Source organism: Carya illinoinensis, chromosome 14, assembly GCF_018687715.1.
Source record: "Carya illinoinensis cultivar Pawnee chromosome 14, C.illinoinensisPawnee_v1, whole genome shotgun sequence".
Taxonomy (NCBI): domain Eukaryota; kingdom Viridiplantae; phylum Streptophyta; class Magnoliopsida; order Fagales; family Juglandaceae; genus Carya; species Carya illinoinensis.
The window spans coordinates 12,733,632-12,877,810 of record NC_056765.1 but is presented as its reverse complement, the minus strand read 5'-3'; the positions used below and the strand labels follow the sequence as shown (position 1 = coordinate 12,877,810).

At 34.3% G+C, this 144,179-nt stretch overlaps 9 protein-coding genes across 17 annotated transcripts; 5 read left to right on the top strand and 4 right to left on the bottom strand.

The window, feature by feature from the left end:
- Nucleotides 1-10,420: 10,420 nt before the first annotated feature.
- On the bottom strand, nt 10,421-16,101 carry LOC122295014 (MLO-like protein 6). Of its 3 annotated transcripts, XM_043104020.1 has the most exons (15): nt 15,691-16,084; nt 15,533-15,590; nt 15,131-15,393; nt 14,497-14,613; nt 14,319-14,379; nt 14,135-14,223; nt 13,297-13,371; nt 12,470-12,564; nt 12,285-12,334; nt 12,119-12,159; nt 11,819-11,992; nt 11,629-11,664; nt 11,400-11,467; nt 11,223-11,283; nt 10,421-11,130 (listed from the first exon to the last, which is right to left on the bottom strand). In XM_043104020.1, the coding sequence occupies exons 1-15, from the start codon at nt 15,811-15,813 to the stop codon at nt 10,672-10,674; spliced, it is 1,770 nt and encodes a 589-aa protein (XP_042959954.1). In that variant the 5' UTR covers nt 15,814-16,084; the 3' UTR covers nt 10,421-10,671. The 3 variants fall into 3 exon arrangements, 2 of the variants coding, with proteins under 2 accessions (XP_042959954.1, XP_042959955.1); XM_043104021.1 differs by lacking the exons at nt 10,421-11,130; nt 11,223-11,283 and adding an exon at nt 11,177-11,222 and having other exon boundaries at nt 15,691-16,101; XR_006237829.1 differs by lacking the exon at nt 10,421-11,130 and having other exon boundaries at nt 11,236-11,283; nt 11,617-11,664; nt 15,691-16,101.
- Nucleotides 16,102-34,724: 18,623 nt separating this feature from the next.
- On the top strand, nt 34,725-36,956 carry LOC122293458 (neurofilament heavy polypeptide-like). Its single transcript, XM_043102039.1, has 4 exons — nt 34,725-34,978; nt 35,059-35,143; nt 35,231-36,314; nt 36,481-36,956. Exons 1-4 carry the CDS (start codon nt 34,951-34,953, stop codon nt 36,709-36,711), a joined length of 1,428 nt encoding a protein of 475 aa, XP_042957973.1. The 5' UTR covers nt 34,725-34,950; the 3' UTR covers nt 36,712-36,956.
- A 2,211-nt stretch (nt 36,957-39,167) lies between these two features.
- On the top strand, nt 39,168-40,565 carry LOC122293581. The gene has a single exon (XM_043102127.1). It carries the CDS (start codon nt 39,168-39,170, stop codon nt 40,563-40,565), a length of 1,398 nt encoding a protein of 465 aa, XP_042958061.1.
- Nucleotides 40,566-57,191: 16,626 nt separating this feature from the next.
- Nucleotides 57,192-66,792, top strand: LOC122294280 (auxin response factor 4-like). 5 transcript variants are annotated; one of them, XM_043102884.1, is made up of 13 exons: nt 57,194-58,119; nt 58,302-58,358; nt 58,584-58,769; nt 58,877-58,961; nt 59,038-59,128; nt 59,496-59,660; nt 61,718-61,789; nt 63,570-63,689; nt 63,789-63,864; nt 64,396-64,558; nt 64,650-65,369; nt 65,465-65,660; nt 66,341-66,792. In XM_043102884.1, the coding sequence occupies exons 1-13, from the start codon at nt 57,778-57,780 to the stop codon at nt 66,489-66,491; spliced, it is 2,424 nt and encodes an 807-aa protein (XP_042958818.1). In that variant the 5' UTR covers nt 57,194-57,777; the 3' UTR covers nt 66,492-66,792. The 5 variants fall into 5 exon arrangements, with proteins under 5 accessions (XP_042958820.1, XP_042958821.1, XP_042958818.1 ...); XM_043102883.1 differs by having other exon boundaries at nt 57,197-58,119; nt 64,650-65,389; nt 65,470-65,660; XM_043102886.1 differs by lacking the exon at nt 66,341-66,792 and having other exon boundaries at nt 57,192-58,119; nt 65,470-65,644.
- A 5,381-nt stretch (nt 66,793-72,173) lies between these two features.
- On the bottom strand, nt 72,174-79,900 carry LOC122294455 (isovaleryl-CoA dehydrogenase, mitochondrial). Of its 2 annotated transcripts, none has more exons than XM_043103199.1 (15): nt 79,648-79,900; nt 79,297-79,380; nt 79,164-79,221; nt 78,949-79,073; nt 78,816-78,860; nt 77,769-77,817; nt 77,553-77,662; nt 76,404-76,480; nt 75,705-75,755; nt 75,542-75,606; nt 75,088-75,242; nt 74,947-74,987; nt 74,809-74,863; nt 73,215-73,271; nt 72,174-72,684 (listed from the first exon to the last, which is right to left on the bottom strand). In XM_043103199.1, the coding sequence occupies exons 1-15, from the start codon at nt 79,753-79,755 to the stop codon at nt 72,538-72,540; spliced, it is 1,227 nt and encodes a 408-aa protein (XP_042959133.1). In that variant the 5' UTR covers nt 79,756-79,900; the 3' UTR covers nt 72,174-72,537. The 2 variants fall into 2 exon arrangements, with proteins under 2 accessions (XP_042959133.1, XP_042959134.1); XM_043103200.1 differs by having other exon boundaries at nt 79,297-79,433; nt 79,648-79,807.
- Nucleotides 79,901-96,954: 17,054 nt separating this feature from the next.
- Nucleotides 96,955-100,193, top strand: LOC122294870 (pentatricopeptide repeat-containing protein At2g27800, mitochondrial-like). Its single transcript, XM_043103855.1, has 2 exons — nt 96,955-98,691; nt 99,262-100,193. Exons 1-2 carry the CDS (start codon nt 97,373-97,375, stop codon nt 99,293-99,295), a joined length of 1,353 nt encoding a protein of 450 aa, XP_042959789.1. The 5' UTR covers nt 96,955-97,372; the 3' UTR covers nt 99,296-100,193.
- Nucleotides 100,194-101,458: 1,265 nt separating this feature from the next.
- LOC122293922 (protein disulfide isomerase-like 5-1) lies at nt 101,459-105,880 on the bottom strand. The gene is made up of 5 exons (XM_043102385.1): nt 105,626-105,880; nt 105,288-105,346; nt 104,974-105,149; nt 101,922-102,027; nt 101,459-101,757 (listed from the first exon to the last, which is right to left on the bottom strand). Exons 1-4 carry the CDS (start codon nt 105,737-105,739, stop codon nt 101,933-101,935), a joined length of 444 nt encoding a protein of 147 aa, XP_042958319.1. The 5' UTR covers nt 105,740-105,880; the 3' UTR covers nt 101,459-101,757; nt 101,922-101,932.
- A 7,118-nt stretch (nt 105,881-112,998) lies between these two features.
- LOC122293921 (vicilin-like seed storage protein At2g28490) lies at nt 112,999-115,460 on the bottom strand. Its single transcript, XM_043102384.1, has 5 exons — nt 115,021-115,460; nt 114,604-114,785; nt 114,216-114,296; nt 113,682-114,098; nt 112,999-113,608 (listed from the first exon to the last, which is right to left on the bottom strand). Exons 1-5 carry the CDS (start codon nt 115,415-115,417, stop codon nt 113,111-113,113), a joined length of 1,575 nt encoding a protein of 524 aa, XP_042958318.1. The 5' UTR covers nt 115,418-115,460; the 3' UTR covers nt 112,999-113,110.
- Nucleotides 115,461-122,063: 6,603 nt separating this feature from the next.
- On the top strand, nt 122,064-125,536 carry LOC122293920 (pentatricopeptide repeat-containing protein At2g28050). Of its 2 annotated transcripts, none has more exons than XM_043102383.1 (2): nt 122,064-123,636; nt 125,167-125,536. In XM_043102383.1, exon 1 carries the CDS (start codon nt 122,218-122,220, stop codon nt 123,628-123,630), a length of 1,413 nt encoding a protein of 470 aa, XP_042958317.1. In that variant the 5' UTR covers nt 122,064-122,217; the 3' UTR covers nt 123,631-123,636; nt 125,167-125,536. The 2 variants fall into 2 exon arrangements, 1 of the variants encoding a protein (XP_042958317.1); XR_006237397.1 differs by having other exon boundaries at nt 122,065-124,224.
- The last annotated feature ends 18,643 nt before the right edge of the window (nt 125,537-144,179 follow it).

Genomic DNA, 144,179 nt, shown 5'->3' with positions numbered 1-144,179 from the left:
TTCCCATAACTACTGTTGCTTCCGAGTCGGCATTTAGTGTTGGTGGGCGTATTTTAGATTCATTCCGTAGCTCATTAGCCCCTGCAACAGTTGAAGTTCTTATTTGTACACAAAATCGGTTGATGGCTCCCTCTGTTAATTATGACTCTCAAGATGTAATGGAAGATGCAGAAAGCTATAAGTTAGAAACTTGTAAGATCCATATTTCAAGAATATTTTCATATAGTCATTTCAATTAATTATATTTTTAATGTAATTTTTTTTTCATGTAGAGATGACTTTGATGAATATTTTGAATGAAGCCGATTGAAGATTACTTAAATTTTCCTAACTTGAACTCATGGTGATTATTGAAATCCTTATTTGATCGTTTTCCATATATGCTGGCTATTGTGAATCCTCATTTCAAACTCATAACCAACTAATGGTCATTGACTCATTTATGCTATTCTGAATTGCCTATGTAGGTTTATGATGAGATGAGCTTACCAGATGGTGTTATGAGGCCATCACACTTGGAAGTTTGCAACAGAAGTAGGAATATGATGATGTTAAATAGAAAGAATTGGAAATTTTTGTTTGGAAATTAGGCATAATGCAAGATTTTGTTCTCTCTTGCATTCTAAGACTAATTGTTAAATAGAACAATGTGCTTCAGTTTTTTTAGTTTATTAAGTTGTAGTGCATCATGTTATATTTTTTTGTCTATAAACTACGAACTTTGTAAGCAATTGAATCATGAATGAAATGATAACATGAGGTATATTTAATGCATGTCTTATGACTGGGATTTGTACTTGTAGTTGAGGTTTGGTGGGTTGGAAATAAGGTTTTTCTTGCCTGTCTTGACTGACTCTCCTAGATGTAAGCCTAACATCAAGTTGGATAGACATTTAAAAATTCATATTTAATGATCAGGTGCTTATCATGTGACTGATTCCCATTGACTATATTAAAGAGCATCAGTAATAAGGTTCTACCGTTCTGGTTGGATTAGTTTAAGAGGATTAAGAGCTCAACTTTTCTAGACGTATTTAATGATCAGGTGCTTATCATGTGACTGATTCCCATTGACTATATTAAAGAGCATCAGTAATAAGGTTCTACCGTTCTGGTTGGATTAGTTTAAGAGGATTAAGAGCTGAACTTTTCCAATTGAAACCATCTAGTGTATACACGTTACTGACCCAGAGCTGGAGTCTTTTTCCCTATCTCAAATTTTCATTATATATTGAAGAATTTTTTTAAGGTTGAGGGCGTCTTTAGAAAGATGCTACTATAGGGACCAAGACCTGAGAAAAAGAATAAAGAATTCAGGTGAGTGAAACCTCTCTTGTTTAGATCTATAAAACATCATCTTTCCTTTGTAGTTTAAAACCCAAGGGCCAAAACAAAAGCCTTAAAAGAGCAAGTTTAAAACAAAAATAAACCATATTAGAGTCTCAAACATCAACAAAAAATGATAAAAATACATTGATTTAATGCATTAACAATGAACAACATGTGGCCCTGTGAGCAATCCTTTAATTAAAAAAAAAATCGGGTAATCGGTTAATTTCCGGAAAAATCGAGTTTGGGTAATTGGGTATTTGGATCGGTTCGGAAGCTTATGTTTCGGAATTATGTATAGTCGGGTCGGAAGCTCTGTTTTTCGAGTCGAGTCGGGTCGGATGTTCAACCCTAATTATAAGATGTAAGTCCCAATAAGTATATATTCACTTAGGGCTTGTGTTGGAAGTGATCTCATCTCATTTCAAAACTTCTCATAATTTACTTTCCAAACATCATTTAAGTACAAACATTTTTTAATTTCAAATTTTCAATTTTTTCATCTAATATTATCTAAACATTACAATTTTTCCAAATTTTTAAACGAAACAAAAAAAGCAATACCACCTTTTTAAATATCAATTAAAAAATTATATTCTAATAATACTTTAACTTTATAATATTTTTATTCAACTTTTCTCTCACCTTTTCCAAAACCCAATAACTATCTTTAATTCAAATTATTTCACTACCACTCACAAATTATTTCACTACTAGTAACATAATTCTCATCTTATCTCATATCCTAAACAAAACCTTAATCCTTCGATGTTTTACCAATCTAGCTGGACTAATAAATTTCAGTACTGGAGTATATATGATGAGGATAACTTAGATCAAATTATTTAGGGTATAAAATGAATCTTAAAACATTATCCTTCAATCGAGTACCAATAAATATTGCACTTGGATTATGGAAGAGTCTTTACTTTGTAGAGACTTTGATAGCTTTGTTTAATCATACACGGTTCATGGCCATATGATAATGCTATTTAAACTTTATATTTATTCATTCGAATGAACTTAAACTGCTCGAACAGGGCATCGTAGTTATTCAAATGATTTTAATTAACATTCGAATAGGCTATGCGTTAGTTCGAATTGTATATTTTCTATTCGAATAGTACTCAATATAACATAATTACAACTTTCTATTTTATTTATGTTCCTTATTTATTTTTTTTATGAACAGTATTGAATTAATGGCATGCATTGGAAGAAAATGTGGGAGGGAAGGGTAACCTAGAGGTGAAGATAGTGAGTCGAAGAGGCCGATATTGGTTGAGCGGGAGATCATTATAGAAAACTTTCATGATATTGTATGGGAGGAAAGGAGCCTATTTTCCATAAGCAATGATAGAGGATAGGGCCCAATCTGTGAGCAGAGAGGGGTGACCTATCCTGATATGGTCGGTGAATTTTATCGGGCTATATTAGAGATAGGGGCCGATGTGGACTCCTTCACATTCATTATTCGAGGAGTCAGTATTACTATCTCAGCAAACAATATCGTTGAGTTTTTAGGGGTCCCCCATGTGGTGGGTGCATACCCTGCACAACAACCGGCTACAGGGACAGACGGTGAAGATGCCATCAAGTATAAGGCTTCAGGAAATGACAATTCAATGCATGATGAGATTCATCTATTAATGTTGATTTAGCTCCTCCATTTGATGGCAACAAGGTGATCAAATAGATTGATTGTTGAGCCTTTTTTCACATGCTGAATTTGATTGTCTCACATAATATCGATCTTAGGAAACACAAGATGGATTTTAGCATCAAATTGGCTCAATTTTTGTTATGGATAACACGAGGAGAGCCGATTGATTTGCCTCTATACTTCCTCATCCGTAACCGATTTGAGTCACGATATTTTATTAGGGGTAGTCTACCTTATGCATTAATGATCTCCAACCTCCTACGTAATTCAAGGGTTGATGTGCTATTGATAGAGCAAAGGCAACCACAGATCAGGTCCCTTAACAAGATCACTTTTAGAAACAGTGAGGGCCACTTGCAGAAGGATCGCATTAATATTGCAGTGGCACATGGTACTAGCAAAGAGTATTATCCCGCATCTACAGATGTCGATCCTGATACATAGGTTGCAAGGACTACTACCAGGCAGATGCGATCCCTGTGCAAAGAGCACTGCGCACTTTTGATCTAGGACATGGAGAGGATCGTGGAGAGAATCACTATGCCCATCATGGTTCAACTCCAAGAGATTGAGAGATGCATTACTGTGATGCAGGTCCTCCTAAATATTCTTATACAGTAGTGTTATTTTGTATCGATCTTTTGTTTTGTATCGAACATTATCACTTTAATTTCTATATCGTTTTTATTTTTTATATATAGCTAGCTTGTCTGTTATCGAAAATTAGTTTTCTTATTTTACTTCTCATTTGACAATATAAAAAATGACTTTCGTTTGAAGGAGAATTTTATTTAATTTCAAATTTTTATTTACCATAAAAGAACTATTAATTAATTTTTAAATTAATAGTATAAATTTTCTAGGACTGCATATATGATACATTTTAATTTACCATAAATAATAAATCCATATAGGTAGATTGTTCATCTTTTAAAAGTGATAATTAATAGACGTAAATAATATTTATTTTAAAAATATTTGAATATCTTTCAATTAATATTTATAACTAAATTTATTTCAATTGTCTACGTCACAATTTGAACCAATCTCATGAGTATTCGAACGGTTTATAAATGCGTTCAATGTAAAATTACTGCTTGAACGAGATAGGAAGCATTCCTTGCCAGATTTATTTATAACTTTCTACCAAAAAAATCGTTCAAATGATTAGCTCTACATTTGAATAGAAAATTCCATACCGTTTAATGATTCTCAAACTTTGTTCGGACAAAAATTGTATGTGCGAACGATTTCTAAGCCTCCCCCCACCACAATTGTCTAAAATTTTCCTGCCACGAATATCATACGAACAGCTATGTCAGCATTCAAATGTGAAATACCATACTGTTTGAACGAGTTTGGGAATGTTCAAATGGTTTTTTTTTAGACCCTGTATTTCATCCCAGAAACTCTAGTTCGAACGAAATCATAAAAAACCGCTTCCATGTTTTGGGACAAAATTTAATTTTCATCTCAAATAACTACTTTTAGGGATGAAATTTAATTTGTTTATAAAAGATTTCATCCCTAAAAATCAAATTCCTGGCAGTGATGGAGAATTTTGATGACTTAAATGTGGGTTATGTGGAGCCTAGTTATGAGCTGTGAAGATGTCAAGGTGAGAGTTTGCTCAACTCTCACTCGACATGGTACTTGAGTGAAAAGCAAAGTTCAGACAAAGAGTTCACTCAAGGTGCACTCAATAGGTGGCTCGAGCGAATAACCAGAAAGTTGCCGTCTTAGGATTTTGTCGTCGTTTACTATATATGTATTGTTATATGATAGAAAGATGAACAGATTGAGAACAGAGAGAGGAACAGCATTTTTGGAGCATGAGAGAGAGATATATATATATATATGATGAAAATAATAGAGATTCAAATTGTTTAAAGAATAAAACAAATCTTAAAACATTATCCTTCGGTCGAGTACCAATAAATATTGCAAGTTGAGCCAATGCTCTTGGCTTTTGGAAGCATCTTTAATTGTAGAAACTTTGACAGCTTTGTTTACAATAATAAATTATTTGAAGTATATGCAGTACTAGAACAATAAGTATACATCAAAGATCTAGTATCCTTTCTGGCTAGAGCTTTGGCAAAATCAGAGGTGGTGAGGTAGTGGTTCCTTATTTCATGAGTCAGGCCAAACAATGTCAAGTGGAGAGGGATTTAGGATAGAAGTTCTAGAGGAACAGTGGAGGAAACTTAGTTTGACGGAGGAGGAGGAAGAGGTGCTTGTAGTCGATAAAAGTGGGAGCGAGGAGATCAAACACGGAGGAGAAAAAATGTTTGATGGGAAAGGTCTACTCCAATTGAGTGGTGGGCAAGGAACTGATTAGAAAAACAATGGCCAAAATCTAGAGGATTAGTATAAGGGCCACCTTTCAACAAGTAGACAAAAATACATTTGTTATTACTTTCGGGACTCACACAGACATGCATAGAATGCTTGAAGGTAAACCTTGGTCTTTTGATAATGCTCTGTTTCTACTCGTGTCTTACGACGGAACCATGAGGCTAGGGAAAATAGCATTCCATTGTGAAGTTTTCTAGATGCAAGTTTACAACTTGCTGCTGGGTTGCATGTCGATGGAATGGGGCAACCAGATAAGAAACTTGGTGGGAAGGGCCATCGAAGTAGACGTAGAAGACGATGGCATAGGATGGGGGAGATGTCTACGTGTGAAGGTGGAGTTGTTATTGAACAAGCCCATCCCCAGGGCCCATTTCATCAATGTTGAGGAGTCAAAGCATTGGGTGCATTTTCATTACGAGAAACTATCCAAAATCTGAGGAGGTAGTCCAGCCATTGGCGGCAAAGTATAGAGTTCAACAAAATCAGAAAGAATGGTGGAAGTGACTGAAACTATGTACCAATCTGACCTAGGGGGAAAGAAACACCAAAAAACATGCGGGAAGTTACTTTGGAGTCAGCTGATGCCATTGGGCCAAGGGATAGGAAAGGACCTAAGAGAGTAACTAAGTTGTGCACAATACACCTGGGGCGCAATGGCCTAGTTTCAAGCTCTCTAACAGCTAGTAAACTTGACTCCGAGAGGGAAGAGAACCTGATTTCACCTAATCATTCACTAAGGTAGAGGGAAGGACACAGATGGAAACGCCATGCCCGGGCTCAGAAGAAATCTACTGCCCTTTCTATAACCACCCGATCTCAAGGTGACAAACGTAATGCAGAGGTAAGCATTGTTAGCTCTACCCATGTAAAAAAAATAAAAATAAAAAAAAAATTCCATTTGGGTTAGATGCTAAATGACAGTGTTTCTCCTTTGGAATTGGTGGTAACTATGAATCAACCCTACCAGGTACTATGAGAATTCTAAGTTGGAACTGTTGCGGGCTTGGAAACCTCTGAACATTTCAAAGCCTTTACCTAATGGTAAAGGAAAAGATGCCTGATGTGGTCTTTATTATGGAGACCAAGTTGTCATATGAAAAAGCTCACAGGGTTACCAAGAGGTTTAAGTATAATGATTTGTATCATTGTGGAAGCAGTAGGAAGGAGTGGAGGGCTTATGCTCTAGTGGAAACATGTGAATCACGTAGAGTTAGTCAATAATTCACAACATCACATTAATGTGATAGTGAATGATAAGCATTGCAAATTTAAGTGGTTGTTATCTTGCTTTTATAGGTATCCAATATCAAACTTAAGGAGACAGACTTGGGATTTATTATCATCCTTCAAGCCTGAGGAAGGGGGATGGGGAGTTATCGGAGATTTTAATGAGGTGCTTTATAAGGAAGAGAAGGAGGGGGTATCCCATAAGTGAAAAGGTAATGGGTGTGTTCAGGAACATGATGGAGGAGTGTAACCTTTATGATCTAGGATGGATAGGTAATAAATTCACTTGGTGCAACCGTCATAAAGATGAGACTTTCACAAAGAGAGACTCGACAGAGCTATAACTAATGCTCTGTGGAAAATAAAGTAACCTGAGTACTCAATGGAGACCTTGCTAGCTATTTGTTCTGATCACAACTCAATACTACTTCAATGTAGTATTGAGAGGTGTCAGTTAGCAGCTTTATTCTTTCTTCAAGTATGAGGCAAGTTGGAATAAGGAGGAGGGTTGTAGTGTAGTAGTTTCTGAAGCTTGGCAAAGCAACAATGGAAAGGGGAGAGGATTGGATAGGGTGATGAGTAAGCTACAAAGAAGAGAAGGACTTGGCAACATATAAGAACAAAAACATTTACAGCAAGAGCTCAATTTTCTATTGAACCAAGAAGACGCAGGGTAGAGACAAAGAGCTAGGAGACATTGGTTGACTGGGGGAGACAAAAATACAAAATTTTATCATGCTTGTATGAACCAAGGAAAGAAAAAAAAACACCATCAAAATAATTGTTGATATAGATGGCTTAGAATTGAGGGAGAAGGAAGACATAGCTACAGGCTTCAAGAGATACTTTTCTACAATTATCCAATCTACACAGCCTAACTCAGCTTGTATTGATCAGTGTCAGGGATTTGAACAAAGGGTCACAACTAAGATGCAAGACCAGCTGGAGAGGAACTTTACAGTAAAAGAAGTGGATGTGGCACTTAAGCAAATATCCCCCTTCAAGTTCCCAAGACCTTATGGGTTCAATACAGTATTTTATCGAGAACACTGGAAGATAGTGCGCCAGGATGTATCTCAAGCTATCATGGACTTCTTAAAATCAGGGAAGATGCCAAGGGACTTAAACCATACTCATTTAGTTTTAATTCCCAAGGTAAACTCCCCTAACTTAGTACATGAATTTTGACCAATCTCTCTATGCAACGTTGTCTACAAATTGATCTCAAAAGTCTTGGCAAATAGAATGAAAGGTATGTTAGACAAAGTGATCTTGTGGAACCAGAGTGCTTTCATCCTCAATAAGCTCATAACTGACAATATAATGGTAGCCTATGAGCTGCTTCATACTATGTAATCAAAACAAAAAGACAAGGAGGGTTCTATGGCCATAAAGCTAGATATGTCAAAGGCATACAATAGGGTTGAGTGGGACTTCCTAGAGGCTTTGATGCTTAATTTGGGTTTTGGCAAGAAATGATTTAATGATGGTATGTGTTAAGTTAGTTTCTTATTCTACTGTCATTAATGGGGAACCAAGAGAGACCATCATCCCTTTGAAAGGACTAGGACAAGGTGACCCCTTGCCACCTTATCTATTCTTGATATGTGCTGAAGGTCTCAGTTCTCTCCTGTACAAAGCTAAATCAAATGGCCTTATCAAGGGTGTGGTAGTGACTAGGGGTGGACTAAGAATCAACCACTTACTCTTTGCTGATAACTGTGTAATATTTTGTAGAGAAAAGTTTGTTGAGTGGTACCTGATTCATGAAATCTTGATTCAATATGAGAAAGCATCATGCCAAACTTTAAATAAAGAGAAAACCAGTGTGTTTTTCAGTACAAACACCAAGGTGGAAACTATGGATTTCATTTTCTAGCAAGTGAATGGGTCGAGGTGCAATAATTATAATAGATATCTTGGTCTTCCTACTATGGTAGGAAGGTCAAAATATAATACTTTCAGAAGCTTAAAGGAAAAGATATGGAAAAGAATCAATAGCTGGAAAACCAAGTTTTTATCCTCAGCTGGGAAGGAAATCCTCATCAAAAGTGTGCTATAGGAAATCTCAGCTTACTCAATGAGTATATTTAAGAAGCCAGTGCTGCTCCTAAAAGAAATTTAAACACTTTTGGCCAGATTTTGGTGGTGTTATAAAGAATATGGTAAAGGAATCCATCGGAAATCTTGGAAGTATCTGGGTTCAATAAAAAAAAACGAAGGGGGCTTGGGCTTTAGGGATCTCTACAGCTTTAATAGAGCTCTTCTAGCTAAGCAAGTATGGAGAATGATAAAGAATCTAACTCTTTGGTCTCTCGAGTTTTCAAGCAAAAGTATTTCCAAAACTGTGATGTAATGGATGCTAAGCTGAAAGGATCTCTATCATTTATAGGGAGGAGCCTATGGTCTAGTTTGGGGTTGTTAAAGAAGGGGTCGGTCTGGAGGGTGGACAATGGAAAAGGCATAAGAATCTGGAAGAATAACTGGTTACGTAGGCTTGCAACCTTCCAGGTTCAGACCCCTATCAACACTTTAGATCATGATTCTAGAGTGGATGCCTTGATTGATGAAGATAGTAGTTCATGGAAGATAGAGCTGATTGAAGCAGTCTTCAATGAAGAATAAGCAAAGCTCATCTATTCTATACCTATCAGCAGAAGAGGGGCAAGTGACAAACGGATTTAAGTAGGTACAAAAAGAGGAAACTTCTTAGTCAAAAGTGCCTATTTCCTAGAAACCAAGCTGTGAAACAGAAGCTCAGGGAACGTTCAACAAGTGGGGGCAACAAATTGATGTGGAAATATCTATGGCAATTAGAAGTCCTAAGCAAGGTCAAACTGCTTATATGGAAATGTCTCAACAACATACTTCCTACAAATGACAATCTATTCAGGAAGAATGTTGTTGAGAGCAATCTTCGTCCAATTTGTGCAAGAGAGAAAGAAATACTAGTGCATGTTTTATTGGTTTTTCCGGCAGCAGTAGACATTTGGGGTGGAGAGACCAGTATGTTCAGGAAATGGAAAAGATTTTTTCCTGACTTTCAATGGCTATGGGGAGAGATGGCTGGGAAACTAAATCAGGAAAGCATTAAGCTGGCTGCAGTTTTGTTCTATCACATATGGGCTAGGAGGAATGCATATACTTTTTAAAACCAGTTTAAGAATTCGACTACAATAGTTACCATGGCTCAGGCAGACCTATCATTGCTTATGGAGATCAACCTTAATAGCAGTACTAGAGCAGCAGGGAGTCAAGGGAGAGGACCTGGTCAGTCATGGCAGCCACCCAAGTAGCCCTCTTTCAAGTAAATTTTGATGCAACATTTGATAAAGACAAGGATAGAATGGGAATGTGGATTATAATGAGGGACTCTGAAGGGGGCTTACAAGCTTGCTTGATAGCCTTTAAGGTGCATGTCCTCACTGCATTCCAAGCAGAAATATATGCTCTTCACATAGCCATGGAATTCTACATTGAATTAGGATTGAATCAAGTAAATTTTGAATGGGATGCCAAAGTTGTCATAGATGCAGTCAATTCCAAAAGTGAAGATAATTTGTGGCTTGGCTAGGAGACAGAGGACTTGCAGCAACTGATGGAGCTTCATCCTGCTTGGAGACTTTCCTTCGTATATAGGTCTGCAAACAATGCTACTCACAAAGCGGCTAAGATAGCTATTAAGGACGCTAGTGAGAAAGTTTGGTTAGAAGATGGTCCTGATGAGGTCAAAAATTCTGTCATGAAAGATGTATCATGTATGTTTTAAGTTATCATTATCAATGAAATGGTTTCCTTTCAAAAAAAGAAAGGGCCGTTCTTATTTGACTCAAAAAAGAACAGTAAGTAAACAATATGATTATTGTCTATGATCTCTATTTTTTCGCCAAAACCTTCAAATCGTAACAAGCTGTACAAGCAAAATAATTAAAGAACTTCGATCTCTTTATATATTCAGACCCATCGATCATGGGGCATCATACATGGTTGGAAGTCCCATCCCTTCCTTATCGTCGTCATCATGATCTTCCAATCAATGAGACGTAGAAAATTAATACCCACATATAAACGCATGATCTTGATCATCATTTCGTTCACAAACTTGTTCTTTTATCAAACGAGAAGTCTTTCGGATTGCCGAGATCAATTTCATGTTGCAAGCGACCTGTCTGTGGAACAGAAATACTACTTTCGTTGACATTCTTATCATACTCGGCGTTACTTTGGTCGGATTGTTGGCCGGGCTGATAAGAGGACGAACCCTCTCCGGATATCCGGTTGTGGTGGTGTGACGGTGAGGGAGAATCGGTTTCCCAATGTTCAAAGTCGAAGTTGGATCTTCTTGGAGATGTGTGGACGCTGTCCATTTCGCTCCTGTAATGGCGCAGGAGATGCACCGGCGACAAGTGGTGGGATGGGGTGGTGGGTCTGCTCGACATAGGGGTGACCGAGCCCTTTTGCTGCTTTATGTGCTTCCTTGCGGTGTGGTGCCAATTGCGTAGCGCCGCTGCTACTCTTTCGTTGAAGATCGTTGGTTTCATGGTCGAACCCATCTTCTCATTCCATAAAGACAACAGTAAAATCAAGCTTAATGATTTTGCCCAATTTTTCAATTTCAGATCTATGAACAAGGTGGAGTTTTTACCTGCGTTACAAGGGCATAGAGTGGGAGAGTAACGTAGCTGCACAGAATTTGTACGAGGACCCTGTAGTACTCAAAGCGCAATCATGCATACATTCAGTAAATCTTTCGATATTTGATCGATCAAACTGATTCAAGTCTAGAAATCTGAAAAGTTGGTAGATCTAGCTAGGGACGTACCCCATTGAGATTCTGATAACGATATCCTCCACATGCCTGTGGAAACAAGATCTCAACCCGAATTCATACTGAAGAAATAAACATAAAAACAGGAGTTTCTCAGCATAGAGGAAATATATAATAGTTCAGTACTGAAACGCTAAAAACTGTTACGTTTGCAGTGCTCAATATATAGATCATCGAGGGAGAGCGTGTATATATATGTGTATATATATACCAGCTAGCTTACCCAAGCCCATGCGAAGAATGCAAGCTGGAAAGCATTCTGCAATGGAAAATTAAGATAAAAAAGATCACAAACGATCGATCGAGGTAACGTAAGGAAATGATAATAACATGCATGGATCTATTTATTTATTTATTTATTTTAAAAAAAACAGATAGATCTAAAATGAGTTAGAATAAGTTTGTGTAAGTACCTGGAAGAGAACAAAGTTAATGAGGTAAAGAAGGAGACTAGGGCGATTAAACCAGAAGAGGTCGTCACCTGGCTGAACCACAGGCACCCCCTTCACAACCTCTCCTCTCTCTATGATTCTCAATGCCATTTTGGTTATGATCACTTGTAGCTTTGTCCCCACCAATAAGATGATCTGCATGCAAGAGCAGCATTATTTATACATGTTTAAATATAGCCGTACGTAGATCTGCATGCAGCTAGCTAGCTAGTTACATTTATAGCAGACGTGATCAAAATTAAGGGAGTTACGTATTCTTACAACCAATGGGATAAAGGGTAGCCAGAGATAGGATTTCCAGCCTGCAATATTGAAAATAATATTAAAATAAATAAATATCAACTATATACTATATTCAAAGCTGGGTACGCTGACATTAATGCATCGGACTTATTAGGACCTATAATACTGTTCTTAGATTACCTACCGTGAGTGTTGAATAGTAAGAATATCACCGCGAAGAACCAGATAGGAGGGCTGAAATTTTAGAACCAACAAAAATAAATAAATAAATAAATAAGTCATCCATAATTAATTAATATTCGTTTACATGATTTAACAGATAATGACTCTCAGAGAATATATAAATAAATTAAGGGTCTGAAAGCATACCTGATTCCCACAACCACCTTGAAATCCTCTTCCAGAGATCTTTTGATATATTTTTGGAAGTCAAACTTCTGATGACTTTGAGGTGCCAAATGTGCCTGCAGATCCATATTTCATCACCCATGAAGGAGAAAAGCCATGAGTGAAACAACTTGAAAATGACTTGATTTATTAATTAACCCTCTAAAAGTGGAAAATTCTGTCTCTGCACGCATGCTTTAATTAATTGCGTTACATATTGACTTTCCTTATAAAAGAAATAAATTTGAGATCGTCATTTAATTTAATTAGCACTGTCGACAAGGCCATGGTTGTCAATTAGCTAGGTTCTATGCATCTTGCAAATAATTAATAGACCAAAAATAATTAATAGACCAAGATTTGTTCTGTACATTAAAAAAAAATATTAAAAAGTTATGAATTTAAAATAATATTTACAGTCATGAAGTATGAAGTACGTAAATGTCATGTAATTTCTTTAAAAAAATAAGTAAATATAAGATATACATTAAAAAAATTAATAATAATAATTTTGTAATAGTGGACCCCTCTTTTTCGAAATGATTGTACAGTACTCACACACTATAATTGTATATAACATTAATACTCTTATTCAAAACATCATAAGAAGTATTAGGAACAAAGAATAAAAAGGAATATAAAATTGTGATCATCATGTGCAAAGTAATAATAGAATATTAAATAATAATAAAAAATAATAAATAATAGTAAAATATGTTGAAAAGTGTTAATATTTGAGAGATCATCTCTAGCTTTGACCTTAATATAATGGCTTAATTGCAAGCAAAAATATGGAGAGAAATAATCACCATGATAAATCCATGCCGCAAGGTCAAGTAATCAACTTTAGGAACCGACCTAACAAACTGCCTGAAGAAACACACCTGCAATATAGGACAAAGTCGTCATGAATTGAAGATATATATAAGGAACTAGAAAGGTAAACAAGTTGCACAATACAAACTAAAAGTCAAATGCATGCATACCATCAAGAGGGGAATCTATTCGTGGGCCATTAATTTTGGACGCGCACGTCCCTTTCTAATTAATTACGTACAAAGACCGTGAATTAGCAACTTAGCGTATCAGCCATGGCGGCAATTCATCTTGTCATTAATTACGTACAAAGACCGTGAATTAGCAACTTAGCGTATCAGCCATGGCGGCAATTCATCTTGTCAAAGGGAAACTACGTTAGGAAATTAATGATTTATACAGTTTTACACTACGTAAGTTTTACTTTTAAAAAAATTGAGACTTTTATGAAAAAATTAAGATTTGAACGCTTAAAGTTATTATATATCTAATATTATTTGTGAATGTGTGAATGGAATATGACAAGATACGAAGTGATCGCAAGTGGCTGGCGCCCTAATATATATTAATGATATTGCTAGTTCATGGCGATAATTATTACCATCACAACATGTGTACATGTGGAAGTGATCATCGCATGTGGGACCTAGGCATTAAATAGGGGTCAATATCGATCGAATCCTTTACCCTGTCAGTTGAAACTCTCCGTCCTTCATCTTAAATATACCATTTAATGAGAAGTGGCAAGCTGAATAATATTAATTCATTGGGGTTGGATCCATACAAATAGTTAATGTTCAATGGAAGATCATCAGGGAAAGAGTTCCTTACTATCCACATGAGCGCAGGCGTTTTGGTCCAGAAGCTCAAGTGTCTTCTCCCGAAAGAAGTGTCCCTTGCAAACCTGAATCGTTCTGGATCTGTCCCGCATACAACAATACCAAAAGAGGGTCAAAATCTAAATATGTTTACAAGCACAAAATTAAAGTAGCTCTTCATTGAAACTTGGGCTAACCATGTGAGAACTGGTACTCAGCTGTTCTTGTTTCAGTTTCCCAGTGCTTCCAACGTCTCATCTGGAACCAAACAGCCCTTAATATTATTCATCATGCATAGATGTGTATGGCTTTGCCGCCACACAGAGAGAGAGAGGAATCGTATGTACAATATATATATATATATATATAAAATACCTTGGCTCTACCCAAAGCTAGGGTGAGGACGCAGTAGAGGACATGGAAAACAGCCAACACGAAGATAAAAATGTGTAGCTGATGGATACCATCCTTGGATACAAACGAGACTTTATCCTGCAAATTATAAGCATGGCAAATTAAGGAACTTTCATATACTTCTATATATGAACATGGACGTTAATATCAAAGAAAGTACTCCTCCTCCTCCCCCAAAGAGAAATGAAGACAAAAGTCCCAACTTCTGCGCATAAAAACGCGTGGAAACATTTTATTCCGTCGGTTGTCAGCTTGTCGTGTAAAAGCATACGTTCCCATTATTCTACACGGTTTCATCAAATTACAAGCGTTTGTGACTTATATTTTGCTTCGTTTTATGTTTTTTTAAATCGGATCTTCTACGTACGCTTTGAAATCATTATGATATATATTTGTTTAAGTCGAATGTGCAGTGAGAATTAAGACAGTTGCCGATTTTTAAGAAAACATCTTTCAACAATATTCAAAAGAAAAACAAACGAAGAAGAAAGAGTTTAAATGGATGGAATAAGTCATGCATTGGCTCTTCTACCTTCTTTCAGCCTAGAATTAGCTATAAAATGAATGACGGAATATTATAAGTAGTGTTTCACACCCTTTCTGCACATTTATCTGTAGACGACCCCGACGCCAAAATTCGTCGGAAACTTCCACCAGAATCCGACAACATACTCAGTAGCTTCCGTCCACCGGTTTCAGAATCCGTTTCCTCTTCGGCCTTGTTGTTGTTCGACTCAGTTTCTTCCTCCTTACTGCATGGATGCCACGTTGCTCCGAGTGACTTCGATATGCATATATTAGAGATTGGGCTTTGCCCGACTGTGAGGAGCAAGGATATAAATCCCAATAACATAAGCTCTGCAAAACCAAAAAGTAAGCACAAAAATTGAAAGATTATTTATATATAATTTGAATCTTCACATACACAGCTAGCTTTCAAAGGTCTAAGATTATCGTCGAAACAGTGAAGATCAACTGTGAATGGCGTTCGTAGTACCTGATTTGATCTTTTCTAATGCCTCATATAAAGCCCTTTTATGTTTCTTCTTCAACCACTGCAAATTGGTGCAAAATTTCCAATATTTCAGTTCAGAACTCTATATATATATAGATGATGAGCGCCAATTGAGAATTTCTTGGAGAGATTTACAGTACCTTTGCTATAAGATGGATGATGTGCTCGATGATTATGGATATTAAAACCAAAACAAAACAGACCACTGCAACAGCCCAAGTTGGAGTTTCTTCCAAAGATCGTCCTCCACTTGCCCCCGCCATGATCCCAACCAAAAGTTACCTCTCCGGGAAATCACCAAAATTACTTCTTAGTTGAAAGAACTTAACAAGAAAACATGGGCAGATCGATATATATATATATATATGTATATATGTGTACGTATAAGATGAACAAGGATGGTTTTTAAGAGATGAGAAAGTAGGAATCGGGATATGGATCGAGAACCCGCGAAAGGTATTGGCTCGACCAGTCATATATGTACAGATGAGGGTATCGAGATCGGGCCAGATTTATAAGGAAATAATTTTATGAACTTGGACAGAAGAATAGAAGCGGCAAGTGGATTATGTTGACATTCTTGACGCGTAATGCATGAGAGAGAGAGAGAGAGAGAGAGAGGAGTCCCTACTTGATCAAGCATCAAGATATTCAAAAACGGGCTTCCATGAATCTCTGGGGACCGCACGAACATAAATCAGTACTTTTAATCTCCACCGTCGATAAGACTCGACAAGTCAAACCCCACTTGCGATTTTTATATTTTTTTCCGGTGAGGGGGGATCCAATAAATACTATAATTTAAAATCTTATCGTTTCTTTTGCTAACAACTGACCAGAAATTAATCCAATGGGACAAAAGTTGAGTCCACAAAATATCAGTCGCCGTTTCGCATTGGAAACTCCAAATCAAAGGACCTATTCAATATATATATATATATAATGAGTTATATATATTATATGAATAATATTATATTATTATTAAAATGATTATATTATTAAGCAATTAATTCTAAATTATGTATTTATTTTAAAATAATTATACGGTACTTACACATCTACTACTATAAATATCATTTATATATATATAATTACTACAACTATATAGAAATTCTATAAAAATGAACTTACAAATTAAAATAATTTGAATTCGTATAATACGTTAAATCTATTTTATAAAAAAAATTACAATATTTGAACGTATCACGTCAAATCATATCTACTTTTAAATAATTTACTTTTCTGAGAATTTTTTTTTTATTTGTAATTAAAGCATTTCTTTTATATATATAAATATATATAGCGGTAGCTTGACTAAGTCTTTTGGGTGGCGTAACTCCGTGATATTTTTACAAACATTAAGGGGAAGCCAATAATTATTTATAAACGTACGAAGAGAAGTTTTCAGCTATATATTCAAACAGAATATTAATTTTTAGGACTTTTTTGTCTACTATATTTATATTAATTTATATGTGGGTGTGTCATGATGTGATTTTGTGTATTAATTTAGCTTATTTTCAATGAAATTAAATATCTATATTTTAATTATTATATAGAATTGAGGTGTCATGGTCGACTACTCGACCTTAACCATGCAACTACGTACGCACCTGTTACATTAGTCACAAAGACTAGTACCGATTAACGTCTGGTCAAGCTACCTATATACATGCACACATGGTAAATACTTTGTACGGTCATAGCATATATTGCAAAATGTCTTGAGCATTCCTTTTTAAAAAATAGATAAATCTTAAATTCACATAAAAAAAACGTATTGTTTAATATTTGTGGACCTCTTTTTTTTTTAAGTAAAAAAAATACGAAGAGTTTCTATATCCCTATGATTGTATCTAACATTATTTATATTATATATAAAGAAACACTATTCCTATTGAATTTTTCTACTGAATTGTGTTTTTATTTTTATTTTTTTTCTTTTTAATTAATAATTAAGAAAATGTTTTATAATAATTTTATAAATTTCTCATTGTTTAATTGTGGATCCCCTTTTTCTAAAGGAAGTGCGAATGGCTTCACGCCCTATAATTATATATATTAATTAATATTATTTATACTATATATATATAAGTATTACCGTCATAAAAAAAATTTATAAAAGTGAATTCACTGATTAATTGATGTTGATGGTATAACTAACCAGATATATTAAATTAAAATAAAATAAAAAATAGAAGGATGAAAAAGTCACCAACTTGGAACGTTGATCGTATCACAATATTGTAATATATATATATATATATATATATATGATCGACACTCGAGAGATAATGGAAAGTGGCCGGGAACGGCCGTGTTTAATCATTAATGATGAGTACTCCCGGAACAGTGAACTTTTCACAATTAATTATCAATGATTAACTCACTCCAATATGTTTTCTTCTTTTTATCTTCTTATGCCATGTTTGTAAATGATATCATCTTAAAACTATTTACATATTTTTTTTAAAATATCATTTAAATATAAAATATTTTTTAATTTTAAATTTTTAATATTTTTATCTAATCATTATAAATTTCTTAATTTTCAAATAAAAAAAATAATACAATTTTTTTAAAATTTGAAAACAATTAAAAATAATATGAAAATTAGAAATTATACTAATTTTTTATTTTTAACTTCATAATAATTTTATTCAAATATTTTTCTCTTATTTTTCAAAATCTAAAAAAATATCTTAACTCGAAATATTTGATATTATTCACAAAATTATCATCTCCTCTCATTATCCAAACATATATTTATTCTTATTAATTAATTTATATATATGTACCAACTAATAACTAGCTCCTTATATTCAAAACGTTTATTTCCATATGAAAATCTCTTACTTTTTGAGTTGATCTCTAGCTTTTAAATTAATATTCATAAGTGCTAGTTTTTGGGTGAGTCCTCAATTTATAAACTTAAAACGTCCAATTAATATTAATTTGGAGGAAATAATTTATTTTTATAAACAACGTCTTCAAAACGCAACATGCATGATTTCTACCAATTAAGGTTGTTTTGAAAACCAAATACGTATCTATCAAAAAAAAAAAGAAAACCAAATACGTACGATATTACCTGATCTATCATTTTCCATGTTCATGATTGTCAAATAACAATTCCTTAATTGGTCATGTATGTGTGTTTGTGTTTACACATATGATCTATGAGAGAGAGAGAGAGAGAGAGAAAGAGAGAGAGAGAGAGAGAGAGAGTTGGTAGGAATTACCTGCCCGTACGTACGTACCAATTACAAGACACCCTTTTTGACATCCAACAAGACAGATAGGATCAGAAGAAGAAAAATCTCTTAATTCCGAATCACCGCGGCCACCAACGTTGTAGGGGAGGTGTTTCAAGTCGAAGTAACTCCATTCTTCCGGGTAGGAATGCATCATAATCATCACCTAATTGGAATATATGAATGTTAATAGTGTCAAGGCAGGTGGGTTTACATGACGCAATAGTAATATTAGGAAAAAGTTAGTTACAAGCACAATTATGTATTAATATATATATTAATTTATTGTGATTGGTTAAAAAATAGATTTTATTGAAAATAGTGTTGATTTAAATTTTAAGTATGAAGAAATCAATATTAATATACTGATTAGTGCGCGACTTTATTTGTATGTAGTAAAATTCTTAATATTAATATGCATTATTAATGATGAATAGCAAATGCAATTATTTAGAGGGAGGCTAAGCTACCGTCGATGCACAAATTATATATTTATAATAGGGAGGGCTAATCATTCTTAATTACAAACATTATGACTAATATATATATACACCCTAAGTTTTATTTAATAGGAAAATGTTAGGTTGTCCCCCTAATGTGCCCCCTACGTTTAGGACGACGTGTTTTCACTTTTCTTTTCTTTTTTTTTAAATAATTGCAAGGCCATCTATAAGGGGGCAAACTCGGGGCACATTTGGAGCTAGCTAGGTAATGAAGCAGCACTTTTATTTATAAGAAAAATAATATTTACAGTCGTAAAATATTGTATAAATTAATGTTACACAATTTTTTTGAAAAAAAAAAAGAGTAAATATAGGACATTACTAAGAAATGGATATTCTCATTTAAAAATGAAATGGACATTAATTAATATTAATCTTGCATATTATTAATTATTACTTTTTTTTTTTTGAAAATGAAACATAGTTCCATTCATCATTAAAGCGGACAATTACGACTTTTAACCTACAAAATACAAGTCAAATTCTAATCTTTTTACACTCTTCAACCCACAAATTTCTTTGCAGCTGACAGGGTCTTGTCCAACGACTCCAGACTAAACGTCTGAGAGACAGGCCTCCAGACTAACCATCTGAGAGACTTAATTTTTATCTTAGACCACCGCCCACACAAATTATTAATTATTACTTACTACTTGCATTAAACCTCATTAATTAATGTATTACATATTATATATCATTTAACCATGCAATTAATTGTCCAAGCACTAACAATATTAATTATATCTTCCATGACATTGTAGCCTAGTAATCATCATGGAACTCGTCCCTTTTTTCTCATCATGATCAGGTACGACGTCCAACCGAATCACGTACATACCCCTAATCTCTCGATCTTATATAAAAATTGATTATGCAAATATGTCTTCAGAAAGATCAGGTAATTAAAAATTATAGTCTCGTAACGCAAGTAAATATTTCAATTGGGTTTACATTATGTAGTACGAACTATTTTAATATGTACACACATGATATATATATATATATATATTAAATTGTTACAGATATAAAGAGATCATACAAAATAAATCCACAAACTAACGTAGATTTATAGAATCTGTTAAATCTACTTTATAATAAAAGTAACTTTACAATTTAACGTATTACGTACATTAAGTTACATCAGTTTGTGAATTTATTTTTATGTAATTATTTTTAACTAAAGTATTTTCTATATATATATATATAATAGATTATGATTATTAGCAACTCATACGTACTTATATATGATCATGAAAAGATATATATAGGTTTCACGTGGAACTCGATCGATCGTTTGATTGACAAACTATAATATAGTTCAATTGTACAATATTATATAATACTATTTTCATCGTGTGCTGATTTTGGACCGACCATGCTTATAATTATATAAATATATATATATATATATATATAAATATATATAAAAATCTAGAACATGTGCCCATGTATACCATGACTAGCATTATATTATTTGTAAATCCTCCTATAATCAGGGATCCATTAATTGACGAATGAAAGCTGCAAACAATACATGATTTACGAAAGATATATCTATGTGTTTTCTCTGATCTTATCTATGATCTCTCTGTTTCCTTAGCTTCTAGATCTTTTTAATTCATAAGTGATCGAGTTTAACTTTCTCATCTTTCATATATGGTCGATTAATATATATGCAGTATCTGATTCTCAATTATCTCTTTGTTGATGAGTTTCTATATGTGAAGACAAGACGTGTTTGTGGGCGGCTCAGTCGGTTTGATAATTAACCTGATCCGACAAGAATTAATGATTCTTGTGATTAATTGTTAAATTACATAAATCAATTATGTCATCATGTGTAATTGATTCTAACTTTATTTTACTTTTTTTTTTCGTTGTCTCCCATTCTTAGTTAGTACTCTATTTGTCTATCATGTCTATCATGATGAAAACACCGCTGAACTCTTTTGAAAATTTTGAATCAAGTACTATATATGGACTTTATGGATATACGAACATACAAGTATTCACATTCTATCGTACAATACCATGTCATTAATTAAAATTGACGTTTATATAAGTTATTTTAATTATATGATATTTTGTGTTAAGATAAGAATATAATTAATACATCATTCATGATAATCAGAGATCGATCGAGTTAGATCAAATTTGCAGATTGGAAATGGAGACGGAACAACGCATTAGATCGAGCACTTCCAATGGATTTTTTATCTTATCTTTTAAAATATATTTCTAAAACTCACTTTTTTAATTTTATATACTGACTTTTACAATATACTATACATCAGTTTATTTATTTTTTTATCATATTATTATTTAAATATACACTTTTAATATATTTTATTCATTTAAAATAAAGTAAAAAGTAGAGAGAAATGAATTAAACTACAAGAAAAACAAACTTTTGTAACCAATTTATTGTAACGAAAAGATTATTCGCAATCAAAAAGTTCGTTTTTCTTATAGTAAAGAGTACTAAAAGTGTAGAGAGAAATGAATAAAATATTTATATGTGTGTAAAGTATTTTATAAATATGGATGAGGTATTCTAGCAAACTGGATATTAGTGATAAAATACATAATTCATTGGACGGGCTATTTTGAACTACTTTTTTCACGCATGCAATTGCACTGATCGGTACAATGGGAACAAGGTACCATTTAGTTTGTCCTTTAGGTTTTAGTCTCCGTCAAAAACTTAGCAGAAAAACACGACTCATGATATCCAGTTCTATGCTATGAAAATGTCAATTTTCTATTAAAATGAACCTACTTTCTACCAAAATAAGTTAGCAAATAGTCATTTTCATTACAAATAATTCATCACACTCGTAATTTTCTTATAATGACGATATATGCACCTGCTAGATGTCATATATATATATATATATATATTAATTTCATGTGCATGGACTTATTGTCCCTTTACCGCACGTTTTCTGCACCTAATGTGTTGGAAATTAGAAAATTCTCCAAGGAGATCGATTATCATGACCGCCACAAAGATGAAGTAAAAATTGATCCTTTGACCATAAGTACGTACCGTACGTTATACGTACTCAAAAGTACTGTTGCGTGTCTAAATATGATCATGAACATCGCATGATGAATGATCGTCGTGAGACTCCACGTGGGCTGATGAGGTAATATACGTACATGAGTACTACGTTATGTAGAAAAATTGGTGGATCGAACTCGTACTGGAATGGTCTCATTGTCTATGCATGCATGATATATATAGGTAAAAGTTCTTGGAAGTTAAAAATCAACATATAACACTTGAATCTTCTATTTCATCTACAGATAAATATTATAAAAATAAATTTACAATCTAACGTAATTTTATATAAATAATATATATATCAAAATTATATCAATTTGTAATTAATTTATTTTGATGAGATCTCAATATAGATTTTCATATATCTCATCTTGATGGATCAATTTGTTAACCCAATTAAATTAAAAAATTTAAATTTTAAATTTAAAAAGTTAAAAATCAATAAAGGATAATAAAACTTTAGAATTTAAAACAATTAAATGATCATATGTGCCATCCCTTAACGGAAAGTTGCTGGGTGGCCGGCCGCACTGCCCTCGGGAATGCCTGTGTGTACATGAAGGCCGGTTGCCTAGACTAACCTCTATATAAGGGTGAAGACTACCCAAATTCTTCAACCACCTTAATTCTTTGATATTTTGTATATATATATATATATATATATAATAAATATAATTAGAATAGTTGCATATTCAATTTGGCCAACTTCCTGGCTATATATCCCGTGAATAGAACCGGTACTTATACTTTTATACTTTCTAGAACGTATCAAAAAGGCTAGCTATGCGTGTCGTGAACCATGCATCATGGTCATGGCCGGTTGGACAGGAAAAAAGTTCATCGAACGTTTCAGCTAAATGAACTTAATTTTCGCATGCTTCTAGGTACTTCTCATTTTATTTGCGACATCATATGTTGTCGACTCCATGTGTTCAGGTTTGACATGGTTTTTTCTCCATCATATATATATAGTTTCTGTTGGCCGGTGGCTTATCGAATTTGCTTTAAAACTCCTTTTTCTCCCGGTAGGGACAATACCCACTCAAAACAAATAAAGAATTTCTCGAAAAAAAAAAAAAAAACAGAGATCACATGCATATATATGACACTATCTATATGGCTTCATGACTGGCTAGCTAGCTGATACCTCCAACTTTTTTCAACATGCATGGGCCTACAATCGAAGCAAAATTCAAACAGAAATAATTATTTAGCATCATTTTCTCCATCATGATCATGGTATTTTAACATATATATATATAGTTGCTCATCCATCATATGCGGGCCGCGTATATATAAATCCAAAATTATTGGATGCTCTTAATTGATTGAACCAGCAACATCCAAGTAGGGTTGAAAATTTCATCCATTTTGGCCGACTAATTAATAATAATTTGGACGATTTCAGTATCAATATTGTGTAGTCATTTGTCGCCAAGAAGATTGCAATCTAAGTGATGTAATAATCAACAATAACAAGTACTGGTCATGCATCATGTAATTAGTAGTTCACAAACGTTCTCTTCCAAGACAGACAGTAGCTCTACCGTCTGCTCAATCCTCTCCGCTATCTGATCAATCTCTCGTTAGTACTAACTTGCCATTATAAGAAAAACACGTGTATGCAATTAGTTATTTACAAAAAAAATGATTATTTTTTTACAAAAATGAGTATATTTTCATCGCAAATGACTTATGATATACAAATAATTATTTTTCTTCCAATGTTGGGGGCATATCCTTCCTAATATCCCGGCCTTAAACCCCCTTTAATTTCTAGTTTCTACTTTCTTTCATGTTGTTTTGATCTCTTGTTCTTTTTAGAGGGAGATTGAAATACAAAGAGCCTTACTAGGTTCAAAAGAAATCTTACAAACTAATGTGGCCCGGCCACTAGCTTGCGAACGTGCATGGTATCAACATGCCGCGCCACCTCTTGGATACAGAAAGGTGCATTCTGCATCCATTTTTGTTATAGGAGCGTTGTACTCCTATTATATATGATGTGCTATAAGAGCCTGATGATAATCTCGTTTGACATGTTTGTTCGGATCGAGTACTGCTAACGCAAATTAACCTATAACTGGATTTTCTAGTCTTAACATTCTATTAGGAGCGATTGATAGGACATGGCTGCTAAAAATTATTTGCACCAAATTAGTATTTGAAACATGCATAAATCATCGGAGATGAGTATATATATATATATATATATATATACACACAAAAACCAAGGCTAGGCTCTTATCTTTAGGAGTTCTCTTTTATCATTAAAATGTTGCATTTGGATGCTATGGTTATTTTAGGGGTGACTTGACTATGTCTGTGAATATATGGTAGTATTTTGTGGGTCTCATTTGTACGTATTTAAATGTAAATAGGCTAAAATATGTATTTGACTGTATGAAGTAAGTTTAGATAACTTTAACTTTTTATGAGAAGTTGAAAAAGTAGTAGATCTTCATTGATGATTAGTTTGAGATCATGGGTTGAGGTCGATTTCATCTTCCAAACATAGCCTAAGTTAAGAGAAAGACATGGACTTTACTTTTGGGGTTAAAATCTAAATTGTAATTAAGTTGTTTCCAATTTCTTGTTTTATAATTACAGAATTGGGGTAATTGTACGTTGAGATTCCTCTCCCCCTTCCCCCCGTATAATCTTTGATATTTTAAACATATCATTGCCAATTGCCAAAAAAATATAGCGAAGAAAAGTTTAATTAGAGGGACATTTATTGTTCATAGATCCTTGACTAGTATCCATAGATCACTAGTGATTCATGACTACTCTCACCCATGCTCAATGAGAGTTAATAGCGGTAGCACTACCAAAGACAACAATCCCTGTTGAGAATTTGGACCTCCCAAATTCACCCCCCATAGGATCTACCCTTTGCAGGAGTAACAAGAAAAATAGAGAAATAATAACAACACAAGAAATTTACGTGGAAACTCCAAAACAGGAGAAAAACCATCAGACTCAGAGAAAAAAATACACTATGTGAAAAATTATTACAATCACACAATTTTTCTCCTCACCCCAAACACACTCACAAAACTTTCCCCACTAGAAAAAACTCTAACTCACACATCTTCCCATTTTATAAAAATGGACAACAGAGGAATTTAACTAGAGTCAAAAGTTACTAGCTAAGCATTTGACTGGTGCACTTAAACTAAGAGGCTAAGCCTCTTATTTATAACCTCAAAAATCTGCCCCTTTATTATTTTCCACCGGTGTGGGACTAAAAGGAGCAAAAAACAACAATCTCCACCTTGCGACTTTGACTGGTCCCACAGCCAAACTCTACCTCAATGAAGATCTTCATAGCTTCCGCTATCATGCTTCACCATAAAAGCATACCCACTCAGAATAAACTAATTCCAAGCATTTCACTTCGGCCCATGTCGAAAATAACCTTGCTGAAAATTATAGTGTAACTTCCACGTTTGGTTCTCTTGGAAGTTCATCAGCCATCGACATGAATTTCCACCACACACCCTGCATCAATGCCAAACCAATGCCTGTGTGCAAACTTGTGGACCCGCTAATATTAACACATCCTCTATCATGGCAACTTTGGGAATTAGCGACATGCCATGAGGATGTACATGTCTCTTTTTAAAGAGCAAAATTTTCCATGGAGAGAGACACAATATTAGCATCATTTCCAGTATCTCCATTTACTGACTTGGAGCCACTTGCTGAACCAGCTCCTTGTACTAGCCGTTTCACCAGTCGCTAGAATCACTGCTGACTTCAGGGGTTGATCTGCCCTTCCACACCTTGTGTAAACCAATTTCTCCACCTCAAATCTGACAAGATTTGAAGCCCTACTTCCTGATATTACTTTGATGAATTTACTGTAGAAATGAATAGTACCTCACTAAGTTAGTTCCTAGGAAAGATTGGAGGGTCACAATGGATACACTTAAAATTTCCAATCTCCTAGACAGAACCTCCTCAGACTGTACATATCCACACTACCACACCAAAGCTCCACCCCACAAAAAGAACCTAGTGGCTCTGATACCAATTGTTGGAAATTTGGACCTCCCAAATTCACCCCCCATAGAATCTACCCTTTGCAGGAGTAACAAGAAAAATAGAGAAATAATAACAACACAAGAAATTTACGTGGAAACTCCAAAACAGGAGAAAAACCACCAGACCCAGAGAAGAAAATATACTATGTAAAAATTATTACAATCACACAATTTTTCTCCTCACCCCAAACACACCCACAAAACTTTCCCCACTAGAAAAAACTCTAACTCACACCTCTTCCCATTTTATAAAAATGGACAACAGAGAAATTTAACTAGAGTCAAAAGTTACTAACTAAGTATTTGACTGGTGCACTTAAACTAAGAGGCTAAGTCTCTTATTTATAACCTCAAAAATCTGCCCCTTTATTATTTCCCACCGGTGTGGGACTAAAAGGAGCAAAAAACAACAATCCCTACATTCTTATTCTCAAGATTCAAGGCTATTCCTTTGACACCGCTGGCAAATTCAACCATTTCCCCAGCTTGAATCTCGTTTGATCCATAAGCACGAGCAATCCCATCTCCAACTGAGACCACTCGACTGATCTCGTAGTTATTATTGCATAAACTTATATAAATTAAAACGTAAAGATCATAAGCTTACATATATAATCATTCAAATTGATATCAATTCTGTAGCTTTATTTGTGCATGTTCAAAAACCATTGACCAATTCTGTAGCTATTTTTGGCTTCATTGACTAAGTCTCCGACTCATGGATGGTGATATTGTTTTAGTCTAAGTTGGCCTAATTACGTATAAAAACAAAGTCTAAGTTGGCCTGATATTATAGATATTAATAATTGACTAGTGCTTGCTACAACGTACAAACAATACTAATATGGGTATTGAGTACGTAGCAGCGTTGTTTTAAATACCGTACCGTACCTTTTAGTATGTTGTATATGTTATACCAGTTATTGGTCTAATACAGATATTATACCTATTTTGTACTGCTCTAAATACCGGCCGTATCGGTCAATATTTCGGCATGTACCGGCCAGTATTTCGGCCTTTACTTTTTTTTCATTTCTTCAAATTGCAAACTCATTTTTTGACCCTCAATTCAGATCAGGCTATTTATAATTTATATATAATTTATTCATATATAGACTATTATTTTGAAATATAATTTATATATATTTATATATATAATTTATTAATATATTAACTATCTCGAAACGGTACACGAAACAATACTGGTATTGAAATATTTCGTTCCAATGCTTTAACCGGTACGGTATTCAAAACTTTACGTAGCAGTCCTATTTTATCAGTGTTTTATTTTTTAATTTAAATTTTCAAATTTCAAATTTTAAAATTTTCACAATTTTCATTAGCTAGCTGAAACGTCCGTGCGCGTATGGTTATGCCAGTAAAATTATTATAAGTACTATAAATAATATTTTCCTTAAAAATAATAATTAAGTACCTACTTCAACTCGCATGTTCTTCTTGGTTTATCTAGCTGGCCGGCAATGGGCCGCCGGAAGAGTTAAAACACATAGGAACAAATTAAGAGATATTGGCACATATTTCAACTGGAATTAATTAGACACTCTAATTTAATTAATTGGGTCGATAAATGTTAATTCCTCCCCAGTTAGAACCTGTCCAGATATTATAACATAAACATACCCACCGATCATCTAGTACGTACTACTGTCTATTATTAATGTCTCTTTGTTTTTAATTTCTTGATCAGAGAATATATCATTAGATATTCAAGTAGTACTATTCTCGTCGTGTATATATGTTAGTTGACCTGCTAGAACATTGACCCTTAATTACCCAGATGTTACGTTCTTTTTATGTCTTTTTCTTTTTTTTGTGTGTTTTTCTTCAATTCTTTCGCTGTTTCAAAAGTTTAAGCAAGCTTGCTAAGCCGGCCAGATCATCGGACAGATTCATGCATTGCTGTCACAATTTAAGAATGTTGTTGTATTATATGTTATTCTTATTAATTAATTAGTCATTTCAATTCCGTTGTTGGACCGCTGATATAGAGTGTATATATATGCAAAAACTTCTTCGGTCCCACTAGCTAGCTAGTACTCATCAACTCATAAATAACTTCTTTTATGAGCCAAAAGTCTGGTAGGAGAGGACAATTTAGGAAAGATTTAGACATTAAATCGATATAAAATAAATTGAGTTGAAAGTTAAATAATTTTTTTTTTAAATTTAAAAAATTAACTTATTTATTATATTTTGTATAGAATTAAAAAAAAATACAATAATTAAATGAGATGATCAATTTAAATATTTTTTGTATCCAAACCTCTCCTTAAGGTGGCTTCCCTATGTGAAGGTAGATCAGTCACATCCTACTTGTTGCAAACCGTATAGGAGCGGTTTAGGCAGTTGGAAGTCGCATTGGCTTGCTCTCTCAAATTGCGTTTGAGTCGTATGTACGTAGTTTAGACTCTAATCCCACTAAGAAGTTCAATGAAATCTTAAGTAGTTAGGAAGCTAATACTAATATATAGTAAATCAAGAATCATTCACCGGCTAGTTTGGGTACTAGAATAAATCAAAAATCATTTATGAGTTGCGTTTGAATACTGAGGTAATTTAGGATATTCAATGAATAGTAATGAAAAATTCTCAGAATAATTAATAGTAGTGGAATATTTTTAGAATACTCTAATATCCAAACTAACCCGCGAATGATTCTTGATTTACTTCAGACTATTAGCCGATCGATTGCCTCCTTTGGTGTTAAACCATAACTTAATTAATTAGTTGGTGTTAACTGTATATACTTACTATATTCATAAGCTAGCTAGTAATTAGCTGGGTGACTATATAATCTCTGTATTAATTAAGCTGCCCAGCATGGTATCATCCTGTTCATATTTATGCCATGTTATGATGATCATTCAATATAGAATCTTGATGATCGATCAACTGATGACAATTATTTTTGGCTCGTGCATGGGATTTGTCTTAATTCGTTGTTTGAAATAACTGAAACTGATCATATAATCAATTAGATGATTATCCAGTTTTCCTTGATTCTAGACTACTGTACGTAAAACTAAATCAAGGAGAATGAGACTAGGGGGCATGCACATAAATAAGGTCATTATTATCTAAGTCACAGGCTAGACTTCTACGATATATATCTAATTGGTCAATGATGTTGCCGGGAATTCCAATTTTTTGAGTCCAAAATGGGGGGTTTGCCGTGCATGTGACCATTTCCCAAAATTTGAACAAGCCATCTGTTACCACGTTGATCGGTTTAAGATCAATGAACGACTTCCTCAAATGGGATTTTGGAATTGACCCAGAAAGTCCTACTTCTGGGATGGAAGCATTCATGACTACTACTACCTCCTGTTCATATGTTTGAATTCATTTTTTTGTAATTAATTAGCACGCCCACTTGGATTCAAGTTTTCGTTGTCCCTCAAGAAAGGGCTAGCACCGAGTATGACCTCCTTTCCTTGATGCTATTATAATTTTCTGAGAAATTAGTGTCTCTGGTGGATGTAACTTTCTATTCGAGTTTGGTCTACATCCTATTTAAAAAAAATAAATAGACAAAATTGCATTAACTGAAAAAATAAGTTGCACAAATTTCCCATCAATCTTCTAATCTTATTCACTCACTTTTGAACAGATTTTGAACAGATCGAATACGTACCTTTTAAACACTATAAGAAAAACGGGCTTTTGCGACTAATTAATAGCAACGAAAAGAGTATTTGCAACCAATTAGTCCATTTTTCTTGTAGTGAAATAAGGTGCAACTTTTCTCAGCTAACCATAAACCCTCTCCTCTTTTGGAGGTTGGAAAATGGTTATTATCTCAATTTTCAGACAAGCTGGGATGGCGAGATGGACATCTCTATTTTTATAAAATCTCATATTTCAGAAGGTTTTGTCAGTAGAGAATTTATAGAAGTTAAGACATGTAATACCCATCATAAAAAATTTGTATGCGGGAAAGTCCCTCACAAATGAGTGTTTGGCTTATAATATGAGTATTTCTCTATATTTATCAGTCATAGATATAACTTTGTATTTCATGAATGAAATGAAGTCTATTTTCTATATTTATAAATAAATAAATAAAACATAAATCCTAAAATGTACTAACATCCAGGGCAATCACAACAAACAAATTAAAACAAAATGTTATATATCTGTATGAACTGAAGAAACTATTTGGATCATAAGTAAAATTCAAGGCAACATCACAAACCATTTTCTAGAGCAATTGTCACTTTCAAAGTCAGTCATTAAAGACTAGCTAGATAGATTAAATGGAAGTCATTGGTTTGTGGCAATCATCCAATTATATATATTGTCTATATGTCTGACTACATGAAGGTCGCACGACCCCAATCCCAAATCTTCATGGTCCAACTGATGACTCCACCTTCCATCACGTACGTTTCCACGATTGTATAAATTTCCAGGAAGACTCGAGAGGTATGCTAATTATACCTGATCATTATACTAGTCGATTCCAGAAGTTTAAATTTGTGGCAAGAGTTAGATTTAGTTATTTATATTTTATCTTTATACTCGCCCTCATGTGTGGTTCAAAAGATTAAAACTCAGATAGATTTAAGTAGATAAATAATTGTAGAAGTGATCTAGTGTATATAAATAATGTTTTAAGCCTTTAAAAAAAGTGACTCATGCATTAAAAAAATATTTTTTTTTTTTTTTATGATGAGACTTACTTTTTTTAAAAATTATCTGTATTGAATTTGTATGATGTGAGCCTGTATCAAGCTTTACTCATAAATACACACACTGCCTTGAATATGTTATATATAATATAATATATTATATATATGTTATATATATATATATATATGTCATATTTAAATATATATATATATATATATATATTATATATATATATATATGAGACACTTTTTATATCATTCATATCATATTATTTGATATATAAGTAAAATCTAAAAATAGAATCTTACAAATTAAATCTAACCACGTAAAGTTTAAAGAGAAAATATATTTGTAACTGTGAATTGTATAACTCTCGCATAATCGCTTTAAAAAAAGTAAATAAAACATTAGACCCACATGAAAAAAATAATAATTTTTTAATAGTGAATCTTATTCTTTTTCAAAGCGATTACGCGGCATTTACGCACTTCATAGTTATATATAAAATTACTCCAATCTAAATAATATGAAGGGTATATCCTAGGGGTGTGACCAATCCGGTTTGGTCCAGTTTTGTAAAATTTTTGAAATCGAACCAATTACACCGATTTTTCATTTTTAAGAACCGATTCCGTACCCGTTACCCTCCTAAATTGATACTTTCAGTTTTACATATTTCGGTCCGGTTCAATCCAGTTTTTCGATTTTAATCAAGTGTCAATTTTATATTATATGTTAAAATATCATAGTATTATAGTGTTACTACTATAAATTATAATATTATGCTAATATCATAGTATAATACTAATATATATCATAGTATCATACTATACTAATATCATAGTATTACTACTAACATATTCAGTTAACTATATTATGCTATAACTCTTATAAAATATGATCAAACAAATTACAATTGTTAATATTTAAAATTAAATTTTCATGTCATAAATTATAATATAAAATTATTTTATACATGATATATAATTATATATAAAAACTTCATATATAATTATATATAAAAAATATTTTATATAATATTAAAATTTTATTTTATATATATTTTTAAATCAATTCGGTCCGGTTCCGAAAAGCACATAACTGAAATCGGATCAAATTCAACTGGTTGTTACAATATAGAAACCAATTTCAAATCGAATCGATCTAAAATCGGACTAACCAGTTTGATCTGATCCAATCCGAGCCAATTTTCTATTTTTTTTTTTATTTAAGCTTTCACCTCTAGATTATATGCTCTTCTTCTAAGTAGAAGTACTTAATAAAATAACTTTTACCATAGAGTCCTGCTAAATTATGAATTATGAATGGAATAATATTATTGAAGAAGCTGGTCAAAGATGTGTAGAAGGTACTCGAGTAATTTCCTAATAGTGGCGCCGTCGATCAGTATCGAAATAAGTTAGAAAACAGAATGATAATTAATCGTCATTCTATGGATGAACTCTTTGACTATATATGGTCACCAATCTATCGTATACGTGATGACCAAACCTCCAGTCTCCCAACGAGATCAAACATAGAAATTAAGGAACCAATCAAGGAAGATGCATGGGTGGAAATACAAATACAAACAAGTCTTTCTTCTCAAATACTTTGGAAAAGATGAAACCTACGTACGAATTGGGAAAAAAACAACACACTGAGGTTGCTTTGTTGGCCACCATGCCGTTTGAAAGTGGAGATGAACCTAATACTTCTTGAAGGATTTTGAAATTTTGATTACTACATCATCATATAATGCTCACCATTACACTAATTAATGTCTCTTATATCCATTGTCATGGGTCGCACAATTTTCACATTTTCTTTCCTTATTTTCTTTTAAAAAATTGTTTGCATGTGTAAGTTTACGCCTCGTTTAGTTATACAGTTCAGACGAGATTAGATAATATGAGATATTTTGTTGAAAATTAAATAAAATATTGTTATAATATAATTTTTTAATATTAATTTTATTTTTAGATTTGAAAATGTTGAATTATTTATTATATTTTGTGTGAAAATTTAAAAAAAAATTATAATAATTATATGAGATAAGATAAGATAGTTTAGTTTTATCTAACAAAACCAGCCCTTAAGGTTTGTAAGCCATGTTCATATCCTTGAAAAATAAAGAGTATTTTTATAAATAAATAAAAAAAAGTAAATGTACTTTTTTTTTTTTTTTTTATGATGGGCCTTACTTTTTATTTAAAGAGATCGTGAAATTTACACACCTTATATATGTAGAGTGATTTGAAATTATAGGGTATACAACCAGAATTACAAGAACTGATGGAGGACAATGGACATAACATTAGAAACTTTAAAAAGAAAGAAAAAAAAAAGTAATGCTATATATAGTCGTAGAGTGTGCAAACGTCGCGCAATCAATTTAAAAAAGAATAGGGTATACGATTAAAAAGTTAGCTTTTTTTTATGTAGGTCTTATATTAATTCATTTTTTTAAAGAGACTGTGTGATATTTGTATAACTATAACTATAAATATCATTTTTAGAAAAAAAAAAATGAGGAAAGGTCACCAAGGAAGTGCAAATATAATAATTGGGAAGATGAACCGGAAATTTTGAATGAGCCAATTTATTGTTTACCCAATATCTTAGAGACCAAAACGATGAAGAAGAACAGAGCACATACTCGACCATCCGGCCCATATATATGCAGTGACGAACTGAAATCAATGAAAATTGTTTGGTTAGGCATTTCATATGAGATGAGATAAGATGATATGTTTTAAATTATAATAAATAAAATATTATTATAATATAATTTTTAATATTAATTTTGTATTCAAATTTAAAAAAATTAAATTATTTATTATATTTTTTATATGAAAATTTGAAAAAGTTATAATGATGAGATAAGACGAGATTATTTGATTTTTGATAACCAATCTAGGCCTAATTGATCTATCCTTTCAACCCCACCGTTGGGAAATCTAAAGCTTAAAGCCACTCACATTTTCATCTTACTAAATAATAAAATATTAACAATTTTCATAATATTTGGATCGTCCTTTATTTTAAAAATATATATATTCAAAAGCCGATGAATAATGACATCTCATCGTAATAGGATAAGAGTAGAATGACATGTAGTTTGATGAATTTTCCTAAACTAAATAAATCGGAACGACTCCAAAAATCAATTGTGATGCCAATGTCTTTACATATATAATCTCGTTAGCTAATAAAAAAAAGTGCAATACACTGCTTACTGTGAGATCTATTATATTTATAAAATGAGTTAAGGGTATAATCTCCTAATTGAATTGAGAGGAGATAAGAAATAAGATGATGTGAATCCAATTAATAACATTAGAATAGAATAACTCTTTTTGTCATTTGTAGAGAAAATAGATCACAACAATTTCTAAAGGAAAATTTTGGTTGTAATTGATTTTGTGTACCAATACGCGCATGCATCTAATGTGATTGGTCAAAAAATTAAATTTTAATAAAAATAGTACCAATTTAAATTTTAAATGTAAAGACAACAATATTGGTGTGTAAATTGCTACATAAATTCACTTAAACGATAAATAAGTTACTGAATTCAACATGAAAACCCAAGCCAACATACAAACAGAATGGGTCTGTCTTGTCTTTGCCGAGATGGCCTCTAGTGGCCCCAGAACTAGAAGAAGAATTCCAAGCTTAGCCCAAGGGCCGAGTGAGTCTGTTAACCGCTCATTCGTGGGAACCTGTTGCCGCCTTTTCTCTTCGATTCAAACGTTCAAAATCTACCTGTCCTTCTCGTGAGACACCCCTTCTTCGATCTACACTCTCGCTGTTCCAGGCGTTTCAAATTTTTTAGACTTTCTTATCCCAAATCACCTTCTAACTCCTTTCAATGGATCCCAATTCGACCCCATTTCCAGGTACTTGAGTTTGTTTTTACTTTTGTTTTTGGGTTTTGGTTAGTAATCACTCATATTTAAGAGTTTACTCGCTAACGCAGGCAAATCAAATCCTTTAAAACCAAAAACTAGCAGGAAAAGTTCTGTAGTTCCAAAGACTGTTGCCAATGCACTTCCAATTTCCAGGTAATCGACTAATCCGACTTTGTTGTCCCTTTTTTCCCTGTTTTTTGGGTTTCCTTTTTACCGAATTTTCTGATGCTCTGTTTCTAGGCAGAGGAGGGTGTTTGGAACGGTTCGCAATGGAAACTTATCAGCAAAAACTGCAACCCAGGAACATATTATCACACCCTCAAGTGGTTTCGCTGAAAAGCAAACGAAATCGACCCAAAACACTCCGAAACCTATGCGTTCTGCCACGGTGGAGAAGAAGTCCCCTGCCATTATCAAACCCTCAAGTGAATTCGCTGAAAAGCAACCTAAATCGACCCAAACCACTCCACAACCTGCGGAAACTGCCACGGTGGAGAAGAAATCCCCTGCCACTATCAAACCCTCCACTGGTTTCGGGGAAAAGCAAATTAATTCGATCCAAAACTCTACGCAACCTGCGGATACTGCCGCGGTGGACAAGAAGTCCCCTGCCATCGTCAAAACCTCAAGTGGTTTAGCGGAAAAGCAACCTATATTGACCCAGAACACTACGCAACCTGAGGACACTGCCGCGGTGGAAAAGAAGTCTCCTACCATTAGCAAAACCTCAAGTGGTTTCGCTGAAAAGCAACCTGTATCTACCCAAAACACTCAACAACCTGCGGTCACTGTCGCGGTGGAGAAGAAGTCTCCTGCCATTAACAAAACCTCAAGTGGTTTCTCTGAAAAGCAACCTAAATCGACCCAAAACACTCCACAACCTGTGGAAACTGCCGCGGTGAAGAAGAAGTCCCCTGCCATTATCAAATCCTCAAGTGGTTTCATTGAAAAGCAACCTACTTCGACCCAAAACAGTCCGCAACTGGCAGGCAATGCCGCAGTGGAGAAGAAATCTCCGGAAAAGGCAAGACCCAGATTGAAGAAGAAGATCGTTTCCTTTCCGGACCACGTTGAAGAAAAAGCCGCAAACGCTGTGGGGGCAGAAAACTCTGTTGCGCCGCGGACTCCAGTGGCGTCGGCTTCTTTAACTAAGCCAAAAATCCCAGGCACGCCGTACCACAGTGCTGAGAATTGCAGCAAGTGCCGATTCGATAGGCTGGAGACTTCGTCCTACTGGCTTAATCAGATCAAGTTGTCGGAGTCCGTCGGGAAGCATTTCGTGTCTGCTGCTTTCTTTCGCCTTGCCTTTGAATCCAAAGCCGAGGTTTGCTTGTTTTCGTATAAAAATCGTGTTTATCTTCCCAAAGTTTGTGCCATTAGTCTTCTAATTCAATAGGGTTGATTGCAATCATTGTTTAATTTATTTGTTTGGCAAGAAAGAAACTTCAATATTGCTAGCAGTTAATTTTATTGAGTGTTGATGGTCTTAGCCTTTGAGGAACCTCCGTGTTGAGCTGAAGAGGTATTTGGCACGCCATGGGTGCCTATCTGAGCAGACAGAGTGGAGAGTAGTTTCTGATAGCTATGGATTACCCAAGCATGGAAGCAACACAGGAGGGGTGGATTCTGGTATGGAACAATACCGGATGTCCGGCACCGCTGAGACAAATGGTGATGAAGGTGAGATGCAGGGACAGACAGATCAAGGAACATCTTCTTGAAGAGCCTCGCTCATACAAGAACAAACTAAATCTGTCACTTTGGTTTCATATTGTACCAGATGCTCACCACTCATCTAGACTCTTCATTAGACCTTAAATTATGTTGAATTGATGAGAAATATTGTATAGTATATTGGGACAATACAGAGTTCAAAAGCTTAAGCTAATAGCTAGGTCTGGGTCCTATTGTGCTGTTTTATAAATTTATAAACACTTGAAATGACTCTTTCATTTGCATGCGAGCATATCTTTTGTGTCTGCCTGTATACTTATATGTAGCAGAAGGGAAATATTTTGCAGCAGCCAATCTGGTAGGATAACTACATTATTTTGTCATGTCCCTTTTACATTGCAGTACGCAAATTTTCATGGCTAATTATTGGGTTGTCATTGCTTGACAAGAGTGGCTAAGAATCTGAGATAGTGAAACAAATGCAATCGTGAGTAAAAGAATGGACAGGACTAGAGATGTGAACAGTTTATTGGGTTGAACACTAAACTAGATCTTTGTGGAAACTCAGCTCGGCTCAATTCATGCTGATGAACAAAGTTCATGTAGTTTGTGTTTTATTGATATTAAGTGGGTCGAGTTTCTTAAAAAAGATATTCAAACTCAATTAATTAAGTTGGAATATGTTAATCAAACTCGAGCATTCTTATTTAAATTCAGCTCAACTTAATTCAAGTGATGACTATAATTGCTATAGTTAGTTTAGATCTCAAATATATCTCAACTCATTTTATCTAATAATTATAACTTTTTCAAATTTTAACAAAATATAATAAACAATTAAACTTTTTAAAATTCTAAAATAATAATAATATTAAAAAATAATATTCTAACAATATTTTATTCAATTTTCAACTTTCATTTCAACTCAACCTAATTCAATATCCAAATGTAGGGTTAAACTTTAATTAGAAACTAAACCAAATGTTGTTCATCACGATAACACAGTCCAGATTTCTTAATTCATGTGGGGGCCTCATAGTCTATTGGTCCCAATGTGCCACCAGATGTTTGTGTAATGTCAACAACATGGGATGAGGCTAATCACTGAGGCTGGTAACACAAATCTTGTTAAGATCTTAGTATCTTACCATATTGCTTGCCCATATTGGACAAAATTCTGTATACAGAAATCAGGTTCAATCACTGGGGCACAATAAGACACCTAATCAACTTTAAAATAAAAAATAAAAAAATCAATCATATTCATGGAGTTGCAAATAAATAAGATTACTCGATAAGTCTTTCCTAATTGATGCTTAAACCACCTTAACTCGTTTATCAAATGAGTTATTATCTAACTTATATGAAACTTGACTCGAATAATTTCGTCTTTATTATTTTTGTAATAATATTTTTTACTTTACAACGAGAATATTTAAATTAATTTAGAAAATAAGAGGAAATCATATTCCTAATACTATATGCGTTAAAATTCTTATGATTATAACTATTTATATATATAAGCTAAAGTCTTTTTAATTGAGACGTTTTACCTTATGTGACTAACAAAGATGAAATTATTAGAAACGTCACGTTAACACCAATTATATTTTCATAATCACCTTAAAAATCTGAAATACGCAAGAGAGAGAGAGAGAAAAAAAAAAAAAACCAAAAACTTAAAAAATATGAAATTAAATTAAATTCATTTTTAAAATCTGTGGGTATAGGAAAGGGTGGGGCAGTATGGGGCAACCACCTTTGGGCTTGCCAAAGGTAGACATGACAGGCCACCTCCACTGTGGTCTGGATTGGGTCACCACAAGGTGGCCCAATATAAAGCCCAAAGGAGGGTTTTCTTGAAAAAAAAAAAAAAAAATCTCTTAACTCTTTTTTAAAAGGGTTTTGCTAGGTACAGTCGGCAAATGCAGTCGGCGTATAGTCGGCTGTACGAAATGAATAAAAAAATTATAAAATAATTATTTTATATTCAGTGGGACCTACATGAATAAAAAAAGGTTATAAAAATATTTTTTTTTTTTCATGTAGGTCCCGTATTAATTTACTTTTTTCTCCACGACTGCACGCCGACTGCATTTTTCGACTGTAAAAAGTATTTCTCTTTTTAAAATATTATTTTTATTTTTTATTTTGAAGTAACATGTAACCAACAATTTACTAACAAGTTTCTAAATAAGGGACAAACTTGATCTTTATTAAAACCACATGAAGTAAGGAATTCAATTATAAAATTAGAGGCCTAGAAATTTAATCTTGAGACCAACCATAGGGACAGCTTTTGTATTTAACCTTGAACATATCTACAATACTCCAAAGACGGTCTGTCAAAATTTATGGATAAAATTAAAACATATAATATAAATAATTTACCTTATCAAAATTAAGAAGTTCTTGAACAATGTAGAGAAAGCAAGAGGCTAGAAAAACTTGTATATTTTTCATTGAAGTTTTCTATGTACAAGAATGTATATATATACGAAGTATGTATATATATCCAGTCCTTCTTTCACCTCGTGAGAGTAAGGTTTTCTCTCAAGGTTTCCTGTGGAAATCTTTGAGATCTTCTCTCGGACTTAGGTCTGTGGAGATGGAGGATGGTGTTTTATCATCCCTCTACGAGGGACTGAAATTAACAGATGAGGAAAAACAAGAGATTGAGGTTAGCACTGAAGAAATATCGTTATCAACTTCAAAAAGCAAGCTATGCATAATGGTTTGTCTGATTTCTGATAAGGAGACAAACAGAGGAGCTCTCATGGGTACGCTGCCTAAGATATGGAATGCAGAGGGGAAAATTGTTTTTAAAGAGGTTGGAAGAAATAAGTTCTTGGTGGAGTTTAAATCGAGGTCGGATAAAATAAGAGTGTTGAATGGTCGGCCATGGTCCTTTGACAAGAGCCTGCTGTGTATCCAGGACTGTGAAGGTGCCAAGTCCATTAAGGAAATGCAGTTCTGTTTTGAACCCTTCTGGATTCAGTGTCATGACATGCCATTCGCAGGTATGACTGCGAGTATGGGGCAGAAGCTGGGAAGCTCCCTGGGGAAGGTTCTTATGGTGGATACGGATGGCAGTGAAACCTGCTGGGGCAAGTTCTTACGTGTGAAGGTAATGCTAGACATAACCAAACCACTTGCTAGAGGCAGGTTTATTTCTCAGGATGGTGAAAAGTTCTGGATTCCTTTTAAATATGAAAGAATGGCCAACTTTTGTTATCACTGTGGGTCCATAAAACATGGACATGGAACTTGCGAAAACATAGAGAAGGGGCTGCATGTGGGGGCTAGTCTCGGGCAGCAGTATGGTGCGTGGCTGAGGGCTAGTAACAAAAAGCAAGTCAAGTCGGCAGGCAAGGTGAGGAAGATGACAGATGACGGTGGATCATCGGAGAGTGGTCGGAGGGTGTCCTCAGATGAGTCCACTAAAGAAGATGACAATTATGGAAAGGTACCAGAGGCAGTTAGGCAGCAGGCAGGCAGCCAATCATTGCACACGCATGAGGAGGCTGCACCTGTCAGTGCTAGGAGGAAAGTTGTCGAGGCAGTGGAATCAGTGATGCAGGAGGGGGGACAGTCGCCAACAATTCTGTTAGAGGAATCCCAGCTGGGCCCAGTGGTAGTGGAGGAATCTAAAAAGGAAAGGAAGGTACCAAGCAGTGGGCATAGCTGGAAAAGAAGAGCACGTGAGGCCAGAATATCACCAACTAATCAAGGATTAGAGGAAGAAATTATAGTGACTAAGCACAACCATTCAAGTAAAAGGAAAGCTCAAGAAATTTATGAAGGTGGAGTGGAAAAAAGAAGTAAGCTAACCCTTGTAGATGAGGAAGGGGATGAACTCTCTATGGCAGTGGCTGTTGAGCAGCCCTGCCAGCTACTATGATTCTTTTGAGTTGGAACTGCCGAGGGCTTGGGAACCCTCGGACAGTTCGAGAACTTCGCCTCATGGTGAAGGAAAAGGGCCCAGGTTTCATTTTTCTGTCAGAAACAAAATGTAGGAGAGAAAGATTGGAGGGGATAAGGAATGGCTTGGGTTTTGAGTGCAGTTTTGTGGTGGACAGTGTAGGGAGAAGTGGAGGTCTAGCTATGTTTTGGAGAGCTGAAGCACAAGTTGAGTTATTCTCTTACTCACAGAGTCACATTTCTGTGATTGTAGGCAAGGATGATGAGAGGCAACAGGTGATGGTTACGGGTTTCTATGGTAATCCTGTGGTGGAAAAAAGAAAGGAGAGTTGGAGGATGCTTAGATGTTTAAAACCGACAGGGAACATGGCTTGGATATGCTGTGGTGATTTTAATGAGTTGCTCACTAATGAAGAACAGTATGGGGGAGCTAATAGACCTTTCTATCAAATGGAAATCTTCAGGGAAGCTCTTGATGAATGTGAGCTTAGTGATCTAGGCTATGAAGGATCCAAGTTCACTTGGAGTAATAAGAGAGAAGGGCCTGACTTCATCAAAGAAAGGTTGGACCGAGCTTTTGGCAATCACCAATGGAACATGTCCTTCTACCAAACTAGAGTACAGGTCCTTTCAGCTCTTCATTCTGACCATTTTCCTCTACTGATCTCGTGTGACTGTTCTGAGGCCCCTAGTAGAAAAACTGTCAAGATTTTTCGCTATGAGGCCAGCTGGTCCAGACTGGAAGACTGCAAGGAAGTTATAAAAAGAGCTTGGGAATCAAATATGGGAAATGAGAATCCTATTCTCAGGGTTCAGGACAGACTGTTAGCATGCAAAATTAGACTACAAGATTGGTCAAAGTTAAAGGAAAATGGGAAGAAAAGAACATTACAGCAGAAGAGGATCCTGCTAAAAGAGCTCCAATTATTAAACAAAGGGGATCTAAATAAAGAGATAAAAGGGTTGCAGAGTGAGGTAGAAGTAATGCTGGAGGAAGAGGAGATTAAATGGAGGCAAAGGTCTAAGCAACTCTGGTTAAAAGAAGGGGATAAAAACTCCAAATTTTTCCATAAATGTGCCACTCAAAGAAGGCAGTGGAATGAGATAAAAGTAATTGAAAATGAAAGTGGAAAGAAAGCCAGAAGTCAAGAGGAAATTAGCTTGCTGTTCCAAGAATATTACCAGAACCTTTTTGAGTCTTCAAACCCCCGAAGTATTGAAGAGGTTCTGAGGGATATAGAACCAGGAGTAACAGATGAAATGAATAGGCAACTAGTGAAGGAATGCAGCCTTGCAGAGGTGAAACAAGCAGTTTTTGAGATGGACCCTATGAGTGCCCCTGGCCCTGATGGTTTTTCTGCAGGGTTTTATCAAGATAATTGGCAGTGTGTTGGAGATGGTGTCTTTTTGGCTGTTAAGGAGGTGCTATCGGGAGGCAGAGAATTGGGTAGGATTAATGAAACATTTATAGTTTTAATCCCAAAAAAGAAAAAGCCAGTACTTGTATCTGAGTACAGACCTATAAGCCTGTGCAATGTTCTTTATAAGATTGTCTCTAAAGTGTTGGCTAATAGGTTGAAAAAGATACTTCCCTTGTTGATATCACCTTCTCAAAGTGCCTTTGTTCCTGGTAGACTAATTTCAGACAACATTATTGTTGCATATGAAGCTATGCACTCCATGCAACACAGAATGAGGGGAAAGAAAGAAGGGTATATGGCAGTCAAATTGGACATGAGCAAGGCTTATGATCGCATTGAGTGGAATTTTTTGGCTGCGGTTTTAAGGAGAATGGGATTTGAAGAGAAATGGGTGGGATTAATAAAGGCTTGTGTGGAAACAGTGAGATATTCATTGATGATAAATAGAGTTCCTCAGCAACCTTTTCACCCTTCTAGAGGATTAAGGCAAGGGGACCCTCTCTCCCCTTACCTTTTTATTCTATGCTCAGAAATTCTTGGCAGGATGTTGAACAAAGCTGAGGAGAAGGGTTATATTTCTGGTTTTCCCTTTGCCCGAGGCTCCCTATTGGTTAACCATCTCTTTTTTGCAGATGACAGTTTGCTTTTTTGCAAGGCAAATGCTTTGGAATGGAGCAGGCTTTACAGTTTACTGAGTCAATACGAGAATGCATCTGGCCAAAGGTTAAACCTGGAGAAAACTGCAGTGTATTTCAGTAGGAACACAAGTACTGAAGCCAAAGATGCTATCCTGTCAGGAGTTAGGCTGTGTGAAGCTAGATCCTACGAGAAATACCTTGGCCTCCCCTCATATGTTGGAAGACAGAAAGTGGCAGCATTCAGACCAATCTTGGAGTCAATAAGGAATAGGATGAGCAATTGGAAGGTAAAATTCCTAACTCAGGCAGGCAAGGAGGTGTTGTTGAAGGCCATAGTTCAAGCAATCCCAACTTATTGCATGAGTATCTTTAAACTCCCCAAGGCTGTGCTTAATGCTATCAACAAGTCTATGAAAAAATTCTGGTGGGGCAGTAGGGAAGAGAAGACAAAAACCCAATGGATTCCTTGGAAACAAATGGGTAAATCTAAAAGGGAGGGAGGATTAGGCTACAAGGACTTTGAAAATTTTAATTTGGCTCTCCTTGCAAAGCAAGGGTGGAGGATTATTCAAAATCCCTCTTCCCTAGCTTCAAGAGTTCTTAAAGCAAAGTATTTCTTCAAATCTGATTTTTTAAAGGCCAAAATAGGAAGCAATGCTTCCTTCCTGTGGAGAAGCTTCCTGGAAGCAAGACCAATCCTGCAGGAGGGACTTTTTTGGAGGATTGGTAATGGGGAATCAGTGAACATATGGACAGACAAATGGCTTCCGAGACCATCTTCTTTCAAGGTGCAGTCTCCTGCTATAGCAAAATTTGCTGCCAGTAAGGTATCTACATTAATTGACTCAAGCTCGGGGGCATGGAGAATGGATACTCTTAGAGAGGTTTTCAGGATTGAGGATGTGGAAGTAGTGTGCAGAATACCAGTAAGTGTGAGTAATAGCCAAGACAAGATGATATGGAGGTGTGCAAAAGATGGAAGGTTCACGGTCAGGAGTGCTTACTACTTGGCAGGGGAGATGTCAGCTGAACAGAATGGGCAAACCTCTCAAGTTAGGCAGAAGCCTGAACTTTGGACTAAGCTTTGGAAGATAATGGTACCAAGTGCTACTCGAATGCTCTTATGGAGGGCATGCCATGACTCTTTGCCTACTAATCAGAAGCTTGTGCAGAGGAAAATCATAGAGTCCCCCTTGTGTCCTATCTGTGAGACAGAATCAGAATCTGTTACTCATGCCCTCTGGTCTTGCTGTGCTGCCCAAGATATATGGGGCCATAACCTTCTCTGCTTTCAGAAGCTGAAAGTGAGGGAAGTGCCTTTCAAAGAGTTGTGTAAAGACATGTTTGAGGTTCTGGATGACCACAGTATTGCTGTATTTGCTGAAACAGTTTATATGATTTGGAGGAGGAGGAACAGTTTTGTGTTTGAAAACAGGTTCATGGACCCGAATGAGCTGGTAAAGGCTGCCAACCAAAAAGTGAAGGACTACCAGGAAGCAAACCAGACATCAGGGGGTAAAAAGGAGGCCACTACCTTATCTCAATCCAATTGGTCTGCTCCTCCAGATCAATGTTATAAAGCTAACTGGGATGCCTCAGTGGATAAGGCCAATAGTAGAATTGGTATTGGGGTGATTATTAGAGATTGGAAAGGAGGGGTGGTAGCTACTCTCAGACATCAAAGGAAATCCTTTCCAGACCCGGTTGTAGCAGAGGCTCTAGGTGCTTTAAAAGCAGTGTCTTTGTGCCAACAATTGCTTATTGATAGAGTCATTCTCGAGGGGGATGCTAAAGTAGTGATAGATGATATAAATTGTGATACAGTCAAGTGGAACACGGGTGGAATGATCATTCAAGACATCAAGCACAAGCTCAACTCGATGGGGGAGTGGTCTGTGCAGTTTATACCAAGGAACATCAATTCAGTAGCTCATATACTAGCTAAGGATGCACTCAAACTCTCTGAGGAGAGCATTGTAATGGGAGGAATCCCTTCTTGTATCCAAGCTTCAATGCTTTAAGATGAATATCAATATGAATTCTTCTTTTCAAAAAAAAAAAAGAATGTATATATATACACAAAATAATCCTAACAACATTCACAAAGGAATATTCTCGAGCACCTGCTGTGCATTACAGAAACAATTACATTTTAGCAGAGTTCGTTACAAGGGTGTCGGCCATAATACATCACAGTACAGCAGTGATACCCAGAGGGTAGGTATCAGCCTAGTCTAGGTAATTCAGAAGAATCTTCTTGAGAGGCTTCTGATGTCGTAGACTTCCTTGAGCCAGCTAAGGTGGTGGTGCTTTTGGGAGACGCGGATGAGGTGGTGAATAATGTAGACAGCTCAATAAAGAAGCTAGCAGAAAAATAAGTGAACAGTATGTAAACATAAAAGGATAATAATAAACTTAGTACGGCCCTTACTACTCTTTTATTATTTTATTATTTTTTATTTTTTTTATTTAATAATTAAGTAATCTAACAAATTGATATAAATTGATATAATATATCAGATTAATTTATAAATTTATTTTTATAAAATATCTTTTAATTTATTAGATTTGGATTATTCACTGCTCGTTTACGGCGCTCTACTGTGCACATCACTTATACATAACGCCGGGGCCTTTTCAACACAATCCAAGCTGAACTCTGAAGCCCATGCCGAGAATATCAATGCGCTTGTGAGTAGCCTTTGGAGTTCGTAAAGCCCATGCCAAGAAAACATCATCCTCAGTCCGCCTCACCACTTCTTTTCCTTACCCAAAACCTTGATTTTTCCCTAACCCATTTGATGTCGCAACTTACCTGATGTTTTTCTACCGAGTTTTACTATATATAATTAAAGTCGAGTATTAATTTACGTATCAATATTAATTTTTTTATATTTAAAATTTAAATTAATATTATTTTTAATAAAATTTATTTTTTGACCAATTACATTAAATTAGTATACAGATTAGTGCATAATTGTGCTTGCAACTAGATTTTTCCTTTCCTACCTCATCACACTGTTCTGCTTGCGATACTCTTTTCTGACAAGTGATAATAATTGGTAGTATATGTGATTCACATTGTTAAACAATAATAAGTTTTTACTCTTTATAATGTTCTAATAAGATTTTAATTATATTAGAGTATAGGTCATATCGCTTGGATCTTTTATTGAGACATTATAAATAGTATTAGAGTCTATCCTAACTAGAAATATGAAACTTAAGTCATGTCAACTATGATGAACTGACCTGAATACTGAATAGGACGTCAGAAATATAAGAATTTAGTCTTTTAAGTTAAATCACTGTATAAATTAGATTTTTTTTCAAGTGAAAATTGTATAAACGAAAGTCTCTATAAGCCATAACTAATTGCCAAGACAATGTTGGAGCCGTCCCTTGCAATGTGCTCCCTACCTCCCCTACCACAAATTCATAGGAACATATATGCAAGAAAAAAAGAGAAAAAGCAAAGCCCCATTTCAAACATAGCATTGATTTTAAAACTGATCATCATGGATTGATCGTCGCCTTGTGCAAAATTACCAGCTGCTTAATGAAATTGTGGTACTTAAGTTGTGGAAACAAACATGTTAGAAAGTTTAACCCTATCTAGACACAGTCACACAAGACAAAGACAAAAGCTTTTTTCACTTGACACGACGTTAATTGAAGGGAAGGGACACTTTTTAAATCGAGACCAGGCCTGGCCGGTCTTAGAATAAATCGGATACTACCAATTCATGAATGGAACTATATATGGTATAATGCATTCATGCATGCATGCTCGACACAACAAGGAGCCCACTTCCCCAAAAATTATCAAAAACATGTCGACCCGGCCAGTATTAAATGCGATCGAAGATGATCAGTCTGAGGTTAGACATGAGTCCAAAGTTGACAAAAACCTAAATCATGCATGCGTACATGACCTTGTTGGCCAAAAGGCAGGAAATAAGGAAAGAAAAATGAGCATACCCGGACAAAATTATAATTATTATTGTTTATTTTTGGCTTAGAGTTATAGTTATCATGATCTTCTGTTATGTGCTTGATTCCTTGAGCAATTTTGAATAGATGATACCCATTTCGATCGTTTGAAATAAATAATGTTTATTTAGTTGGAAGTGTGAATGATCAGATCAGTACTATGTCCTTTCACTTACTATTTAATTTGCTTGTGCATTTTTACCATTAATGCCATAACCAACCGTTGATCGCATGGCCCATGCCTTGCGCCTTTGATTGATTGTGCCTGTGATGCACATTTATGGCTTGCTCAGTTAACAAAGTATCGAATGAACCACAAATAATGGGATGGGAATATTTACGCGGTTCACACTAAGACTTATATTTAAAGGTCTAAATTCACTGTAAAATAAAATTTAAGAAGTGGTAATATGTGACACGATTTATAAATTTAAAATGAAAACAAATTGAAATTAGCAAGTTTGGGTTTGAGATAAATGGGTTCGGGTCAATCAGGTTAACCCATTAAGATATTATTAGTAAATGGATCAATCTGCTTAACTCAAAATTAATCAGTAATAACTTATTTAAATTTTATTTCAAAATTACAATTTTATTATTGTTAAGTTGTTATATTAGTATTTCTTAATATGTTTATGTATTTATTTTTGAGATTATAATTTTGGACCTATGCTCAATTTTTTTTTTTTTTGATATTATGATTACTAATAAATAGAGATTTTAACTTTTATATTAAATTATGTTAATAAGGTTAAATGAGTTAGGCGAGTCAGTTCAACCCATTTATATAAAACGGGTTGAAATGGGTCATGTCGTATTAACCTTTATTTAAATGGATCATGTTAGAGTTTAAAGATCTGATTTGTTTAACTTAACAGATCATATTTAAATTAACTCATATTATCATATGTACATGATTTAACATGACACAAATGCGAATTGCCACCCGTAACGGCATGATCCTCTCTTCTAAGCTATGTATTACAATGGCATACAGGGAGAAGAAATGACTAAAGTGAAGCCCAAAGTCCTCATCTCCCTGTGTTCGTCTGTCTCCCTTTCGTCTCTTTTCCATCATTCTATTACCAGTTTTTGGCCTATTTTTCTCTTGTTACCGTAGGGCTCATTCATCTAACTTTATCCCTAACAAATCTAATTATTTTCAGTAATAAAGTGATCAAACTCCATATTTCAAAATTCAAACTAAATGAATAGTAAATCGATTTCAAATGAAATGGAAGGGATTTTTGTTGAGAAACTCACGAGAACTTGGAGCAGCAGTCAAAGCCTCTTGGAATTTGGTTCAAGTGGCTTATGCCAACATGTTTCCGTCTCCCGTATACAAAACAAAATGTCACTTCAATCCCGTACCAAGCCATTGTTTTAGAGGATAGAGAGATCAACACGACCCCATCCCATTGTTGCCAGACCATTAGACTTTGTCATGTAGCCTAAAAGATGTGATGGGTCTAATGGCCGTCGTATTCCTAAAACGACAGTGTCACATGCAAGGGGTCACAGATTTCCCCTGTCTTTGGTCATTCAGGGCAACCATTTTTTGGACAGCAAAAGGGGCGCATGCGCACATACAGAATCCTTGAGATTTGGAAGATTTAGTTGACATTGGTACGATGGAGGGGAAACAATAGAAAGAAATTGGTTTCCTATGATGCTGAAAACCAAACCCAACATAACTCAGCTTTCCCTTTCAATATTCGACCAAATCGACCCCTCCAAACCAGACACCAAACTCGATATAATTAATTAAGGAAATTTGAAGGAAACAGTTGGGACTCACAATTCTGATTCATTAGGCTTATCTTATCTTATTTTATGACTTTTCTTTTTACTTGAAATTCTCATTAATTATATATGATGCCTTTTGCTCAAATTTCACAATATCATAAACAACATTATATCGATCATGCCTTCTATGCATGGAAGCATAGTTTTGAGTTCAAACTTGCGGTTTCAAGTCTGCTATATATATATATATATATAGATATGGTATATCTTTCTCTTTCTTTCTTTTTTTCTTCTTCTCTTCTTCTTGCGGAGTACAAATTTTCAGCAATAACTCGATTTTTGAGGTGTGTTATATAGAAAAAGAAATGTTACCGAGATTAAAAAAAATACATAAAATTAAACTCATAAAATGATATAATTTTATATAATCTGGTATATTTATTTACGATAAAAATAATTTTATAATTTAATATATTACATCATCATTTTTTAAATTTATTTGTATATATTCTCTTTATAACTAAAACACTTTTGACAGAGAGATGATGAAAATATCAAAAGAGGGAGAGATATGAATTGGGGTCTACGGTCCCCTCTTAGCTCAATCCTTTTCTTATCACATGCAATAAGTTAGCCGTTGATGAAAGCTGTACAAAAATATCTTAGCCCCAGGCCACAAGATTTTTTATCCATTATTATAATGTTTCTCAGTTCAGTATTATCCTTAAAAAAAAAAAAGGAAAAAGAATTTAATGATGAATGTGTGACCCTTACTTTTTCTTCTTCTTCTTTATTTATTTGTGTTGTGAAATATTAAACTTTGCTAAAAGCACCTACTTATATATGCTTGTTTGATGCTCCAATTGCAAGTTTGTAATCATGGGGATACCATTTGTCCCCTAAAACAGGCCCACCGGCTCTATTTTGGGAATTTTCACACTTTTCCGAACCCTTTTTTTTTTAAGGCACGTAAGTCTAAGTAGACTAGCTTTTTAAGATACACAAAGAAATTTTAATGTTTTTTTCTTTTTTAAGTTTAATAATAGTAAAATATTATATACTATCATGAATCTATTAATTGTCATATCGAATCAAGGGTAATGTAGGATTAGGGTCTAAGTTATGACTCAAATCTATCTTGAGGGAGCGTTTGCGATTCCCGCTGTCTAAAACCCTCCTATATGATTCCCAACAGATTAGGTACTTTACGATCACGCGCACAAATAGGAAACTTCTTGTTCGCTCATCCTATTCTTTTTATGGAGGAAAAAAAAATAAGATATGATAAAGAAAACTAGTATAGAGAATATTATCTCAACAACTTTGGACAATTAGTGTATGCCAACCACCACTGGTTGCATGCATGCCTAGTAGGGTCAACATCGTATAAAGACTTGGGCTTGGGGGGAGACAATGACACATGAGAAAGGGTACGATGAATGCGGGCGATTAGAAACTAAAGAAAGGAAAGCTATCTATCTAAAACAAACAACAAAAAACACAAAGCACCAGACAGACATCATGTGTGCTTCACAGAATTGATTAAAGTTGAATTCACACTAACATTACATACCGATCGAGTAGTGTTTGTCAAGAATTGATCAATGCATGAGAGGATGGAGCAGCTTCTTGCACAAAGTAAAATGCATGGCTCCTTTCCTTTTTATCTCTCTGCATCTATCAGCTTTCTAACAAAGACACTTGTATTGTCCTTTTAATAAAGCGCCTCTAATTGTATATAACTAGATAGAGAGAAATTATATTTGTAATTTTGAGGTGTGCAAACTCACGTAATTTCGACAAATCTGATCAGATCTATATAAGAAAATATATTTTTTAATAATAGACCTTATTTTTAAAATATAAAAAGTGTGCGGGATCGAGTGTATTCAACATTACTTTTATATATATATATACGTATTAAGGGACAAATGTTAATGGTGTGACATCTCAGTATCTGTATCACAATGTGACCTTGCTTTCTTTGGGATATAAAAGAAAAAATAATGCAATCCCCACGTCACGTGCACAGCTCAACAAGGTATGCATGGACTGTAACGTAATCCTGTGAAAAATAAGCAGCTTATTAGGATTCTTTTGGAAAGGGGGATTAAAAAGTTAGAGCTTTACTGCACATAAATCCACACACCATACACCGCATTTTTTTTATTTTTTTTAAAAAAAATTAAATTGTTTTTGAGATTATACTTTTTAAACTAATTGAATTCTTCTACTTATTATCCATATACCAAACATTTAGTAAAAGAAAAAAATAAAAAATAAAAAAGTGTGGTGTGTTGTGTTGTGTAGGCTTATGTTTAGAATTTTTCAAAATAGTTATGCCACGACCTGCATGGCCGGTTTGAAAGTCCACATGATTGAAATTATAAAAAATATTATCCATCAACATTGATCTTTAAATATCATATGATGAAAAAATAAAAAATATTTTAGTTCGAAATGAATTATATAAAAGTAGATTCATAAATTGATGTAACTTGATATGGTAAGTCGATTATAAAATTATTTTTATTAAAAAATAGATCTACGAATTTCATGAAACCATATAAGTTTTACTTAGTGGAATCTCTTTATATCTGTAGCAATTCTTATTATTAAATAAAATTATATATTCCAAATTAAATGGAACTATTATTAATTTAATTATTCACATTAATTAATCCACTACCTAGCTGGTTTTTGGAATTAATTTATAATATATGTTCTAGTACTTTCCTTTGGAAGCATGCATTCTCACTTTTGCCCTTTTCCTCTTTTGTACCAGGCGACATTTGATTGTAGAAAAGGCACATTATCTTATCCTTTAACATGCAATGCCAGATTAAGTTTATCTAAAAAGTAAAGCAAATCCTTTGCTAACCCATAATATTGGATTTGAAACCTCGAACGTGCATCATGTAGTACGTACCTAGCTACCTCATCATGCATGCAGCAAATTAAAGGTACGTACGTTCATGAACATGATCAGTAGTACTACATATATTATCATGATCATGTGATTTAGGTTTGTTTGATTTGAGTCATGATCTCTTGAATATTGATGATATCTCTACATGCATGAAGCTTGCATAAGCTAGCGGATAATAAAGGCCGTCATGATCAAACGCATAGACAAGCTTTTTTTTAGGCGATCATGTCCATATATATCAAAATTGTCTTTAATTTTGTAGACATGCATGTGATCATATGAAAGCATATGTAGTACATATATTATTTCAGTCGCAAAAGCACCTTCTTCTTTTTCCCTGTTTATTGATTGTGTTTTGATCATAGATTGATCAGGTCTGAATGCTATACATGCCACTGCAAGAAAAATAACTTTTTATGTCACCTAAATTCATTGTAAAAAAATACAAAATGCGTTGCTAACAAATAATCGTGATCACTTGTTTTATGTTTTTTACGATGAATTTAAGTAACGCAAAAAGTCATTTTTCTTGTAGTGTAAACCTTAATTCCATTAACGGAGGAGACAAGTACTAAAGGAAGAGTTCTCATGTAAGCCATTTGAAATAGTTTAGGTTGCAAGATTTCTACATACTAATGAAGTATAAAATGATTACATAATATTGATGAAGATTTTGACAAGCTCTCAAGCCAAATCCTATTTTCTTTAAGAATTTGAAGAGTTCGTATAGATAATTTTTTAATAATATTACTTGACATCCCGTAATAGGTTATAATCTTCACACTTCCAAGCACTCTAATGATCAGAGTTAGCTTATAAGTAGTACTGTTTAAGAAAATTAAGAAATAATAACACCCATCATTATACTTAAAAGCTACTTAGTTTTGAGATATGTTTAGTCTTTGTGCCCCAACATTGAACTTTTTCTGTGTTATGTGTATAAAGTTTAGCTCCTTTGATGGCACGTTTTAGTTAATGTTGCCTATAAGCCTTGGATATTACCATATATATATAAACAATAATACACTACAAGAAAACTACTCAATTGTAATCAATTATTTCCTGTAAAAATGACTATTTTATTAAAAAATAAGTCTTTTTTAATCGTAAATAGTTATTTTTATTGCATATTATTTGTCATAAATGATCATTTAATAAATATTATATGGTCATTTTGCGTGTACATCTCACCTAAAATTATAAATAAATATATATATATATTCACTTTTTCATGATTGCATTGGCAACTACTACGTTGATGGCTACATTACAACGTATTGATTAAAAAATAAAATAAAATAATTGCAAGTAGATTACTTCATTACATCCGATATTACTAAATGCCACTAGGTTATAAATAAAGTCTTTCAAGATCGACTTGTTCAAATTTAAATTTGACTCGATTAAATATTTATTAAATGCATAGTTATTCATAATAAATAAAAAATTATAGTCGATTATTAAATTTTTTAATAATGATTAGTACATTTGAATTTTTTTTCTTTTTTCTTTTTAATAATTTCTTAACATAATTATTAAGAAAAAAAATATACAGCTTCACTAATAATTACTTTCTTAATTATTAAAAAAAAAAAAAAGTTTGAAATACCCGATCGAGTAGTAATTACTTATCTCAAGAGATAAGTTTAAGCTTGACTTTCTGTTAAAATAAAAACTAAATGAATACGACTCGAACCCACTAATTACACAAATTGAATAAGTTGTCACCACAAGTTAAAATTCTTCATTTTTTTTTGGCATGTCTTGCAAGTTGATAGGTAGTTTCTGTTACTAATTCTCTTCCTAACTGGTGATACCTAGCTCCTATGATTTTGGTGAAAATCTTGTGTTCGAATTTCAACACTTGGATTTAAAGAGATATATAGGCAAGCTTTATAGTATTTATTGTTGCAAATTATGGCATACTCAAGAGTCAAAAAGCAAAGGGAATCGATTTTCTTAGGAGTTTCTATAGAAACTCTTTCCAGTTTGGTTATGTAGATAAGATGAAATGAGATATTTTTTTAAAAGTTAAATAAAATATTGTTATAATATAATTTTTTAATATTAGTCTTGTTTTAAAATTTGAAAATTTTAAATTATTGATTATATTTTATGTTGAAATTTGTAAAAGTTGTAATGATGAGATAAGATTTGATAATGTGAAATATTTTGGCTGGGTAACCCCGGTATAGCCTAAATTGAGAGATACATAGCCGAATGTGTCTTAGAATATTTATTGAGTATTTAATATTATATGAATTAATATTCACATAGATAATAATAAATATTACATGGTATATTTTATATGTTCATATCTTTTATACCCTAAATATATATTTTATAAACAAAATATATATTTTAACTTTAGTCCAAACATCTTTAAATCTAAAAAAAGTACAAGAACCAAAATAACTTTTAGAAACATGAAAAGAAATAACAGTACTAAAAATATATATATTCATAAACTTTTAACATGATCTACAACTAACTTTTCCAAAACCCCAGTACAAATTAATTGTAATAAGTTTTTAAGCAATCAATTTTCAAAATTTTAAGAATAATTTTATTTGAAAATCTTTACGGTACTCAGTATCTACGTGGCATAATTTAACTTAAAAGATAAATTTTAAAATTTAAATCTTATTAATCAAATCATGTCATATGGATGATAAGTGGTGTAAACACTTTCAAATAGTTAATTAAGACTCTAAGAGTAAAAGATCATAATCTCATTTAAAGAGTTACTTCCGTGCCAAGTAAACAAGAAATGTATTTCAATTCGCGACTACTTTGTTCTTTCAAAACCCAAAAAACATTAACACAGCTCATAAATTATAATCAAAGACTCATTGAATCTCAAAGTTTGTTTCAAATAAATAAGAGCCAAATGAATAGGCTTATTATCTCTTGTTCAATTTCTTCTATTCATCACCAGTTTTATTAATTTTTTTGGTACCAACTACTCAATAAAATTGAATAACTTTATAAAATATTGGGCGAGTTTGAAGAATGAGATGAGATGAAAATTTTGTATATAGTAGTAAGATAGTTTGTGAATGGTAATGAAATAGTTTGAGTTGAATATTTTTTGAGTTTTGAGTTTTATCATATTATTTTTGTTGGGGGATTTGAAAAAATTAGAATTATTTTTTATCTTTTATTTAAAAATTTAAAAATGTTGTAATCATTAGTTTGAAAATTTTGTATTTGAATTATGTTTAGAAATAAGATCAGATAGGTGAAATGAGATCATATTAGAATTTTGTGTCTTATCTGAGGCCCCAAATCTGTGCAAAAAATGTCTTCTATCGTTGCCCAAAATTTAGTCCAGTTAAATCTTCTGCTATCAATATTAATAGATTTGCATATTGTGTTTCTTTAGAAGAACCTTTAAAATTAAGCTACATATATACAAGAATATAAACATTCTGAATATAAACATTCTTAAAATGAATATATAAATTCATCACCATTATAAGGTGGACTACTCCAACATGAACTATGAAGATTTCACCAAATGATCAATATTAACAATCAAGAACATAGAACAATAAAAATCAAGTAGTAACACCACTCAATACGAAACTCTAATAATCATAAACAACTTATTGAAATTTCATCCAAAAAAAACAAAAACTATATAAAAGATCTCTTAGGGCTTGTTTTAGAATTCGAACATTCTCATTTCATCTCAAAATTTTTCATAATTTCCTTCTCAAATATCACTCAACCCAAACAGTATTTTTTAATTTCAAATTTTTATGAACTTTATCAATTAATTATTACAATCTTTTTAAACTTCCAAACAAAATACAAAAAATAATAAAATTTTTTCAAATCTTGAAATAAAAATAATATTAAAAAATAATATTTTAATTTTATTATATTTTTATTCAACTTTTTTTCTCTTATCTTTAAAATTTAATAAAACATCTTAACTCAAATTATTCTATTACTATCTATAAAATTTTCATTTCATCTCAACCTAAATTTCTCTTAATCTTCTAAGGGAGTCACAATGTCCTAATTATCTAGGGAGGAAGAGAGATATTCCTTTGTTTTGTTCTAACTTCTCACTCACAATCACGCCTGTCTTTTTTTTTTTCCAATATGTCGGCACCAACATACACACACATATATATATATATATATATATATATAAAGAAATAATATTTACAGTATCTAAGTATCGTATCATTTTTTTAAAAAAATAAATAAATATAATATTTATATAAAAAATAATTTTTTAATAATAAATTACATTCTTTTTAAAAATGATTACATGACATTTACGTACTCTATAAATATACATAACATTACTCATATTATATATATATATATATATATTTTTTTTCCTTTTTAAAACATATAATCCTTTTTTTTTTCTTTTTTTTCTTTTTTGAAAAAAAGACCAAATAGGACTTCCTTTTTAAATTTTTGTTGGCTCCTTTAGGATCTAAACTTCAAACAAATGGTAAGAGACGTTGATCTACAATCCAACATGTACAATAATTTGTGACTAACAATCCTCATCCTAAGAAGGACCCCTTTTATTTGTGAACCCAAACCATATTTATTTTCTGTTAGGACAACTTTTGTCAAATTTATTCCCCAGCTCTAGAACTTTCTTTCTTTTTTACACCTTTTCCTTCATTTAATTATGATCATTAAAATGGATTTTGACTTTCCTTTGATTAGACCATAATGTCTGAAAAATTGTCTTTTAAAAATTAAGACTCTTTTTTCAAAAAACAATTAAGATTTTATAGAAAATATTACATTTATAAAGAGATTTTACAAAAATAAATATATAAGATTTTGTATAATACGTTAGATGTATTTTTTGTAAATTTATTTTTATGGCTAAAATATTTATGGAGACTTTAACCAAAAGAAATATAAATATATAAAATAGTTTTGTAAAATATATTATCGTTCGTATAAATTTTTTTTGCCACATTAAATATTATAAAATTTTTTTTGTAGATTTTTTTTTGTAACTAAAGCATTTTTCTAGGCTTTAACAAAAGAAATATAAATATATAAAATAAATATTTTTTATTATTGTTGTTGTAAATATTTTGGACCGCCTTAGATATTATAAAATGACTTATGTATTTGTATTTTTAACATTGAAATTAGAATAAAAAAAAAATTAAGAGAATATTGATTTTTATAGATGAAAAGTTCAAAAGGATAAAGTTCTCTGAAAAGATGAAAGAAGGGGTTGAATGATGAATGGTACTGTGTTTCTGGTCGAGTGAAAAAAAAAAGAGAAACAGTATCTACGGCAAAAATTTAAATAAATTAATAAAAATAAATAAAAAAATCAAAGAGCGATGAGACTTGAGATGCAGACAGTGTGTGGGCTGGTGAAAGAGCTCTGTGAGTCACTCAGAGTCCTAACAACTAACAACACACCCACGAGAGTTGCTGCCAAAAGTCCCCAGGGCCACCAAACTTTGCATTGACATCTCTCTCTCTCTCTCTCTCTCTCATTTTCCAGGCCTCGAGGGAATGTAACAAAAGTGCATAAACCCTAAAAAATGATATTTGTATTTATAAGGTGACTAAATTTGTACTCTTTTTTTAAAAAATATTATGTAAATCTAGAATCTATGTAAAAAGATCATCTTTTTAATGATGGATTCTACTTTAAAAAACAAAATTTGCAATACTCTGAAAGAATTAACCATGAATTGGATAATAAAAATGAGTTTTTTTTTTAAGCTACCTATAAATTTTGAGGCTGAAAATGGGATGGGATTTAGTTGAGAAAATTAGCTTATGTTGCATTGAATGATCCACCTCCTTCCTTGTCTTGGTGGAGGGCCTCGCCCACAGTGAAAAGAAATTATTAATAAGAACGATAAAGCAAGACAAAGCAAAGAAGAGAGGGTGGGGGAGTGTGGGTTCTGTAGTCTGTACTGCCTTGGCGTGTCCCCCACACCCAACACGGTCTCTCTCTCTCTCTCTCTCAGTATTAAGTCTAAAAGCCACTACCATATTGGCCTTTTTTTTTTTTTGTTGCCTTTTGTTTAGGTGCTTCCAATGCAATTGTCTATGTCTGCTGCTTCTGCACCCTCTCTTCAGTGCCTGCAAATGGGGGAGGAATCCTACTTTGAATTTCTCGTTATTATTTGATACCCTTCTCTTTTCTTCTCATCTTTTAGCCCTCTAATTGGGTATCCTTCCAAATATGACTTTCTTCTTGTTTTTCTATCCATCCGCTACATTCCTCTTCTGTTTTCACTTTGTGGGTACCGCCTCAAAAATATGAATTCCTTACCGTGATTTGACCCCATTTCCAATTTTCTATAGTTTCGGCTTTGTTGTACCCTTCTTATGGCCACTTGATTATTCTCATCCCTCGGTTTCTATTTTTCTTTTCAATATTTTGTTCGTGGTTTGTTATTTGGGTGTACTCTTATTCGGCCCCCCAAGAACGGCACGGAGGTGTTCATGGAAATTGATCTGAACTATGCAGTGACTGAGGTGGAGAAGAATGCATATTGTAATGGGGACTGTGGCAAGGGTGGTTGTGTTTGCTGTTTGTCCTCTTCAACTTCTTCATGTTCTTCAAATTCGTCTACAGCTCCTGTGTCCTCTCCAATTTATCTGGAGCTTTGGCATGCTTGTGCTGGCCCTCTCACCTCTCTGCCCAAGAAAGGAAATGTGGTTGTCTACTTCCCTCAAGGTCACTTAGAACAGGCTGCCTCATCCACTCCTTTCTCACCCATGGAGATGCCAAACATTGATCTCGAACCACAGATCTTCTGCAGAGTTGTCAATGTCCAACTACTCGTGAGTTCCGAGTTTCTCCTTTTGAATTGAATTGTGTGGAAACTACTTAAAATTCTTAGTTTCTCCTTTTGAATTGACTTGTGTGTACTTCCTTCTTACGGCTTCTTCCAATTTAGCTCTTACACAACTTCATATTCTTTGTTTCTTTTAATCTGGTTATGATATTTATTCTCTTATAACAGGCTAATAAGGAGAATGATGAGGTCTATACACAGGTTACTTTGCTTCCTCAGCCTGAGGTATGCTTCTTAATTTCGTACCATGGCTGCATGGTTTTAACAGCCCATTAGTATTTTAAGTACAGAAGTTTTTTTTATCTTTTTCTGTAAGGGGGTTGTATTAAAGTGACTTGTATGATTCTTATTGTTTTGAAGTTAAATTTCTGTTAGAATACTAATTCTTTCTAGGAGGTTGCTCAAGCATATACTATTGTAGTGACGATGTCAATTCTGGGTGTTCTGTAGTTCGTGAGGAAGATTTTAGAGGGCAAAGTGCTTCAAGAGTTGGGGGTGGATGAGGATGGCGGTGGAGGATCGCCTACAAAGTCTACTCCTCACATGTTCTGCAAAACCCTTACTGCTTCTGATACCAGCACCCATGGGGGGTTCTCTGTTCCTCGTAGAGCTGCTGAAGACTGTTTTCCTGCTTTGGTGAGACTTTAGGATGTTATATTATCAGCTTTTAAATAAATAGCTTAGCTGAGTCATTGTGATAGAGTTTTTTTTTTCCTTAAATGTTAGGATTTCCCTTATTGCAGGATTATAAGCAGCAGAGGCCCTCTCAAGAGCTTGTTGCTAAAGACCTGCATGGGGTGGAGTGGAGGTTCCGACATATTTATAGAGGTAATTTTGAAAGAACTCGGTCATGAGGTTTATCTGAAGCAAATATTGATTTAGTTTAATGATTAACACTTGACAGGTCAGCCAAGGCGGCATCTGCTCACTACAGGATGGAGCGTTTTTGTAAGCCAAAAAAACCTTATTTCGGGGGATGCAGTTCTCTTTTTGAGGTAGGTATGCTTAATCAAATTCCTAATCTTATTTGGACTCCACATGGTAGTTAGCCCATTTCATTCTTTTTATTGGAATTGAAATTAAATTTTATATTACTTTCTTCATTGAGAAATATCTACATGACCACACAAAAGGCACTATGGATATCAAACTGTTAAAAGGTTTGGACATATGAAAATAAATTGAGAGATTTCATGTGCTTCCTAGTTGAGCTAAACAAATAACAAAAATCTAGGGGGTAAAAATTTCAATTATATGCCAACATAATTTCAAAACCTCATTTTCCATTTGGTATCCAAATGTCCCCAAATGTGTCCAATCTATTATTCCTAATATCTTCAATTAATATGTTGGTCTTTCTAGGGGTGAAAATGGAGAGCTGAGGTTGGGAATTAGAAGAGCTGTACGACCTAGAAATGGTCTTCCTGATTCAATTGTTGGCAATGAGAATTCTTATCCAAAAGTACTTTCTCTAGTAGCCAGTCGGCTATCCACAAAGAGCATGTTTCATGTTTTCTACTGTCCAAGGTACTGCCATCATCATCCGCTAATTTAATTTAAGAAAGTTCACCTTACAGATTATTATTGAAGTTGTGGTTGAGATCTGCTGAAATTATAAGAATAACAAAATGATTGAGACCAATATATATATATAGGGGAACTTTAGGGGTGTTGGAAGTTCCTGAAACTGCACCTAAAGAATATATACAGCATTCTCCTAATAAAGCAACAATAAATCAAAATGATTGAATTTTTTCCATTTTTAAATATCTTAGGTGAATTCTTGTTAAGATAGATTATTTGTAACTGCATATTTACCTATAAGCGTGGTAATCAGTTGGACCTTTAATTTGCTACCATTTTTTTCTCTTTTCACCTCTCCCCTTCTTTACTTGTCTTCATTTTCATTTGCTGACTAGATGCTTACGTGATGGTTCATACTTTGGTCCCTGAGCAATACTTATATTTTAGCTAGACCACAGGTGGTAAAGGGTAGTAAGCCATGAAAGTGATGCAAAATAATCAATTGATATTTTGTGTGTGTGTGTGTGTGTGTGTGTGTGTGTGTGTGTGTGTGTTGATAGTCATCCAATGAGAAGGAGGATACAAAGGTATGTCTTGTCAACTTAGACATAGATATAGAAAAAAGAGAGCAAAAGAAGTTCATAATTTTCTTTTTTCTTTATTTTATTTTCAATCAAAGTGGGTCCTGGCAATGTTTTAGAGAATAGATTAACATTTTTTGTGCTAAAATCTTTGGTCATTTCCTTCTCAATATAGATAACTAAATAAGTAATAAAATCATCCTTCATTTTGTTATGAAGCCTTTTTTAATGATATTTTTGTAGTAACTATTGAAACTAGAAGATTGAACAAAATAAGAATCAATTTATCAGTCAAATGATATATCTCCCATTTTTAACCAATACTTGAATGGTGAGGCACACCAAGGTCAAAATGTTGCAATTGGTATCTCAAATCTCAAACGAATCTTTTCTTGCTATGTAAAAATTGTTGAAAAAAAGGACATAATTTTGCAAATGATTCCTTAATTTGGACGATATAATGCAGGTGCACAATTTCAAGTCAAAGTATGAACTCACAATACACTAATACAGAGCATAAATATATTATGATTTTTTATGATGAATACATAAATATATTATGATATGAGACAGGAAGAAAAAGAGACTCACTTTTGCATAGAAGCATGGATGTGAAAGCCAATGAAAACTATATTACATAATTTAGTTATTGTATGCAATAATATAAAATTCCAAAATCTTAAGACATCTTGTATTTGTAATGATAAGAACAAAAGGAATGGAATGGAGTGGTTCTGTGTTCCTGCTTCCTTGCATGCTGCTTGGATTAGAAAAATATAAGGAGCTGAGAAGCCATATGTGAGGAGGGGTGAGATGGAGGAAAGAGAAGAGAATAATGAAAAGAGGCTATGTGCCATGTGATGTAGTGGAGAGGCTTAGAAAAGGTATTAGTTAGAAGTTCTGCCAGTCCTGAGTTTTTAGCAGAGATTGTCATGTTCTAATTTGTTGTATGGCCTGTGTTGAGATTTATCTTTGGGCCCATTTTTTTTGTTTTTGGGGGGGGGGGGGGGGGGGGGGGGTCGCTAATTTTTAGCAAAGGGCTTGGGCTCTATATTCTTTTTACCTGGAAGTTCTGGGAGGTGTGGCCTTAGAAGAAGAAGCCTGGGCTTTTCTCTTTTGCCTTTTTTTTTTTTTGGGGGGGGGGGGGGGGGGTGTGGCGCTCCACTTAGCAAAATGGAGAGAAAAGTCCCAATTCTTCTGAACACAAGGACAATGAAGAGAAAATTCTTTCTTGGAAAGGTTCTCTTGTATGTTAAGAGTGTGAGATTTACATGTATTGATTTTGAGTGGTTTTCATCGCCCTTTTTAAACTCTTATGTTTTGTTAGTAAATTTTTTTATGGTCATCGCCACAGTAGAAACCACCTAAATTTTGGTGAGTAGAAACCACCTAAATTTTGGTGTTATGTGATTATTTTGTATTTTTGTATTTTGATTCTGATCAATTGCATAACCGTCATTGACACTTTCTTTCCAACAGTCAGATGAAACTACTTCCTCCACAGATGAAGCCTGTGACTGTTGGAGATAGTTACTCTATACAGTCCCAAAGGTTCTGTTTACTAGTATCCCATTGTCAACCGATCCCCTGAAGAATTGTAATAGATGTATTGCTGGAGTATTTTTGTCAATGAACAAATAAAGAATTTGAGAGGCACCTTATGTCTGAAATCAGAGAGGAAGCTTAGCTGTAGATACCTAACATTAGAGCGCCTAATAGTTCTAGGGAGCATTAGTGGTTTGTTTGACTGGAATTTGTTCATGTCAGGTGAATGATTTGTAGCTTGGAAGTTTAACAAGCTGAAAAATATATGTGAACCACGGGGAGACTGAGTATACTGTGCTTAATTTGAACTAAAGGGGAGTCTGGCAATCCATTTCCATGACCTCAGTCAATTGTGAAATGTGTACTATAATAATACTATAACTGGGCACGGATAACCTCTCATCAGCATAGGAAATAATTTAGGTGGGATCCGGGAGGCACCCAAAAATCTGAGAAACCCCCTGCTTTGCCCCCTTAAAATATGACAGATAACAATATCCTCACTATTTAGGCAGCCTGAGGACCTTTAGCTACCAGTTACAATGGCCTAACAATTATTTGGTTCTGTTGTCATCATTGGTTGATTTTTTTTTTTAAATGTGATGTTATTGCAATGGGGTCAGAATACAAGCTAATCCATTTGTTTCACATTCAGTGAAGTAGACTTGAAAATCATTTTCTTTTGTTTGGATTCCAATGCATCTGAAGGCACAGTAGAAAGGTAAAAAGACAATTTCATGAAATTTTTTTCTTGCCCTTCTAATCGTGTTGACCAAAAGGTACCAAAAAGGTACCAACTGCTTCGACTTTGGATTTCAGTAATAGGTTGGCTACAAGCTTTAATATTACAACCTCTAACTTGAAGGTTCTGAGAAAAAAGAAATCTTTAACTTTGAGATATAGGGTTAGTTTGACTGGCGCAATGGTAAAGACATGGAATTCCACGAGTTGGGTTGGAATTTTTTTTTTTTACAAGGTGTAAAAATTATTTTCTCATTTGGTATTATTTTTTCTACACTATCGCCTAGATAGATTTAAAAGATTATTTTATTTTATTTTTACTTTATTCGTTTACTTTGCTTTTAAATTAGTTGTAGAGATTTGTAGGTTCTTACCATCGTAAGTGTAGTTCTGTTGCCCCGCCCCCCCCTCCAAGCGGGGGGTCTTCTTCTCCAAGAAGCAAATCCTAGCTTTGCCCTTGTATATGAGGGTGGAAGAGATTTCAGGTGTGGAATCATGAAAGCGCTAACCCTTAGAAGGTTTAAATTATTCTTTTTATTTCTTAATTTTTTTCAGCTTAGTAATTTTAAAGGTTTCAATCACATAGGAAGCTGTAAAAATGTACATCAAGATGTCCAAACAGTTTTTATAAAAACAATTTAAGAATGATGAAAATTTTTTCAAAGAAATCTAGGGTCTGTTTTAATGTTTACAAGATTAGAGATATTGACAGACGAATAGTCACTGGATAGTAATCTAAACTGCCTCTCCATGGTATTCCTTGTTTCAAGATAATTTTTTCCCTCCTCTCTCCCTCTGTGAAAGAAAAATTGAATCAATTCATTTTGATGATTCTTTTAATTGCCTTCTTTTTGTGCATTTTAGAGTCTTCCCAAATTGAGAAGCATTAATCATGTGGTTTGAAGTTGTAGCTGTTATGTGCATGTAGATTGGAAAACGCATCTATATGTAGTTTTACTGTTAGCTGAAAATTCTAATGATAATTGGTCGACCATAGGCATGGACAAAAAGAACTCTTAACATATATGGAAATGTTGAATTGCAGGGCAAGTCATGCAGAGTTTGTCATATCCTACCAAAAGTATGTCAAAAGCATCACCAATCCTGTAACAACTGGAACTAGATTCAAAATGAGATTTGAAATGGATGATTCACCAGAAAGAAGGTCTTCTACTATTTCATTTCATCATATAGCACGACCAACAGGTTTTCTCCATCTTGATTCTATTCTCAGAATATAATGTCAGAATCTGCTTTCTTGCAGGTGCTGTGGTGTAGTCACTGGAATAAGTGACTTGGATCCCTACAGATGGCCCAACTCTAAATGGAGATGTTTGGTGGTGAGCTTCCTTATTTTTCTTAGATATTATAAACTATGATGAATGGTCTTAAATTGGAGGTAACATTGAATTTTTCTTGAATGATTTTGCTGGCTATTTTCTTCATCTATGAATATACACCATTTTATCAACTTGTTTTGATGTGCCTTCTCTTGTTCTGCAATCAAGTTAGTACCACACCCTGACCCAAAAAATTAGAAAAAGATAAAAACAAAAAATCATGCTAAAAAAAGGCCCTCGCCTGGAAACTTCCGTTGACTATCCAAATTTCTTAACCACCATTCTGGAACTGAATAATTGTCCATGCAACCACTCTTTATCTGCAGGTCGTTATGTCCATCAGAATGAATTTTTGGTCTGACCCTAGTACCCATTAATGGACATCGCTTTCATGGAATTTATATGTGCCTCATGAATAGACAACATAACCCATCCTTTTTGTGTAATGAAATTCATTTGAGGAACTGGAGTTCTCTAATGACCAGGTTGTGACGATTTTAGTATCTATATCCCTTTTATCATATCTGACAGATCAGATGGGATGAAGATATTTCAAGTGATCATACAGATCGAGTTTCTCCATGGGAAATTGATCCTTCGATTTCTCTCCCGCCATTGAGCATTCAGTCTTCTCCACGGCTTAAAAAGCTGAGGACAAGTCTACCAATAATCCCACCTGCCAACCCAATCACTGGTACAGATATTCTCATTGAGAGCCAAAAAATAGCATTTAGTTTTCTGTATTTTCTAATCCATCCACCTATGTGTTCTGGTTTTTCTTGCAGTGAGAGGGGGTGGGTTTTTGGACTTTGGGGAGTCTGTAAGATCCCCTAAGGTCTTGCAAGGTCAAGAAAAAGGTTTCATATCACCCTTCTATGGATGTGATACTGTAAACCACACACTGGATTTTGAGATGCGATCCCCTGCACATCAAAATCAATCGTCGATTGGGATAGGAAAGTCTAATATTGGTGAGTATTTGAAGATCCATCCCACCTCTTACTCAGGCTTCGCGGAATTTGATAGATTTCCAAAGGTCTTGCAAGGTCAAGAAATATGCCCATTGCGATCATTGACAAGAAAATCTGAGTTTAATTTGGATGTTTGGGGAAAAGCAAATCCTGGTTGCAATGCTTCCAACATGTATCAAGAACCAAAACCCAATTTCTTCCCCCTGCAAGCAGAGACTGTTCAAAATTTATATCTTCCCTATAATGACTTCTACCAAGCTGGCCAAAATCCCAAAATGCGCTGTCATGCAACTAACGTACCAAGAGAAAATGTCTCATTCAACCCATCTTCTATTCAGACAGGGGTTGTGACAAATGAATTTGGACCGCAGAATCTACAAAATGAGCGTCAGCCAGCTGAAAATGTGTCCACTGCCCCCACTTCAGGGACAACTATGAGAAATCTAAAAGATGAAAAATTTAATGGGAATGTGGCTGGCTGTAAAGTTTTTGGGATTTGCCTGACTGGGGAAACTCCAAACTTACAAGTTTCTGGTAAGCGGAGTTGTACTAAGGTAAGCTACAATAGCATCAACTTCGGATAATTCCATGCCTTTTTTAACTTGCTCACTTACATTACATTACATTAGTGAAGGTTCACAAGCAAGGGAGCCTAGTAGGAAGAGCCATTGATCTCTCAAGGCTGAATGGATACAGTGACCTGCTTAGTGAACTAGAGCGGCTGTTTAGCATGGAGGGCCTTCTACGAGATCCGGATAAAGGATGGCAGATCTTGTACACCGACAGCGAAAATGACATGATGGTCGTTGGGGATGACCCATGGCAGTAAGTCTCTTATGTAATTACCTTCTGTCATTTGTTTTGCCATTTCATTGCATGATGGAAATCTAATTAAATAAAATTATACACCTAGGCACATTTTCAGTGACAAAAATTTTCTAATTTAAAGTGATAAACGCCAATTTGGCAAAATTCTTATCATCAAATTTGAAAAGAAATGCGTGGGATTTATAAAAATCCACCCGTTAGATTACCCTAAAAATATGAAGGATCTTAATCCGAAAGGATAATTAGAGAAAGCATGGTGAGGATCTCTCTCTCTCACTATAATTTTTTTCATATTAGCAACTGAAAAAAGTTGTTTTTAATGGTGGCGATGCCAATAATATTAGATGGACGTGGCCTGAGCCCTAAGCTTCCACACATTATGTGCAAGATGGCATCTGATGAACTGATTTTCCTTTGAGCTACTTCATTAAGCAATATAGTTGCCTACTCACATAGGTCATGACAAATTAAAAAATAATGAATGAAGCAGTCAAGGATGAATTTCAAGGAGATAGAGAAATTACAGTTATCTATGTTTATTGTGTACGATGGCTATTGCGCCCATTGTGCAACAGAACCTGATGGCACCATCACACCTACTAATGGTTCTCTTCGACAACCTTAGCTATAAATTTTGACTTGAATATGATTTTTTTTTTTTTTTTCTCTGGTGGCAGTGAGTTCTGTGATGTGGTTTCCAAGATCCATATATATACCAAAGATGAAGTGGAGAAGATGACCATTGGAATGATCAGTGACGATACTCAGAGCTGTTTGGAACAAGCACCAATGGTAATGGAAGCCTCGAAATCTTCATCAGTGGGTTAGCCAGATTCTTCACCAACATTGAGTATGAGTATTGTCTTAATTATCATTTATGGTTCCTACGTTTGTATGTGAAACTTACGGACACCTGCATCTGGTTACTTATCTCCTGTCTAGTGAGCTCTAAGTTCAGTGGTTGCCACTGAAAACAGGACATATAGAATAAGTTCAGAGCTGTGTTTCTCCTCATGGATATGTTGTGCTATTACCAGTAATGAGTGTAGCGTGCTCTAGTTTGTTTGTGTTGTATACAATTATTGGTTTGTGGCTTTGTGTGACAAGTAAAGCAGTTGTTTGTCCATCACCGGCAAAGCTGTTCCTTCACAGCGAGAAGACCTTAATCCATTGTGCTATTACTATTTAATAAGGGTAAGTGCAGCAGGAATAATCATTTGTGGGATAGAAACAAAACAAGTCAGGTGTCGGAAATGATTTTTTTTCCTATTTTTAGGTTTATTTTAAAACAAACAAGCATTTTTACAAGAATGATGAATGTTGATCAAATAAGACCTTACAAGTAACTGGTAACTCTGCTTTAAAAAAGAAAAAAGAAAAAAAAAGTAACTGGTACCTTAAAAGAAACTTCCAAAATACAAAAAGGTTCCTCTACAATGAACACCGGTGCATATTTTAATTGGTACCTCTTGCACAAACAAAGCAATTGCCCATATAAACTAGCATTACCAATATCTGAGTAGAATTAGCAAATCCTTCGTAATTAGGCAAGGTGTAAAGTGTAGCACCCACCAAAGCATGCAAGCGGACCAAGAAGACATTGGGATTTTGGCAATGGTGACCAACAGGGATAAGTGAATATATAGACTTCTAGAAGAAAAGATCTTTTTGAGTATTTAGAGTTAAGATTTAGACCTATTGACTTCCATTACGATATAATCTTTGGGAAATGGGCTTTGTGATGAACCTATTGCATACTATAAATAGATCTTAAAAGGATATGAGGACTCAAATTTAGTTGAATGATGGGTCAGACTTTTGAAGAAAGAGCCCAAAGATGAGGCCCAAGGAAAGTCCCAACAAGCTAGACCTAAGGCCCAATAACATGGCCCAACAAATTGAACCTAAGGCCCAATAGGAAGGCCCAACCAAAGCCTAAAACCAAGCCTAGCCTAACATATAAATTTGGGGCAAGTTGCCTAAACTTGGAGACCAAGCCAATAACCTAGCTCAATTGGCTCTAGGAATGCAACACCTAGATCTGAATTTTTGTGGTTTCCTAGAAGACCTTGGATGCCAAGTTTTGCCTTCCACCATTATTTATGAGACAATTTTTAAAATTGGTATGACACTACAGGACCAACACACAACAGGACGCCATATAGACTAGTTATCGGCCGATTGACTCACTCTCACTTCTCTTAAGAAATTTTTCTGAAACTAAGCATATTTTCTCTTGTATTAGGTCAAGCATCAACAGAACTAGGCTAGGAACAAATGCCAGCACATGTCATGCACATTTGAGACATGTCAAAGCCGTGCACTCCACACAAACACCTTACTTAGTGCAATCGGATACCCTTCAATGAATGCCATGGGTTTCTAGTCAAACTTGTGTATAATTTTTGCAACAAACTCAGCCCCCTCTCAAGAATCAAATCTAAAATTTCAGAACTAGTGTAGGGACAAGAGCTTCACCTTCTTACACATTCAAAATAGGAATAGTAAACCTAAAGTTCAGCCAAGTACCATCATGAGCTTACACCAATGAGCAAACGAAATCAATCACATTCCCACACCATAAACTTTGTCTCCAAGCTTGGATTAGAGTTCCAAGATTCTGACTTGACTCACACACGTCTTACTTGGTCACAAAGATTGAAGGTAGGTAAAAGAAGCCAAATTGGTCTTCTCGGCCGATGCACATATCTTCCACCCTCTTCCATTTCTTTCACAAGGTTAAGCCAAGGGTCCCTTACCTTTATCTCTCTAATTCACAAGAAATGAATACCCCTGCACCTACATGAGCTCTTAGAGCTGAATTGGTTAGGAATCAAGTGGTATTAGGCGATGGTTTTGGTTTGAGAAGAAAGTTAGAATAGTTAGCCAATTCTTTTGGGAACTTGAACACCTCTGAAAAATCTGAAGCCTACACCCCACACACACTCAGCTAGGTCTTCAACCATAGGGAGACAAATAGTTCTCCTAGTTGCACACGAGAAAACAAAATGAAATACAATCATAACACCCTACCCGATTGCATCAAGATGAATTGCCCTTCTCAAATTTAGTCAAGCTGTGTTATGCTTAGCTTCTTACATGATTCTCTTATTCTTTTGAGCCATCACCATTCATCCCCCACCTTCATCCACACCACTTTCAAGAGCATATGAATATCATGTGAGAAAACCTCCATAAACACTAGTTAAGAGAGAAATCGAGCACCTTTGCAAGGGAGTTGGTATTGAGTGACCCCTAAAGCTTCGTATTGGTAAGTGACTCTGCCATAACTCTTTATTGAAAGATGGGTTAACATTTTAAGCTTTGATTTGTGATATAAAAGTGACTTTTGGGTTGGATTTGGTAATGATAAATAGTTGGAAAGCTTACGTAGTGCAGATTTGATGTTTGGTTGGTTAATCGTGTATTAGACTTGGAATATGATCATAAAATGTTTAGATATGAAGTGATAAGCTTAACTAAGGTGTTGGGATGATGAATAAGAGTTGATATTTGAGTAAAAACCACATGCCATGCCAAGTTTTAAGCTGATCTCTTGGATTGATCATCAAACATGCTTTGGTCTTTAATTAGTTGATACTGAAGTTTATCTTGTGAGATTTTGGTTAAGTTTCTCAAAGCATGTTTAGTATCATCTAGATGCGCGTTCTTGGTATGATTAGCTATTGGAATATATGATTAAAGCTCTTAGTGTTCATATGCAAAGTATAAGCCATGAACCTCAAAAGTAGTCTCGACTTTGTGAAATGATTTTCGTGATGATAGTAGCTATGTTATTGATGATGATATGATGATAAAGCATATAAATCTAAGGTAATAGTTTGATAATAAGTGCTGTTTTGACGATTGATTTAAGTAATAGATTTTGGCTATAGGCTTAAATCACATATAAAAGGGATATGATGATATGCACGACCACGGGTTGAGTAGATTTCTCATTGTAGAGTATGATTCTAAAGCATTATATGGATGTAGAATATGGAATATATGAGGTTTGTGAATTGTGATGAGTTTTTGGGATCAAAATGCTAATAATGAAGGTTTAGGGTGATATATGCAACTTCAGGTAATGTGTGGACAGATTTGCTAATGCCTAACTTTTATTATATCTCTTGTTTCAACCGTACCATCCTTAGAAAAGTTTGTAAGTTGGCTTCTAACTTACTCTTAGATAATGTTTATATGATTTTGTATAAACACCATATTCACGTTATAAATGTTATTTTAAACACGAAATGTTATATGTTACGTAATGAGCATTCGGTCATTTATATGACATGTTGATATCTTGTTAATATTGCATGAACATGTACTATTGAGCATGATACATGAAAATATGTTATTTTTGCATGAAACATATTACATGTCATGAAAAGAAGCAAATGTCATGAAATATGTTTTGTCGTAAACATAGCATAAAAAACATTTTATCACGACCCAATGCTAGAATAGAGAGATATCCTAATGGAACTCATCTATCCACTCTGGAGTGACTAAAGATGTAGTGGTAACCCCAAGGTTGACGAAGAACAATCAATCTAGTTCCTCTATAAAGGATTCTAGGGTGAGGTCATGATTTAATGCTGGTAGGTGCATAAGTATGAAAAGTTATGATCAATGCATTGAAAAAGATATCTACATACCTTTGATAACGTAGTTTCAACTAAAATTGTACTACGGTCAGTGGCAGGTACTCACAATGTAAATGGGGAGTTGTGATGTTACTATGTGTTAATAATGATTCTAATAAGAGAAATGAGATATTTTGAAAAGATGAAGTCTGAGATGTTCTCTGAAAGAAAATGTGCATCAAAGTTTTCTAGAAGATGGTAAGGAATCTAGATACAAGACAAATACAATTTTTCTACATCTCATACAAGCATTGTACGTTTATTATCTGTCATATTTATATTATCTCTGTGTATGTTAATTGTTAACTTACGGAGATTTTAAATATCTCACTATAGTAGTCCAAACTACCATTCTCATCAGAATGGTAGAAGCTGTGACTGGACCAAAAAATGGTGAACCCTAACCCCTGGCTAAGGATGATTGAGGATGAACTAGACCCCCAAGTTGGAGTTGATAGTGTTTTTCTTGGAGATGGTCTTATACACCATACAGTGCATCAGAGACATGCTTTAGAAATGCATTATTTTGAAACCTGCTATGAATCCAGATTGTAATAAGGAGATGTGTTCTCCATAAAAATATTAAACTATTGCCTTACTACTTGGACACCTACTAATTAAGGCATTTGCTATGTTTAATTAAAAGTTGAGATGTTTTAGTTTGTTCTGGTAAAAAAATAAAAAATAAATAAATAAATAAATTTATATAAGTCACATTTCCTTTGCAAATTATTACATACTGCTATAAACATACTAGGAGGCATTGCATATTGTCTATCATGAACTGGAAGAGTAGCCTTGTGTTATATATCCAGATGCTCCGAGTCTCTGTTGCATCCCAAGCAAAAGTTGAGAGCGTCACATAAAGGGTCTCTAAGTTTAGTAGAATTGGGTCTTTTGTAATGTGCTTGTGAGGAGCTAATTATGTATTGAAGTCAGGTCTTGGAGGCAACATAGCATGGGAATTTATTTTGTATTAGAAATAGAGATTCAGTCCACATTCTTGCTGTAGGGACGAGTTGTTAATTTTCACAAACTGTAATGTGCATGTTATGCATGAATAATGAACAGAAGACAAGAAGTGAATCTATGGACTTTTTTCGTCGGCCCTTTGACGGTGAACAAAGGCATGAGTTTCAACCTTGAAAACTTTATTTACAAGCTTATTTATTGACACGCCAAAAAACATACTAAAGATGTAGAAACTATCACATCAATCAATATTACAAAAAACTACATTTGTATTTTGGTTATTTTATAAATAGTATAGGTCTCACGGTAAATGCCATGCTTACACATCAGCTTGTAACTAGCATTACTCTTCAATCGTAGGTCAATCACTTGTTTGGTGTATAAAGACCTGTTACTAACTTTGATCTCTCAAGTACATAACAAAGAGGTATTAGATCGAGCTAGCAGAATCATAGATGGATGGCTCCCAAGTCCCATGTTCCATGCTTTAGTAGCACAATTAGACCAAGGCTATTCCTAATTTGAGTGTGAGTACTGAGAGAGGAGAAAGAAACCATCAGCATAGTAGTAATTTTTTGAGTTCCTGCCAATTCCGACAAAAGACCAAAGTGCTGTAATCAACATAGGAAGATGAAGATCGGTTGTGGCAGAAGCAGGTTTGGGATAATCCATTTGTTGAAGGAGGTGGGCTTTCTGGAGGACTTGGGTGGACTACGTGAACTGGAACGAAGTGGGCTTAGACTGTCTACCACAATATTTACCATGGAAAAAAGTACATGGGTAAAAGCATTTGAGGCATAATCCTCATCCGATTTTAGAACTAAGAATCCGGCTCTACAGCAAAAACATAGATCAATTAAGATGATGAATCAGTTAAGACGATGAGTCAGTGTAACCCGACAAGCATTTCATTAAAGATCCTTTTGAGAAATTGACGGTTACAGAATCCATAGGAATATGAGGCGCCAGCATAAAAGTTTTTGCTGAAAACATTAGGCTTTGAGAATTCTATAGATTCACCTTTATAGTGTCCTATAAATGTTTCGTGTGAAAATATTCACATCAATGTAATCAATCGATAAGCGCATATGCACCTTTAAGTGAACTTTTTTCTTTGGTTGAAGCAAACTTTCATGCTTTACTGTAAAGAAACACGAACGGCAGGGCTGCATAAATGATTGTCCTGGATGAGGAACAGACCACTAGGGTAAGCTTTAGTCCAGCAACTACGAAAATTCACAGCTTCTCTCCTACTGCTCCTTGAAGAGTTCACGACCTATAATCATTCTTCTAATTTCACTAGTGCCAGCTCCGATTTCATATAATTTGGCATCTCGAAGCAGCCGACCAGTTGTATACTCGTTCACATATCCATTACCACCCAGGCACTGTATAGCCTGCAATATTGAACTTATTTGAGTGAAATGGTGGACAAACAATTTCGTTGGAAATGGTGGACAAACAATTTCGTTGGAAGTGGGAACTATTTTTGTTTGGGTGTAGCATATTATTCAGTGAATGAACTCCACTTTTGCCAAGAGGGGAAAAGAAGAAGAAAGAATGAACTCAAGTGTTGCTATAGTGCTATTTGTCCCAGGTCGACATAAGGAAGAACTCTGTTGGATTTGCTGTCCTTATTTCTCAGAGAAAAAACCATTGGAATTTTATTTTTACAAGTCAGTTAAAATGTTATCAAGATGAGAGAAGAGTGTTACCCCCCAGTTTACAGGAAGTATACAACAAAAGAAGATCCACCAAACTAGGAAAAGGGAACTAAAGATCATTTGTTATGCTAGCATGGGCTTTTTTCTTTAGGGGAGGGGGGAAGAAAAATCGCAAGTAATAAGGTTGCATCTAATGATGTATTTCAAACAATATATAAGCAAAACAAGAAATGAACACAAATAAGTGCTGCAGGAACTTTCACCTGCAAAGCCACTTGGGTGGCTCTTTCGGCTGCACAAAGTATAACTCCAGCACAATCCTGAAAATTTGTGTTAAAGTAAGTTGGCTTATGTTTCAGTTTAAGCATCCCGAGCTTTGCTACTTATCATCCCTACACACCACACACCACACTTATTTTTTATTTATTTATTTTTTGTTTTATTCTTCTTCAACTAATTGAATTCTTCTACTCATCATCCATACACCACACATTTGGTAAGGGAAAAAAATTTAAAATAAAAAAATTATGTGTGGTGTGTAGTGTGAAGATAACGAGTAGAATTTTTCATAAGGAATTTGGTACAAAGAATAAGAAAGAAGAGAGGAGAGAGGAGGGGGGGGGGGGGGGGGTGTAGGCCATTAACCCAAATTTCTTGAGCTAAAATGAAAATGGAATTAACCAGAAATCATGAATCAACCTTGCAGCATTTATTCAGACTTGGTCAAAATTACAATAAACACATGAATGAAAATCAATAGCTAACAATATGCACCGCTAGCAATGTGTAGATTATGATTGCCTACATGGAGATGTATAATGATAAAATTGGATCTTCAGTCCACCTAGATATTTCCATGTGCATTATAGCTGATATTATGATGGCAATTATTATAAACCTTGAAATAAATGAGGGTTTTGAATGTACACAAATAAAATAAAATAAAATAAAATAAAGGTGATTACCAAAACAAGGTTTGACCCTAAAGAGAAAAGGCACATATAATCTTGGAGAATAGATTATCCTAAAAGAGTTAGCAATTAGAAATAGCCCAATAATTTATATCACACCTAAAACACTTCATCGACCATACAACAAAGGAATTGATTAGCCAGTATTTGCAGTCAAAACCAATGTTTTGAATACCGTACCGGATGTCGTACCGGTCAAAGCACTGAAACGAAATATTTCAGTACCGGTACCATTTCGAGATAGTCGATATATGAATAAATTATATATATAAATTATATTCCAAAATAATAGTCTATATATGAATAAATTATTATATATATATAAATTATAAATAGTCTGGTCTGAATTGGGGGTCAAAAATAAACTTGTAATTTGAAGAAATGAAAAAATAAATAAATAAATAAAGACCGAAATACCGGCCGGTAATTAGGCCGGTACCGGCCGGTACGAAACAGGTAAAATACCTGTACCGGACCAATGGCCAGTACGGTATATGCCGGCCAGTACGGTACGGTATTCTAAACAATGGTCAAAACAGGTCAGTCTTCTTTACTCGCCAGACCATGGATAACAGTGGTGCTACCCAATAGACAAAAACTGAAAAATAAAAAACTGATGGTACAAGACTACAAGTGAGACATAGGTTTTTTTTGATAAGTAGACTACAAGTGAGACATAGTTAACAGCTTTTATTGTTGGAATGGACATCAGAAGCTCCACCATAACTGGAAAAATTATTTTATTGTAGACATATGCTTAGAAGATGAATGGATAATGATAATATGGAAAATGTTGATTAGAGACACTAAAGAATATTTACTTGGACCAAAATAAAGAATGAAGGTAACAAATATAAATGAAAGAAAAATAAGTGTCAAATAGCACCTTGGGGTTAACTTTTCCATTGTCACAGTCCCTTGCAACAGAATACACGTAGGACCTGGGGCAAAAAAAGATATAGTTAACCACAGCCATGTTAAATTGATGACTCAAGAGCACTGTCATGAAATCAGAATCCCATACCTTGAGGACTGTAAAGAAGTATACATGTCTGCAAGCTTACCCTGCAATTTCGGGTCATAATCAGCATAAGAACTAGATACATGAACAGAAATCAACAACACAACATCTGAATGAACACTTGTGCATATAATAATCATGAACCTGTATAAACTGAAATTCTCCTATTGGACGACCAAACTGCTCTCTCTGTCGAACATAAGGAAGAACAACATCAAGGCATGCCTGCATAATACCAAGAGGTCCAGCTGCCAAAACAAGCCGCTCCAAATCTAGCCCTGACATCATGACATAGACTCCTGAAATCAAACACAAACATCCATTAGAATGTCACGTTAGGGCAAAGACTAAAATTGAAAGATGCGAGAGTGTCTTCATTACTTGCTAGAATGAAAATCGGAAACATTTGAGTTGCATTATCACAATAACAATGTTTAGACCAGTGGCAACCATGGTTGCTTAAAACAATCAACACAACCAAAATTACAAGAGTAGTCAAATTTAAGCATGCAACATGCCATCACTGGCATTAGAGACCCGGTGTCATTAAAGTGATTCCTTTCCAATAGCAAAAGTATGAGATCAGGAAATGCAAGACCTTTTCCTTCCTGCCCAAGAACATTTTCTTCTGGAACAAAGCAATTCTCAAAGACAAGTTCGCATCTGCTCAGAACATTGCCAGTATTAGTAGAATAATGAAAAAGAGGAGCAGGAATTGGGATTCTACATAAATAAATTCATTTAAAGCAATGCAGACATACGTGTCACTTCCTCGCATCCCAAGTTTGTCTAGTTTCTGAGCAGTACTGAATCTGCATTTAATAAAAAAGCATTTGCTTTAAAAAAAATAAAATCAAGGATGCAAGATTTGTTGTTTCAAACTCTTATGGTTAAATAGCCTGCCTAATTTTGGTTTCAAATCATTTCAAGTGATTTTCAGTGAAAAATAAAATTTAGAATCATGTGGTTCTAAATGAAAGGTATAATACCACCTTGTTGTAGTATCTATTCATTTACCTACTGTTGGAATACAATTTAAATAATTAAATGTACTTCTTCCCATCATCTTAAACTATTGGCACAAGTGATGATTTAACATAGTATTAGAGCAAAAATCTTGAATTCAAACCTTGACACTACACTTCACCAGCCATCTAATTAAGGGGAGGTTTGGATGGTGAGTTGAGTTGAGATGAGAGTTGAAAGTTGAATAAAATACTGTTAGAATATATTTTTTTAATATTATTTTTTTTTTGGGATTTGAAAAAGTTGAATTGTTTATTATATTTTGTTTGAAAGTTTAGGAAATTTGTAATGATTAGATGAGTTGAGATCAACTCATTATCCAAACAAGGCCTAAATACTCCATGTGTTGGGCCCACTTTCACAATGACATTCAATAAAATGTTTGACTTGCACATTTGAAAAGAGAAGCAGTGAATCAGCTTTTGTGCAACTACCCAGGCATTCCCTTCTCAATGATGAATGCTGTGATTCCTTTTGAGCCAGCTGTGATGTTCGTTTTTGCATAAACAACCTGGCCCAATACTCAAAACCAGTTATAACAAATTTATATAAGAAAAGAAGTGCAACCAAGAAAGCAAAATTGATAGTTGTATAAGCTATTAAATTCTCTTTATCCACGTGTTTTTTTCTTTTCCCTTAAATTAATTAATAGGATTAAGAAAAATTGCAGTTAGAACTTAGATAATGTACTATTGTCTACTGCATGACTATCTAAGCACATATGCTGATAGATAATCTATTTACATGCAGAAGAATATATCTCAGAAGCAAACAACTAATTATTCAGAAATTTTTTATTTTTTCCTTATTTTCTAACTTTAAAGGGTGCCTATAGCCGTCCAATGGATTAAAAGTATCTTTTTTCAACCTCAAGTCATTCTCGAAGAAAGAATTAGCTCTTTGTCCCTACTGTCAATTAAATGGCAAAGATGAGTGTAGGGATAGTATCTTGTCAACTGGAACTGAAGAAAAAAGAAATAAGCTAAGCTCGCATTCCTTACAAACATAACAACGATACATTGTATGCTAAAGAAGCCACTTTATAAAATAACACAATCTCTGACCACTGAAACATAACCTCACAAGATAATGGGCCTAACGTATGAACAGAGCTGGCATTGGTGTTTCAGATTCAAATAGAAGCAACCTCCTGCTCTATGGTTTATATGTTTTAGTATTGAGATTAGCTTCTTTCTAGTAATATTTGAGACACTAGAGACAGTAAAGAGTTTAACACTGCCATAGAAAGTAATGGCTATTTTGTGAGACTAGCATGAAACTAGTTATTTATGTATTGAAACATGTTAGCCTATTCTCCACTGAGAACTATAAAAATTCTGAAACCCTCTCCATATTAATGAGAAAGAAATTCAGAGTGTAAATTTCAAGTGTACGCCATATGTTTTTTTATAGGTAAATTGCACACTATATGTTGGCTGACATATATCTTATACAGAGGAAACTGACACCTATATTGCCAACATATAATGATCACTTTGTCCATTCCACATGCAGTATACAATGAGCTAAATTATGATGATAAGAAACATGAAAACAAGAGGAAAGCAATTCCTACAAAATACCAATGTCTGGGCAACTGGGCCATTGGTGCACCACATCTTGTTCCCGCTTATAATATAGCCCCCATCTACGTGGTCAGCCTTGCATTTCATACTAACAACATCAGATCCAGCTGAAAACAACAGAGACAAATCAGCCATCCTACATTAAGTAAAGCTAGGTAGCCTTCAACAACATCTATAATATAAGACCAAAGCAGAGTAGTAGCTATAAGTTACCATTGGGCTCACTCATTGCAAGAGCTCCTACATGCTCCCCACTGATAAGCTTCACAATAAGAGATTCACTTGGTCAGCCACAAAGAAGTCTATCACACCAGAGAGAATTGACTTGACAACAAAAATTGAGTATGTGAGAGGCCAAGTGGTGTCATGCATTAGAAGTGAGAGAAAAATTCAATTCAATTTATAAGGAGCGCTCAGATTACCAACATTAGTCAAAAATGACCATATTAAGGATTATACAATAGGCATATAAAGTTTATCACATAAATATACTTTTGACATTGATAAATCAGTGGAGTTCAATTCCTTTATCGTATTCTCATATTCAAATTTCTCTCTTTTGGACTCATCAAAAGCTTGCACTTCAATGAGATTTCTTGGGGAAGTGGTCTACCTTCTCTTCTCCTCTGGTTCTTATTATAGCCTGGTTGGGTTCTTAATATCTCCTTGTTCAATAAACTACCTACAGAATCCAGAAATAGCACCATGGGCAACACCCATCTCCCTCCCCTCAACCCTACTGCCTTCCAAACTTATGTACATTAGACATAATAACCCATTCTAAAGGCTGGTCTTGCATCTAAGGATATAATAAAAACCTTAATTATTGCCTCTAGACGAGTCTAAAAGACATGCTTGCAATTCCATTTCGTAGCCTCATATATGTCATACTACTTAGTGAACATAATTTGCTCAGTTTGGTATCCATTGTAAACTGCTATATCAAAGATCTTCCAATGCTTCACTTGATGAACTAGTTCAACAATTAAGCATAGAATAATTTGAACATATAAGAACAACAATAATAACACAAGCAGAACAGATCTTGGCTATAAAATAACTTCAAGTTGAAAATAATGTGCATTTTGGCAATCTATACATTTAGCATAGTGATCTTTCAAGTATATAAATAATCCACTAAGCAGCATTAGTACAAAAAAATCAAATTGAAGTCGGCCAATATTTGTCATCAGAAATAATAAGGCATGGTTATAAAAGTTCTAATGGAAATAACTAATTTAAAATTGATCAATATAGAACCTTTGGCAAGTATTTCTCCTTCTGAGCAGGGTTTCCATTCCTCACCTACAAAAGGAAGGAAAAAAGCCGGATTGAGAACAGTTAAATGGCACCAGACATTATTAAAAAAATGAATATTGGTTCTCTAGATTACCAACTGATTAATGCACAGGTTGGAATGGGCACCGTAAGAGAGGCCAACGGACCCAGAAGCACGACTTATTTCCTCCATTGCTATACAGTGATACAAGTAACCAAGACCAAGCCCTCCATATTTCTCTACAAGAGAACCAAGAGTTAAGTACTGGATCCTAAACATAATCAAAACAGAACTTTAATTAAAAGTCTTATACACAATGAAAACACTACCTGGTGCTGTGATTCCATGGAGGTTGAAATCACCCATGAGTTTCCATAAGTTAACCTCCTAAAACAAGAAATACAATTATATTTAAACAATAAGGGAAATTATAACCATGAAAAGAGCATGAATCCAACATACCTTTGGGAAATAATTCGTTTGGTCTATCTTTGACGCATGAGGGGCGATGTTTTCTTGCGCGAATTGAGCAACACTTTCTTTGAACTATATTTATTGCATAGGATGATTTCAAATTGCGATAGGCATGATGGGATTCACTTACCAAACAAAAAACATATGATTGCTGAAGAAGGGCTCCACAAAAAAACAAAATCTATAGCTAAAAAACTTCCAAGTCAGATGAAAGTAATCAAAATCCACAAATCATTCGTCTCTTATTTCCCATAAAATAAATCAAGCCAAAACGCCAATCCAATCCCTTCATGAGATGGTACGTATATTACATACATATATACCGAAAGAGAGAGATACCTGTATCTGAGTATCATCAAAGAGTAGAGCCGTAGAAAAGGAAGCGCACTGCCTCTTCCCTCGGAAAACAGAAGCGCATAAAGACCTCTTTGAGAAAAGCCTTTGCATTGTCACTCTCTAATCTTTGTTTGAAATAAAAAGAGAGAGAGTTTTCAGATAGAAAAGCAGATGAAGATGATGATGGTGAAGCAGATGAATATGGTGAAGAAGATACGTCTGCCAGTGCGAGGAATTATTATAAATTTATGCTTCCGTGCAAAGGATATCTACTCGAAAATTTTATATGCCATCTAATTTTCATTTTATTAAATAAAATATGATGTATTTATCATTATTAAATGATAATTTATTACATATTTATTTATTATTAAATAATAATTTATTACATATTTATTTATTATTTTATTATAATAAATATATTAATAAAATAAATATAAAATGAGAATATAATATATAACATTAGGGCCTATTTGAAATTACGATAAGAGTCTTAAAAAATATTTAAATATTCTTAAAAGTTTTTTAATAAAAAAAATTAAATCGTTTGGATGTTACGTATTAAAGTACTTTTAATCTCAAATAAACTAAAAAGTACATTTGAGAAAAAATATCATTTTGATAATTTTCCTCAAAAGTACTTTTCTGGATAATGCAGAATATAATTCGAATTTTAAAAAGATTGTTAATAGACAAAAATCTTCATACAATTTTAAAATAATTACAACTTTAAAACTTTCAAGAATATGACCATAATATTTAAAAATTTAAATAATCATCATTTCTACCTCATAAAATATTTTTTTAATTTATTTTTAAATAAACGTAACATATTTGAAAGTTCTTTAAATATATGGTTATCAAATAGTAAATAAATTTTTAATAGTAGAACTAATTATTTAAATTATAAGTTATAAGTCTTAAATTTATAAATTATATTTCTTATCGCAATCTCAAACTACCTTTGATAATAAATACAGTTATAAATTTTGTAAATAATATTTATATTATTTTTAGAAACAATATAATTTATTATTAAAAATATATTTTTGATTTACTTATATTTGCAGTTAATATATGCCAACTCATCACCGTTTATCCTTTTCGAATCTCTTATGCCACGTGTTAATTAGTGGCAGGAAATTATTAAATAATGAGATATGCTCTACTCATAAAAAATTTTATAAAATTTAATTAATAAATTAATATAATTTTATATGATATATTATATTTATTTTATAATTGAATATATCACTTTAAATTAAGTCAATTTATAAATTTATTTATTTAAAATTTTTTTACGATTAAAACCTATTTTTAAAATACTTTAAAAAGTAAAAATACTTGATGAAACAGTAATATTATTTACTATTTATTATAGGGTATTATATTTATAAAATGAGTAGTAGATATATATCAATGCTATTTAATAAATAAACTTAGGGATATATTTACTCAATCATTTAAATTGTACGTATTGAGATTCACATCTGACTTATTCCATACGTGTAAGCCTAGACCGAGCTAATAACGAGACAAGCAACGCCCATCAAAAAAAAAAAAAAAAAACAAGACAAGCAACGCCTTCTTTGTTTGTTTAATTGCAAGGACAGGTTTTATTTTTATTTTTTTTACATTTTTAAATAATTTTTTAAAAAAAAAAGATTCACATCATCACTAAAAAAAACTTTTACTTAATCATTAAGTTAAAAATAAAATATCAATTTGGGACATTTTTGTATTTTTACAACTATACATCACCAATAAAAGTAAAAATGATATTTGTAATTTTAAAATATACAAATTTCGTGTATTTTGTAAAAAAAGTTAATAAATTTATATCATATGAAAAAATTATTTTTTTAATAATGAATTTTCTTTTTCAAAAAAAAAAAGAGAGTGTATAATACTTGTAGTCACTATATTTAATATTATTCAAATAAAAATAAAAAAGAATATTGGACCAAAAGATTAGTCTCCACCATTTTCACATTTTCTTGGATTAACTAAGAGCGGAGCCACCTAGAAGGTGGTTTCCGTTTTTATACCATTCAACTTGTGCACTGGGAATCCACATCTACAAATCGTCATGATTTGGGTGGTGCTGCACTTTACTGTTTTGGATAGATTGCTGAAGAAACTTGTAGAAAAATAGAGAACAAAATTGGACGAAAATTGAATAGAAAATTGATAATATGGTAATACTCCCCTAGGGTATTTGTCCTACAAGTTGGTGATAGATAAAGAGAATTTGGTACCTTTATTATGCACCAATGATCTCTATTTATAGGCTATGAGATACTGGTTAGCAAAGGGTTCAACTATTGGTAATACTATGGTTGGCAAATGCCCCAACCATTAACGAGTGACACAACCTTATGACTAAATCAAAAGTTTGTCTCTTTACACTTTCTTAACTATCACCCCCAGTGAGAACAATCACTATGGAGAGAGTGTCATTCCAAGGAGTACACCATTTGTTGGTCATACCCCTTAAAATGACATCTCCCACTTGATCATATAAAACGGTAATTATCTAGTTGAGTATTTTATCTTAGTACCAATATAAACTTTTCACTACTCAACTCTCATCTGCATACTTTTACAGATTGGCGTCAAAGTATGACAAGCCTCGTGCGCACATTTTTTTCATTATCTTATTTGATTGCACCCTTCATTGTATGTGATTCCATTAATCACATAGAAATGGTGACTTCATTTCACTAAAAATTTAGTGAACGACATTAATTCTTTATGACTAGATCAATACTCAATATCCTTGTCACAATTGATGACTTCAGCCAAAATACATAACACATGTATCGACTTACACTGAATTTTTGTTAAGTACTTCCTCTTAAAGTTATTCCCGAAGCTTTCTCTAATCACCTTATCAGCAAATTTACAAATGATCAACCAATTATTTGATTAATTAACATATACTGAAATTTTATTAAGTACTCACCCTAAGGTCATTTTTTAGGTTTGCTTTAATCACCTTATTAATGACTTTACAAATGACTAAAATTTTTATTTTGGGTATCACTATAACTCCAATTTCTAAACGTCTCTAGAATTTTCTGAATTATGCATGTTGGCCATGTGGTTGCTTTACCTAAGTTTCTCTCAATCTCATTCTAGTTACATGTTTTCTAAATTTCTTTAGAAATAATCCTTTAGTCATTGGATCTGCTACCATCTCAGTTGAGAAAATAAAATTAATCTTGACATCACCTCTTTCCACTATATATAAAATATAGTGATAATGCACATCAATGTATTTTTCCTTATAACTTTATGTTCCACTTTTATCAATGAGATGCAAAACTGATTATCACAAAACATATTGATCAGTTTTCTGAATGTACCCAAATTTAAGCTTTTAATAAAATTGTTGAAATCAAGGTTTCAAGTTTCATGTGATTATAAATCTACACATGGATTTTGATGATAACAAATGAATTCAAAGAATAAAGGAGTTTCAAGTTCAAGTTGTTCACACAATGGAATCAAGCACATCAAAGAACCAAGCATGAGCAAGAAGGAAACAAGTTCACATTAAAATCATAGAGTAATGTTGTAAATCTCTTAAAATTCGAAATTAGGATTAATGCTCAAAATTAATATTTTATCATAAAGCATTAAAATACATTTTCCACATGTGCATGAATATTTTTGAAAATTAAATTTAAAAATTTTGAAAGATGATTGATTGTCATCTTTTGCATGTGCATGCCTTGATTAAAGGGTTGAAATTTGAAAATATTAAAGATGATTGATTGTCATCTTTCACATGTGCATGTTTTATTTGAATATTTTTCAAAGTGATTAATGCTTTTTTTAGACTTATACAAAAGGTAGATGATTTTGTTTGAAAAATTTCAAAAGTAAAGTGTGCTCATTTTGTTATATGCAAAAAGTAAAAGATTAGATTTGAATTTTTTGAAAAAGATAGTGTGCTCATTTTGTTATATGCCAAAAGTAAAAGATTAGGTTTGATTTTTTTAAAAAAAGTGAATGATGTTGTCTTTGACAATTGAAAAAGAAGAACCTTTTATTTGAATGTTTTGAAAAAGTGAATGATGTTGTTTTTGACATGTGAATCTTTTTAAATTTGAATATGAAGTCTCATATGCCTATAAATAGATCATTTGAGAGCTTCACATTCACAACACCAAGAGCATACAACATTCATTCAAAACTTTCATTCTCTCTTCTCTAAGCATTGAACATTAATCCTTATTCATTTTGAGATATATAGTTTGCGCTGTCTTGTTCTTATTTCACTCATTGAGGAGTGTTTTCTGATAACCTACCTACTATCAGCTTTTGTATCAGAAAAATGGTGTGTATAACCCTTGTGCGTGTAGAAAGTATTTTACACGGGGAATAGTTGAATCACCACGTGTAAGGTGATTGCAAGTGTAGAGGGTGTTCTACACAGATCCTTTGTAGCAGTGTTGTTCAAAGGTATAATAGGTTTCTCTCTCCACCTGAAGAAGGTTGAATAGTGAATTTGGAAATTCTCAAGGGATAGCTTGAGGCGAGGACGTAGGCAGTGGGGCCGAAACTCGTTAACATACTGAGTTTGCTTCTCTCTTACCCTTACTCTTTATATTTATTGTTATTTCATATTTTGTTTATATTTTATATTATATATTTGATTTATAATTTTTATTTTTTTAATACAACTCAATTCACCCCCCATCTTGTGTTAGTCATCTGGGCAACAATTGGTATCAGAGCTAAGAGCTCTATTATAAGATTTACTATCTTTTGAGTTAAGATCTTATGGCTAACATTGCAGCTTCATTTAGTGAAGGTCAATCTAGCAGTCGGCCTCTACTCTTTTGTAGAGATAATTACTTATTCTGGAAAGTTAGAATGAGAATATTTCTTCAAGCTCAAAGTAGAGAAATCTGGAAATGTATTATAAATGGACCTTATATTCCAACAAAAGTGGTTGATGGAGTAAAGGTCAAAAAGGAAGAAGAAGAGTTTGATCGTGAAGACGATAGACTTTATACTTTAAATTTAACTGCTATGAATTTATTATATAATGCTGTTAATGGAAATGAGTTTAATAGAATAATGAATTGCGCTATGACAAAGGAAATTTGGGATAACTTGGAAGTAACTTATGAAGGAACTTCGCAAGTCAAAGAATCAAAAATTTATATTCTTACTCATGAATATGAAATGTTTAAGATGTATGATGATGAATCTATTTCTAGTATACACACTCGTTTTACTAACATCATAAACAGCTTGACAGCTCTTAGCAAAGTTTATTCCAAGGTGGAGATAGTAAGAAAAATTCTCAACTCTTTACCAAAACGTTGGGAATCAAAAGTTACAGCGATTCTTGAAGCTAGAGACCTCAAGAAGCTCGAAGTCAATGAACTCATCGGGTCACTTATCACCCATGAGTACACATTGAAAAGAGGAGAAGAAGAAGGAAAGCCAAAGAAGAGCTTAGCAATTAAAGTTGTTCCTCATGAAAGTGAAAGTGATGAAGATGAGGAAAATGACGATAAAGATGAAGAAGTTGCGATGATAACAAGAAGAATTCAGAGGTTCTTGAAGAAAAATAGAACTCCTCCGAGGAAATTCTTCAAAAAGTTTTCCAATAAAGATTCAGGTAAAAATGACATTTTAATTTATTATAAATGCAATAAACCTGGTCATATCAAGCCAGATTGTCCTCTGCTAAAGAAAGATCGAAACAAGGGCAAGAAAGTAATGAAAGTTACATGGGATGATGATTCAAGTAGCTCAGATAGTGAAGTAAGTAATGAAGAATCAGCAAATCTTTATCTTATGGCTAAAGATGACATTGAGGTAACAAATCTTGATAATATTGAAGATCATTCATATGAAGAATTGCAAAATGTTTTAGAAGAGGTTTATGAGGAATTTGAAAAATTGGGTATCAAGTATACTGCTTTGAAAAAGAAAAATTCTTCTTTAACAAACGAAATTGAAATTTTAAGAAAAGAAAGTATTATTTTGAAAGATGAAAATCTTGAATTGAATAAGAAAAAAACCGATTTAGAAAATATTGTTGAAAACTTTACGAATGGAAAAAAAAATTTTGAAAAACTTCTTGGTAGTCAAAGATGTGTTTTTGACAAGGCAGGTTTGAGATATATGCCAAAACAAAAATACAAACCTTATAAAAATTTCTTTGATAATCATTCTACATCAAAAACTAATATTCAAAATTCGTTTTATAAAAATAATTTTGTCAAAAAAGGATATTATTATAATCATTCAAGTTTTTCATATATGTCACATGCTATTTGTAATTTTTGTAATAGAAATGGTCATAATTATCATACTTGTCCTATTAGAAGAAATCATACAATGACTATAATAGCCATATGGGTACTTAAAAATCTTATTTCTTCTAATACTAATAAATAAAGGACCCAAAGAACTTGGTTACCAAGAAAAATCATTTTAATTGTTTTTATCGGTATGCATGAAGTCATCCACAAGCAAAAATAAGTGGTTTTTAGATAGTGGATGTTCAAGACACATGACGGGAGACAAGACTAAGTTCTTTGATTTTAAATCTAAAGAAGAAGGACACGTGACATTTGGAGACAACTCGAAAGGGAAGATCGTGGGAATAGGTAAAATTGGTAATGAATCTTCTCTCATAATTGAAGATGTTCTACTTGTTGAAGGTTTAAAACATAATCTTTTGAGCATAAGTCAATTATGTGATAAAGAATTTACAGTTACTTTCAAAATGAATAAATGCATTATTTTGAATGATCATGATTGTAATATTTGTTTTATTGCTTTTAGAAACAATAATATTTATAAAATCGATTTTGAAGAAATTACCTCACAAGATGCTATTTGTTTTTCAGCTCAAAATGAAACTAGTTGGCTATGGCATAGAAGATTAGGTCATGCCAATATAGAACTTATTTCCAAACTTTCAAAAAATGATCTTGTGAGAGGTTTACCAAAAACAAATTTTCTTAAAAACAAAATTTGTAATGCATTTCAATTTGGTAAACAAACAAAAACTTCTTTTAAAACTAAGAAACATATTTCCACTACTAGACCATTACAACTGATACATATGGATCTTTTTGGACCAAATAGAGTTGCAAGTCTAAGAGGAAAATATTATGCATTTGTTATTGTTGATGATTTCTCTAGATATACTTGAGTCATCTTTCTTGTTCATAAAGATGAGGCACATAATGCCTTTACCAAGTTATGCAAGAGAATTCAAAATGAAAATGGCTATACCATTTCAAATATCCGAAATGATAGGGGAAAAGAGTTTGTTAATAAAAATATTGAAACATTTTGTGATGAAAATGGTTTTGTGCATAATTTTTCTGCTCCTCGAACTCCTCAACAAAATGGGGTAGTAGAGAGGAAAAATAGATCTCTTCAAGAGATGGCAAAAACAATGCTCAATGAGAACAACTTGCCTAGTTATTTTTGGGCCGAAGCGGTAAGTACTGCATGTTATGTTATAAATAAAGTTATGCTAAGGTCTAAGTTAGATAAAACCCCCTATGAGCTTTGGAATGAGAAAAAGCCCAACATTGGTTACTTTCATGTATTTGGATGCAAATGTTTTATTTTGAATGACAGGGATAATTTAGGCAAGTTTGATACAAAATCTGATGAATGTATCTTTCTCGGGTATTCTACTAATAGTAAAGCTTATAGAGTATTCAATAAAAAGACTTTGACTGTACAAGAATCTATGCATGTAGTATTTGATGAATCTAATTCTCCACTCTCCAAAAAATCTATTGATGAAAAAACAGGAGGTATAAATAACACAGAAAGTCTCAATCTCAACAAAGAGAAAACAATAGAGGAAGTTCAACATGGAGCCATCAGGAAATATCATCAAAATTTAATACAAGATGCAACCAAACAGTGGAAATTTGTAAAAAATCATCCAGTAGAATAAATTTTGGGAGAACCTTCACAAGGTGTAAGTACTCGATCATCTCTTAGAAATATTTGTAACTATACTGCTTTTCTATCTCAAATTGAACCCAAAAATATTGATAACGCACTTCTTGATGAATATTGGATTCTAACTATGCAAGAAGAGTTGAATCAATTTGAAAGAAATGATGTTTGGACACTTGTTCCTAAACCCAAAAATCATACTATTATTGGAACAAAATGGGTTTTTAGAAACAAGAAAGATGAGTCCAGAGTCATTACTAGAAATAAGGCTCGACTTGTAACCCAAGATTTTAATCAAGAAAAAGGAATCGATTATGATGAGACATATGCACCTGTCGCAAGATTAGAAGTTATTCGAATGCTACTTGCATATGCTTGTTATAAAGATTTCAAACTTTTTCAAATGGATGTTAAAAGTGCTTTCTTAAATAGTTTTATAAATGAAGAGGTATATGTTGAGCAACCTCCAAGTTTTGAAAATCATATTTCCTCAAATCATGTTTTCAAACTCACAAAAGCACTATATGGACTTAAACAAGCTCCTAGAGCTTGGTACGAGCGACTCAGTGGTTTCTTGATTGAAAAAGGTTTTTCAAAAAGGAAAATCAACACAACTCTTTTCATTAAATATGAAAATGATGATATTCTTTTGATTCAGATTTATGTTGATGATATAATATTCGGTGCTACTAATAAAAATATGTGTCAAGTTTTTGCTAAGACTATACAGAAAGAATTTGAGATGAGCATGATGGGAGAACTTACATTCTTTCTCGGATTGCAAATTAAGCAAGCAAAAAGTGGGACATTCATCAATCAATCAAAATATATTAAGGAATTACTTAAGAAGTTTGGAATGGAAAATGCTAAGGAAATTGGAACACCAATGAGCCCATCAACTAAACTTGATAAAGATGAATCCGGTAAGTCAATTGACTCGAAGATATATCAAGGTATGATTGGTAGCTTATTATATTTAACAGCCAGTAGACCAGATATTATGTTTAGTGTGTGCTTATGTGCACGCTTTCAATCATCTCCAAAAGAATCACATTTAATTGCAGTTAAGCGCATTTTTAGATATCTTAGTGGTACAATTAACCTAGGGTTATGGTACCCTAAGCACACATCTTTCGATCTAATCAGTTACACAGATGCAGATTATGCTGGCTGTAAAATAAATCGAAAAAGCACTAGTGGAGCATGTCATTTCTTAGGTCATGCACTAGTTTCCTGGTTTAGTAAAAAATAAAATTCTGTTGCACTATTTACTGCTGAAGCAGAATATGTTGCTGCGGGTAGTTGTTGTGCTCAAGTTCTCTACATGAAACAACAACTTGAAGATTTTAAACTCATATGTAATCACATTCCAATCAAATGTGATAATACAAATACTATAAATCTTTCAAAGAACCCAATACAACATTCTAGAACTAACCATATTGAAATAATGTATCATTTTCTTCGAGATCATGTGCAAAAAGGTGATATAATATTAGAGTTCACAAACACACACGATCAGTTAGCAAATATTTTCACAAAACCTTTACCAGAAGATAGATTATGTATGATCAGAAGAGAAATAGGTATGATGCATGCTATGAATATCTCTTAAAAGATAGACCAGAGTCAATAAAAATAGAGATAGATTTTTTAAATACTTTTACATAAACTTGAGATTCTTAGCCTCATGTTTGAGACGCTCATTCTCTTCATACAATATCATGTCATTCTTATCCATAGGAACCGGCAAGCGAAATGAAGAATCTAATAAAGATTTTAACTGTTTATTCTTCTGCCGAATGATTTCTTTCCTTGTGTGAGACTCTTGAACAATTCGTTGAAGTACAACAATTTGTTCTTTGAGCTTTTCAACTTCGTGATTTTTGGCTTGTAGCCGCTGAGAAAAAGCAACAATAGAGGAAGAGTAGCGAGTTCCAAGACTCACCAAGTCATAAATAGCATCAGAATCTGACTTATTAGTCAGATTATTATTTTCTTGGTGCAACATGGCACTAATGGTAGCTGCAGAAAGAACAGGAGGTTGAGATGCAGAATGCCTCATGGATGGATCTAGAGAAATGTTAGAAGAATGAGCCATTGAGAAAAGAATAGAAGGCTTAAAATGAGAATGTTGAAGGAATGCAGATGAGTTATAGAGATGAGAAAAAAACTTGATGCGGATTGGATGAACTTCAGGACTGATTTTATAGAGATAGCATAAAGAATAAGACAAACTATCATCCAAGTCAAAGAGCAATGTATTTTTTTCCCGATCGGTGAAAATGACATTTTTTTAGAAACTCGGAGTCTTCAATCTCGTTTGTCAACAACATCAGGCAATTTTTATCAAATCTCCAGCCGCACTTGTCGGGTCACAGACGGATGAAATTTATTTATTTATTTTAACTATCTACAGTGTCTACTAACGCACTATTTTCTTCAGGTCCATTTACTTGCTGCTGATCCTTTTTAATGATGCCAAAAGGGGGAGAAGTTTTAGACTAGAACATTAACGTTGTTTAAATTGCTAAACTTGTTATATATGTTTGGAATTATATTTATACTTTTGCTTGAAAAACTAACGCATATTTTCAGGGGGAGTTTAAGTATTAATACAGGTTTCAAGTTCTATCAAGTATTTGTCATCATCAAAAAGGGGGAGATTGTTGAAACTAAGGTTTCAAGTTTCATGTGATTATAAATCTACACATGGATTTTGATGATAACAAATGAATTCAAAGAATAAAGGAGTTTCAAGCTCAAGTTGTTCACACAATGGAATCAAGCACATCAAAGAACCAAGCATGAGCAAGAAGGAAACAAATTCACATTAAAGTCATAGAGTAATGTTGTAAATCTCTTAAAATTCGAAATTAGGATTAATGCTCAAAATTAATATTTTATCATAAAGCATTAAAATACATTTTCCACATGTGCATGAATATTTTTGAAAATTAAATTTGAAAATTTTGAAAGATGATTGATTGTCATCTTTTGCATGTGCATGCCTTGATTAAATGGTTGAATTTTGAAAATATTAAAGACGATTGATTGTCATCTTTCACATGTGCATGTTTTATTTGAATATTTTTAAAAGTGATTGATGCTTTTTTTAGACTTATACAAAAGGTAGATGATTTTGTTTGAAAATTTTCAAAAGTAAAGTGTGCTCATTTTGTTATATGCAAAAAGTAAAAGATTAGATTTGAATTTTTAGAAAAGGAAAGTGTGCTCATTTTGTCATATGCCAAAAGTAAAAGATTAGGTTTGATTTTTTTTGAAAAAGTGAATGATGTTGTCTTTGACAATTGAAAAAGAAGAACCTTTTATTTGAATTTTTTGAAAAAGTGAATGATATTATTTTTGACATGTGAATCTTTTTAAATTTGAATATGAAGTCTCATATGCCTATAAATAGATCATTTGAGAGTTTCACATTCACAACACCAAGAACATACAACATTCATTCAAAGCTTTCATTCTCTCTTCTCTAAACATTAAACATTAATCCTTGTTCATTTTGAGAGATATAGTTTGTGCTATATTGTTCTTATTTCACTCATTGAGGAGTGTTTTCTGATAACCTACCCACTATCAGCTTTTGTATCAGAAAAAAGGGTATGTATAACCCTTGTGCGTGTAGAAAGTATTCTACACGGGGAATAGTTGAATCATCACGTGTAAGGTGATTGCAAGTGTAGAGGGTGTTCTACACAGATCCTTTGTAGCGGTGTTGTTCAAAGGTGTAATAAGTTTCTATCTCCACCTGAAGAAGGTTGAATAGTGAATTTGGGAATTCTCAAGGGGTAGCTTGAGGCGAGGACGTAGGCAGTGGGGTCGAACCTCGTTAACATACTGAGTTTGCTTCTCTCTTACCCTTACTCTTTATATTTATTGTTATTTCATATTTTGTTTATATTTTATATTATATATTTGATTTATAATTGTTATTTTTTTAATACAACTCAATTCACTCCCCCTCTTGTGTTAGTCATCTGAGCAACAAAAATGTTTCATCCACACTGCAGTACTACAAGCAATATATTCTACTTTCATAGTAGTCTTAACAATATAGCCATATTTCTTACTGAACTAAGAAAATGTTATTCCCCCAAATAGACATATATGTCCAGATGTAGATTTTCTATCATCTACATAACTTCCAAAATCAAAATCACTATTGCCGATTAATTCTAGATCACTGTTCCCAAAGCATAATTTTAAATTTTTTTGTACCTTGTAGAACTTTAATAAACACTTCACTGCTTGCCAATGTTCCTTACCTGTGCTTACCAATCCTACTGCATGATAAATATCTGGTCTTGTACTTGTCATTGTATATATGAAGCTTTCCACAACTTAAGCATAGGGAACTTTAAGCATTTCACTTATTTCCTTTCCATCTTTTGGGCACATGCTTTTATTTAAAGTATGACCTTTGCAAACAGATGCACTTAAGGATTTACAATTTTTCATACTAAATCTTTTAAATATTTTTTCTATATATTTTTATTGATCTAAATACAACATCTTTAAATTTCTCTTTCTAGAAATTCTTATACCAAGAATACAGGTGGCTTCACCCATGTCTTTTATTTCAAATTTAGATGCCAAGAATTCTTTTATTTCATTCATCATATCTAGACAATTATTTGCCAGTAATATATCATTAACATATGATGATAATGATGTTAATTTATTATCATTTTTCTATATGTATATACAGCGATCTAGTGGACTCATTTCATATTCCATTTCTAAAATGGCTTAGTGAAATTTTAAGTACCATTGTATTGAAGATTGCTGAAGTCCATACAGTGACTTCTTTAACCTAGAGACTTTTTCTTCATGTCCTTCAATTTGGAATCTTTCTGGTTGAATCATAAAAATATGTTCTTTTAATTCTATTAATAAAATGTCTTTACATCTAATTGATGTAATTCCAAATTCATCATGGTAACCATAGACATGATAATCCTTATTGATGTAAACTTCATCATAGGCGAATATTTATATCCAAAGTCTATACCAGGTTGTTAGGTATATCATTTGGCCACTAACATTGCTTCATATCTTTTCAAACTACCATCAATTTTAAATTTTCATCTGAAAACCCATTTACAACCAATAGCTTTTTAATCTTTTGAACGATCTGTTAACTCCCAAATATTACTTTTATATATCGATTATATTTCATCTTTCATGGCCTCAAGCCATTTATCTGAATCAATACTGTTGATTGCCCTAGAAATTTTTCGGAATCATTTTCTAAATTTTTCAAACTAGTATTTAGTATATAATGACCTTAAAATAATATTGATGGTCATCTAGTTGTTTTACTCTAGCAGTCTCCAACATCAATACATAAAAATTGATTTTCATCTGATTATCTTTTATTCTTATTATTCTATCTGAATAATATCAGAATTTTCATTATTAGATTCTGTGAGATCTGTTAATTCTCTAAATCATTTAATAAATCTATCTGATCAACTGGAGTAATTAGGTTTATATTTTCCAAAAAGACGACATCTCGACTTTCTATCAATCTTCTTTCAAAATGATAAAAATATGTAGTCACTTCCGTTTTCTACATATCCAATAAATATGCATTCCCAGGTTTTACTTTTCAATTTATCCCTTAGTGGCCTTGGCCCTTGGGATAAGTACCCGTACCTTACAATACCACATTTTGAGTTTACTTAAATTTGGTTTATATCACATCTATATCTCGTAAGATGTAAGATGTTTTGCTTTGGTTTCAACTATATTTAATATATATGCTACAGCCGATAATGTTTCATTCAAAAAATGTGCTAGTAGATCAACTATGCCATCATCGATCTTGTCATATCCAATAGGGTTTTATTTCTTCTTTCTATATATTTTTTTTTTTTGAAATGTCATTTTGTTGAGGTTTATATAGTATAGTATAAATGTGTCTTCTATCATTCAGTTTGCAGAAATCATCCAAAACTTCAAATTCACCTCCTTATCACTATTCAAATATTTAATGGGCCTACCCAAATGGGTTTCTACTTCTACTTTATATTTTTTAAATTTCTCAATTGCCTCATATTTATATTTGAGTAAATAGGTATGCACATATATTAAATAGTCATCAATGAAAGTGATAAAGTACTTCATTCCTCTATGGGTTTTAGTTTTAAAAGGTCCACCAACATCAAAATGTATAATTTCAAGTAAATTTGTGGATTTCCAATTTTTTAAAAAAGATTTAATAATCATTTTTTCTTTAATACATGGTTCACAGATATTAAAATTATCTAAATTTATTTGTGATATTAATCTACTTTTACACATTCTGATCATCTAATTTTTATTTATATGGCCTAATCTTAAATGCCATAAATATATACAATCACTAGACATATTCAAATAATAAAAAATAGATACTTTATTAATATTAACATTCAATACATACAAATCGCGATCTTTCACACATTTTACCGATATATTACCCTTTCTTATTACAACTGTTCCAAACTTAAACTCAACTATATAGCCTTTATAATCTAGTACAGGTACTGATATTAAATTTCTACAAATACTAGGTACATATAATTTATCACTAAGTATAATAACGGAATCATTCACTTTAAATTTACATGTAACTTACTTCAAGACATTACAATATGTGATGCTGCCCATATATACTCTATGCTCTTCTGTTTATTTATCTTCAAGTTTGACAAACATATCTTTGTTCATACATATATGTCTTGTTGTTACAGAGTCAACCCACCATGAATCTGAGTCAACCCACCATGAATCTGACATTGATTCCACTGGCATTATTTTTTAGACTGTCATCACAATTTCCTTGCTTTCTTGTGTGTTTTCCTTATTGGAACATTTTGATTTGTAATACCACTTCTTTCTACACTTAAAACAGTTTCCAGTAAATGGTTTACTTTGTTTCTTTTTCAACCATTTTTTTTTCTTAAACTGTTTTGGCTTCATCTTGTTCTGTGTAGAATGTTTATCCTTGGTCATCAATAAATTGGATGATTCACCATCTCTATTCCTCATCTTCATCATTCTTCTTCAAGTACTAAAAGTACTGGAAGCAATGTCATTATTATTTTATTTTCACTATATGTTAAAGAAATAATAATGTGACCCCAAGATGAAAGAAGACTATTTAATATGGTTGTAACTTGCATTTTATCAGTGAGAGAATGACCAATATCATATAATTCTTTTGCAATCAACTCCATTTAAAGTACATGATCTCCAATGTCATCATTCTCTTTCATACAAGTTTGGTTATACATATATGATAATAATTGTATACAAGTATCCGATCTTAAAACATAATTTGCCTCAATTGCATCCATGATTTCTTTAGTAATTTCATAGTTTTCAAATAGAGGAATGATGTGATCATTCATACAATGCAAAATTAAAACTTTTGCTCATTCATTGTGTTCTTCACATTTATCTTTGCTTCGTACGTTACTTCTATTTAGCCCATTTTCTACACTTTCGGATAGCTTTGGTGTTATTAAGGTATATAAGGTATTTTCATGGGTTATAAAAAAAGTTATATACCTTTTCAAGACCCAAAAATTTCTTCTATTCAGATTTTCTATTCTCGAGGGATTAATACTTTTCTTTTATGCCATAAATATTAAATCTTTTAAATTAACTACAAAAAAAATGTAGAAATAATAAATATGTTTTATTGTAAATAAATTACATACAATAGTTCAACTGTGAAAAAAATTAAAAGTATTATAAACTCAATAGTAATAATAATTTTTTAATTTAATCTAATGTGGCAGTCTCGAAATTTCCCTATTATATTTTAAATAAGGAGAACAATAGAAGTGGTGTCCCGATGGAGTATTCCCAAAAACTTTCCTTGATGTTTTTACATTTTCAAAGAATTATTGGCAATAATCTTGACCAACAGGTGCTCTGTAATGATTTGACACAAAATTTAGAGCACAACGGCTGGTATCGAGTCAACCGGTTCAGCTGGTACAAACCAGGTCTAAGACAAGAAAACTGGTGGTCAGTAGAGCGGTCAACAACTCGTTCCTTCTCTCAACTTGTGGCTCAGCTCAAAGATTGGCTTGCGGCTCAGTCGGCGTCATTCGATTTGGCTGAAACAACGTCGTGTTGTTTCTTATGGGCTACTTCCAACGTTCTTGGAATAGGGTCGTTCACTATGGGAACTAGTTTCTCTGTAGTATCCAAAACGACAATGTTGTTTGCCTCTTGACTTGGCTCTAAACGATAATGTCATTTAGCGAAGAATAATTTGAACTTTTCTTACCGTTGGACGAAACGTCTTGAAAGGTTGCCTTCTTCTTCCTTGCGCAGACTGAAGCCAATCATTGTGAATGACTAATTAGTACTTCCCTTAAGCAATATTGATGATGACGACCAAGGTTCCGAAATGTCCCTGACACTCTCGAACCCCGATGGCAGTAAGGGACTTCAGTTACTGGCCGAAACAATAAAAATGTGTGTAAATTTGTTGGATAATGCACTATTTCTTTATGTAAAAAAGTGTCTATAATTTTCTTCAAAATAATAACAACTTACAAGATTTTGAAAATTCCTAGTATACTCTAAGCCTCCCACCATAATTTGGAAAAGCTTTTCCCTTGGATTTGAAAGTTTTCGAAGATGATTGTAATATGCAAGTGTAGTTGCTAAACTAAGCACTTGCCTATTGATCGTCTTCTCAATGTACGAAATTAAACCATCTATCATGACCCGGCCTTTGATATCACTGTAGAAAAATAGAGAATAAAAATGAACGAAAATCGAATGGAAAATCGACAGTATAGTGACACTTCCGTGAGGATATTTGTCTTACAAATTAGTGATGAATAAAAAGAATTAAGTGCATTCATTATACACCAATGATCCATATTTGTAGGCTATAAGATACTGGTTGAAAAGAGGCACAACTATTGACAATACAATGGCTGACAAATGACACAACCATTAACAAATGACACAACCATTAATAAGTGTAATTTTTTTTTTTTTTGCTTTTTTCATGTATTTTTAAAATATCCTTAAATATTTTTTAAGAAATAAAATTCACAATATTAATAAAAAATACTTACTTAATCACTAAAAAAAATTTAAAAAAAAGTAATGCATCGAGAGAAATGCTCATTTCTCTTAAAAAAACAAAGAAAATGACAAGTTATAAAAAAGATTTAAGTAAAATTTAAAAACATAAATAAAAAATTAATAGCCTAGATTATTAGGAAATTTATTAAATTGACAAACTAAACATACAAAAAAAAGTTAAAATTTGTAAAATACCTAGAAAACATAAAATACACAAACATAATAAAATTTGATAAAAAGAAAGTAAACTGACTTGCCTGTTCGGCTGTCTCCTTCCTTCCATCTCCAGAGCTCCAAACCCGCACGGCTCATCACTCTTGGTCTCCGTCTCGTGAGATCGGTGTTTGAGTTTCCAACTCCCTCTTGGTGTAAAAATACGTTCCTGGATTTGGTAAGGTACCTGCAATAGCATAGAGGTCGGGTTCCAACTTTTCACTTCGTCGCTCTCTTCTCCTACTTCAGATTAGCATTACATAATTCACTTGAAATCCGACCAAATAGCAGAATCCGTTTCTTTTTCGCTATTCTGTATTCCTAGCATATATTTTTTCTTCAGATTAAGATTATGATATTGAAACATTCCTTTTGGTTTGAGCTGTGATTGGCCACACGCTATTCCTTTTTTTAATTTTTTATTCTTTTTAGTATGGTTCTTATTCGTAGAAATTGCCTAAACTATATTTTCTCAGGCAGAAATTCAACCAGTCCGATATGTTCTACAAACCCATCTCACCATTTTAGGGCACATTCAATAATCTTCTCTAATTATGCGATTCCCAGTAATCTAACCTTGAAGCATATACTCCTTTTGAATCGGACCGAAGTTGGCCCACGTGCCAGAGTAGCTTCAAATGGAATTCTATGCCTACATGCGCGCGTTTCCTTGAATTTAGGGTACTCCACTAAAGCCCCATCGAGATCTTTTAGAAGGAGAGAGTGTAAGAGAGCAAAATCTAATGCTGAGGCCCCTCTCAATGAGGCACAATTTCAGCATGCGGTTTCCAAACTTCCCCCGAGATTCACTGCCGAAGAGCTTTGCAATGTCATAACCTTCCAACGTGATCCTAAAGTGTGCCTGGAGTTGTACAATTGGGCGTCCCAACAGCGTAGGTTTAGGCATGATGTTTGCACTTATCACATTACGATAAAGAAGCTTGGTGCCGCAAAAATGTACCAAGAAATGGATGATGTTGTAAACCAAGTGCTTGCTCTTCCATGTGTTGGTTCAGAGGCTCTCTACAATACCATCATCTATTTTTTCACAGAGGCACGGAAGCTGACTCGAGCGGTCAATATATTTAATCACATGAGGAATGGCAGAAATTTGGATTGCAGGCCCTCCATTAGAACCTATAATCTTCTTTTTGCGGCGTTCTTGAGTCGGGGAAATAATTCTTATATAAACCACATGTATATGGAGACTATTAGATGCTTGTTTAGGCAGATGGTAAATGATGGGATTGAACCTGACATTTTCTCTATGAATTCCATGATAAAGGGTTATGTGCTCTCTCTTCATGTTAATGATGCTCTAAGGATATTTCATCAGATGGGTCCTGTGTACAAGTGTTTGCCCAACTCATTCTCCTATGATTATTTGATCCATGGGTTATGCATTCAAGGCCGAACTAATAATGCAAAACAGTTGTGTGATGAAATGAAGGGAAAAGGGTTTCTTCCAAGTAATAAATCATACAATTCGCTCGTTAATGCTTTGGCTCTTGGCGGAGAAGTTGACGAGGCAGTGAGGTACCTATGGGAGATGAGTGAAAGGCAGAGGTCAGTTGATTTCATTACTTACCGGACTGTCTTGGATGAGATCTGCAGAGGAGGAAGGGTCAGAGAGGCCATGAGGTTGTTGAAAGAGTTTCAAGAAAAAAACCTTGTGGATGGGGATACGTACAAGAAGCTTCAACATGTGCTCGAAGATGACTTTGGAAATTCAATTGGCAAAAATCATTCCAGGTACTGAGCACTGGTTATCTTTAATGGTTATAAATTATCTATATCTACATTGGATTGAGAGTTGACTGGAACTTCTTTGTATTTATCATAGAGCGAGTGTGCTAGCACTATATGCTGTTTTTAAGAGGTTGTGTGGTTAAGCTGCTGGAACAGAACTTTGTCAAATCTCCTTTTGCACAAGTTCTTATTAGATCATCAGAAATAGTTGCAGCAAGTTCTTGCGACTATTGAAACTTAATGAAGCAACATTATTTCGTTTTTTATTACGTAGATTCTTAACAAAACACTTAATTAAAAAAAAAAAAAAAGATTCTTAACAAAACATGTTTGAACTTGTGTTTGTGGAAGAGTCTTTTTTATTGTGGGTTTAGTTTGCTGTTTCATCATATACATGACCAAATATGTCTGCCAGCAACTTAAGGACTTGGTCAAAGAATAAAATTGAAAAAAAAAAAAAAAAGGAATTGATCCAAAATTTTAAAGTTGATTGTATTAATTTTTGTTCCTTCCCATTTTCATTTGTTTTAAGGTTGAATATGAATGATGTTGCTTCTGCGAACTCTTATGTAGATGGATGCCACAACCCCAAAATATTCCAAGGTGATGTATGATTGAAATCGTCAAGGAAGTCTCATCCTATTTGAAGAGGATTAATACAACCCTGAGAAGATCCCCTCGGTCCCCCCATCTCTGCTTTTGAGGGTGACAACATGGTTGAGAGGTCAACCAAGCGTCCCGATCTTCTTGTGGCTCTTGATATGAGTCACATGATCCAAGAGCCTAAGAGCCTCAGACAAGCCCGCTCTATCTCCACTTTAGAATGTCTACAAGATGGAAGCATTGGAACTGTCCCTGTTCGGTGTGTGGAGACTGGTATACTCTAGCCTTGAATGAATGTGACCATTGGCCCCAGTGGGCTGACAACTGTAGTTTTGTAAGTGGAAATGATGAGGCTCTCCAGGACGCCCTTCCTGTTGACAACATTGGCTTCAATGTGAACTCAAAATTTACCTCCCTGGGCATCATCATGAACAACCTTGGTCAGATAGGTAATGGTTATGCTCCAATGCTTAACAGTCGCACCTCTCACATTGCTGTGATGTTTGCTGAGCTCTCAACTAAGATTAATAGCCTTTCTTTGGGTACCCAACACTTAATTGTTTTGCTGAGAGGGAAATGCGTCAGAACTTGGCTTTTGTTGTCATCAAGAGTGTTGAGAAGAAAGGATCCTTCAGGTGCAAAGTTCCCAAGTCCGCAGCAAAGTTGGAAATTGAAATGTGCTTCTCAGATCTATTAGACTTGTTTTGTCTATATCTTTGATTTTACTCTTTTGCAATTTTGGTTTCGTCATTTTGGTAGCTTTGAGGCAGCTTTAAGTCTTTATCACAGTTCTCTAGCATTGATTTTGAGGATGAAGGGGTTGTTGAAACTCGAGCAGTTAGATGTCTTCTGGGTGCTAAACGTCCATCACGCATTTCAAAGTGCTCTTGCTTTCTATTGCATTTGTTAGTTTTATTGGCTCTTAGTTTAGTTGTTGCATGTTTCACTTCCATAATTCGTTGGTCATTTGTGGGTGTTCTCTCTCTTTCCTTGTTTTTCTCTACAGCACTGATGAGAGAGTGGCAATATTTTTTCTGATTGTAACTTTCTTTTTAACTAAATCACATATGAAACTATTTAAAATTTGTCGCATTAACAAGTGTGATTGAAGGCAGCAAAATCCAAAACAAAGAATAACATTGCTCAGAGGCACGGGGGGTTTGGGACTTGCCTCACAAACATCATCTTCGGCTGTGTTTGTTTTGGGAAGGATTTCATTTGGATTGTAGACAAGCAAAAATAGACTAAAAATTTTCATGTGGTTCTGCTTGGCCATTGAAAATTCTCAGATAAAAATTTTGAGTTTTAAGATTAAATATTAAAGTATTATATTTTAATATTATTATTATTTTAGGATTTGAAAAAGTAGGAAAAAGTTAAATTATTTATTATATTTTGTATAGAAATTTGAAAAAGTTGTAATGATGAGATGAGAATTTTATATTTGAGATAAAAATTTTATGTGGCCAAACAGAACCTATAATAGCATTCTTCTATTATCCTCATGGGATTTACACTTATTTTTTCATAAGTTTTGTTACATACAAGCATAGTTGCACACTAATCTGTATACCAATACTGATTTATTCATACTTAAAATTTAAATTAACACTGTTTTCAATAAAATCTATTTTTTGACCAATCACATCATATTAATGCACAGATTAGTGCACAATTGTGCTTGTAATTATATTTTTCCTTTTTTCTTTATGTTCATGGACGGAAACTGAAATGGTTCTGCTCTACTTTATACTCTCACCCTTCCCCGTCTCCATTGAACCCGATATGCCTTGAAGATTGTTAGTTTGGACTATTGGAAACAATCATTCAGAGGTCATTTGCATTGAGAAACACTTTCAATACATCTTATCTCACCATTATAATTTTTTTAAATTTTCACATAAAACATAATAAACAATTCAACTTTTTCAAATCACAAAACAATAATAATATTAAAAAATAATACTCAATATTATTTTATTCAACTTTTATCTAAAACTATCTCATCTCATTTCATCTAATTCTATAAGCATTCCTAAGTGATTGCTCTCTCAATAAAAAGTGAAGTATCACGGTTTTCTGAAACAGCTAGAACAAACCTTGTAAGCTATAACCAAATTAAATTCCATATGCAGATAACTGAATCTAGGAAATATGGCAATTTTGATTGACAGAAACCCTTTGATGCCGTAATTATAAATGTACATAGCAACAATTTACCAAGAACAAGTTGAAATGAAATTCAAAGTTCATCAATACAAACTAATTCTCTTTGCCGTCAATACTAATTCTATGTTGGTATCTTCCAGATTAGATAAATTCTGATCAAAGTACAAAACTGGGGTAATGTTTTTCTTTAAAAACACTGCTAGAATCCACAATATGATCACTGAGCTGGGGTCCATAAACGTCCACTGCTGTAAAGAGCAAATCGCCCTTCTTGTCCATGGTAGCAATACCCCCACACTGCACCACAACAAGTATTTAAATGCCAAACCATTCCAAGTGATAATCGGAAAAGAAATCAGCTAAATTTTGTTTATCAAGAGTAATTTCATACTCAAAATTTTACTAGGGATTCCAGGCCCATTTTGCATGGTACAACAAAGAAAAGTTAATGAAGTTCCTACCTTAAACATCACTACAATTCTTTATCACTGCCAAACTGCGCTTTCGTTGCTGCCTTATCAGCTTCTTCTAAAACAAAATTTTTAAGTGATTCGACGTTCCTCGGCCCTGATAATTATTGGTAAACAAATGAAAGTCAGATATCACCGTTGCAGGAATCCACTGTCAATGAAAAACTCAAATCATCAGCCTAGAATTTACTATGTAGCGCTAAATGACTTCACTTGGCTCAAGTTAACTCAAACAAGTACCGTAAATAACAGAAGAAGATGATGTCTGCAGGGCTTCAACATAAGAATTCAACTCATTTCATAGTGGAACGATGATGCCCCAAAGAGGGGGGAAAAGAAATGAACGACAATAAATTGGCAAATAGAAATTTGGAATCCTGAACCTCTACATCCCATTACAGTAGTCTAATACAATAAATTGCTACAGTATGTTGTTATCACATTCAGAAGCCGTTATAGAAAATCATTTCCAGTCTAGTGATAACAAATTTTGAAAAATGAGCCAGAAGATGCTCACAGAAATTTCGCTTCCACAAGGATGGGATGATATGTGAAATCAGGCATTCAACTCCCATGAGTGCGTGATCATTTGCCAAAGCTAGAATGAAAATTACCATATAAAAAATCTGGAAGCCTAAACCTACTTCTGGAACCCAAAGTAGTTGGCTAGAATCCCAGAGACATATCATTAAAATGGTCAAACAAAAGCCCTGCGCTGCATGACATACAGGAAAGAGTAATCACATTTTCTGCATTGCTGCTAACACTACTTCTCTCTCTTTTTTTTTTTTTTGGCACCAAGTGTTCAGGAACAGCATCACAACTATTCCCAGGGATGCACAGGCCCTCAGCAAGAAGTTTTCCACAAGTGCACCTTGGGTAATTCAAGGGGAAAATCTCTCAGTTTGATAGTCCCTAGAGATTGTTTGCACCCAAGGGGATTTGAACCTTAGACCTGGGGGGAGCGTACCCCCAAACCCAAGGCTTTTACCACTTGAGATAGTCCCTAGAGATTGTTTGCACCCAAGGGGATTTGAACCTTAGACCTGGGGGAAGCGTACCCCCAAACCCAAGGCTTTTACCACTTGAGCCATACCCTAGGGGTTTAACACAACTTTCATTATGACCTATATCATCATCATTACCACCACCTTTTCGTTATTAACCCTTGATGGCAATGTTGCCATATCACGCATATTATAACAGTCCCCTGTCCTTTATAGTTGCCAAGAGCCACTGCTGCTATCCATCAATACCATCACTATCCTCTTCAAAGTATCATGGATTTTACTTGGAATATTACATCATCATTTGTTGCAGTCATTGTATCAAAATCATTGGCACCACACTTTCTGTACGGCACCATATCGTCAAGCCACCAAGTGTGTTACTCTACCAGCATAATATTTAGTAATCATATTAGAGCATGAAACCTAGAGTTATTTCTCTGTTCCTTTGAATGCACATGTCTTTCTATAAGCGTTGATTATGGTGCAAAATAAATGATTAACATATTCTGGCTCGGTATCAGTATTGTTTATTGTTGACTACTCAAAGCTGCAACTTACTTCAAAATTCTCCCCTTAAAGAGTCAAGCATACAGTTGAGTGATGAGACATGTTTACTTTTCATCTCTCTTTAACAAAGGAAAAACTATTTCAAGTTAAAGAAAAGAATTAAAGCGGTAACATCTGTTGCAGGCAATGAATATAGAAACACTTCAGGGGAGTGAGAATCAGTAAAAAATTCACCCTGAATACAAAACTCGATACATGGGCAGTATCACATAAAATGCACTTGTCTTTGAAAGTCAACCTGGTGCTCAGAAGTTCCTGTATCTTGTCTATAATAACTAATAGATGTATTTATAGCTACATCATTTATATCGAAAGGAACTATGCAAAAACTTTACACCTGATGGCACAAACAATACAAAAGTACAAAGAATACAAGATTCACAGAATTATCACCTGAAAAATACAAAAAAAAAAAAAAAGTATATATATTCCTATCATCACTTTCCACCCAAACAAATCTCCAATAAGTATACAGTTCCAACAGAAATAAACTGCCAAGTTTGGCAATTCGTTTTCCAGAGCAACATGAGGATTTGATGCAAGTTCACTCAATTTGCACACTAAAATAGCAAATATCCTTTAAGTTCAGGACGACCAAACTGGGGATGACTAGAAACAAAGCACACAATTAAGATTTTGAATAACAGAGGTAAAAGGCATATATATGTTGGCACTCCCACATGCATGCACACACATCCTTTTACCACAGGTATATGATTATGTGATGTTTGTGCTTCATTTCCCTCAGAATTTTCATGATCATATGATCAACCACCTGCAATTCAGGTCCTTTACCTTCATCAATGTCTCCAAGTATGCCATAGCCCCAACTTCACAACTAACTAGATGGCAATTTGAACTACTAGACAGCTCAAAAATATCAGCAGTGTAGAAGACGGTTCCTATATGTCTCTTATGGTGTATGTTGGAAAGAAATAAGTTACAGAAATTTTGAGGATCATAAACAGAGAATGGAGGAGCCCAATACTTCCTTCTTCAACACTCTCCAAGACAACCTCCATAGACTTCAATGGGCTTACTATCCATTATTTTCTTGTATCTTTTTCCATTTCTAGCTTGATGACTTTATTGTGCACTACTAGTTGTACTCGGAGTGCACCTTTAGCATTTTTTAAATGATTATTTAGCATATAAAAAACCCATTGAACAATATGTAAAACCAAGGGGTGGAAAATGTGTTGGTTCTTCGAGAGACCCAAGAATTATGGCTGAAATATGAAGATTTTTAAATGTAATTTCAAAAAAATTAATTTAAAGCTTAAATATAACTGAGGAACGACCAAAAAGTTTCTGATTGAATGTTTAAAATGCATTGCTTCTTGAGTACCAATCTCAAAGGCACTTGAATAGCATAATCAACGAATATCAACAAGCATTATAATAGAGATCAACAGAACGAAAATACCCTTTTCTTCACATAGAAAGAGATAAAATGTGAAAGTTACCTTGATATTTGATAACTTCTTCTCCTTCATAAAAGACCTTAAATGTAGGATACGAATGAATATCGACTTTGTCACAAACTGGTTTACTCACACCGCAATCAACCTCTCCAATCTCTATTTCGTCCTCTCCTTCCATCACCTTCCCAAGGTCCTCCCACAATGTCCCCAAGTTCTTACTGAAATCCAGTTCTTAATTATTACTAACAAAACATTACAAAAATAATAAAAGAAAATAAAAAATGGAAATTCAATATATGAAGTCTATCTTATTCAAACAATGAAATATATTCTTGGGTACATATTTCCGTAGTTACCAATGTTTACACCACGGAACACAGAATTTCACAAACCACGCTGTGTCTTTCTCCTTCACCTAAACGAAAGAAACAATGATTATTGGTCTTAAGATAGTGATTTTCAAGTCACCAAGAGAACGAAATATAAATCTTTCGTATATTCTTCAATCGATAGGTAAAATAAAACGAAATGGCATACTAAACTCTAGATCTTGGATCGGACAGCTGCAAAAAGTGTTCAATCGCGAGGAACCGATCGAGAATCTCAGTGATGATTTGATCAGTAACATTAATAGTAAATGAGAATATTGAAAGGGGTAAAAAGATAGCTTCTTTTCCCGGTAGGGTGCTCTTACCTTGTCGGAGAAAGTGTCTGCAGTTAGGGTTATGACTTCAGCTCTGGTATGAATTGTTAGACGAAGGAGAACGATGAATGAGAGGAGAACGAGAGAACGAAAGTTCGGTTTCATCGCTGATGATTCTGATTAGACTCCGATGAGTGTTTCCTTTCCTTTTCCGGGAAACAAACTATATCAGCAACGCAACCGCCAGTTTGGTTTGTTCCATGTTCATGTTTTAGTACTTTCTCTCTCTCTCTTTTTTTTTTTTTTTCTGAATAATTCTCTCTCTTTTTAAACCTGAATAATATACTTATTCAAAATTAAATTTGCATCTCAAATTACAACTTTTAAAGAGAAATTTTATACCTTAATTTTATAAAATTTTCGATAATTTTAAAATTAGAATGAAGAGTAATGATTGATAGAGTCACATGATATGTAATTTTCTCATACTCTTTTTTTTTTTTTTTGTAAATAAGATCCATAATTAATATCTTATTTTTTATAGAAAAATAATATGTACAATTATAGAATACGCAAGTACTACGCATTCTTTTTAAATAAATAAATAAATATAAAATCTATATAAAAAAATTTATAACAACCCACTCATTTTTCTCTCTTTAATAGCCACAAGTCTCGTTATACATGCTAAACTTTGAAGGCGTGTTTTCAAATATATCAAGTAATTCCTAAAGTAAGTCTTATGTTTTAAAGCTTTTGAATATTTTAAATATCTTGAAAATATTTATATGAGATATTTTCAATGTTATTGGATCAAGCCTGAAATTAGAATTTTTTTAGAATTCTAAAAATATTATAATTATAGAAAATCATTTTATCTAAATGATTTTAGTTACTTAAAAATATTATTAGATTTAAATTATTTTGAAAACTATAATTAATTAGATGGTTTTATTCTCTTAAAGATATATAGCAAAACTTCATCATTTATTAATGATGAAAGATTATATTTTATAAGCTAAAGTTTAGTTTAAGTTATATTTCTATCTTGATTCCTCTCAATTTACTTAGTTTAAATCAATGTTTAATTGTCCACCATTGGATCTAGGTTAGGGATCCTAATTGAAGGGTCAAGATTAAATATCCAATACCTTAGATTTTCCCCCCTCACTTTCCACTTTCCCTCTCTCTCCTCCCTCCCCCTTGCACCCGACGGAAACCCTCTCCCTCTCTCAACCGAGTTCTTCTCCAGCCCAACCCCACCGTATGCCACCTTACGGCATCACCAACCACCACATTGACTTCCCCTCACTCCGGCAAGCACCCTCTATCGAACCCAACCCCACGACAGCTCCCTTTCTTTCTCATGCGATCAGCCTCTCGCACAGGTTTCTCCTCCATACACCACCATACGCCATCCCTAGGCTACCGCACTACCTCCTAGCAACCTCTGAACCCCCAGCCACCAAACCCAACCATCCCTCTCCCCGATCTACCCCTCACGTAGCCTCTCTCACTCTCTCATGGGTTCTCTCACACACAGCCAAATCCACCATCGTGCTCCCCATCGAGCGCTACCTCAATGACACCACAACTCCACCATAGCCTTCCCAAGCTCCTCCATGCCCAGATAAGTCCCCCAGCTCTCCCTCTCCCTTTCTCTAGTTTAAAGACCCAAGGTTGAGCCTGTTGAACATACGGTGCCACCGTGCTCCACCTCACACTGCCACTAAAAGATCACTATGAGCATCCCCATGGCCATCCATTCCAGATCCACCAACCCCCACTCCCAAACAGCCCCCAACCATAGTAAACAACCACTATACGCGGCTAAATTCACTGTACACGGTGTTAGTCGCCACCCACGAACTACCCATTGTGTTGGCCACCCTCCATAGTCACGTTAAACTAGCCAAAGCCAAGATCTAGTCGAGAAATCCTAGATTTGGCCTTCCAAAATAGCCCCATTCTCAGGTTACAATAAGCTAGTAGCTTCCAATGTTGCAAGCCATACTAGGCAGCGAGCAACACATGAGTTAGCCCTGACAATGGTATAACCCTTTTTCCCTTTCCCTCATTATTTATGTGAAGTTGGTTAGTATGGACTATATGGTTAGTATTGTGGAGTTTGTTTTGTAATGAAGTGATAGGCTTAGTTGCAAAGTGTAGTGTGTTGTTGTGAATTATGCTATGAAGTTTAGGTGTGAAGCATGTGTTGTAGTGGTGGTATAACGTAGTGTGTTGTGAAAGGAGTACACATGGAGTGTACTCTGTGTGGTGAAGTCGTGATGCACCGAACATGTCACAAAGGTTTGGGTGATTACGTTGTTGAGGAGCGTAGAGCGTATTATATAGTGTTGGGAACTGTGAAGCAGTATCTCGGAGTAGTTGTAATGTAATCGTGTGGTCAAAGTGACAGGTGTCACCGTATAACAGTGTGATGGTTGTTGTATGTGTGAAGTGATGGAGTGGCGTAACAGTGACGTCGTGAGAGCATGACGGGAGAATGTCACGAAGTGACATGGCCAAGTGGGAAGGCATACTTGTGATGAGTGAGGAGTTGGCGTAAAAGTGACGTAGCAGGATGCCAGGTGACGTGATAAGGTCACGATGTAGCTTAGGAGTAGTCTCGAGCTATGTGGCGCAACAGAGATGTAGTAAATGGAGTCTTGTCGTGTCAAGTGTTGGGATGAACTATGTTGTTGGACTGATAGCATGAAGAATCATGTTAGCCGGATTTGAATAGAAGTTGGTATCAAATTATAGAGTTTGTCTACACAAGCAAGTGATCAACTGATTATATGTTGATCTTAGGTGATAAAAGGGATTAGGGTACATGTGTAATATGGTTAGACACGTGTGTCAAAGGGATTTACTATATATAATGGGTAATCTGTCCTAAGCATGGGTACACGATATTTAAGTTTTAGAATTGGCTTAAAATTGTGTGGCATGCATGGATGGGAGTGAAGATGAAGTGTGGGCTAGGATGCAGGAAGGAAGTGACATGTATATTATCCAGGATTGGGATGTGTTTAGTTGGTTTGAGCCATGCATCAAAATGAGGTTAATAGAAAGAGTGAGGTGTAGGTCCTAACGTCTTAACCCTAAGATGAATCATAGAGATTTACTTTAAAGGATAAGATCACCTCAAAGTAGAATGCTGAGTTTAGAAAAGGTGACCCTCATGAGTCTTAGAAAGAGAACAAGTGATAAGGAAGACATAGAAGACAAGATAAAAGAAGAGCGTGTCTAAGTGAAGTGTAGTCTGTATTTATAGTTTAGTTACTTATGCACTAGATGGAGAATGACATTAAGATTGTGTATGCATATAGGTTACCATCTAACACGCACATAAATAGACTACATGAAATTAGTATGACATTGAATTCAGGTAAGTACTATGTTCATACTCTTTTAGAGTTCTCTAAAAATATACAATGAAAATTAAATTTTTTCCTTTACGAAATAACATGAACGAGGTTTTACAAAAGTATGCTAAGTATAAGTCTTCAAGTATATGTATGTAATGGTCATTTTTGGCAGCCCCTTTTTATACACCCTAAGTATGTAATTGTATGCATGTGATGGATGACTATATATAGTAAGTATTGTATGTATTTTCACAAACTAAAATGTAAGGCTTATGCCTTATACTTTATGCGATGCTTTAAACAACGCAAAGAAAGTATTTTAAATGTCCCTATGAACTGATGTTTTAAATGATGTCTTGAAAGATGATTTTTAACCTCATACTTTTAAATGATGTTTATGAATGAATGGATTAAAAATGATGAAAGAAAAGAAAATGAATTTTAGGAATGGTGGTAAGTCATGCTTGTGATTCTCGCCTATAGGGAAAATTTTAATGTATGAAAATACGTAACAACCATATGAATGAATGGGTACCAAATGAATAGGCAGATTGCAATACCGGATAAGTAATACTGGCAATGCAACCAATGCTGCCCTCTGACTAAAACGTATTCCCAACCTGTAGCCGTGAGCGAAGTCCAGGTCCAAAGGAAAACTACTAACCCTCACACTCGGAGGGTAAAACTGTGTATCGGCCAAAGGAAAGTAATAAGAGAATGTATGTATACTTAGACTCTATGAGAAATGAAGGCACGAGGTGTGGAGAAATGTTTCAAGAAAGAAAGCATTTTCAAGAAAAACCCTACCTCATAATGTTTTAAAAGAAATAATGTTTTATGTATAGTATGTATGGAGTGACGTATGCGTGACTAAACATCTATGTTAGTATATTTTGATTATATAAAGTAATGCTTACAAGTCATCAATTCGTTTTAATTTTTATGTGTGCCCCTCCTATGAACAAGATGAGTAGAACGCATCAAGAAGGATATGGCCCAAAGGGAAATAACATGAAACCCTAGGCATAATGTTTATATGAAATACTTTTAATTGTAAAGTTTAATATTTTTCAATGTAACCCTCTTTAATTTAATAAGCATATTTTATTCTTAAACATAGAGTCTTTTATATCCTGGATAGGAGAGGAAAAAGTTTTAAAACGAATGGTAATTCCCGTCTCCTTCTCAAAAATCATTTCCTAAAAGTCTCACCACATAGACGGACGTTACAAAATTAATTTTTTAATAGTAGACTCTATTTTTTAAAAAAAGAGTGTGTAGCACTTGCACAACTATGATTATATCTAGAATTATTCATTTTTATGTGGGTTTTAAATTTGTCTATTTTAAGGAGATTTGCACATTGTAAAGATTGAACAAATCATTTCTAAAAAAAAAAAAATCTTAAAAATAAAAAACAATCAGATACCATGGACTAGAGGTAACTCATGGTGTTAGATGAACAGAGTTTTTCACAAAATATGCACTGATCCTACAATTTTTAACGAGATAGAAAAAGAATTGCACGTTTCATGCATGTTTCATGGAAAACTCTCTACGCTGGTCTACAAATTCAGCAATAACTTAATTAATAGTGCGCAATTCATTTCTTAGCCTTGGTGTGGAGTGTGACAAATTGTCCTTATCTAATTACTGACACAAAATAAATAAATTATCTTAAAAGTATCTATTTATTTGAATGCATCACTAATCATCACAAATTATGTCATCCATAATCTCAACTTTGAGAAATCTACTTCTTAACATATTTTTCAGAAATAGAATATAACATGTATTAAAAAGGTATTGACTTTCAACTTTCAAAATTGTATCCATTGCTTGGCATTGGTATCATAAAAATATCACCACCTCATATATTAATTTTGTGTGGAAAAAACAAATATTATTATGGTTATTATTATTATGGTAGATGATGCTTAGAACACATCCAAGATGTATTGGAATGAATTTCAGAAACCAATTTGAGTGGTTTCTATTGTCCAAAAGTAGGAGAGAAGTGTTTGCCCCCATGCAGGCTAGTCGGGCTGCAGCATCAGGGGGCCCTGCTGTGAGTGTTGCATGCAACTTTTTGAGACAACAAAGCTCTTTTGGCAAATTGCATTTGTAGAGTTTTGCATGTCAACTTTTTGAGACAACGAGGCTCTTTTGGCAAATTGCATTGGTAATGTGTTTCAATGCAGATTTTTGAGGCAACAAGACCCTTTTGGCAAATTGCATTGGTAGAGTTTTGCATGGCAACTTGATGTCAACAACAAGGCTCTTTGGTCCTCTTCTATGTTGTTCTTTGTCAGACCTTTATATGCTTGGCATGGTGGGCGAAGGATGGAGGTGTGCCCTACGCTACCCACAAAGTGCATGTGTGGGGAGGCCAAGGTACTAATCTTACTTAACTCGTCAACTAACATGCACTCTATGGGCACTGTACTAATCTCATTGTGCATGTGTGGGCATGCCTCGTTGCCCATGTGGCATACACGCTGTGGGAACCTTACTAGCCTGCGTGGGCATGTCATGCCACCTAATTATTATTATTATTATTATTATTATAAAAAAAGCTTTCAATTTGAAAGTAGACAAGGTGCATGCAAATACCATGAGTGGCCAAGGAATTCTCTCAAAGGGCAAATAGTCCAATGTTTTAAATTCCATTCCGGTTATCACTCCAGTGCATTCCAATGCGCCATTTCGCGATTACCTATATATAATATATAAATATTTATATGTCTATATAAATTAATATATATGTAAGTGTGTATCATGTATATTTGTGTGTATATATATATGTATGTAAAATAATTGAAGATTTATAAAATGAATATGAGCTGAGAAAATCACAAACTTGAGTTGAGACACAAAAGCAAATAAAAAAAATAGAGAAATTATTAAAAATAATGATATTTTTTTTTTAAAAAAAAATGAGGGGACATATTTAAAGTTACAAAAAAATTAAAATTATATAAATATATTTTATATTCAAGAATTAATTAAATATCATCTATATGTAAAATTTATAAAAAAATGTCATCCAAATACAAAAAAAATTACAAAACAGTCCAAAACAGAATAGGACTCGAAATACCAAATTTTGACCTAAATTTGACTAGAATGGCCGAAATGAGTTAGGATTTGGAGTGAAACGAAACAAGAAAGTATGGTATACCAAATATTGGACCGGAAAGGAAAATTCATGTTGAAACCTAACGGAATTTAAAACTATGATAAATACCACCTCGTAAGCATGATGCATTGAACTTTTTGGATAATAATCAGGGCTATAAGTTGGTTGGTCCAGATTGGACTGGACCGAAGTTGGGACTGGTCAATCTTGGTCCTAAAATGTGTGGACCGATTGACATTTGATCTGGTCTTGGGATCTATAAATTTTAGACTAGACTGGAAACGGATCGAACCTTATATATATTTTTGAAAAATATTTTTAATAATTTAATATATTATTTATATATAGTAATTATATAAATGAATGATATAATTTTCATCTAATTTATTTTTTTTTGAAAATTATTAGCATTGACCATATAAAATATTTTTTTAATGAGTTAGTTACATAATCTACAATAATGATTTACTTAATTTTAATTTAGTAATTTAAATAAATTTTTTTAATTAATTTATTTAAAAAAAATAAAAAAATAAAAAATAATAATTAGACTGGACCGAACGGACTGGTCCCTATGAATGTTCGGTCAGATTAAAAAAAAATGATGGACCCATCACCCTCGACCGAACCAGACCAATTTACACCCTTATTAAATAATAATAATATTTGAAATTGACAAGGAGAGATTAGAGTTACTAAAAAAAAATGCAATGAAATTAATTCACTTGTTTAGACGATCTGGCTACATCAACAACGCTGTTCAGCCCTACACTTGACCAGATACAAGTATATAATTGTAATTTTTTTTTTTTTTTCATAGAATTCACACTGGGTCGAGAAGATAAAATTCAGGTCAAATTAATGAGAAAAATGTTCCTAGGGATCATAAAGATGCAAGTAAATTAACCAAATTAGAAAAGAAAAACACATCAAGTCTGATCTTATTCACAACTATTGAAGTGGATGATGAACAAACTATATATGACAAAATAGTTAAAATAACAGCTTAAATTAGCTTTCTTTCTAAGCAAAACCCATAATCATTTCAGTAATGACCTTCGGCGCTTCCTCGAACATTATCTCCTTCTCCTTCTCTTTTTCCTCCTCTCCTGTTTCCTTGGGCTTCATCTTCTCGTCCGGTGGTGCCGCCTTAGGCGAAGGCAAGATAACAGCCTCTTCCTGAGCATAAACAAAGCGCTGCAACTTTTCCTCGCTGACACCGAACGCAGCCGCAAGCTCAGGGCCTAGCATGGTCCGAAGAATTGAGCTTGCACCCACCAAGAACTGCGGCCGGTTCCTGCGCGCCGATGTCGTGAATCCAAAGAACTCGAGCGGACCATTTCTGGATGCAATCTGGCAGAACGGGAAATACTTCGGCACCCAAAACACGTCTCCTTCGCTTATATTAGCATTCATTGCCGAGGTTCCGTTTGGATACACAATTTGTATCGTCCCAGATCCGCTCAAAACAATCCCATACTCCGTTGCCGTCGGATTCACATGCGGCGCCATCATCGATCCCTGCCAAGAAAACGCACATCAAGATGTTTTCTTGGATCGTTCAAAAATATATGAATCTGAAATAATAGACTACCGCAGTGAGATTGACGAGAAAAACGCCAATGCCGGAGTGTTTGAGAGGGGTATAATCAGATTCATCAAGGGCAACGCTCCATCCGTAGTTGTTTTTGAAGTCGGGGCGTCTTTTGTAGAGGTTGTAAGAGTCCGGGGTTCTTCGGGTTCTCTTATCGCCCCTCTTGTTGGGTTCCTTTCCCAACACAGAATTCAAGAGCTTTCTCCATGACCAAGTTTGCTGCTGCTGCTGCTCTTCTTCCTCTTCATCATCACGAGGTTCATGGAAATCCACCAGTTTCTTGAGGTGCTGCAGTCTGTCTCCCTCTTTCATGTGCAAGAACTTGGTCCAAGTGCTTGGCGAATGAGACTCCGGCAAGTACACGATGGGTCCCTCTCTCTGTCTGCTCAAGATATCTCGTACTTCTGAGAATGAAACCTGTAATGGACGTTATGTTAAGAGGAAGGTTTTAGTATGCCTCTAGGCTCTAGGGAATGTTTTTGGTGTGATATTTGTTGAATCTGATGGCTAATAAATAAGTGTGTAATTGCTCACGTTAAATGCATTTGAAAGCGTTTCGCGTTCAAATCCAGCTAGTACAGATGTTGGATATTTTCCTCCACCAATGAAGAAAGACTGCAAAAAGTGAAAAACAACGTAAGATCAGATCCGATCAATGAACCACTTGCTGTCTTGTCACCAAGCATGTCTTGACATTTGCCCTACTTTTGATCATCATGTTATATGTTTATAAGATAAATCTTATCCGACCAAGTTCCCACGTCCAATGTATCCAGTTTCAAACACAAAGCCATATATACTTTGGTTATGGGGTCAACTCATCCACAGACCAACTAATGTCCTCCAAGGAGCATGGAGACAGCAAAACCTAAAACCACGGATTTTCTTTCTTCTTTTGCCAAGTAAACTCTATTTATTATACCTGGAAAGTACCGATGCCCAAGCTCTCAGAAGGGTCAATGCTGCAAACAATGTGAAGCCTCTGGCCCTCTGCTGTGTTCACCAAATAGAATGCTGAGCCGGCCGGAATCCGGTACAAATCACCGACCTTCAATCGCCTCTCCCCCAGTTCATCCTTGTATATCAATCCAATTTTTGCTTCCCCTGCAACCAATTACGCAAACAAATCAATCATCACATGATTATATATCGCATATCATCAATATATAATGTTTTAAGTGTGCAAAACACTAATCAAGTGAAAATTATAAGCACAAAAAACAGAGAGAAGGGTAGCAAAACTCATGCAACTCTCTTTTTCAACTGTCTTTCAAATATCTAGAGTTAGATTAGATGGTTCCGGGTTAGGAAAAAGAGAGAAAAATATTATGGTCAGCACCTCTCCGGACGAAGATGATCATACTGGAGTCGAGATACTGAGGGATAAATAGGGTTTGTGGCTCCATGGTGATGAATCCAATATGCAAAGGCCTATCCCAAATCTTTCCCCCAAGGCTCTTTATCACACTCATCTCCCCTGCCTCGGTCCTTATCACAGACTTTGAATCTTGCAACAAGAACCAGTCATCTGTCTCCTCCTCGCTCTCTTCTCTTTCTCTCCACCTCTGTTCCCTCTCTTTTCTGCTTTCCATCTCTTCCCACTCTTCCCTCTCTTCCTTCTCCCGACCAAAGTCTTCTTCTTCAGCAAAACTTATAGCCATTGCCTTCGCCATTCCATAGCACAGTACAAGGAGTAGTACCAAAAGGGCTGCTCTGTTTCCCATTTTTGCCTTCATCTTTCACACGATAGCCGAGTACTTTCTCTATGGAGTTTCTGTTGCTAGGCCAGGTGCGGTTTAAGAAGAGAGGCGGGAGAGAATTGAGGAGAACGCGTGTCGTGCATGCAGAGTTTATGCGTTTGCTGGCTTGTTTTGGTTTAGACACAGTTTTGAGATCCGGCAAGAAAGTATCATCCGACCAGACAAAGTCTTTCGCTTCAACATCTAAAATTAAACCATACATGATTTTTTTCTTAAAAATAAAAAAAAAAAAATGAGTGCAAAATATACTGTTTTCTTGAGGAGAACGTGTGTCGTGCATGCAGAGTTGTGTTTGCTGGCGGGCTTTGGTTTAGACACAGTTGGGATCCGGCGAGAAGTGTCCGATCAAAGTTCTTGCTCAATTCTTTGTAAGAGCAATGCTAGCCTTCTTGGTTGGAAGTATGTAGCCCTTTCGGGGGCTTCAGATTTTCGGTCCCCTAAAAAATATCCATAAAAACTTTGTTTTTTTGTTTTGTTTTGTTTTTTTTTTAATTTATAAATAGACTTCTACGTATTTAATTTTATAAAATAAACTCAATAAAAATTAATTTTTCCCCTCAAATTTAATTTTCTTTTATAATTTTGTCCCCAACGTTCACATCCTAATACAGCACGTCCTAGTCTTGATCGTGTGTGTGAAAAATACTAATTTTATTTTAGAAAAATTTAAAAGAAATACTCTAATCGTTTTTAAAGATATTTTTATTATAAAGCAGATCTGGTGAATCATATGTAACTACGTCAGTTTATGAATTATTTTTATGTGATTTCTTTATGGTTATAACGCTTCTCAAAACTTAATTATTTATGTATCAACTATTGATAAATTATAATTTATGAAATTTAAAATTTAAAATTTGAATTTAAAAAAAATACTGATAAAATGAGTTTTGTACGTAAAAATTTAAATAAAATTATAAGTACATATATCTTGATCCTTGTAATTAAAGATAAAAAATTATTTATAAAAAAACAACATTTTTTTTTAAAATTCTATAATAGGGTTAATTATAATATTAATAACTTGTTTTCAGTCATTTTAAAAAGTAAAACCAATTTTTGACATTGGTATAATAGGTCCATTGGTTTTAAAAATAAGTACAGCTAGGGTAAGCAGTGACGGCTGGGAACGCCCTATAAATAAAATTTAATTTTTTAATTTTTTGTATTTTTCTTATTTATATTTTTTTTAATATTTTTAAAAATTTTTAAAAATATAAAAAAATATTAATATATTAATAATCACTTCCTTATTTAATAAATAAAAAAATTAAATACGTTAGTGATCAAAATTAAAAAACAAAATGACATTATTTTTTAAAATTATCAATTAGCTAATTCCAAAAATTTTCAGTTAATTTTTTAATAGGTGCATCGCGACATGTTATATTAATATTATGTGTGAGTGAATAAAAAATTGGCACACAATATTTAAATGTCACGCCAAAAAATTCTGTAAAAATACATAATTAAAAGACATTGAACAATTTATATATAAATGATTTTAAATATCAAAAAATTTTACGAATACCTAAATATGTATAGAAAATAGGAAAACACAAAACCTAAAAAAGTGAAATATTATTAAAACTTAATAAAATTAATTATATTTTTAAAAATTGCAGCAACAAGTAAAGAAATTAAAACAATGGTAAGAGAAAAATGTAACAGTAGAAAATAAAAAGCCCAAAAATAAACTAATTTAAATTAAAGCGTAATTTAAATACAAACAATAATTAACATTAAGAAAGTATAACAAAATAAATTTCACAATTTAAAAATTATAAAAAAATAAACCAATGAGAAATACGCTAAATTTAAAATAAGAGAATCAATCTTTAAATTAAATAGAAAATTCATTCAATTAAAATGTACTAAAATACAGGATATCACATGAAAATTCAAGTGTTTTTGTTAAATGGATCTGTTTGGGCTAGGGGTATAAAAAAAATCGATAAACTGGTAAACCGGACCGGACTGGATCAAACCGGTGGCATCGGTCCAGTCCCAAGATTGGTTCAGTCCGGTATCGGTTTTAGTTTTCTTAAAACTGGTCAAAATTGGTCCGATTCTAATTTTTCTTTTTCTAAAACTGGACCGGACCTGACCGATTTATATATATATATTTTAATTTTTTATATTATATATAATATTTATATATAATATATAATTATATATAATATTTATATATAATATATAATTATATATAAAATAGTTTTGTATTATATGATAAATTACTAATTAATATAATATTAAATTTTAAAATCTTATATCCATTTGCTTATTGTATTAATAGTTATACTAATACTATATCACTATATATTATAATATATCATTATAGTCTATAATACAATTATAATATATTACAATATATTATCACTATAGTATTATATATTATAATATACTGTATTATATTATATTATATAATATATAATATAGTACATTAAAACTAGGGCTGTTCATGCGGGTCGGATTTTATCCAGCCGATTCCGGTTCCGATTTTTGGCCCGGGTCAAATCCGGGCCGGAAACTGGATTGAGAAAATTGGATTAATCCGGTCTGGTACGGATCTGGATTTAAAATCCGGTACTCGTTTATAAACTGAAAAAAAAAACCCTAATTCTACCCCCCCATTTCAGATCGATATATATATATATATCTCTCTCTCTCTCTCTGCGATGCGAAGTGGGTCTCCCTCGCTCTGAACCCTCTCTCAGTCTCTCCGAAACCATAGCCATCGTCCCTCTTTGAGTCTCTCCGAAACTCTAGCTTCTTCATCCTCGTGCCTCATCGTCATCATCGTGCCGATATATGTAAGTAGATGCTTCTGTAATGTGTTTGTTTAGCTTAGACTACTGATAGCATTAGGGTTTATTTTCTTCTCTATTTTTTTTTTCTTCTCTGCCAATAGCATTAAGGGATTTCTCTTCTTATATGTTGCCTCTTTTTTTTTTTTTTTTTTTTTTTTTTTTTTTTTTTCCATCTGTTTGGGTTTTCTAGAAATAGAGGTACCATATGTATGGCTTTGGTACATGTAGTATTATTTATTTTTTGTCTCTGCTCATTTGGGTTTCCTAGAAATAGAGGTACCAAATTTTATATTTGGGTTTTCTAGAAATAGTGTTATAGTTTTCCCTTGACTTCACTTTGCACTGAACCCTAGTATATAGGGTTTGAAAACAAATATAACTGTGCATGTTCATTGTTTGCAAGAGCTGGAATCCTGATTTTCTAAAAGAAGGTTAGGCTATCGCCACAGAAGGAACAATAGCAACAATATGTTAGGCTATGGCGACAGAAGGAGCAATAGCAACAATATCTTTCCTGTGGTTTGTTCAGCTCCCATGGCATTTCTTTTAGAATGGATGCCCTCATGCCTTACTAAATGTTAATTTCTTGTTAGCATTTTATGAATGGATATGGTACTAATGCACAATTTTTTTAACAACCTCACACCGTATAAATCACAGATTGTTTTTGTAAGGGAAAATAAAATGCTAAAAAAATATAGTGATAAGAAAGCAGTATTTATATCTTATATCACAGATTTGAGTTAGTAAATCACCAAAAAGTCTTAAGTTCATAAATTACCAGACTTGTGTATCTCACCATCTGTGCCATAGTTCAATGCTTGCTATGTAAAATGATGGGTTTTCTTTTTGATGAGTAATATGATGGAATATATTGTCAACTTTCTATTCTAAAATGTGAGCTCGGTTAGTTTCTCTGCAGACTGAAAAAGTTGTGACAACCGCTTTTGCTAGCAGTTTGGGAAAATTCCTTCTTAAGATTGAGAAGCAGACTATCGATTATGTTGAATATGTTGAAGCTGATTATCTATTGATTTCTAGTGGTAGTAGTCCTCAGGTTGTGATGAAAAGTGGTTTAGTTTTATTTGCATGTATATGAATTATTTTTCTTGATCAACTTTTCTTGTCCTTCTTAAAGGGTTATAGGCTTGTAGCTCAGCTCAATCATTCAATTGTTGATCCAGTGCCAAGCTTATTTACTTTCAAGATTGAGGATCCAAAGCTGGCAGAGTTGGCAGGGGTAAATTTCATTATTGTGTTTTTATTTTTTACTACTTCACAATAGCTGCAAAGATCCTGTTCATTGTTTCTGATGCAAGTCATCTATTCTGATGAAAAAAAATTTCACATGACTACTTCTTTATCCAAACAGTAGTTGTCATTTTGTCTATTTCTTGAGTTAACAGTGTAAGAACCAGTATTTAGTTTTAATTAAATCATTTATATGTTTTAAGATAATATACTCTAGTTTCGACTATTCCCTTCGCTTTGGGAAAGTTGTTCTATGATTGTGTTATATTCTAACTTCCAACTTCTTCAAGCGTCATGTGCCATTTATACTGCACAATTATTAATATATTGCATCTGATAAATCCAGAACAAATTTCAACTAAAATAATAGGAATCTTTTCCCTCCAGTCTGTGTATTTAATGGTTCTAGTAGTTATTTGGATTTTATAATATAGTTACTAATTTTGTGTGGTTTGATTGTTTTTCTCTTGATATCCTTAGTTTTATCTCTCTTGTTTTTATTCACCCAGTTATATAAATGGATAATTTAGTGTTTTTTTCCCTAGTTTGTGTTTTTTTCTGTTGAAATATATTCTTACTCTTCAGTTTGGGTGGCTGCAGAGAATACATTAGGAATTCAATGTGACGGTTGTCTTCCGTTTGGGTGGCTACAACGAATATACTTGAAGTTTTATTTGGCGTGATTAAATCACATGGAAGACTATGTTATTGATATGTAACTCATATCTTATAATTTTATATTTTGTAATGTAATGTAATATGTAGTGGATTGCATGCATTTAAGTTTTTCATTTTTATATATTTTATTATTCTGGACAATGTTATGCTTTTTAACATTACCTCTTAAAAAAATTTTCACAAAATATAGGCTTTTTAAAAGAAAAAAAAGTAGGATTTTCAACATTTTTTTTTAAATTTCTATAATAAATATAGGCTTTTACATAAAGAGAATTATACTTTTCAACATTGATTTTAAAAATCTTTAATATGATATTCAATTTTATTTAAAAAAAAATTATACTTTTAAAGAATTAAAAAAAAAAAACCAGGTTTAATCCGGAACCCGGAATCCGGGTTTTACAAAACCCGGGTTCAGGCCCAGATTTGACCCGGGCTAATTCGGTCTGGGTTCCGGCCCGGGTTTCAAATCTGGATTCCAGTTTGGGTATACCAGGATTTTCGGGTCGGAACCCGGATGGACAGTCCTAATTAAAACCAGTAAAACTAGACCGAACTGGACTGAAAATCGGTAAAACCGAAGTACTAGTTTAGGAGAATAACTGGTGCGTAATCGGTTTTAAAAAATACAAAACCGATACATACCGATTCGGTTCTAAATTTTATCTAAAACTAGACTAAATCAGACCGGTTACATCCCTAGTTTGGGCATTTCATAATGATCTCATTTCATCTCACAATTTTTCATAATTTGCTTTTCAAAGATCATTTAAATCTAAAATACTTTTCAATTTCAAATATTTAATTTTTTTTATTTAATTATTACAATTTTTTCAAACTTACAAAAATAATAATAATAATAATACAATTCTTTTATCTAATCATCTCATAACTTTTCATAATTTCCTTCTAAAAAATATTCAAAGACAAAACACTTTTTAATTTCAAATTTTTAACTTTTTTATTTAATCATGATCTAAATATTACAATTTTTTCAAACTTGTAAAAAAAAAAATAGTACAACATCTTCAAATTTTAAAACATGAATAATATTAAAAAATTATATTCAAACAATATTTAAATTTTATAATATTTTTATTCAATTTTTTCTTTTTTATTTTCCTAAACCCAATAAAAACTCCTATCACAAACCATTTTATTACTGTTTATAAATCATTTCATTAATATTCATATAATTTTCATCTATCTCATAATTCTATTATGCCTTAATCAAATACTACTTTGGCTCATAATTTATACCATTCATTTTTCTCCTTAACGTGACACCACATAAAATTAAAAATATAAACAAAAAATAATAATTTTTTTTTTCATATTTTTGTGTGTTCAAGTACTAGTTTACGTTAAATATATATCTTTTTAAAATTTTTTAATTTGAGATGTAATAATATTTTGTATTTTTTAATTAAAAAATAATATTTATATTCGTGGAGTGTATAAATATCATATAATTGTTTTAAAAAAAAATAAAAAATACAAAATTTCATGAAAAAAATTAATATTCTAATAAGTAATAATACATTCTAATTTTTTTAAAAACATTTATACAACACATCATACAAATATATATATATATATAATATTGAGTATTGCTATATCTCTCGAGGGATCTAGCCCAAGGCTTGATCTATTGAGAAAGGTAAAAAATGTTTTTTTATTATTTTTTTTCATTCATTTTTTTGGGGTTTTATTTTAAATATATATATATTTTTAAAAAAATTCATAACATCCTTAAAAAAATATTTTCTTTATCATTAAAAAAATAAAAAATACTGTTGGAAGAAATGCAAGCATTTCTCATATAACATTATTCTTTTAATTGGAGACATAATATTCATTCCGTGTGCACTGTGCATCCAAATCTCACGAATGCATTTTCATCCATTTTTAAGGGAAATCGTACAGATTCAATAAACGGGTCGGACACGGGTTACTCGTCTTTCAGCTCCGATTTCTGAGAGGAATGAATATCAGCTGCAGGGTAGCTAGGGTTGAGGATGGGCGTAAACCCAAATCATGGCTCTTCAAAAGTACCTGAAAACCCTCAAAACCCTCAAGAGAAGTCATCGGCCCAACCTCTGCCCTAATCCCCACCAAGCCCTTACAGAAATCATCTCCCAAACCCTAAACTCCTCAGCTCCCAAACCCTTAACCACCACCGATACTGCTTCCTTCCTGTCGTGTCTCAGCCCCACCACACTCCTACACATTCTTACGGATCCAGAGCTCAAATCCTCAAAATGCTCACGTTTCTTTAACTTTCTCATCCGGAACCGATCTCTTATATCCTTCGAGCCTGACCTGCAAGCCTACTTGACCCTAATTTGCAGGCTTCTCAGAGAGAGAAGGTTCTCCGATGCTGAGAAAACCATAAAATGGGTTTCGGTTGGCGAAAACCCCAGGTACCCATTTTCTGTACTTGCTCCTACGGTTTGGAATTGCTGCAGTGACCCCAAAGTGCTGACAAAATTTTTCAATTCTATGCTTAAGATTTATTCTGATTGTAACATGTTCGATGTAGTTTCGGAAGTTTTTGAATATATGAAGAATAATGGAATTGAGATGGACGAGAGGACTTGTACTGTACATTTGCTTGCCCTCAGAAGGTCTGATCATATGCAATTGGCTTTAGACTTCTTTTATCGAATGGTCGAGTCGGGCATTGAGGTTTCCGTGTTTTCTTTGACAATCGTGGTGGAGTGCTTGTATAGGGGTGGAGAGGTCAAGAGGGGTAGGGAATTGGTGGAGGAGATGATTGGTAGAGGAATCAAACCAAATATTATAACATTCAATATAATGGCAGATGCTTGTGCCAAGGCACGGAATTTTGGGGAGTTGGATATGGTTTTGCTTTTGATGGACAAGGAAGGATTGGCATTCAATGATCGCACGTACAAAATATTGATAGATGGATTTACGAGTTTTGGGAAGGTTGACGAAGCTAAAAAGTTGGTTTTTGACATGCATGACAAAGGTTTAAAAGTGTATGCGTATTTGTGCAATTTGATTATTCATGGCTATTGTAGATTAGGATCTATGGACGGTGCAGTTTTCATGTTTGATGAAATGACAAAAAGAAGCATCCTTCCTAATGCTGATACTTACTGGTCTCTGATAAGCGGTCTTTGCAAGGCTGAAGAAATGGGAATGGCAATGGCATATGTAAACGACATGCATACCAAAGGAATAGAACTGGACAGTATCATGTTTAACACTCTAATCGACAGTTTTTGCAACCAAGGGATGGTTAATGAAGCTTTTGAGTTGCAAGTTTTGATGGAGAAGAAAGGATTTATTGCTGATTTATGTACGTGTGACAAGTTACTGAGTGGATTATGTGAGATGAATCATATTGCCAAGGCTAAGAGGTTGCTGAACATGATGGATAGAAGGGGTGCAACCCCAAAAATTTTGAGGTCCACAGCTTGAACTAATGTATGAAGTTGACCAAGACTGACTCAATGATTAGATAATCACTAGTCGCGAACCTGTGCAATTATATGTAACGAAGTTAGGATTCCTTCAATTGAACTAGTACTATAGATTACCAATTGTAAATGCAAGTTACATTACTTTTTTGAAAAAAAAAAAAGGTGCACAGTATTCTTGATTTTATTCATGACTCACTTTTCATGAAAGAATAGGGCTGTTCATTTAACCTGTCAACCCGAACTGACCCAAAATTCCCGAATTTTCTGCACCGAATTACCTGACTCGGAATGAAATAATAAAAAATGGAGCTCCTGTTGTGCTTCCGAAATACTACAGTTAGGTCAGTTAATTGATAACTGAAAACTGGTCCAGTCCCCCTTGCTTCGTTTTACATACTTCCTTGATCCTTCCACAGAACTCTTCTCTCCCTTGAAATTGAATGCCATTGCTCTGCGCCTCTGCTCTGCCTCTGAAATCTGAAAACAAATCACTGTGAGTCTGTGTTTACCATTTATGAATTCCATTGCTCTCCCTCTCAGCTCCATTAGTCCCTTGCAGTCGCAGCCCTAAGGAGGATTTCTCTGACCGAAGGTGTGGTTGATCTGAACTGGTTGTTGGATTTTGGGTATTATAGTTTTTTGATTTTCAATGCTAAATGCTTGGCTGAAAATGCAAATTTGTGTGTTGTTTGTTTGGATGGAGGTTTTGTGCAAATATGTGTGTTTGTTTGGGGGCTAAATCTGATGTGAAACATGCTTCTCTTTTTGAAGCTTTAAGGCACATTTAACCCATCAAATCTGAGCGTGGGGTAGAGATGTTATATGGTATTTTTTTTTACCCTTTCCTTGTTAAGGAGGGTTACTAGAAGACCAGGTGGTTAGGTTTGATCAATAGGAGTGGGGGCCGAGTACACATTAGGTGGAATACTTGAAACGAGAAAGTTTTCAACGATATTGTAATAAGCAACCCAATCTGTGAGGTTGTACAAAGAAATAAATTCTCCCATTTATAGAGAGGTAGTTAGTTGTATGGCAAAGATTGCAAAGAGAAGTTGGTGCAGAAGGTATAAATGAAAATGGTATAATTCAGCCTGTAATAAGATTTAAAAAAAGAAGAAGAGAGAGAACTAATATAATCATAGTTGCATATGCATAATATATAAAGATATGAATTATTAAAATCTGGGCAGATTTTAGGCCACCGATCTATGATGTTAGGAGTATGCTGAATGGAAGACCTGGTTGGAAGGTTGCTTTTAATTATCGTTAAGAAAATATGGCAACTGCTAGAAATCTGGGCAGATTTGTACTGAATTAGATGCATGACTTCGATGTATTGCTTGAATAATCGTTCTTTTTCTTTTTCTGATCTCCAGGGCTAGTGTTATAATAGTCTCTTTTTCCAATAGAAATAGTCTCTTATAATTTTTTCACATGCTTGTGTTTTCCTTATGGTCTGAAAACATGTTTTATTTCTGATGGATGGTGCTTTGTTCTTTAAATTGTTAATGATGCTTGCTTTATCTGATTGCAGTTGAGCCTGATGGAACCCACTGCTACTATACCTTCGTCAGGGTCTAAATCAATCCCCGATGCGATGCATTTGGACAGCTCTATGCCTCCAAGTTTGGATAGCCATCTGCCTACAGCTAGTCCTAGAAGTCGCCCTCCTATCACACAGAAAATATTTCAGGGTAGATCAGAATTATGGCAGCATTTTAGTAGGATCGAAGATAAAGATCATAATGCATTTGGTTGAGTCATGTTTTATGGGAATTTTGTATCATTTTGTGTGGAGTTTTGTATCATTTTGTCCAGCACTGAGCTTGCACTGCATGCAGCATTATGAACTGTTCAACTCAATGGCAAAATCTGGATTCGACTCCAGAATTACTTCCTATGTAGTTTTGATGTTTCTGGTCTTCATTTATCTTTTCTAATCCTAGAAAAAGGAGTGGTCCATGTTTTAAGTTGGATTAAAATAAACTGCAATTTTGCAATAAATTCATACTTACTATCAGAAGTACTATAATATATAGTAGCCATTGAAGTCATTATCTTGGCTTGGAAGGAGGACGCTGTGTTTAAGTCTTGAAGGACACTATGTCTCACTCTGCATGTGCCAACAAATGTTTTGAACACTTTGTTGCTCCTGTTCTTATCCTATGCTTGAAGCCACCCATATACACTCTGTTTCCAACCGATTGATGTCCCACTAAGCAGGCACATGATTCCTATTATTTCATGAAATTATTCATGGCCCAACCTGATTAGAGTTTGTGTTTAAAGTAGTTCCATTTCTAATCATTCAGAAAAGTAGTTTCATTTCCATTTTAATGGATGTACAGTTTTTGCCAATGTTTTTTTCCCTTTGCATTTCATTCAAATGCGGTTCCTTAATTAATCTGTTTTTTCAGTTAAATATTCTTGAAAACTCATCTTGGGTGGAAAAGCGTAAAATCCAGACTGGTCAATTGCTTTGAAAATATATGAGAAATGAAGCTTTAAAAACCAAAAGGTAGAAAGCGGTGTAGCATTTGTAAGATTTCAGCTTTTTTCTTTCATGAAAACTTCATTGTTTCATGGGGAGCACAGTTAAATAATCCCAATTTATGAGTTGAATAGCTCTGGTTTTCTCGAAGCCCCTCTAATGGGGTTTTTTCTCTAAGCTCACTGAAACCATGGTGTTGGCTTGTTTTGGGCATATTTCAAGGTGGTGCCGGAAGTGGCCTACTCTCATTTTGAATCTAAAAAGAATCATTCGATAGAAACAGAAAGAATGTTGGTCTATAACACCCTATATGTACACCTTGTAAGATAGAGAAAGACACAGACGAGTTGCAAAAAAGAGAGAAAAAGATGGTTAAATCTTTAAATTGGTGTATAATTTTCTAGTGTGTATATATATAGATTATAAAAATAAAAAATATTTTTGTTTAAAAAAGGGGGGTTTGGGTCGAAACACCTGATTCTTTCAAAAATATTTTCGAGTCGGCTAATTTGGCAATGGTTAAACAGAACACCCTGGTTTGGCTTGGGTCAGAAGTGTGCTTTTCCGGGTCAAATCGAAACAAATGAACAATCGTACGAAAGAATAACTTTTACAAAAGGGATTACAAAATTCTAAAACCAAGCTTTTAAGAAAAACTATATTCCTATCTTGTACTAATTACAATCAAAATTTACATTTAAAGAACAAATTAAAAGCTACAAAATCATCTGATCATAGTGCCTAAATCAAGGCAATATTCAAATATCCATCCTTCACTCCTCCAAAGCCAACAACCAAAGAATGAGTGGTCCAAACACCTATTGTCCATTTGATAAGTGAATGTTGTATGGAAAAAGATAAAACTTATTGGAACACCTGAGAAATCTAGCTACAAACAAAATAAGAGGCCTTGTTTTAGTGCCATTAGCTCAGCCAAAGTATTAGTTTCATGTCCCAAAGGGAGAGAGAAGGCAAATACAACTTCCTTGGCTGCATTTCTTATGAATTTTTCCACAGGTTCTTTACCTTTGTGATGATGATCGTCTTTAGCTAACCATATCTCCCATAAGATGAACATAGGAGTAATGGAAGCAAGAACAGAGGCATGATCATCTCTTCAGGAAAGCTGCCACCATTTCACCAACCTATCCTTCAATTGAAAAAACAAAGTAAATTTGAAAAGCCATAAGCTGCAACAAAATACCCCCATATCATAGAAGCTAAGTCTCATTCAGTAAACAAATGATCAACAATTTGAAATTTATTCTACAGCAATGACATTAGATGGGATGACACCTCTTATTGTTGAATCAACCACTATTGCATTAAAAGCTAGGTTTCATCCAATCACTGAGATCTTAGTAGGAATTAAAGTGTTCTACATCTCCTTTGCTAGCTAAAAATTAGGGTATGTTCTTCTCAAGTTCTGCCAAGCAGATTTAATACTAAATTTCTAAATTCCCCTTCTTTTCTATGCTTCCAAATTCTTTGGTTTACTCCATTCCTCAAGACAATGGCAAACATTAGAAACTTCTTGCAATAGTTAAGGGCCCCCAAGCTGGTTTAACAAGTTAACATTCCAGCTTAAACCTAAAAATAGATCATCTAATGAAATATAAGGTTGGATGGCTAAGTAACTTTTTTGAATCAGTGAGCCATCTCCACTCCAATTTTCTAACTATAAGTGGATTTTACCTTTCCAAATCTTCCATATACTTTCAGATATTATAAAAAGAAAACATTTACTAATTGACTTTCATAGAGCAGAATGATAACGTCTAACTCTTATTTCAGTGAGACTCATATCTGCCTTGAAGTATTTTTATCCATATAGAGAGACCATCGAAGAGCTTGCATTAGATCATTCAGATTCCTCAAACCCGATCCTCGTTCTTTAGTAGGCCAAATTATTGTGCCTAGGGTCGCCAAGAAAACAAACACAAAATAGATAGAGATAGTATTTAAATGGTTCGGCAATTTGCCCACGTCCACTGAAGCAGAAACTTGATATTCAATGCGTTTATACAAGATTACAAACACTCTCTCAAAACAACTCTCTATCTCTCAAATGGCACTATAAACTCACACTCAGAACTCCGCTTACTGGATATTTTTGCTTTAGCAATCCTCTCCTATTTATAGGAGAGGTTGAGTTTCTCCCTCCACAAAACATTACTTAGTGGAGGGACACATATGATAGCTAGAGATGCTAAATGCTTTCCAATGCACATGGGTAGACCTCAACAATCACTCCCTCCACCCAAGTGTGCCATACTAGGATATTACATGTTGCATCATTCCAATGATTGCACCCCCTCATCGAAATATTCGTTTGTTTTTGTGCCATGAATGATTTTCGCTATCAAATGCGCCCTAAAGCGCCAATGCACCTGTAGGTGCTTAGTAGTGTGAGATATTAATCAAGTCCAAGTAGTGTTGGAACTTAATCCCAGTGACGATTTTCGTCAACATATCTGCTGGATTATCTTCAGTGCCAATCTTCTGAAATAGAATATCCAATTCTTCCAATATCTCACGTATGAAGTGGAAACAGATATTTATATGTTTTGTTCGAGAGTAATACACTTGATTCTTGATCAAATAAATTGCACTTTGACTATCATAGTAAATGGTAACCTCTTGCTGCTTAAAGTCCAAGTTTGTTACCAATCCCTGTAACCAAATGGCTTCTTTCACGGCTTCTGTTACAACTATATATTCAGCCTCAGTGAATGATAGCGCAATTGTAGACTGCAAAGTTGATTGCCAACTAACTGGCCCTCCAGCCATAGTGAACACATATCCAGTTGTCGATCGGCGTTTGTCAATATCACCTGCATAGTCGGAGTCAACATATCCAGTTACTAGACTATCTTCACTCTTCCTGAACTTCAAACCAATATCTAAGGTCCCTAAAATATACCCTAGAATCCACTTAGCCACATGCCAATAAGCCTTTCCAAGATTATGCATATAGCGGCTAACTAAGCTAATGACCTAGGAGATATTAGGTCGTGTACACATCATGGCATACATTAAGTTTCTAACAATACTTGCATATGAGACATTCCTCATGTAGTCCCACTCTTCATTGTCTTTAGGAGATTGCAATGCACTGAGCTTGAAATATGGGGCCATAAGAGTACTCATCGGCTTCGTCTTCGAGTTGATGTTGAAGCGTTGCAATATTCTCTTCAAATACTGCTTCTTAGTAAGGTGAATTATACCTTTCACCCTATCTTGGCTGATCTCCATCCCTAATACTCTCCATGTTTCTCACATATCTTTCGTTTCAAACTCATGACTTAATTGAGTTTTTAAATGATTTATCTCCCCCTTACTTTTACATGCAATTAATATATCATCTAGAAATAAAAGAAAATAAATAAAAGATCTATTTGCAAGTTTTTTGAAATACACATAGTGATTGTATTGGCAACGAGTGTATTTCAGGTCCATCATAAAGCAGTCGAAACGCTTGTACCATTGCTGAGGCGACTTATTCAAACCATAGAGAGACTTCTTCAAACTACAGACCCAATTTTCTTTTTCAGCTTCTTTAAAACCTTCTGGTTGAGACAAATAGATCTCCTCCTCTAGATTACCATGTAAGAAAGCTGTCTTCACATCTAGCTGTGCTAATTCAAGATCATATTGTGCAACCAAAACTAGCAATATCTGGATGGATGAATGCATGCTTCACAATAGGAGTGAATACTTCATTGTAGTCAATTCCCTCTGTCTGAGCGTAGCACTTGGCTACCAACCTAGCTTTGTATCGCACTCCATTTTTAGCGCTTAATCATCTTTCTGATTAAAGACCCACTTATAGCCAATTGTCTTTTTTCCTTGTGGAAGCGGCACAAGCTTGCAAGTTTGGTTCTGGTGGAGAGACTGCACTTTTCATTCATTGCCTTTGTCCATTTGATTTATTCACTAGATTGCATGGCTTCTCTGTAAGTGGTTGAGATCTCACCCCCTTCAGTTGGTAGTGCATATGTCACATAGTCTGCAAAACGTGTTGGTACACGTGTCTCTTGTCTCAGTCTGTTAGTTGCTATTGATTCAGGTTGTATTAGAGGAACTGTGACTGGACTATCAACTTCATCTTGTTCGTGCTCTCCATTTGTTTCTCTTGAATCCTTTTGAGTGGAAAACTCTACCTTTTGTGAATCACCAGGTGTTTTGCTATTATGGCTGCCTTTATTGGAGTCTTTATGCTCATCTGATTTAAGCCTCTTAGACTCGTTGAATGTTACATCTCTACGAATGATAACCTTCTTAGACTCTATGTACCAGAGTCTATACCCTTTTACACCAATACTGAAGCTTAAGAATTTTGCTTTCTTGGCTCTAGGGTCAAGTTTACTTCCTTGAGCATGATAGTAAGTAGGACATCCAAAAATGTGTAAGAGTCATAATTAGTAGCATGAGTACCTTTCCACATTTCAATGGGTGTCTTCCCATCATTGGCAGTTACGGGTAGTCGGTTGATAAGGTGGCAAACATATGTCACAACTTTAGTCCAAAATTGTTTACTAAATCCAACATCTAGTAACATACATTGCACTTTCTCTAGTAAAGTACGGTTCATCCGTTCTGCCACACTGTTCTGCTGCGGTGTACCTCGTACCGTGAAGTGTCTGACAATTCCCTCTCTCCGGCATACTTCCATTAAAGGGTCTAAAGTGTATTCACCTCCATTATCAGATCTGAGCCACTTGATTTTTCTGTCTGTCTAAGTCTCAATCATTTTCTTCCAATCAAGGAAGATTTTCAGTACTTCATCTTTATTCTTCATCGTATACATCCACATACGACGAGAATAATCATCTACAAAAGTTGAAAACCAATGCTTACCTCCCAAAGATACATTTTAGGTAGATCCCCAAACATCAGAGTGTACATAGTCAAGTATCCCCTGTGTATTGTGTATAGTAGTTCTAAACTTGATTCGCCTCTGTTTCCCCAATACACAGTGCTCATAGAAAGATAGTTTACCAGTCTTAGTACCTTTGAGTAAGGCTTACTTCACTAGTGTTTGCAAAGATTTTTCTTCAGCATGTCCCATACGCATATACCAAAGATTGGAGGGGTCGGCATTAGTCTCATCTAGCTTTTCATAGCATGTGGAAGCTCTTCCATAAACAGTACTTCCTTGCAAGAAGTACAAATTTCCTCGCCTCAACCCCTTCATAACCACTTGAACTCCCATTACTACTTTAAGAGTTCTGTCTTCAATAGTGATTTTTAATTCCTTTGAATCCAGAGATTCAAGTGAGATGAGACTCTTCTGCAAGTCCGGAACATACCGAACTTTTGTCAGAATTTTGATACTTCTATCATGCATCTTCAACCGAATGCTACCTATTCCTTAAGTCTTACAAGCACTGTCATTGTCCATAAGTATTACTCCACCCTCATTTTTTGTGAAGTCAATAAACCAGTCCCGATTGGGACACATGTGATAGGTACATTTGAAATCCATAATCCATTTATCGGAACGACAAATAAATGATGAACTTGTCAAGACAAAATTTGACTCATCATCTCTGTCCACGACATTGGCTGTGATGGGTTGATTCTGCTGTTATTCTTTCAGCTTGGGACAATCATTCTTCTAGTATCATTTGTTGTGGTAAAAGGAACACTCGTCTCTAGCAAGTTTTCTTCCAACTGATGAACCACGTGATGTGGCCCAGTTTTCAATTGAAAACCTTTCTTCTTTTTAGGATACCTCGACTGTGGTCTCCCTTTTGCTGTTAACGCTTCACTTGATGTATCTAGATGTACCTGCTTATATTTTCTGCGGTACTCATTGCTAATTAAAGAACTAGATACATCATCAAAACTGATCTTTTCCTTCCCATACAATAGAGTAGTAATTAAATACTCATATGTATCATGTAAGGAATTTAGCAAAAGTAAATTTTTATCTTCATTCTGGATTTCAATATTCAAGTTTAATAAATCAGTAAGAATTTGATTATAACTATTCATATGTTCAAACATAAAAATACATTCACAAAACTGGAATCTGAAAAGCTTTTTCTTCAAGTGCAAATGGCTCTCAATGCTCTTTTTAATGAACTTATCCTCCAATTTCTGCCAAAGTTCCCTTGCATTTGTCTCTCTCATGACAAAATACTTATATTCTTTGGTAAGGGATAACCGGATTGTACTACAAGCTTGAGCATTAAGCTTCCTCCAATCTTTTTTAGTCATATCATTTGATATTTCTTTCAATGCAATATCCAACTCTTGTTAGATCAAAACATTTATAACTTCGCACTGCTACATGTCGAAGTTATTTGTTCCATCGAACTTCTCAACTTCAAACTTGGCATTTGAAATTGTAGACCTACACTCAGAGCTACTGGCATTTTCAGATTCCTATATCTTCCAGAACCTTCCATATGAATTTAGAAAACTTTAGACAAAAAATTTCAAAATTCTAACCGTACAGATGAGTCCAAAATGATCAAAATAGTTGGAAAATACTATTTGATTGTTGAAATCGAACTCTAAATGGCTTAGATTAAGCCCAACAAGGATATGAAAAATAGACAGTGCTGATCACCTGGGTGTGGGATACACGCGCTGAGCAAGGCGTTTGGTCAATGTGTGGGCGTGTGGAGTACACCTATGACAACTCCTTGTGCGTGTGGAGGGCATATGAGGCGTGTGCTGTACACGCACAGAAAACTCCCTATGGCACGTGGGGCATGTGGGGAAGTGTGTCTCACGAGTCTTCAACCTCCAGCGCGCATGGTGGCGTGTGGGCACATGGGTTTCAGTCATCTTCTTCCTTTGGCTATGACTGAGGCGCATGAAGGCCACTTTTCGACTTTTAGAGGTGTGTACAAGCCCCTCCCGTGTTCGTTTTCGATGCTGTTTGTGGCAACAGATCCGTCTTGACGAGAGGAACGTTGTGGTGTGATCAAAATTTAATTTCGATCAACTAAAATTTTTTGGATAGCACGAATTAAGGCTCTGATACCAATTGTTGTGCCTATGGCCGCCTAGAAAACAAACACAAAATATATAGAGACAGTATTTAAGCAGTTTGGCAATTTGCCTACGTCCACTGAAGCGAAAACTTGATATTCAATGTGTTTGTACAAGATTATAAACACTCTTTCAAAACAACTAACTATCTCTCAAATGGCACTACAAATTCACACTCAGAACTCCTCTTGCTGAATATTTTTGCTTCAGCAATCCTCACCTATTTATAGGAGAGGTTAAGTTTCTCCCTCCACAAAACATAACGTAGTGGAGGGACACATACCATAGCTGGAGATGCTAAATGCTTTCCAATGCACATGGGTGGACCTCAACACAAACATGTGTGTCCAAGACACCCATTTTCGCTTGTCTTGCCATTCAAACTCACCCTATAAAAAAAGGTTAAAAAATCTAATAAAGTTAATCTGTAACCTTTTTGGGAGTGTTAATACATGGAAGTACATGGATAGGCATGGAAGACTACGTGCTTTAATGATAGAAGTATTTCCCCTTCAACCCTGCAATCTTTCTCCACTTTATCCAACAATATATGGCTCAAACATTGCTACCAAGAGTTTTTTGTAGTGAAATGGGGCCCCTAACTAAGTCAATAGGAAACACCCTTTTTGAAACTTTGTAGTGGCTGCAATCACTGCCCTTCGAGCACTAAGTAACTTAGGATTCACCATATAGCTGCTTTTATGTGAGTTAATTAATTGGCCAGAAGCTTTCTCATATAATGACAAAAACTCAAGCGAATGAGTTTATTTGTAAATATCAGTATGTCATCTGCTAATAATAGATGAGTGGAAAGTATATATGCAGCCTCTAAAATCTTTATAAGGCAGCCTCTAAAATCTTTATAAGGCTGAAGTTTTCCAATATTTAACAATTAGTACCTCCTCACTTAAAATGAACAGTAATGATAAAAGAGGATCTCCTTGCCACAAGTCTCTCTACTGGAGGTAAAACTCAAGAAAAAGAGGGTGGTTATATTAGTTGAAAATAATAGGGTTTATTGCAGTGTATACTTGACATCACCAAACAGGGACCGATGGCATGGACCCAGTTATTTGAAGCTTTCATTCACCATTTATAATGGTTAGAGCCTAGAAGTTTCCTAAGTTTCTTTCGCATGTAAACATTAATTATTTTTTGTATTTTCCTGCATTTAAATACAAACTATCTGTTTTCTTTTCTAATAGGGGGAAACCATAATTCAAATCGAATTTTCAAAAATGCCTAAAAACGGTTGAAATTTGCCCACAACCTAAAATTGTGGTATTTATAAGTGTCACTAAGCTATTACAAGGAAAGGTAAAGATAACCTTCTTTTTTTCTTTTTTTGATATATATATATATTTTTAAAAAAAAAAATCAAAGATAGGTAAATTATGATTCTTGTCACTTTTATACTTGCATTTTTTGCTTCCATAATTAATAAATGCTGGTAGATTTTTATCAGCATTTATTTTAATTTAATGTTGTTGGCAATTGTTGGGCATTGGTAAAAACTGGTAGGGGTGCTGCCCGCCCTCAGCCACTCCTCTCGCACCCTGTCCCTGCTTGAGTAGGGAGTCAATTTTTCCCTCTGCACCTCGTCCTCACCCTTATATAATCCCTAGCCTTGTCTGTTCAATGGGTAGATGGGTGGCTTAGTCCACCGTCAGTATCCCCGTCCTATGCACCATTATTAATACAAATATGCGCAGCGGCTCTCCATGTGTGGAAACCACTAGATCTGTGGCTTGGCTGCTCCTCTGCTCCAAACTCTATCTAAATAAAGAATCCAACCAAACAACCCATAAAAATCGAATCAAACCTAGCCAATCATGTGGTTGTGGGTATCTAAAAAAGAAGAAGATGAAGTAGAAAAAGAAAAGTAGATGAAGACGAGAGGAGAAAAAGGCTGGGAGTGGGAGGGCAAGTAGAAGCGGAAGAAGAGGAGTGTTTGTCGAAGAAGAGACTTGAAAATGAACTATGAGTTGAATCTAAGGTTTTCCTTTTGTATTTATAGGTGGGACAACTGGGCAAGTGGGATATCCACCTGCATCCTATCTTGAATTTTTTTTAGATTTCTACTTGGCCGGTACCATGTAGGTCGGATGGGACACACAAGCGGGATAAGGGATGGGGCCTCGTTGCCCAGGCTTAAAATTTGATTTTTCATGTAGTGCATTTATCTTTTATTAATCTAGATCTTGGAATTCAGGTAAAAACTTTAATAGGATATCGATTCATTATTTGGCTTATTTTGTACAATAATGTTTTTGACAAATTCAATAGATTTGTGAGCTTTCCATATCTCCTAAAACATGACAGAGTTGGAGGAAAACCACAAAACCCAAACTGGGCTAGTTAGGTTGTTGGACTATATTGAGATCAACTAGTTTAGTCTAATTTTATATGGCATCCTTGGCCCCCACGTGGGATTTGGTAGGAGTCACAACACCAGGGTGATGGCAACTTGGGTCACACACCCCATTGCAGAGTGCTCGTATGTGTAAACATGTAATATGCGTACATGTTAAAAATACGTAGTGAAAAAATTAAAGTCAGTTCAAGCTAAGTACCAGAAAGTTGAAGTCTACAACCCAATCGAGTAATCCTCACAAAATTATTACAGTTATCTAATTGATAAAGTAAAAGCAAATCTCTCAACCACAACTACAAATACTCCAAGTCTGTGGGGTCGGTTTCATAAATCTACCACCAACTACAATAATAATTTTCCAACACTTCACAGGGCCCTTGGCCCACAAGTCCAACACAACCAGATTGCACAAGTAAAAAAATCACAGCATTAGAAATTCGAGGTCGGTCCAGAATTTTACTTACTATGCTAAAAGGAATTTCTTCGGATGAACATGCGCGTTGCCCAAGGGACCTCACAAGTGCGTACATGCGTAGCTTGCATTCCAAGCAACGAAAACTTGACTTGACATCACAGAGTAGCCATGCACACTAACTGAATAGCCACCCAAGGCTCTGTGATCTACACACCCAACATTGCCACTAGAATGCATGACCAATCCACTATCGGACTACATCTGGGTGTTCGGCTTATGAATGGTGGCGTAGGCAACAACTGCACATGGCTGGATAGGGTGTGGCGGCCTTCCCTGGCCACGATAGCATAACTGAGCTGGTAGGAGGCCTACGACAACATGGCTGGGACTCTACAGAGTGAGAGAGAAAGGATCGTGAGAGGAAGATAGAGAGAAGAATAAACATTGGTGGTAAAACCTTATCTAGTAGAGAAGGGAGATGCGACAAGGCCAGGAATGACAGAAGGGTAAGAGGCAGCACACGACAAGTCTGAGGTGTCGCGAGCTCAAGAGAGAACTAGTAGTAGCGTAGTGGATTTATAAAGGGACAAAGACACGGAGTGGAAAAATGGAGATCGAGTCTTGCATGTGTGACTAGCATCACTGGTTGGTAGCAGTGGCAAGGAGACAACAACCAGAGAAAACAAAACGCCTAGAGACACTAGGGAACAACCATGGAGGCTCAAAGTGGGGAGAAGGGAGGTGGTGGCAGGGGAGAGAGAGAGAGAGAGAGAGAGAGAGAGAGAGAGAGAGAGAGAGAGAGAGAGAGAGAGAGAGAGAGAGAGAGAGAGAGAGAGAGAGAGAGAGGTACACACCATTGCCTGCGTTGGACTGGCATGCCGGGATTACAGCATGGACGCGATTGAGGCTAGCTGGGACGGCAAGCTTAAGGGGTGCACAACTCAGTGGTCATGGGAAGAAGAAAACAGAGGAGAAGGACATGGGGTGGAAACATCTAGGATGGTCTGCAGGGAAGAAAACAACAGAAAAATTTCAGTGGGGAGAAGGGAAAAAGGGGTTGCAGTACACAGATAGAGGGAAAGAATAAGATGGCTTAGGGTTTCTCACTTAAGGGGTTAGAACATTGAGTTTTACTTTTAAAGGGGCTAGGCTTGCTTCAAAAGTGGGCTCCCTAGCACATAGGCTGCTCGAGTTCCTCTACTTACACCCCACAAATTAACCCTACAACAATATTACAAAAGGCCCACTAAAGAAAAACACATAAATTTGGGCCTTTACATTTTAAGCCGAGTCAAACATCCAAATATACAATTTTCAAATTACTAAACTCAATTCAAAACTTCTTTACATATGGGACTCAAAATTTTTCAACTTCCCATAAAATGTACTAAACTTATCTTAACATCCAAACACATTTAAACTCATTTTAGATGAGTCCCACAGAATTCACTTTACTATATCAACTCATTACTATTCATAAAGAACTGAACTCAGCTCAACATCCAAATGTAACCTAAATGTGTAATTAGTAGATCATGACTTTCCATTCTAGGCATGAGAAACAATAAAGCCACTCATAGTGCATGAAACTTCCTGGAACCCATCGGTATATATAGACTGAAACATTCATGGTGGATGTTTATTTCTCATTTGCACATTACATTCAAATTGGCAATATTAAATGTAACAATTGTTGAAAAATTATGAAGTATTCTTAGAATATAAATAATGCGGTCGTCTCTTCATTGTAATTTCCTTTATCCGTAAACTGTACTCTAAAACCACATAATAATTGTTTTGAATTTTTACATTAGTATTTGAAAGCAATTAAATTCCCATACTCATTTTGATTTTGTCTTAGATCGATTTTTTCAGTTGGAAGCTGATCCAACCCACAAATAGCGATATTGTTGAACAAAGCTTTGGGTCATTGGATGTTGTATCTTGATCGATGAACCCTAAAATTAATCATTAGATCATCAATTACCTCATCATGGAATTATGCAGAGTTTATTTTATGTTTTTCATAAACAGGCATCTTCTGATTGGCTTGCCCCAAATGTCCAAAAATAGTCGCGCTTCCATGGAAAATTACAACATCAAGAAAGACAGCATCTTTAGCTGACTCGCTGTAAGAATTATTGTGTGTTTCCATACTAGACGAGAAAAGACAGCATAAAAAAGAACTAAAGAAAATCACAGCACGTGGAATTCAACGTACGCAAGGGGAAGCGATCCTAGTACAAACTGACGTGGAGTGTGGTTTGGTGTAGTCAGCTAATTGTGAACTGATTATTTTTGTAAAATCTTTTTATAGCTGTATACCACTTCTTTTTTTATACCTTAGTTGACATATGAACAGTACAACTTTGTGCACGCCTCCTTTTGAGAATATCTAATAAAAGGTAATAATCCATCACCCACAGATCGATCCCCGAAGAATCGACATGTAGGGGGTCCAAAAGCTAAAACGAGTGGCAGGTCAACACACACATGCATGCATGATCAGGCCGCCAGGTTAATCCAAGTGAGAAATGGAGAAAAAGACCTTGATCAAACATGCAACCCTTTGTTCTTTGTGAGTGGATCACATGCACGAGGTGGAAAAATTAAACAAAAAAGGTGCTGCAACTCAGACTAAAATCAAATCTCTGTATATTGCACGTTCATATTGGGGTGTCTTCTGCACGTTCAATATATTACTTTTTTCAGAGTCAGAGACGTCGTCGACGTCTTAATTATTCGTTCCCATGCATTGGTACTACTAATCAATAATTACAGCCTCTTTAATTTAGGACAGATCTTGGTTTTGTGAAAATGGGCAAGACTTCTTCCCCGCGTGCTCTTGGTTCTTTCAGTTTCGCTTTTCTTTCCATTTTTTCCCCTAAATAAATGGTACTGTAAGTACTATTTTTGGTCAGGCGGCCTTGTTCAGAAATGCGCACCCATGGCCATTTTTCTTACCATCTACGGTCAATCTCTTTACTTTTTCTTTATTTTCTTGGTAGATAAATATTGTTAGGTGGCCTTTTAAACTGTAGACGTACGACCTAATACCACTATGGGGAATGATGTAGATTGCATCTAAATCCATTACAGTCGTGCCGATAATGTATTTTAAAAGAGAGATTATTCTATAAACGCCAGCTACTACCATACTGATGCAGGGAATCCATGGATCGATATTTGGCTTGCTTGTCACGTGATCAGTGTCCTTCCTGTGTCTACGCATGCATCTATGGCTACATTTTCATGATCCAAAGTCCGTTAAGATGTTAGGGAACATATATATTAGGAAGCATGCATGCTTACTTGGCAGGAGAAAATAGTATATTCTCTCTAGCATAATTAATGCGTTTGATGAAATTTTCTATTTTATTTGTTAAAAAGATTTCCTTAATAATTACAACTTCGATCTTAGTTTTGGATAACTCAAGAAGCGAGACTCTGTTGATTAGCTGATGAATGTATAGTGCATACCGTAAATATAAGGTAAATGTCATGAGTTATTATTATAAAAAAAATAACTTTTTACGTCACTTAAATTAAATGTAAAAAATATAAAATAGTTATCAAAATTTTTTTAATAATTATTTTATATTTTTTACATCTAATTTAAATAACATAAAAAATTATTTTTCTTATAGTATCTATCCGAATTAAAATTGAGAACAAGAGTGCATGTCAAGATCCTTTTCAAAATGTGTGGTCCGGAAATTGAGAAAAGTTCGACATGTTTGAAGATCCTAAAAATCAGGTAAACTGTTTGGTCAATATTATTTTTCACTTTTCATTTTCTTATTAATGATCTAACTTTTTATTTCTCTCAAGAAAGAAGCCGTATAAATAAAACACTAGAGGATCTGCCATTGTGCAGATCAGTAGAGATATTTCATTGACTCTCTAAAAATTGATACAATTTATTTATTTATTTAGATAAACTAAGGGCTCCATGATACAATATTTAATGGGTAGGAGTATCCAACAATCATCTCAAAACAAACAAACACAATGATAGTTAAAATAAAAAAGAGGGATCTAGAGTAAAAAAATGGCTCACACCCATTTTTCACTAAGGGGAAGCCGCTTGAAGCAGTTTTAGAATAGTCTGATAAACAAACTATTAAACTATGACTAAAAGTCACAGTGAAACGGTATGTGCTGCAGCCTGTTTGTCTGGATTGGCTGTAAGAGTCTTTCACGATCACTTTGTCTTGATCATCAGTTAGAAAAAGCAGGAACATAAGAATATAGCAACCGGAGGATGTGTCGATACGCCGGCATAAGAACTTCACTATATGTGGTGGTGTGCACGCCACCCTAGGAAAAAAGGCAGTGGTCGGATCTGAGAGATCCGAAACTATTGATCTCAGTGGTTCCGCGTGTGACGCCGGCAGACACTCTATCAAGACCCCAATAAAAAACGCCCTAAGACAAGGTCCTAAACATGTATGGACAATCGAGATTGGGCCACTTTTGAGGTCAAGCCCAACTTTGGAGGACTTTCCTAAGGGTCTAGTGTATGCCCTAAGAAGTTTGCAGGAAATGCATGAGTCAATTGGAACATGACTCACATTTTTCCTTTTGACAATGCCATGGCTCAGCCTTGATAGCCCCAAGACATTGCCGTTGATATGCCTTGATAGGCCCATGACACTATCACTGATAAGTCCTGACAACCCTATGGCACATGCCTTGACATTGTCGTTGACAAGTCTTGACAGCTCCACGGAATATGCCTCGACACTGTTGCTAACAAGTCTTGACAACCTCACAGCCAAGCCACAAGCATGCCATGGCACGCCCAACATCCATGCCAGTGAGGCTAGCTCGCAATAGCCCAGCAATAATAGCATGCCCACACCGTAGTCCAACAGTAGCAGTAGCAGCATGCTCATGCGGCAGCCCAACAGCAACCATGCTAGCTCAGCAACCATGTTAGTAGGCAGCCCCAGCGCCCAGGCCCCTTGCTTGGGCCATTCCAGCCATGCACTGCAGGCAGCACTAGCAGGCAACCCAACGCCTAGGCCCATGGCTAGGCCATGCCAACCACACACATATCAGCCCATGCTTGGGCCATGTCACCCACACGCACAACACCCATGCCATGGGCTAGCCTAGGCCAACCAGGGGCCAATGCATGCCACGAGCCATCATGTTGTCCATCCAAGACTATTTTACAAGGAGACTTTTTAGGATTTTCCGTCTATGCTATTACTTTAAAATGGACTTTTAGTCATTTCATTTATATCTTTTGGCATATTTTCCATTGTAGACGGTTTGAGTTATGTTCTTAAGATCCTTACAATGCCTTTTCACTTGGGCTACTTGGGTGCAATTTGTGAATTTTAAGGAGATGATCATCACCTTGCAATTTGTGAATAGGTGGTGATTCCATATATCTTATTTCATCACTTTGCAATTCGTGAATTAGTAGTAAATTACTAATCTATCTTATGAGTACTTTCCCATATTTTCATCCAATTATCTATCTTTGTTCTTATATATTTCCTAGTTTGTTCATATATTTTATTGCATTTTCTTGCATATAAAACATATTCTACACCTTATTCTTCCTATTATTTGATTTCTCAAAATATCTATATAAACCAAAAATAAAGTCTTCATCTTCCTTTGTTATCAAAGACCAAATCCACTTTCTATACATTCCACCAATTGCCTTAGCCAAAATTCCCCATCATTTTAAGCCATTGCCTCCATCATTCCATACACATATCTTGCCCTAGCCAAAATCCCTAAGGTTACATAAGGATTTCCTAAATTTTAGGAATCAAAACCCTAGCCTCCTTCATCCAATAAGCCTTAGTTGAAAACCCCAGATCATCTCCATAAGGATTTCCTAAATCTTAGGAAACCATAGCCCTAACTTCCATAGCCAAATCCCTAAATTTTAGGAACAACCCTAAAATCACTCAAACCCCAAAACCTATCTTCCATCTCCAAATCCCTAAATTCTAAGAATAATCATAGACTCATTCAAACCCTAAGATCCTTTCCATCTTTTAGCTAGTCGAAACCGTAGACTTCCAAAACATTTCTTCCAAATTCGTAATTCCCTTCATCCACCATTCAAACCCTATCCCCACTTCACCATAAAAACCCTAATCATCATCCAATTGGCGCCAACACCAAGGGTCATCATCAACCCATGCCACATTGCATTTAACATACAAATTCATCACTTAGGTCACCCAAACTCATTATTATCATCAATTCCACCACTAAACACCATATCTCCATCAACTTAGGGACCCTCCATTGCCCTACTTAAGCCAAGGCCAAGCAAGAAAGACAAGAGGCATTCGGTCATCATAAGGCGAAGTGGGCTAGAGGATCATAATGTTTAGGGACTTGACCAAGAACCCTAACACACTCTTTGACACGGTAGCGCATGAGTTTCACGAACCACTATTTTAAGTAGTTTTTTTCGACCGCTCGACAAATCGGCACTTGGATAGTCTACTAGCGAGGCATGTGGTGGTCGTAGGTAGTAGATTGGCGCTTCTTGGTGCTACAGACGGAAAATGACGAAATAAATAGGAAAAAAAAACACTATAGGCAACTCCGGCATTGGCTGAACAGAAGGAGGGAATGAGGAGCCGAAGCTCCAACCCCCCTCTGGGTGGAGGAAAGGGAAGCATGCCGACAGTACTTGGGTACTGGGTAGAGAGAAAAGGACTCTAGACCAGAGAGACAGGGTCTTTCGGATAAGACTACATGATATAATTTTTTATTATTAAACATTATTTACATATATATGCACTTGTGATATTTTTAATTTTTAAATCATGTATAAGCTAGAAGAGGATCTTGATAATTTTTTTTTTTGAATAGAACGTATCAAACTTTATTCAACTAAAATAATCCAATGGATGAATACGTGAGGGAATGTCCCCCAAAATAATGCTCTCCTCAGAGAGTTTAATTGCATCCTTGGCTAAGACATGAGCCAAATTATTACAAGCACGCGGCACATGAACAACTGACCATCTATCAAAATGAAGCAATAAGGCTTTGACATCTGATAAGATCATTCCTGCTGAGTTCCCTTTCTGATTTTGGTTGTTGAGATCCTTTACCACCTGTTGTGCATCACCCTCGAATATAACCTGTTTAATGCCCAGCTGTTGACACAGAATAACTGCTTTCAATACTCCATAAGATTCTGCTAGATGAGCATCAGGAAAAAAAAAATTTGGTGAACTCAGAGAAGCCACTGTTCTGCCCTCCCAATCCCTGATCACAACACCTGCACCTATCTTGCTTCTTTTACTATCAACAGCCGCATCCCAGTTGGCTTTGAATGTATTTATTGGTGGAGGACTCCATATTGGAATACTGTGTCTAATTTATGCCTGAACACCTTCATTGGTTGCATTAGCTTCCTTGAATTCCGACACAGCAGATCTGGCTGCCTCAACTACCTTCCCTGGATCCCAAAACCTGTTTTAAAAAACTAAGCCATTTCGCCTCTTCCAAATCTGAAAACTGTTGCAGCAAACTCTTCAAGCTCCTCACTTTCTAGTTCAGCAATTGAGAGAGTCCACAGCTCCTTAAAACTGTTGTCCATAACTACTCCTTTCTGCAATTTCCTGAGACTCACCCCCCATACATCTTGAATTGAATTACACGACCACAAAGCATGCATAACAGACTCTGGCTCGTGTTGACAAACTGGACATAGTGGAGAGTCCACTATTCTTTTCTTGAAAAGATTGAGTTTTGTAGCCAATGACTCATGGCAGGCCCTCCAAATAAGCATTTTATTGGCATTAGTGACTCCCATCTTCCAAATATAAGACCAGATTTTGTTCTTTTGGACTGCATATGAGGACTGACCCTGATCAAATGTTTCCATCGTGCCTCGTGCCTAATAAATGATAGGCACTTCTAATAGAAAATTTCCCATCACTAGTGCATCGCCAGGTCAATACATCACTTGCATTAGTAATGCTCAGGGGAATTTGACTTATGATTGCAGCCTCCTTTGGATCAAATACTTTCTGCAATAGAGACAATTTCCAACCTCCTCCTTGCTAGTCAATTAGATAGCTAACTTTAGAGTTTTCATCCAGGACCTTCCTTAAAGATTGGACTTTATATGAAGTTGGTCTTGGGATCCATCTGTCATGCCATATTCTAACAGAGTCCCCATTACCAATACACTAGAAAATTCCTTCCCTTAAAGCCTCTCTACCTGCAATGAAGCTCCTCCATAAATAAGAAGGATTATTGCCC

Excerpts from the sequence above, each read along its gene's own strand:
- LOC122295014 (XM_043104020.1), bottom strand. The coding sequence starts at position 15,813 with ATGGCGGGGGCAAGTGGAGGACGATCTTTGGAAGAAACTCCAACTTGG. Across the intron at positions 15,591-15,690 it reads TCATCCATCTTATAGCAAAG|TGGTTGAAGAAGAAACATAA; the intron begins GTACTGTAAATC and ends ACCAATTTGCAG. Across the intron at positions 12,335-12,469 it reads AAGGTGGTTGTGGGAATCAG|CCCTCCTATCTGGTTCTTCG; the intron begins GTATGCTTTCAG and ends CTAAAATTTCAG.
- LOC122293458 (XM_043102039.1), top strand. The coding sequence starts at position 34,951 with ATGGATCCCAATTCGACCCCATTTCCAG. Across the intron at positions 35,144-35,230 it reads AATGCACTTCCAATTTCCAG|GCAGAGGAGGGTGTTTGGAA; the intron begins GTAATCGACTAA and ends CTCTGTTTCTAG. Across the intron at positions 36,315-36,480 it reads CCTTTGAATCCAAAGCCGAG|CCTTTGAGGAACCTCCGTGT; the intron begins GTTTGCTTGTTT and ends TGATGGTCTTAG.
- LOC122293581 (XM_043102127.1), top strand. The coding sequence starts at position 39,168 with ATGTATATATATCCAGTCCTTCTTTCACCTCGTGAGAGTAAGGTTTTC.
- LOC122294280 (XM_043102883.1), top strand. The coding sequence starts at position 57,778 with ATGGAAATTGATCTGAACTATGCAGTGACTGAGGTGGAGAAGAATGCA. Across the intron at positions 63,690-63,788 it reads GATGATTCACCAGAAAGAAG|GTGCTGTGGTGTAGTCACTG; the intron begins GTCTTCTACTAT and ends GCTTTCTTGCAG. Across the intron at positions 65,661-66,340 it reads GTTGGGGATGACCCATGGCA|TGAGTTCTGTGATGTGGTTT; the intron begins GTAAGTCTCTTA and ends CTCTGGTGGCAG.
- LOC122294455 (XM_043103199.1), bottom strand. The coding sequence starts at position 79,755 with ATGCAAAGGCTTTTCTCAAAGAGGTCTTTATGCGCTTCTGTTTTCCGA. Across the intron at positions 79,381-79,647 it reads TTGATGATACTCAGATACAG|TTCAAAGAAAGTGTTGCTCA; the intron begins GTATCTCTCTCT and ends CAATAAATATAG. Across the intron at positions 77,663-77,768 it reads TGCAATGAGTGAGCCCAATG|CTGGATCTGATGTTGTTAGT; the intron begins GTAACTTATAGC and ends TGTTGTTTTCAG.
- LOC122294870 (XM_043103855.1), top strand. The coding sequence starts at position 97,373 with ATGGTTCTTATTCGTAGAAATTGCCTAAACTATATTTTCTCAGGCAGA. Across the intron at positions 98,692-99,261 it reads ATTGGCAAAAATCATTCCAG|ATGGATGCCACAACCCCAAA; the intron begins GTACTGAGCACT and ends ACTCTTATGTAG.
- LOC122293922 (XM_043102385.1), bottom strand. The coding sequence starts at position 105,739 with ATGAAACCGAACTTTCGTTCTCTCGTTCTCCTCTCATTCATCGTTCTC. Across the intron at positions 105,347-105,625 it reads CAGACACTTTCTCCGACAAG|GTGAAGGAGAAAGACACAGC; the intron begins GTAAGAGCACCC and ends TCTTTCGTTTAG. Across the intron at positions 102,028-104,973 it reads AGAAGTTATCAAATATCAAG|GGCCGAGGAACGTCGAATCA; the intron begins GTAACTTTCACA and ends AATAATTATCAG.
- LOC122293921 (XM_043102384.1), bottom strand. The coding sequence starts at position 115,417 with ATGAAGGCAAAAATGGGAAACAGAGCAGCCCTTTTGGTACTACTCCTT. Across the intron at positions 114,786-115,020 it reads GATCATCTTCGTCCGGAGAG|GGGAAGCAAAAATTGGATTG; the intron begins GTGCTGACCATA and ends AATTGGTTGCAG. Across the intron at positions 114,099-114,215 it reads CGCTTTCAAATGCATTTAAC|GTTTCATTCTCAGAAGTACG; the intron begins GTGAGCAATTAC and ends CGTCCATTACAG.
- LOC122293920 (XM_043102383.1), top strand. The coding sequence starts at position 122,218 with ATGGCTCTTCAAAAGTACCTGAAAACCCTCAAAACCCTCAAGAGAAGT.